The following is a 144,179-nucleotide window of genomic DNA, read 5'->3' on the forward strand; positions in this document are numbered from 1 at the left end:
TTTAAAAAAAAAAGAAGAAAAAATGTGGGATGGAGTGGAGAGGGGGAGGGGTGTTACCAGGGCGATGGGGTGACCGGGTTTGGGTACACAACTTAACATGTTGATAATAAATGTTCATGGGAAAAAAAGAAAAACGTTTAACTTAATTCTACCAATTGGTAAGTTTGTTATGTACATATTATGTGGATTTTTAAACAGTTAAAGAGCAATAACTTAAGTTAAGTTACTAAAGAGATCCTTACGAAATGCGTGTGCACTACCACATTATGGTGATCTAAATTCGATTTAAGTTTCATAGTTCTAGGTCAAATATGTCACAAGTTATGAAGCAGAAATTGCTATATTTATAGTACACCAGAAACTAATAAGGGTCATAACTCTGGTGTTACTTGGGTAATCTGACTTAAACTTGACCGGCCGCATTCCCCTATAGTGGTGAACATGTACATGAAGTTATATTTAAATATTAAAACCACTTCCTAGGTATGGCTCCGGACGGACGGGGATGGACAGACAACGCCAAAACTATATCCCTCCGCCTTCGGCGGGGGATAATAAATGTTACGAGGACAGAAACAATAACAGGGGACTTTTTATTATAATCCAACAAGCAGAGCGAACATAGTTCCTGTGACTCTACAGTACTATCTGTTGTTCATTTGTAAGATGAATACTGCTCAGCCTGGAGTCTATGATGCTTCAGATGAAATTGTGAATTATTTACACCAACTGGGTGCTTTACACCTCGCAAGCTGAAGAACCACTAGAAAATTCTGGTATTTGAGTGTATTATGTATCTTGGACAACCTGCAAAAACACCTAAATTGGCCGACATTATTTAGTGGCAAACGGTGACCGCTAGATATATACTCAGCTATGCACATCGCATATTTTCTGTCTTCATTTGAAGACATACTTTTTGTGAAATATAAAATATAATTATGTTTGATTTATACTACGGTGTTGCCATTCAGTTCTCATATTTCAATGCAATTTTTACAGGCGAGCCAAAACAAGCATCAAAACTAAATTCAAGAGTTTTTGAACATTGCTCATTGTTGATGTCATAACAAATGAAGTTGGTCATCTAAATGGTCCTGACAAAAACGTTTTTCCGAATGTCGTTGCCATGGTTGCAGGAAAGATGTCATCCTGGTAACAGTATTGGCCGGCAGGTGGCGCTATGTCCATAAAATTAGTACCGTATGCTCCCATCTGCAACTGTGGTCCAACTGAAACAAATTTAAACATATTACATTTTCACCGAGTTCTTAGAGAGGCTTGAATGCGTTTTTATAGTCAGTCCTTACACATAATAATGAGAATCGCGCTAAAATAGCACAATTACACAATCGAAATCTCCTCTGTACGAAAATGAACTTGGTTTATGTACCATCTCTACTAATAAGTGAAAAACAACTTAACAAACTGGGTGTAAAATGGCAAATATTTGACAATATTTTAAACAACAAACTCTTCTTTAATTTGAAACAAAAATGTCACACATAATGAAATAATCAGCCGCCGGCCTGAACGTGGAGGTTCCGGGTTTGAACTCTGTTGGGTCAAAATTTTCGCCAATTAACAGATCTGATTTTTTTGTTAAATATTTCAATTATTCAATCAACTAGATATACAGTTGTAACATCAGTTAGTTTACCTTGGAGATTATCATGAGGACCTCTGTAATACGATCTGGCTGGATCAAACGCTTGTCTGTTTATTGTCTCCTGGTATGCATTGTTTCTAAGCAACGTTGTTTTATTTAAACTGTCATATGTTGCATTTAGTTTATTGTAATTATATGACTGGTAAGGGTCTGACAGTGAGTGATGTGTCCGTCCGTCTGTCCAGTAATTACCAGCAACTGGTGAAATATTTGATCCAAAATGAGTCGTTGGAAACGCTTGATTGTAAGTTTCGGAGTAATTTGAAAATCTCGCGTTACTAAAAGGGGGGTTAACTCCAACATAGTCTGTGTAGGATCCGATCCCAAATTGAGGTAGATAAGTCGGTCTGTCAAACGTGTTGTTGTAAGGCTGGTACGGTTTTACAGGAGGAACTGATATTGTTCCGTTTTGTATTCTTTGAGTAGTGTTGTTTTCAGAAGTGCTTTCTTGGATATGAATGTCTTTATTGTGTGTTGGAAGTGGCCGTGAAAATGCTGTTCCATTAGGTAGATGGTCATTTGTCACGCTGTGCAAGTCGTTGTTTGATCCTAATCTAGAATCTGATGCTTGAATGGAATTATCTGAAACAGTAAATTGTAATGAAGAAAATGTATAAATATTGCAAATTGCAGACCATCTAGAGAAGAGAAGTGACATACATATAGGTAGTAAATATTGCTACTCTTCATTGCCTGGCAAAACATTACTTTGGATATCATTCGAGTATGACTTTATAATTTTTTAACTGACATATGTTTGACTATCAATATTGCATAACAACTGTTTATATGGTTTATAAGCATGATTTGTGAATCGTAAGAATAGAACAAATACGAATTTCAGTTTCAGTTATCACTATACCATGATCAGTTTCCTCTATAGGTCGTCTTTTCTTGCATTTCGGCGACTGCATGCCCTTGTTTGTTGCGTTACGAACGACTGCCTTTGTTTGTATTTCCTCTACAAAAGCATAATTTGTATATTATTGTTTCATTTGATACAAACAATTATCATGTCGAAGAAATGAGAGTTTATAGTTACTATTTCCATCTACGCCTTCCTGAGAATAATATATATGAATGTCAATTTAACATATTCAGTAATATTCAACTATATTTTTTCCATTATGGAAAAAGCTTTTGCTGCATTCATTTGGTAGATGTGCAAATTTATGTTCTTACTTCAATTAATCAAGTATCAAACGTACCGGCGTTTTTCATATGTCGCTGCACAGCTCTCTGGAGTAGTTTCTCTACCTCCGCCTCTTGTTGAGTCTCTATGACCAAGAACGCGTACTCGTCCAACATCAAATGCACCAAGTGTATAGAAGCTTTAAAGAAATATACAGGTAAAATATCAGACCCAACTAAACTATTTACTTTTTTTCAAATCAATCATGGTGTCTCATTTCATTATCCGTAGTAATATCCCAAATCAAATTGGTATATATCTTTGCTAAAATATGTTTCGAACATGTACAATTTGTGTCAATTATGTTTATGATTTCATTTACCAAAACAAAAACAAAAAGCACTTGCGTAATAAGGATAAACTAGCAAGGTCTAAGGGAGACAATATTTATACCAAACGATGTTGCATTCTGTAATGTTAGTTCCCTCATAAGAAGGCCACCAAACGCTCCCCAGTGTAAGAGGAATTCCGCAGCTTTCTCCTTGAATAATTCAGGATCGTTATCACTTGGCTGAAATGAAAAAAAAAAGAAGTCGTCCCATAAGAAAACATGAACCCAGTTGTAAAGGGAAAATTTACAATGCCTCCTAGTGTCAGTGCTTTTGGCGGAACAAATATGGGAGAGGGTAAAGTTAGGAACATTTCTGTGAATTCATAACAATTTACGAGTTGATATTGATTGAAAATTATTCTATATGTAGCTCTGATTGCCCTGTTCCTTTCATAAATCAAATTTATTTGAGCGATCTTAATAAAGGGCTGACAATGCACATTGTGTAAAATTGTTTTAAAATCGGGCGAACAGTTTGAAAACAGTTTGAAAGAAACTGACAGAGAACCACATTATGAACATATGTGTAAAATCATTTTAAATCCGACCAAAACATTTTTTTTAATTACACTGTATAGCGAAAAGTGACCATGTCCCCTTGCGGCCACATTTTTCATTTTTTTTTTTTTTTTTTTTTTTTTTTGAGGAAATTGAACAATCTTGGTAGAGAACCGCCCAAAGGACATTTCTGTAAAATTATTTTAAAATCGGACAGGTGTTGTCCTTTAAAATGTTTTCTATTCTTAGCTCTGGAGGCTAAGTTTCAAACCAACCGGAACAATTTGAACAATTTTAGTAGGTCGTCACCAAAAAATAAAAAATATTGTTACATTTTTTTTAGATCCAGCCAGTAGTTTCTGACTGGTTCAACTAAAGGAAAAAGAGCCCAGTTCCTAACAACGTGATTTTCGATTAATACGACTAATTTGTGATTCCGTTTAACAAATAATCAATGCATTCGTTTGGTTTGCCGCCTAATTTATCAGGGTTCAGAGTTCCGATGCGCAGGAATTGAACCACGAGGGCGTTATTCAACGACAAGACATTGTCTTGGAAATATTATTTCTAAAATGTTTTATTACAACAAAACATGACGCATATAACATAAAAGGGGAGATTAAAGCATGCTTCAGTACCAGCTGTGATAAGAAACTTTTTATTCCTTCATTTAGATTTCTATGTACTATTGTGTATTTTCTATATAAATTATGTTTGACTGTGTTGTACTGCACACCGAAAAGATTGATATTGGTAAATAGATATTGAATAAATAGACATGGAGTTAGATTATTTCATTACCTTTATGACACACTTGTCTACAATGTCATCTATCCATTCGGTATAATTTTCAATAGAAGATTGTTTACTCAGTAATTCCTTGAATTCGTCATAGACTGAAAAGAAAGGACATTGCTTTAAAACAAACATGTATAAAACCACTCTTTCAGTATTGCACGTACAGATACCCAGAACCAATGAGCATGCGCAGTACCTTATCGATCTCTATGGGGAAAAAAACGGATTTAATTCATTTTTCCATAGGGCCTAAATTCGATGTCACATTGCCAACATTGTTGCCGAATTGCCTAATTTGCTTTAACATGGCATTATATTGCTGCCACAGTTAAAACTGATACATGTGAAAAATAATTCTTCAATAATGAAGATGTATATCTTGTTAAACATATGAAATTGAAGATGAAAATCGCACATCTATTCGAAAGCGTTTGTCGTATTATGTACTACTTCGAACGTATTTGCATAAACTGTCAAAACTATAATTCTGGTTTAGACGGACTACTTTAGAACTGTTGTACTAGACCGACTGGGTATCTGTCACAGCAGGTTGAAAATATTTGGCAGAAGGCGTTGAAATGACATAAATTACCATTTGTACAGAGCATTAGCTACTTGACGTTACCACTTACAGTCTTGCATTTTCACGCAGAATTTTGGATTCGCTGATGGGTCCATAAATCCTGCCTGACTGCATATATCTACAAAATCTACATTAGAGATGTCTTTCACCATCTGTGACACGATGTCCTGGTTCATGACAACAGATCGAGCGGTCTGCAACAAACAATTTCGTTATTAAAAGACAGACACAGTTTAGACTTGCGAATGATAGATCATTCAATCTACAAACAGCATTTGAACCCTTGCGTTACTGCTGAAGCAATTAATACTCGGGATATTCTTTTCTATTGAACCTCTTGTTTCAAGCGCAAGTCAATATGTTTCCCTTTCATTCAACCATGACATCTATGAAAAGAAATATATCAAAATACTAGACAGTCCGAAGGTTGATTTTATAGTAAACAATTTCGTATTCCAAACAAGCACAAACATTTAAATTTCATGTCGTCAACCAACTACCACGTGATATTCACACATTTTCTACAATTTGAGGGATTTCTAGAACCACAATATTTTCCCCGAGATATATCTTCAAAAATGTTCAATTTAGAATTATTTTCTTACATTTTGGAAATCAAAGTGTTATTATTACTCTTAATATTATTATCCTGTTCACCGAAGAGATAGACATACAGTTTTCAGCTACTCTCCAGCAATACTGACAAAATCGCATGAAAAGAAACGTTCAAAAGTTAAAAAATACACTTCTGGTTCACACGGGTAGAGTAATACCATTTTCTGCTATCTAAAATAAATAGTTTACATACATTTTTGGGGGAAAGGTGGTTGACGACCGAAGCAGTTTTTGAGAATAAAATGTACAAAGGACGCCCCTACCTGAGCAAGATGAACAAACGATGACTGTCTCTTCAAACTCTGGATAAAACTCTTTGCAACTAAAACATATGAAAACACTCATAGTGAAATGACATTAGATATGTTTTATTATGCATGGTAAGAAGTGATTTCTAATGCAGTAGCAAATAGACGTCTCCGAAGACACAGCACAAGACAAAGTTATTTCTGACATACTTAACAGAGATGCCTTTAGCTGCGTGAATATCGTGCACTAAGTCGCATTTTGCAATAATTCCGAATTTCCTATTTTGTAATACAAATTCTTTTAAAACATATCGTAAGGAAACATCGTATCGTACCTTCTATTTTTCGTTGCTGTATATGGTCTGGGACTGTTTCCATAGAGGTCTCTAACCAATAAGGCAGAAATTTAGTGAACATTCTCATCTCGCCGTGCAATCTGTGAACAAAGAATGGTGTCCAAAACAGAAATTATTTAAACTGCTAAACGATTAAAAATGAAACGATAAAAAATGCAAAAATTTTATATCTAAAAGGCTTCAAAAGTCACGTATTTTTCAACCTCAGTATCTCGTAACGGAAAGGAATTAATTTCCTATTCCCGACAGCTTCGCCTTGATTAAAACAGCTTATCATATAATACGCTTGAAAATTAGAAAGTATCAGCGTTCGTAGCCTGTGTGATTTAAAATTCACAGGCAAAAGAAGCTAAACACATATAATAACACAAAGCAGATAATACATTTTCCCCTCTTACGAACAATTTATTCAAATGCCACTGTAGCCATTGCTAAATTCTATGTCACCCGGCTAGGAGCACGGTAATTACAAATGGGTACCGAGGTTGCTTAGCATGGGGATCAATTTGGAAGAATCATTAACAAGATTTATGATAAAGTTAAACAAAATTCACAGATTGTGCACGATTATTATAAGAATATTGTTGATACGCTCGGAACGTGGAAAACAAGCTAGGATGGCTATTAAAAAAGACTTGGAAGTCTAGGCACGTCGCCGATGATTCTGCATTGTTGTCATCACATGTTTTATGATTCATCAATAAAGACATGCGCAATTTGTAAGATTTTAAATAGGAAGTTAAAAACTGCTTTTTAAAAGCGATTTTTTATCATATTTTGGTGGAGTTTTTTTATTTGTTTGCGTGCGTGCGTGTGTGTGTGTGTGTTTTTGTGAATACAGGTCTTGGTGCTTGGTGCAAAAATATTGATAAACAATATTGTATACGGGATGTTTTTCAAAGTAGAAAAGGAGTGTTTGTTAAATAGTAAAACGTCTACAACGATTTTCAAGTGATGAACAAACCCTGCTCAATTACTTTTTAAAAATAATTTATATGAGCCGTGCCATGGGAAAACCAACATAGTGGGTTTGCGACCAGCATGGATCCAGACCAGCCTGCGCATCCGCGCAGTCTGGTCAGGCTCCATGCTGTTCGCTTTTAAAGCCTATTGGAATTGGAGAAACTGTTAGCGAACAGCATGGATCCTGACCAGACTGCGCGGATGCGCAGGCTGGTCTGGATCCATGCTGGTCGCACACCCACTATGTTGGTTTTCCCATGGCACGGCTCATATTGATTTTAACTTCTATTTGTTATTTCTCAGTTACTGTACACTGAGCAGAATATCTAACTGGCCACCTCGCATTTAAGAATATAAATTTCAAAACGTGTGCAATATCATTAACCTTTAGCCTGCTGGCAGCAAGTGGCCTTTGCGACCAGTTCAGACCAAGATCAGCCTGCGGTCGGATCATGGTCTGCACTGTTCGCTATTCAGTCAGTAAACTTTCATTGAACATCCCTTTGAATACTAAATGGTCCTGTCCAAATTAAATGATGGAAGTGTCCATTTTAGAAATTTAGCAGGCTAAAGGCTAAAGAATCTCACTGAACATCGCAAAATACAAATGACTTTACTTGATGTTGAAAAGTGCTTATTCAGTAAAGATAAAAATATATAATAAGTGCATCGTCTGAAAAGTAATATATGCAAGGTAAAAATGGATGGTTCGAAACTTGGTTATGTGTATGTAAACGGGGATACACATTTTTTAACCCAACATATTTTGGTTATGAAAGTACTTTATCTTAACAAACTCACGATTGCGGCAGCTCTTGTATACTTGAAGGAATTAAAACATCTACTAACACCTGCAAATAAGATAAAACAACTTTTAAAAAATTGGGCAAATAGGTTTATACACATAATGGCAAATTCAAATAGTAATTTCTTACTTTTAACTTTTGCTCTAAAGGGAAATATTTCATAATTTTGAATGAATGATATTGCTATCATTAAACCGCAAAAGACATTATCAGGTCGCCCATCCACAGTTTGCGACTCATTTATGAGGCACATATAATTACATGAAACTTTTTATCGGTTGTTCAAAACTGCCCAAACTTATGACTGACAAAGTTGGCTGGTAGACAGTCGGTGGTTCAGTTCTATCAGTGTCTGAATTAATGTTTACATGTATACCTTTGGTCTTCAATGTCTCTTAAAAAAAGGGTGGGGTGGGATATTTAAAGTCAATATCTCTGAAACCTCCGAAAGAAATGAACACCAACCTTATACAGTATAGAATCACATAGAGCTATGATATCAGACAGTAGGTTACAGTGGAGCAAATCAACAAGATGTTCGGGCATTCCTTGCCAAAAGTGTACCAAGAAATTTTGCACCTGTAAATATAAAAAAAATCTAATATTTCTTGCTGTAATATATTAGTTATTACGTCCAGCGGATATCCATTATGGAAAACAATTATAGCTTTCTACAGTATTTTGACACATTTATTGTTTCTATTGCATTTTGATCCCGTGCTCTTGTGTGAAGAATTTCTGTGAATTTTCTCCATACTTTCTGGTTGGCCATTATTATATGTATACATTCGAATTATGCAGCTCTTACATCACTTTCATCTAAAGTCAATGTTTGCTTTAGACCTTCTCTAGACTGAGTATTTAAGGAAATTCATGGCGTCTATTTGTCTTTTGTTATTGACAGTCAGCGCAGATAAGTGGTGCCTGAAAAGCACTGCAGCCTCGCATCCAGTGTTTTCCTAGAAATGATATAAAAATAGTAACTGCGACAGACATGCGCTCGGCTGATGAAACTGTGAGAAACCTAAGGTATCCGATTCACAGATAAGCAAGTTCTATATAACAGTGTCATTGAACTTAATCAAATATTGACGTTTGGTAAGCTCATATTATTTTGGTATCAATGTATTGTCTACTGAAAAAGAAAATTCCATGACAAAAATATGTTACAGATTTTTTTTACTTTATAGTCTTCAATGATGCTTCAACAGAAATCCTGTTATCACAGTGGAAGATTTATCATTTCATTGCATTTCGCAGTCAAAACAAATATGACTGTAATGATTCTTGCATACTATTTAAGGTCATCTTATTTACTAACTCCTGTTCAGCAGACACAATTCTTTCAAATGATACCAAAAAAAAAACACGGGGTCACCAGGCATCGAAATGTTACCTTTCCTTAATCTTCATATCACTATACTTTGAATTTATAATAACATACCTCCTCAAAGTTTGCACTGATAACTGTATCCAAGATTCGCTGACAGTGAGTTCTGTACATCATAATAAACGTTCTCATCTAAATAACAAGAGAAGGAGAAAATTAATACATCTTTATAAAATAAAATATCAGTTTTTGTTTTAGTCGTACGTACCTCAATGACATTTAAAATGATTTTAAGCCTATTGCTAAGTATTTTCGCGGTACGTTGCAGGAAAGTTAACAGTCATCTCAAAACAAATATACACGTGTTTTGGAAAAAATGTAGTGTCATTTCCTAATTGGCAAGGCGAGAAAGAAAAAAAATGATAAGAACTAGGTAATGTGTTCGCTCTTATTGCTATTTGCAACAGAAAATATAACATAAGTATAAATTATTTTTAAACGATGTTTTTAAGATATTCCTATGACATAATTGCATATTATATGAAGAAGGATGTTTTTGCCTTATCAAGATCGGTGCCTGCTGGAAGGATAAGGTTTTTGGCGTTTGGAAATTCTGGTAGAAGAGTGCCCGTCTTGGAACTCAGGGAATACTTTCGACTCGACCCCTGCACAGAAAGATATAAAATATTCAAACATGAAAAATATGGTCATTAAACCTTTCCAGTACGATACATTTACAAAGAAACGTGAAGAGACCTAAATACAAAATGAGCTGATTGGAATCAATCTGATCTATCCTTAGTTTAAGACTGAAATAAATCTGAAAACTAATTACAAATAGAAAAGATATAAAAGTTGGATTTTGTTAAAATTGCCGAATCTTGCGTATGCAGCTATTTTGAGTCTTACTATGTCACTGTCACACTTTTGAAAAACAAAACTTTGAAACACACCTTTGAGTTCATGACGACGCTCGGCCCACCAGTGTTTGGTGATTTAAACTACATGTATCTATCTATAGTATTGACGGTAAATGGGTATTTGGTTAAAAGGCTACTACAGCTGTAGATGAGATCGAGATTTATACTAACTTCTCTTTCCACAAATATACTGGCTGACAGCTATAGTAGAAGCGAGGGGGTCAGGGTTGTAGTGGTCAGATAGATTTTGTTTATGACTTTGAATATCAGTGAAGATTTTCCGTATTCACAAAGTGTAATTAGTTTAATGCAGATCTAAAAATAAAATTCATGGTTTTGATTTATTTAATCAGGAAGACAAAATGGTTGGCATTTTTGTAAAACAGATAATACTCTTCTTTCTTATTGTATATTCTGTTATTGAAAATTCTTTAACATTAATTTACTTGATCAAATATCTGACGTCGTGGGAGTGAAATAAAGTCATTACATAATTTTTGTATGTTACTAGTGTAGTACGACTTTCACGTTGACGTCCTTTTAAATACAGATTGACTTTGTAGATAAAATTCAAAGAAAAAAATCATATTTCAGCAAGAAAAGCCCACATATAATAAAAAACGTATTACATATGTGCCTTTCCACTCCACAACTCGTTACATAAAATTGATAAAAAGCTCGGCAGAGCCTCGCATTTCATTTTGTTTTATTCAACTCGTGTAATAAGTTCAATATAAAACGACAGTTATGTAATCTCCCCTACTTCATAGAATGGAAGTTTGATTCAAGTTCCCATTCTTTTAAAGAACGAATAATGAAATGAAAACATTTCAAATTGTATATCTTTAAAACAGGCATGTGTTATCATTAGAAAATCCCTTAATCATTTGGCGTGTCGAATAGTTGTCAGGGCAAGAAAAATGAGTAAATTATAGAATAACATTTATGTCCAGTTAGAACTTATATCATCTAATTGTTCTGTGTATATAATTAATTACATCTTTAAAGGTATCTTAAATGTATAAAAACTTTTAATGTCTTCTTTGAAAAAACGAATAATCACAGAAATAAGCCTTTTGTTTACTCTTAAATTGAAACTATTTCATTCAATTTTTCTGATCTTTTATTTGATCAATAGTTTTCTCTAACATCGTGGGTATGCGCAGCCATGATGGAGCTATTATAATGACGTGTTTGTTTTACGAAACCGTTCAGCGATTACCATTAATCAGAGCATTATTGACAATGTTCAAGTCTCCCTGAGTCTCTCTAAGCCATCTGTTCTATACTTCATTACAAATAAACTGTAATATGAAATCAGCCCTTCTTAACCGACGGGAAAACCCAATCGTGTATGGTCTTTCAATCAACTACTTGCAGTCCTTTACGTGCAAAAAGGGTCATTTTGTGACTTTCCACCGAAAGGGAGCCTTTTTAGGTATTTTCGAACTGGGAATTAGCGGTATGGACAGGAATGCAACATCCACCAGAAGTGAAACACCTACATTAAGCAACTTCTGTTTTCCCGTAGGAAATATTTATTTTTGAGAAACTGACACCCAACTGATTATCGGTGTCTATAATTTGGTAATTCTAGAACTCCGTGAGATCAAAGGAAAAGTCATTTTTTCATAGGTTTTTCAGTTAAGACAGGATATTTCCTGCCCCAAGAGTTAAAGGATGTTCAGGGCTTCGAGAGATCACGAAAACTGAATTTAACCGTAAAATTTGGATAAATAAGTCTGTAACTAAAAACGAGAATCTCTTCACTCTTCCTACACAACAATAAAACTTGGATGTTTTGAGGTTGCTATTTCCTACAGAAACAAAGCTCTTCCAATATTTTAATCAGGCAAATTTCGTCGTAAAATAATATCAAAATAACACTAGGGCGTACAGAATTCTTTCTTTCTACCCACATGCACTCATAATAGGCTTAACGAGTATCCACCTACTTGGGTTGTCTTAGGTTATTTTTATGTGTACTGTAATCCTACTTTATCCATTAAAGACAAAACGAAAAAGAGTTTGTCATAATTTGATAAAGATTGAGTGCATGATACGGTGTGTCTATTAAAAGGGCACAAAATGGCATAAAATTGATACCTCTGTCTTTAGCTTGATTCCAGAAAATCTGAAATGAACAAATAAGCTATTATAGCCCGATAACGTCAAACCATTTATTATTTATCATATGTTATAGCTGCAAAAAGATTCGGAAATATCGGTCATACAATAGTGACAGAAAATCGAGAAAAGTCAGCATGATTGTTTACAATGCTCAATTTTTTTTCATATCACATATCTGATAACTAGATCTACTTGTACATGTTTTAAAATCTTAACAACAATACCTATTCTATTCACTATAAGAGATACTGGTGCCGGCGTCTCATATTTTTCAACTTTAAAGAAGTCTGTAACGCGTTTGCACAACTGAAATTTTTGTACATGTATAGGTTAGCTAACTAAATGCACTCTATCCGTTAAGCATTTTGAAGTGGCCTAGCACTTGATTTCTGACTTTATCAAAAGTACTCTCATCAAATCAAATAACAGAAAGAGGAACGTTGGTGATATTGAGATTTCGTACTTGAACAGGTGCTCGTAGAATTTCATTATAAATTTCCTAAAGCGACTGCAAACTAATTTTAAGCGTCGACGTTTATGAAACGCTTGTAAAATATGTTTCGCCGTTCAAAATGACGTGCTTTTACATATAGCCAGACGCTCAGTATGGTCCAAACGGAACACCGTAGGTTACCTTATAATAAATAAAAATGTTACCAGCCGGAATCAATCTCGGGGAGCGCAAATTGGGAGGAAACTAGACTCTTGCAGCACTGCTGCGGGTGGTATTATCAGGCCGCGGTCATGCCATGTATGTGATAATTGATATGTTTAATGTTTGAATGAAATGCAAAAATACTGTACCGTGTCAGTCCCTTCCCAGAGTACACAGAGTGATAATAAATAGATGTTTCCTTGATGCCAATGCCGTAGTAGTGATACCTACAACCAGTAAAAATCTGCTTATAACTGACGTATTTTCTTGCAAATATGGAAAAGGTACAAAAAGGAGTCCATAATATATGCTACCATTTCGTATGTCCATATTTTCTAGGAAGAGTTTTATTAATAACAATTAATTCGATACAATTATTCTGCATATTTTAAAGTTTCACTGTATATATAGTTTGTATGTACATTGTATTTACATTTCATTATTGATGAGATTCAGTAGTTACGAGAAGTACGAGTTTACAGAACAAGATCCAAAATGACGTCTTTTGACGTCATAAACAAGGACGTTCATTCACCTGATCAGACTTCTTATGATTAGCTTTTACATGGATATTAGAAAGACAGAGTGTGCAAAATCAGTTGTTATAACCTTTGTTACAGAAACATGCACGTCAGTGAAAGAAAGGTTAAATAACAAATATTAGTGCAAATGGACGTCACTTCGAGCATATCTGGTAAAACCATACCTTTGAAAACTTTGAATATCTTCAATATGAACGTTAATTAAATACATACATGTTAAATATGAAATGACAAGCTGATGTATACATAACTCTGTAAGATTACGTGTAACATGTCAATGTTTATAGACAATGAAGGCATACAAAATGGCATCGCATATTACAGGATTATTTGGGATATAATAAGTCAAACAAACCTGTTTATCAATTAACATAATTTAATATTGTAAATATACGTCGTAATAACAACAAAAATTAGACCAAGATCTCGTCTGAAAATGGAAATAATTCGCTGAGTGTAAAATATAGTTAAGATATAATTATTTCAGTGGCTTACTTTGACTGTCCACGTGTACCAAGACGTCGCGTTGTTAGTTTTGGAAATCTCTGTCGAATAATCTAAAAAAGTAATGACGTTCACAACATCAAGACAATGGTAAAGACAACTGAGAGCAGTGTGACCTCGATGAATATAGTAAACTGTAATGGTACTGGCACAAAGATAATGTCTTCTTTTCCATTCTACTTGTTTATATATTTCAGTCTGAACATTTTTTTTCTTTTTATGAAATGTAAAAGTCACATGCAGTGCAACCTCTGTCGAGCAACACCCTTTGTGAGATACAAATATTGACTGTTATGTAGAGGTTGTTGTTCTGGAGAGTATATTTCAGCTTAGGGAAATTTTGATGATGTTGTTATAAAAAGGGTTTAGCTTAAGAGAGGGCCGCTCTGGAGAGGTTGTACTGTAATTATATGTGTCAATGTTTATCAGGTAAAGACTATGAGCACTTGACCTCAATTAAGCTAAATGTATATGATACATAATAATTTCTTTTACGTTATTCCCTTTATTTAATTTGCGGAATTTGCATGATGTAAGAAATAATTACCGTATTAAAAGTTCACTTTACTCAGTTAATCTTCAAATCTATGTCTATTATATTATACAGGAAGTATCAATAGTCGATCAAACGTGTTTAAAACATAGTTTTTATGAATATGCATAGAATCTAGCTACTGCATTAGTCAAGCAGTAAAATGTTTACTTAAAATAAAACAGAGAGAATTTTGCTGTTCTACAAAAATTACACTCATTAACGTTTCATAAATATTTTGTTGGTTAGTTTGAAAACTTTTTGAAAATCTTACCTTTCCGAATGTGGCTGCACCAGCAGGTGTGAACTTCATTTTCTTACAAAAATCTAAATAATGTTGATACAGGACACATCTAGGCAAACATACACCCTCCGCTTTCTCGTAATTCTCTGACAACCTGGGGTAAGGGGGAATTTTCATTATTGATATTAATATAATATAAAAAATATATAATAATTATTTAAAGGTGACTATGACATACTTAAAAACATAACTATTTAGAGCATGGTAAAATACTGAAACTGCAGAAATCTTGTAAAAAGATAACATGATCATTTTAAGGATACTGTGCTTTATTTCAATGTATAACTATTTAGATATACAATATAGAACTTGGTAAAACATCTAACCTAGAGAAAACTTGTGATAATGGAACTTAAAATACTAAAGATACAGTCATTAAATGAAATGCATATGTTGAATTGACGTTCATCTCTGTTCAAATATGTTATATTGCAATAAAAACATTATATTGCTAAATTTGTCAACTAGTGTAAGTTGCATAATAACAATGAACCTAATTTGAGGTAAACATGTCATGTAAGAGTGAGCATGAAGGAATACAGCTGTCTATAGTCATGCGCTGTTGGTGCTCTGATTCTAAGTGAATTCTTTAGTATAAATGTACAAGTGTTCTGATAACTCGATTGACCATATTAGTATATTTTATTCTAGACAACCAGTAGTCACAACAAGTTCGTCACACTTTGTGTTTGCACAATGCTTGAGTTTTCCAATAAGTTGAATTTATTATTATTTAGGGAAAGGGTGTTGTGAACTAGCGACAAACACGTCTAAGTCCACAAGAAACTCTTTACCAGGTAGAGTTAGGTCAAAATGCTCCTAAAATTTGGATGTAACATGCATGTTATACCACAGAAAACTGGTCTCGATTTTTCCCTATGAACAGTAATAAATAAGTTACAATATAATCTATTTATAAAACCAATAAAGGGACGTAATTCTAAAAACAAGGGTGCCTCACGGTGGTGAACATTTGTGCCAAGTTACATCAAAATCCCTACATGCATGAAGCAGAAATGCTCCGAACAAAGTCATTCTTGTATTTGACCTTTGGCCTCTATGTGTGACCTTGACCTTTGACTTAGGGACCAGGTTCTTGTGCATGACACTCCGTCTTATGGTGATGAAAATTTGTGCCAAGTAATATTAAAATCCCTTTAAGGATTGTTGAGTTACAGACTGGACAGGAAAAAGGCCCTTTTGGCCTTTGACTTCCAAGTGTGACCTTGACCTTGCAGATAAGGGCTCGGGTGTTGCGCACAACACATTATCTCATCAAGGGGAATATTTGTGCAAACTGATATTCAAATCCTGTTTTGCATGACAAAGTTATGACCGAACAGGAAAAAGTCCCATTGACCTTTGATCTCAAAGTGTGACCTTGACCTTTAAGCTAGGGTTCTGGGTGTTGCACAAGACATGTCGTCTCATCATGGGGAACATTTATGCCAAGTAATATTAAAATCCCTTAATGGATGACAGAGTTCTGGACCGGAAAGGGTAAAAAACCTATTAAACTTTGACCTCCAATTGTGACCTTGACCTTTGGGCTAGGGGTCCGGGTTTTGCACATGACACGTTGTCTCATCATGGGGAACATTTATGCCAAGTAATATTAAAATACCTTCACGGATGGAATAGTTATTGACCGGACAGGGAAAAAAAACCTGTTGACCTTTGACCTCCAATTGTGACCTTGACTTTTGAGCAAGGTGTCCGGGATTTGCGCATGGCACGTTGTCTCATCATGGGAAACATTTTTGCCAAGTGATATGACCTTGACCTTTGAAGTAGGGGTCTGAAAGTTGTGCATGACACATGACCTTGACCTTAAAGCTAGGGTTCTGGGTGTTGCACATGACATGTCGTCTCATCATGGGGAACATTTATGCCAAGTAATATAAAAATCCCTTAATGGATGGCAGAGTATTGGACCGGACAGGAAAAAAACAACCTATTAACATTTGACCTCCAATTGTGACCTTGATCTTTGAGCTAGGGGTCCGGGTTTTGCACATGACACGTTGTTTCATCATGGGGAACATTTGTGCCAAGTAATATTAAAATCCCTTCATAGATGGCATAGTTATGGACCGGACAGGAAAAAGCCCTGTTGACCTTTGACCTCCAACTGTGACCTTGGCCTTTAAGCTAGGGGTCCGGGTTTTGCGCATGACACGTCGTCTCATTATGGGGAACATTTATGCCAAGTAATATTAAAATCCGTTCATGGATGACAGAGTTATGGACCGGACACGAAATTGCGGACGGACGGACGGACATCCGGAAGGACGGACGGAATGACGGAATGGCGGACGGAAAAGCGCATTCCTATAGTCACCGAAACTGGTTTTCAACCAGTAAGGGACTAATAAGGTTGGAATGCTTTGCTATTGGGCAGCTGGCAATACTTCATAACCCTTTTTCAATATTTGCGTTGTTTCTATACAAAGAAACGTACAATTTTATCCACAGAGTGACTTTTATAGTTATGTATAACTTACTAAATGACAGTATCCCCTTAATTTAAGTCGTTTAATATTTTTAAGATTAACAAAAAGGATGACTCTGTTTTATTGCCATTGTACCATTAACATCACGTGTGTTTATTGTACATTTCTCACTTATTGATATCATCGTTAGTATGCAGTCGGCAAGACATGTTAAGGTGGAGGATCGTCGTTTGTTCCTATTACCCCTGCATCAGTATCAAACATAATATTGGCGGCTTTAGTCATTAAATGTGGGTGCCTTAATAAACTGGAAGAAAAAACATATGCTTTTTAATTGTAAAACGTGTTTTGAAGTGTTTTAGGTAAATATGCTAAAACCATGTGACCTTTAATTCTAAATCAGAAGAATACCAAAAATACCATAGAGAGTGATAGATAAACAAGAATCATTAGAAACAATACTCATTTTGCTATATTGAACACACAACTTGGATAAAGACCTTGTCTCATACATTTCAACACCTTCAAGATGTTCCATGAGATGATAAAGATATATTAACGAATAAATGGCTGATAAGTAAGGTAACTATTGATCATGTAACATTTGGCAGTTAGCATGGTGCACCGACCTTCCATAGTTACTTCACGACTAAGCTTGTTGGTTCCAACATAAAGTGAAAGTTGTAAGTTTAGCAAAGAAGTGTTTTATGCGAGAAATGTAGGCTTGGTCTTGCAGTCTATCGTTGATGTGCATCCATTTTGGTATTGCTCGATTTGCGACATGCTGGTAGCGTCTGGTAAAAGTGTGCTATATTTAGTCGTATTACCTACTGGCGCAAAGTTAGCAGACATCGAACGATGTTTCTCTTTGGGGTGGGGGGGGGGGGCGTTTAGAATAAAATAAGAGCGAAATTACTCATTTTGGTAGTTTGAATTTGTGATTGTCTGTACTGTTTATTTTTCTCTTTGCCACATAGTGGGCATTCCGGTGTATCACTCGAGAGGAAAAACCTCAACGGTAGCAGGTGATAATATCCGAATGAAGAGATTTCTAAACACATAAACATTATCATTTATATCCTCGACGTGTCAAACTCTCACAGGGGTCGTGTAGATAGCGGGGAATGGGGAAATGAAAAACAATTTGTGCTAAAACACTTTAATTTACTTAAACTGACTGTGGAATTCACCTAGATGAAACAGGAGTGACCTTACTCTCAAATATAAACTGAATTTCACAGTTTTCCATCATTATCTTACACACTGTTTTTCAATGTCAGAAAGGTCTTGACAAGATTTCAAGTCTACGCTGATATTTGATTATCTTGTTATTCCGAGTTTTCTTTCGCAACTTATTAAATTCCGAGGGTGTCAAATTAACTATTCACACGTATCAGTAGAATATTCACTACAGATGTGTTTTCCATTTTCTGTTTGCTTTAAAATTTTGTAATGACACCTTTTATAAATATTTTTAACCTCCAAAGTGACATTCTAAGTCCGCGTTTATTACAATTATATCTCTGTTAAAAATCTAGACGGCTGCTAGGTTGCTTTTTCTGGTATTTTTGCTGTAGTTTTTTAAGAGAAAAACAATTTGCTTAAATATATGAAGAAGAAAAAACATTCCATGTTGGCTCAAGGACGAGAATCATCTGCTGCAGAAAAACATCAAAGTGCATGGATACCATTGTCTTATATATTCACCGTGTTTAAAGTGATGATTAGGTGATTTTTATTCCCTCAGCTGATAAGCGTCTGTAGCTCCTATTGCGCTCTGACCAACAGTAAATGAAAATTGAGCCGCACTATGAGAAAACCAACATAGTGCGTTTGCGACCAGCATGGATCCAGACCAGCCTGCGCATCCGCGCAGTCTGGTCAGGATCCACGCTGTTCGCTAACGGTTTCTCTAATTGCAATAGGCTTTGAAAGCGAACAGTATGGAGACTGTGCGGATGCGCAAGCTGGTCTGGATCTATGCTGGTCGCAAACGCACTATGTTGGTTTTCCCATTGTGCGGCTCAAATATCATTCGGAATAATCATCCAATACATTACAAATACGAAGTATTCAGTAATCACGTATATTTAAAAATGTCACATTAAGTTTATGGAGCGATAAGTTCACGTACATCGTTTTCAGATCTCTATAGCAACAATATAATAATCAATGTCATCTGTTTGTCTTATTTCTTAAGGAAAACCATTTATCAGTATTATGAAATTTAGGAGTAAATTAAGGGCTTACGGCGTGATAACATACCATACGTACTAACTTTAAAGTAAAGCTTAATCAAATATTGTCTCTGTTTATCGGCTATGACCGTTAACTGTTTGTTTATTCTTCGTCTCTAAAATGATTTTCAGTTTCTAACGAAGGATGGACAAGATTAAAAAAAATCCTTAAAACTGGCTTTTGAGGGAGTACTAACTTAAGGAAACAATTTGTTAAAACAAATTCTAAGAATATAGAGATAGATTTTTTTATAAATTTTCATGACGAGGAAAATACACAAAAAATATCTCAGAATCTAAGATTAAAACAAGGAAGCGCTAGATAATGTAGACAGCAAATCTTAATTCGAAAACTTCAGTAAGAAAGTGCATAGAACGGGCATAGAATTGGCGGAATGCAGAGAACACAAAAACAATTTTGTTTTTTATTATTTTCAGAATTTTGTACGACAGAAAAAAACAGCGTTAAAAACTTAGATACTGATCGCATGGTAAAGGAATTTCAACAATTTCCTTTAAAAGTCCATAATGCTTAAAAACAGATTAAACAGCTTTCCAAATAGATATCATTTGTAATTACATGGTTAGGAAAGAACTACTTTTAATAGTGCACATGAACTATTATAGTTACAGCCATAAGGGAGGTAATTAAAAACAGTAGAATCAATAAAACATTCTAGTATATTCAGAAAGCCGCATTTATCGGAAATAGGATTTAACAAGAAAGTTCATGACATAAAATGTGGCAGCCACATTTTATACAGAGGCATTATGAGCCTTTAAATAACGAATATATACAATACTTTTCCTTTACTATAGGGCATAAGCAACGGCAATGACAACGAAATTGAAAATTTAAGTGATTCAACATTCTTACAAATTCCCAGAAGGACCTAAGGGAACCATGGTATGCGTCTAGCATGCCAGCGATACGTATGAATGGTGTGACAATATGTTTAGACCTCTCAACAATTGCTAGAAAAATCACATTTCATTATAATATGATACATACCATTGCAAGGTTACTGCAACTTGTGACTGACGTGGGGAGGACTTTTCTGTAACCTTTTCATCCTCTCTTTCCTCTTCTTCAGGCCACTCTGAAATTAGTAAATGTTTTGTAAGAGTGAATAAATATATTGTATTCATTCATTTTGAACCTTCATTCTGTAAAGTCCTTATTCCAAACAAAAAGGTGATCTTATTGGTTTTTCTGTTAAATTTTTGATCCAATATTATGCTCAACAACATTTTATTTCGCCAATGGTGTCTAAATGGGAAATAACAAAATATAAAACTTTAGTTTTTGTATCACGCTGTAGGGATCATTTATCATATGTTTATTTGCAATATACAGTCAAACCTGTCTATAAAGACCACCCTTGTGAGAGACAAAATGTGGCCTTTATTGGGCGGTGGTCTTTATTCACAGGTTAAAATACACTGTAAATGTTGAAATGGGAAACAAAACATGTGGTCTTTAGAGCCAGGTGGTCTCTGTTCAGAGGTGGTCTTTAACATAGGTTTGACTGTAGTTTATTTAAAATGTGTTTAATTTTGCTTTGTGATATATTCATTCAGCACGTTTTTACACAAAAGTACAAAATTCGTCGAATAAACAATCTTTTTGTTTGTCTACCTAAAAATCTGTCTGTACAAACAAAATCCTCTAGTGTATGTAAATTACGTCTAATTACATTCTACCAAAAAATATAATGACGGTGCAGAATTCAAACGTGGATAAAATCACAGTCGAAACCCATTAATCTTGAAGAAAAATACTTATTTGATTATTTTTCTGTCGGTTTGTACATTAAACACACAATAACAAAAATAATTAGTCGTGTTATTCAATCTTACACAAACGTCAGTACAAGTAAGGCGGGGGAGTAAATCTTTATTTTTTTTAGAAAACATTTTAAATCTTTAAACATCTTTATCATTACAAATTTGACATTTAAAATCTGTCCGCTTTTCATAAATGACTTTTAATTATGTGTGAAATTGAGCAAGTCTGTACCGTGCTACTTGGCTACGAAGACGGTTTGAAATATTTTACGTTTTGAAAACTAACGTGTACTTGGGAGATATTCACTGCCAGAGGAACGCTGTGAGTTTATAATCAGAGAACTTTATACTTTCAAAGTGTTTCGACATATTTTTTTCGACAACACACTATAAAACTTGAATGGCGTCTAGGCGAAAAAATTGTTGAAAGACTTCTTAAAAATCCGGAAAAAATATCTTTCTGGCAACGCATATACATACATTTACATCTTTTCTTAAATTCCACTGCATGCGTTCGAATGAATTTAATAAAAAATATATACATTTAGCTTTGAAACTAACCTCTAGGACCCGAGTGTACTTTAATTCGTATTTCACTGATCGTACCTATAACTCTTCAGCTGGTAAGCATATGTGTCGGCACTTACCTCAATTTACAAAATATTCATATACAGTGAACCTTTTGTAGGCCACCGTTGGAAAATTTAAAGAAAATGTGGTCCTGAGGCAAAAAACGTGGTCCCTCAAAACGGTAAAATTGTACTGTTTGAAATGCAGATGAAGGTAATCTTATGACATGTTATACACGAGTGATTTTATTCGGAGGTCGCCTTGTTATCATATTTGACTGTAATATGTTAAAATGAAAAGCGTTACAGTCACACACAAGTGTCCCCTAGAGTTCAAATATTGTTTTAATGCGTTCTATAATACAAATCAATCATTAAATATGAAATTTCATGCGTAGAGAAGTCCTTTGCGGGAGAACTGATAATAGTTTGGTCGCTTAATAACCGCAGATCAATCACGAAAAGTAAATGAAAACACCTTCATTGCATGACATACGGTGCCACTTAATCACAGAAATGACTTTGAGATGAATTTGCTCATGCTAATGAAGCCAATTATCGCCCTCTATAAAATTCACGATTTTGTTAAATTTCAATGTATACGTTTTCGGAAGACATTAAGTACTACATACTACTCAGTGTATTAACATGTTAGGAAAATACAGGGTTCAGTTCGGAGTGTAAATTATTCAAATTAATGTATGTACCACAGTAAATATCTAGAAATTTAGGGATACATTTTCCATAAACTGACTGAAAAGAGCATGATTGATTTTGGATTCACTGCACACCAACACAGTACAGGTTTTATTACACCCAAACAGGACTTCACATCACATCTATTATCGAAATAAAGAATTTAAACTTATACACTTGCTGGAACAACAAAGATACAGCAAAACCAATTGTTTAGACCCTAGTAGTTGCCTCTTACGACCGTGCAAAGGTAAGACAGTCGTTCCGATCCATTTCATGCACAAACTGTCCAGGAACCACACAAGGTTGTTAGTTAAAGCCCCACTTGGGTCACGACCACGCCTTCTCATATGGCACCAGTACTGTTATTTTCTCTCAAGAAGCGGCCTCGAAAATGGTTCAAATAACTTTATAGCTTTCATCAAAGGCGAGCTAAAACAAATTAGCACAAACTAAACTAAACTTAAGACTTATGACGAAGAACACTTTCGGAGACCGTAGTGGTAAGTTTTGATAGATAGATAGATACATTCTCTGTGGTTCGTTTAGTAGAGTTAGTTCTATATGTATCTCTATGATACACAATCTTTTGTGTACAACCTGCTTCTTGTAATAAAACAATGCATTTACGTTTATTCTTAATTCAGCTGAGAATAATTTACAATTTGATCATACTTAAATCCTCTAAATACTTATTGTATTATCTGCGTTTGATATTGATTGAAATTTTGATGGGTGGCGGATTTTGTAAGATGATAAATGATATTAGGGAGATGTTTAGATGATGTGTCATAGAGAAACGTGTCATGTTTAGATTAAACTGAGGTCTTTACCACACCGGGTGGTCATCTTTCGCAATATCTGGATGGGGAAAACGTACAACTGAAGAAAATTTTATTTAAACATGCTTTGTTTAAGCATGCTTTTATAATCATAATTTCGATTTTGCTCATTCATTTTTATTTCACTATTATTTAATGCGGTTATTTTTCGCGTTCCAGTGGGGTACAATGTCACCAAATTTCATGTCAACACGAAAGCAAATTGAATTACAGTATTTATTACGTACAATCGCCGTTGAGCGTCTTTCTGGTAGACCACTGTGAAAATATTTTAAGCAAGACTCCTTTTATATACATGGAAATCCTATATGGATATCTTACTGATGACTGGCTTTTCCTCGTCGTTTATGTTATGTCCCGAAATAGTTCAAAAACAAGAGTCCAATGACCCGTAGCAACTCAAAGACATGTATTTCTTATATATAGGCATTTGAATTTTAACCTGGTAGCTGTACTAGTGGACGTGACATTTGTTGCACATTTTATTATCTCCCATAAAAGGTACAATCAAAACGGGTCTACTATTGTTTTGCTTACTTGTATTCTATGCTTCAACAGGACCTTCTTAAATTTCCAACCGAAGTACGTGTTTAGTGTATGGAACTTTCTTCATAAAACTGAACATCATATCCATCGAAGTTCTGGAAACTTGATTAATGATAACTTTCTACAAACATAACCGTATTCTATAGCATTCTAGCTGTTTTTTTAAAAGGTGTATAGATCTATTTTTGTTCGTTTTATATATACAACATTAATACCATACTCGTTTTTATTTTCTGTAAGTTACAGAGGAACCAAAAACATCAATATTTTGTCTATATTGGTATACGATGGGCTGCGATGGCCCGAGCCTACGATTGTTCACGACAGTAGACAATAAAATGTTATGCTACTGCAATCAGGAGAACGCACGTTATTGTGCGACATGCGTCAACCCGGTAAAGTCGCATGACGTCATATAATGTCACGAAAACTACGACGTAGTACGAACATCCTGCGATAGGCTTACGACTGCCTTAATTAAGTAGACCTGCTGCGACGGTCTACAGCATTGTCGTGAGCATCACAGAATGGTATATAATTCATATCACTTCCACTTTCAGGCCAGTACACAATTACCTGAAGATGCCGCTGAAAAGGTTCAACTGGGGTGAAATCAGAGCTGATGAAACATGACTTTAACTCCGAGCAAGACTGTTTGAACGCATGACGATGAAGTGATGACTGGGAAGAAGTTACCCGCAAAGTAGCTACGATCATGGTGATATCGTATGATACCGCACGATATCCTACGTGTTTGGTAGTTACCTGCGGACAGGTGAAAGTAATCTGCGTGGTCATATGGTGGTCTATGATGGGCGTACGATGGTCTACACATTCGCCATCGTAGATCGCCTTTTGAACATTTTGAAAACTTCTATGGCCCTTGGAGGCCGCAGAATCGTACATCCATGATTCTCCGCGGTTCTCCACGTTCTTACAATGGTAGATGATCGTAGGATCTAATGGACTATAGCTTAAACTATGACTTTTTCTGAGTTCAACTTTTTATTATGCAATTTAACACTTTCCAAAGTTCATGGACGGGGGCATTGACCACTTTCCGGTCTTACAAAAAAAAAATTAGAAAAATATTCAATAGGTAGCTGTTTTGTGTTATAGTAAAATAGGTATGATTTTTTTATACCTGTACATTTATTCATGATGTTACATGAAGTAATGCTTGTTTATTTGTGCTGTGTTTTCTGAAATAGAATCAATTGTATTTCTTCAAAATGTCTGGAATAAATAATTTCTGTGTGAGCAATAGGACATTTTATATGATTGAGAAAAAAAAAACAAAAAAAAAACAAAACAAACGTGTCTTACTTTCCTTGTTTTACTACAACTCTTAGATTTCGCTTCATTTCAATGTCAAAGTATGCAATGACAGCAATGAAACTGGTATACTAGATTGACAAAAAAACAACAATTCTTATTTTTTGAAGTAGTCATAGGTCAGAAGTGACAAGGTCATCAGTGCACACTTATAAACTGCTTGCCGGCTTATAATCAAAACTATTTGCCAGAGGTTGATAGTTTTGACTTCTGACCGGCAAGCCATTTAATAAGTGTTCTATTACTTGACATTGAAACATAAACCTTTGTTGAATATTAGACCGGCTAGTAGCACAAATTATAGACCGGTGATTTTTATAAGGAGTCGTATAATATTTGTTTATTTTGATTTTTGATTTTTTTTAATTACTATGAGAATCTATAGAGTTAATAAGGTCCATCTACATTTGATAGATAATAAATTAATAACCTTTTTTTTATATATCGGTTTTAACATTTTTAGCATATAGCACTGTTTTCCTGTTTAGTTTTAGTAAGATTTCTGTAATGTTAACACCATAAAAAGTCTCTAAAATTACATATTCTAAGACTTTAGATGTATAGTTAGGTTACCATTTTACAGTATTAGGTTGTATAGTGCGCTATTGCATGACATACGGAGTATGTAGTCAAGTGCTCCATATGGGCACATCATACTCTCATGCACTTCACACATTTACTGATGTTTACAGATACACACAGGCTCAGTCACACGTATATTATATATTCCCCCAAACACTTCATTCATACATCTTTTTTTCATACATACGCTCACAGACTCACACAAAATAGCTTTTTGAATTGTTGTTGTGATCACAAGTTAGATCCTGTTTTATCCTTTTAGATATATATATAATGTTTGTTGTATAAGATAGTATGTATTGGTACCTTATAATTCTATAATAAGAATGGTCATATGCATCTTATATGTTATTTTATATGTTTTATATATGTATGTATGCACGTGAAAGAGGCTCAAATAAAATAAAATAAAATAAAATAACATATATATATTACATTATATATATTATACCAGATTTATATAGCGTCCTTTTCATGATAAACACGTTCAAAGGCGCTTTACAGCAACTGCAGCCACACAGGGCGCGAAATCATCCTCTACTAGTACAGACCAGAGGGACAGAGTGAGATAAAGCCCCCAGAACAGACAGAGAGAACTTAGCTCTTTTCGAATAGACAGTCTGGTTCTTTAATGTGCCTGGTGTATAGCACCGATACACGCGAAGCCGCCTTTCCTGGGAAGAACCAGTACATGCCTCTAGTTAGGTGGGAGATACTCAAGAGAACCTCAGAAATTTCAAGTGCCTGGACTGGGATTCGAACCCCGGACCTCTGGATTGTCAAGCGTGTTACCACTAGACCACCGGCCCACCTATTATAATATACATTTTAGCAGAATGGTTTGCCAATCAATAATCAAAGCTATTGCCCTCGGTCCTAGTCAGAAATCAACCTTTATATTTATTTCTCATTAAAGTTTTGACTTTAGTCCTGCAAAATTTACTTTCAATAACTATAAAACCGCAGTTTATATAGGCAGTCGTGTAATAATGGAGTCAGATTTTTTAAAGTTTAACCTTTACCATGCTGGACACGATTGCTTCTGCCTTTGCGACCAGTGTAGATCATGATCAGCCTGCACATCCGTGCAGTCTGATCATGGTCTGCACTGTTCGCGTTTCAGTCAGTATCTTTTTGGTAAGCACCCCTTTTAACAGATAATGGTACTGTCCAAATTATTGAAAGATAAAAAAGTTCATTATAGAAATTTAGCATGGTAAGAGTTAATGTAATAATATCACTTATTCAGCACTCTGATGCATGTCTCTGTCATGATTCCTGAAGACAAGTTTGCTTACAGTGATATTTAATTGTATTTGCAGTCTATTACCGATAAAATGTCCCTGACTCACGGCGTGCCAATAAAATGACAATAAGCTCACGCACAGCTCATTTCGACAGCAAAATAAACTGAGACGAAGTGACTTTGCGTTATCCAAACTGATAGCAAATAAAGACCAAATGCTTGACAAAGTAGCCTCTTTATAGATAAATATTTTAACAGACAAAAAAAATTCGCCTTATTGCTGGTAGTTTCGATTGCGCTAACGCTTAAATATGGGCTGTGTCCGTTGTGTTGTAAAAAATAGTTAAAGGTATACTCGGACCACTTTTCATATTTGGAAACATGAACAATTTTTACATATCATTTTGTGAACTTAAATGTGCACTGATGGTACTATGTAGCAGGTTTGCAGTAGTTTGCAGTAGTTCACATAATATATGTATCACCAAACACAGTATACATGTGCAAACGCTTAAAAAACTGGAAGTCTTTTAACTAAAGACTGATACTGCATGATATTAAATTATGTATGTGCTTCCTAAATACGAAGTTGAATTTATATATGAGCCGTGCCATGAGAAAACCAACATAGTGGGTTTGCGACCAGCATGGATCCAGACCAGCCTGCGCATCCGCGCAGTCTGGTCAGGACCCATGCTGTTCGCTTTTAAAGCCTGCTGCAATTAGAGAAACCATTAGCGAACAGCATGGATCCTGACCAGACTGCTCGGATGCGCAGGCTGGTCTGGATCCATGCTGGTCGCAAACCCACTATGTTGGTTTTCTCATGGCGCGGCTCATATTTCGTCATGTTAAATATATCTGATGAGGACTTTTTACATTTAAAATAAATATCTAAAATATTTTTGTGAAAGATGGACATTGGACATCTTTAAATGTTGTTGCCCTGTACTTCAAATGCGTACGCAAACCGTTTTAAGACTTTGAAGAAAATCCTGTAGCGTTTTCATCTTCATTGAAACTCTACCGCTGGACCCGAAAATATTGCAAGTACGCGTTTTTATTAAAGTCAAATCATTATCTTCATATGAAATCAAGAAAATTCAGAAGTAAATAACAAAGCTTTGTCCTGACGGCAACATTCCCTCGTTGCTGTTTCAGTCTTTATTGTTTTTAAAAAAAAATTCGTGAGATATGTTTAGCAAATGTTATTATTTTCAACTAAGTAGTTAACATTACAGTGTTCTATGGAACAGGCTAAGTAACCGGGAAATCCTTACGGCAACTGTTACAATGTGTTAAGTATATGTTTGTCTTTAAGCTTGTGGACGGGTCGTTTCCCCGTAACGCCGTTCTAGAAAGTGAATTTTGCAATATGATACCCATGTAAAACGAGTATCATAAAATATTTGCATGACCCTAATACTTAGCTACATATGTATTGTTTTTGAATGCGGAAATATATATTATCCTCGGTCAATAAAGAAGTGTCTGGGATTAAATATATTTGAAAAAAAAGAAGTGACTCATTTCTGAAAACAAACTGGAAATTAAACACTATAATAGACTACATATGAGCCGTGCCATGAGAAAACCAACATAGTGGCTTTGCGACCAGCATGGGTCCAGACCAGCCTGCGCATCCGCGCAGTCTGGTCAGGATCCATGCTGTTCGCTAACAGTTTCTCTAATTGCAATAGACTTTGTAAGCGAACAGCATGGATCCTGACCAGACTGCGCGGATGCGCAGGCTGGTCTGGATCCATGCTGGTCGCAAAGCCACTATGTTGGTTTTCTCATGGCACGGCTCATATGGGATTAACGACGACAAGAGCACAGTCTATAACATGGCATAATACGCAAATGGAATGGCCAGACTATAAAACTGCGAGAGAGAAAAATTACTAAATGCAAGGGCTATAAGAGTCATAAATGCAAATTCATCTTACTCCCAAATTAAATTAAATTAAATCAAGTATTTCTCAACAGCCCTATGACAAACTCCATCACAGTGTTATGTTTTTCAGTATTTTAATTTTGTCGTACAAAAGTTTTTATCTCAGTAGTTAAATATTTTTTGCTTGTAAAACGAGCAAAAAACTAAAAAATAATTAAGTAAAACTAAAATTTCTTCTTTTTCTGCTGTTGTGACTAGCACCTGCTAAAAATGTAAATACAAATACAAATACATGGCATTTATATAGCGCAAAAATTATAAAATATTCTATTGTGCTTTACAATTACATAACACACATTTAAAATATATACATTCAAAATATGAACAGGATTCTAGAACTTAGATTTAGAGGTTTAGACATGTAAAAATACTATTTTCATACCACTACTGATATTTTGTATTTTAACAAGAGTTCACTCATTGTTCATGAAACTGACTAAACAAATGTGTTTTCACTGAGTTTTGATCTAAAGCTGGCTTCAGACTGAATGTCTCTTAGATAGCTAGGTAGATCGTTCCACCATTTGGGACCAACGACGGCCATAGATCTGTCTACTAATTTTGTTTGCCGTCTAGTGATGTTAAAGTTAGTGTCACCTTGTGAGCGTAGTCTATACCGTTGTCGAGTAGGTACAAACATTTCCCTCAGATATACTGGAACTGTACCATTGATGACACAGAAGACTATTACTAGGACTTTGAACATGACTCTAGCCTTAACTGGAAGCCAGTGTAACTCTTTCAGAAGTTCAGCACTTGATTGTTCATAGGAAGCATTCATGACTACTCTAGCGGCATGATTTTGGACTCGCTGTAGTTTGTTGATTTGGTAGGCTGGAATTACGGTATATAAACTGTTGCAGAAGTCAATGTGAGAATGAACCAATCCATGCACTAATGATTCAGTTGACTTTTGTGTGAGATGTTTCCGTATAGCTTTAAGGTTTCGTAACTGCACATGAGCTATCTGACACTTTTTCTGGATGTGATGGTCAAAGTTGAGTGTGTTGGTCATGGTTACACCCATGTCTCTGACATGACCCACGCATTTTACGTCACACCCACCAACGTTTACACTTGTGATGTTCAATTTCGCTAACTGTTGTCTGGTTCCATACATAATTATTTCAGTTTTAGACTGATTCATTTTCAGTTTGAAGGTTGTCATCCATTTTATGATTTCATTGAGACAACTGTCGAGTTGTTGAAGAACAGTTGTCTCATTTTGAGAATTTCCCGCTTGAATTTTTAAAGCAATCTTGTGGTCATCCGCGTATCCATAGAGATCGGCTGGATATTTCTGCACCACTCGGTTGAGAGCCGATATATACAGGGTAAAGATCAAGGTCCGGCACAAGAACCCTGCGGGACACCAAACCTCAGCTGCTCCGTGTCAGATGCGGACTGTTCGACTAAAACTTTCATTGTTCTGTTCTGTTCGTGAGATAAGATTCTATCCATTTCAAGGGAGTGCCATGTATACCAAATTCATCTTGAAGGATTTGAATCAGTATCGGGATATCGATGGTATCGAACGCTGCACTCAAGTCGATCATGACCACGATTGTTTTTTATTTTTATCCATGGTTTCCAAAAGATCATTTTACATTTTGCTGTTTCAACCCCATGATATTTTCTATAGGCACTTTGGTAAGCTGAGAGGAGATTGTTAGCTTCAATATGCTTATTGATTTGGTTTAGTGTAGGTTTTTTTTCAAGAATTTTGTAGAGGAATTTGTTAAATTGACACCGGGCGATAGTTTTGCAGTTCAACTCGGGGACCTTTCTTCTTCAACAAAGGTTTTATCACAGCACTTTTCCACACACCAGATAGCAGTGATCGATTTACAATTTCTGTCACAAAGGGAGCAAGTTGTGAAAAATGCTCCTTTAATTGTTTAGTTGGAATCACATCAAGTTCACAAGTTGTAGATTTTGATGCATATACAAGTTTGAAAATATCGTTTTCGGAAAGTGGTTTGAACGCAGTAAATGTATTCATAATCACAGGTGGATTCGAGTAGGAAGAATTACCATTGCTGGGTGTTTCATTTGGTATATTGTCAAGATCATTTCTCAACTTGATTATTTTATCAGCAAAGTATCGTAGGAAATCATTTGCCAAAGATACTGCACTTGTGTGTAATGGGAGCGGATTGCCTTCGACCTTCCCAGTATATCTGATGTAACAGCATATAACTTTTTGATGTTTCCTTCTGCTTCACCAATCTTGTTCTAGTAGTACTCATCCTTGGCCCTAGAAAGTTCAGCACTATATATGTTTCTTACATCGCTATATACTTTCTTTGACAGGGGAGATTTGTCATTCATAAAAATTTTCTCTATTGATCGTTTGTATTGTTTCAGCTGTTTTAGGTATCAGTAGGAACTGTCGGTCTACAGAGAATAGTTCTTTCCTTTAGAGGGGCATGTTTCTGAACAATGTCAGACGTGATTCTAGTGAACTCAGACACAAGATCATTGACATTGGACGAGTTCACTACAATGTTGTTTAATTGTCCGAATTCTGTTTGTAATATGTCACTGAATACAGATTTCTAATTTCGAGATTTGATTTTCTTCCCTGAGGACGACACTGTTCAATGTTACAACTAACAAAGCAGTGGTCATAGATGTAATAGTCTGACAAAGGTTCTGAGACATTCACACGTTTGTTTTCTAGCTTTGTGACCATCAGGTCAAGAATATGACCACCAGAATGAGTTGGAGCATTGACATGTTGAACCAGTCCAAAAGATTTCAAACACTGCTGGAATTGTTTGGTGTAGCAATCTGACTTATTATCCATGTGGATGTTAAAGTCACCTAACAGCACTAGAGACTCAGATCTGGTCGTTATTTGTTCAAGAAACTCAGTGAATTCTGTCATAAACACAGCCTGGGTCATTGTGTGTCTCTCCGAATACGGCGGTCTATTTATTCCAAAGATGTAGAGGATGAACGATTGACTACATACTTTCCATTCAGCATATTCAAAGGACTGAAAGATTTTTGCTGGGCATCTTGACACTTTGAGATTGTTTCTGTACAATAGGGCAAGTCCTCCACCTTTACGATCGGGTCTCGGGACATCATCAAAGCAGTAACCATCCTGAGAAATTCCCCCCTGACAATGTCATCACCATCCGGCTGTAGCCAAATTTCAGTGATCACACAGAGGTCTATACCCTCCTCCAATATGTGCTGGAGAAGGTCAGCAGACTTCCCTCGCACAAACCTTATGTTCACAGCTGAAAGTTTCAATTGTTTCTTTCTGTGGGCATTTAATAAGAATGAATGATTTACTTTAATTTGGGTCAAATGCGAACGTTTCAATTGTTTCTTTCTGTGTGCATTTAATATAAATGTATGATCTGGTTTAATTTGGGTCAAATTTGTCAAGTGAACATCAGCTTTAGACTTTATCCTCGGGCGACCAGCCATTATACTTTTTCAGCATAGCTAATGTTTCTTCACCTCCTAGGCACAACTCTATATACTATAGTAATCCAATAACTGGTCTCCACTGTACTGTTTACATGTACACGAGTTAGCCATAACTTCGAGTGAGATGTTGTTGGCCAAAACTGATGAAATTATTGAAGCGTTACTCCAATATTTGTCAATTTGCAATAGTTCTACATCAAAGTTATTTATTAATCTAAAGATAATTCCATAAAATAAATTTTGCAGTATGTTGGTCACCAGTTTATTAACAACTGAGCCAAAAATCCAATCTCTAGAATCACTAGTTTTTGCAAAATAATACAATTTTGCAGAGCAGGAAAAAAAGCAGCCTACACCTGGCGCAAGAATACAACAGTAGGCTGTTGACACAATCTGACTAAAGTACATATCCTATTACGCTACGCATAGGATCTGAAAACGACCTATTCATGGCCTCGTTCTGACGACCCTTCCGCTAGCCAATCAGAGTTTGGCTTACAACATTTTGCAAATCTACCTGTAGCCTTGATTTTTGATATTTACAATTATTATGTCGTTTTGTGTCAGATGGCCGGTTAGCTCAGTCGGTAGGCCACTTGCTTTGAAAGCGAGGGGTCCCGGGTTCGAGCATATCAGCATATGTGAATGGGTCGTTCTCAGATCTTCGTTTAGAAGATCAAGTACTTTAGTCAGATTGGCTGTTGACAGTAAACAATGAAATTACTTGAACAGTATAGTGGACGCAACTTGACCCCTATGGTTGACCTTTGTATTATAGAACATAGTGAGGCACAACCTATTATTGAAAAGGAGTGTACGTAAAATACGATCTGCACGAGAAAAATGAAATATAAATTTGTGTAAATATAAATTAGTGTATTCGAAATTTTAACTGATCAAATGAAAGTATATATACTTTGATACTGCACTGTTTACAAATTAATTCCATATAAATATACACGGATACCCTAAGCACCCTTGATTTCTACAATGAAATAGTCGATATGAATAATCAGCCTAAGGTCAACCATCGCGGTCAAGTTGCGATTACTATAAGAGAATTTGACGAAAGGCGTACTGCAAAATATAGATACATTAAATACTTTCATTATGTTCTTAAAGGTTGTGACATAAATGTCAATTTGCCTGTAGATTATGGCGAGCATTTGATTTACCAGGCGTTGCCAAGCGAGTTGCCATTTTAGGATCACATGGTTGTAGTATCGTCACGTGATTTGCTTGAAGTTTGACAATATTCCTGCGCGGAGGTTGGCCCTGTCAATGTGTGCATACATACAGAGATACAGTTAATTTTTTCTCGCTGAATAAAATTGATAAAATGCTTGGCAGAGCCTCTCATTTTATTATAAATTCAACATAAAAAGGCGCTCATGTAATATTCTCTATATATCTATAATTCATAAATATTGAAGAACGTATGTTCTGGAAATCTGCAATCGTAACTTGATTTACAGTGAATTTATAAGCATCCTTTTTAGATTAGAAGAAAAAATAGAAAGAAATATATAGAACAAAAAATAGAAAGAAATATATAGCGAAAACCTGTCATTTTAAAGGGAAGTTATTCTGGTGTAAACACACAAAATAAAACAAGCCTTTAAGGGTATTAGAAAGATCTATGTAGCAACCTATTATCAGATAACTTACGCTTTTAATCTCGCTGTGTTATTAATGTCATAATATTTGATAAACATATAGAGACGAATGCACGATAGTGTGTAAAGTTTGAAAGCCGCACCACTTAAAGGACGGGCTGAGAGAGAGCGTTGTAACATCGACCCATGTTTTTTAACGAGCATAGAAAAAATAAATCCGTTTTTTTTTTCGATGTCAGTTTGCGCAATGAAATAAATAGCTGACTGACCAGATTAATTTCGGCTTTGTTGCAATAGTTCAAAAGGTGTTTGCCGTAAGAACTTGCCCCGCCGCATCATACACGATCTCTATAAAATATTCATAATTTCGAAAATGTTTATTATTCCCAACATAGTTCTTTCTGTATGATAAATCAAATTTTCGTTTTTAGTAATCACGTACATTTTATATTAATTTAATTTTTCTTGATATTGTAACCATGTCATCTCAAATAGCAGGACAAAAATTGATAAACATACAAGTACTGTTAAGTATTCGTAACAGACACTAAAGTATTGGTGATGCCGGCGCTTTAGCAAAATTGTTTTTGTCAAGTAAACATTGCACAAACAAGCTGGAATGACTAATAAATAAATTTGAAAAAATATCCACCTCCTTTGCTAATGCGGACAACTAGATATTGGAATAAAAATAAATATCTGAGATATTTCTGTAATATACATCTGTATAATAAAATTTTCCTCTGACTGATGCGAATTCCAAAGAATTACGGATGAGTTAAGCGCATTTCTAAAAATCATAACATGTTATCAAAAACATATAATTTTGATAACAATAAAAGAAATTTAATAAAAATTACAATTCTCATTCTCATTAATAAAGTCATAATTTGCCGTGTGTATTTATGTTCATTAGTATATCTATAGAGCGAGAATAAATTTGACATTGTCCTATCATTCATTTGGCGCGAACCTGTAAATTCCTATATCCGAGAAGTAGGTAATTATTCAAAATGTAGGAGGTAAATAAATTCAGTTATGTAGAAAATCTTTCGTAAATATAGGAACTGAATATGTATCAAATCAACAAAAATTACAAAATGTTTCAAATGTTTATCCGCTATCCCAAAATCCAGAGTATTGTCTCTGTGCCTGTCGTATCATAAAGGAAATATATATATATATAAAAAAAAACTGGACAAAACAGGCCTAAGAAAAAAGGAGTGGTTACAGTCGCCGACTCCAAATTACTTGCCCCGCACCACTGGTTTAAACCTCACTTGGGCGAATTGTTTCCGAAGTGTCCCAAACTATGCATGGGCCGTAATGTCCTTTGTCCGAAATGAGTTGACACCGTTCTACCCAGGTGCCTGCCCGTGCCAGAAATTTTACCCGGATTAGCACCCTGGGCCTTCCTCCGCCATCAATAGTTTGAAACTCGCCTTATGATCTATAAGTATGTCAGAGTGACGCTGAACCGAACAAAACAAAAGAAGAAAAAGATTTCACGCAACACAAATGATTAGATATATATATATTGATGCTAGAAATGGTACACAAGTAGTTAAATCATTATTTCACCTAGAATTGTATTATAAGAAAAATGCAAAATAGAGAAAAATAAGTAAATATGATTCGATACCTTTTTTGAATAAAACAACAAGTCTTTTTCTCCTAAAACCTAATCTTTTTTCTCAAATATACTAGCCCTTTGTCACTGCACTTCATTTAATATCAGACATATAGGGCCGTTGCGAAACGTAGGCAAGTTGGCTAAGCAACAAGAAAACGTACAAAAATGTGAATTAGGCCTTACCTTGTTCTAGCCCGGCCGAACCTGCAACATCTCCGTTAATATTCTGTTCAACTATCTCCAACTGACATCCTCGTCGTACCGTATTACTAGCCGGGAACCGTATCTGGGCTTCAAATTCACTATTCTGTGTTTGATATCCACGGCCACTGTCGTCTCGTGAAGTCCATGCTGAATTCGATGTATTCGAATAAGGATGATATCCCGTATTGTGGGTCGAAATATCGTAGTACGAATCCGGAATCACGGGCGGAAGATGGAGACTTATTCCATCCATATTTGAAGATCGCGTTTGTGGATCCGTTTACGTTTAAAATTTATAAAATGACTGTATAAATCAGTTGCTTGTTAAATACTTTAATATGCTCATAATGAATGATAAAACTGTATTCACTTCTTTAATGTGTTCTATTAACTTTCCTCACATAAATAAACCGCTGTATGCTAACACGTGTAATTTTCAATTTTAGAGACGTGAAAATATTATTTCCATTCTAAAATCTGTCTACTTGCACATATTCGCGTACATTCTTAATGTAAATGGCACCTTGGTCATTATGAATAAAAACAAAGCAAACTTTAGTTTAAATGATTAAACTAATATTTGAATTGGCGTTAAGTGGGAAGTGTTGGCGGCCTTATCACAAAAATACGCAACGGCGGCGAACAATGTCACACTAAACGAGGAAACAAGAATTAAACTATCTAAAAACAAACACAAGATAGTAAGGGTAACACCCATCACAATATCAAAGAAAAAATCGTCCAATGAAACATTCAGCGGGCGGAGTTTTATAATTCAGCAAAGAATATTCAGAACATAGGTAGAAATTGTATATTTTACATTTTTGCACATATATTTTTCACAAAGAGTCTTGTAGTTGCCAATATCCTTTCAAATTAGCTATTCGTGGTAACATTTACTGAACATGCCAGTAGATATACTTTACAGTATTTTTATCAGGTTCCCTTTCAAACACTGGCAAAATATCCACCGCGTTCTTGTTGATTCCCAAACGATTCTTCATTTGTGGGATTTCGCATTTATATTCAACGGCTTTCCTAACACCACACCTGGTTCTTTTTGTTTTTATCTATGCTATATTTTAACAGACTTGAATCATGAAAATTTGGGCATAATGTTTAATGATTATTTTATCGTAATAAAACAAAACAACGATAGTAATCGGAAGTAAACTCATTTAGCCGTAACGATTACAATAAGGTAACCCTTCAATCAAAAGTCACATAATTAGTATATCCCAAACGACAGCAGTACACTGTGAACCTATCGAATTAGAGGAAAACAAATTATCATATACTGATCTTTCAGCTCCGTGAATTTCAATATCAACGTGTATCCGCGGCCGTAACGTAATAAATCATATTAGCGTCTGATGGCCCTTTCACGCTTCAGTAGTATCAACATTTATTACAAAAAAATGTGCCGGTGTAATGAAGTATTTCGACCCCCATAGAATAACGACCCCCAGGTCATTATTCTATAGAAAATGTGACTCCTTTCCTATAAAATATTGACTCCCCTTATAAAAAAACTGACTCCCTTTAGGTCATTATTCTATAGAAAAACTGACCCCTCCAAGTAAAATACTGACTCCCTAAAGATGAATCCCTTCGAATCTCATAGAATAACGACCCCGGTTATTATTCTTTAGAAAAAGTGACTCCTTCCATGTAAAATACTCACTGCCGAAATTACTACATTCGAACTCTCATACAAAATCGATTCCCGGACATTATTCTATTTAAAAAAGTTACTCTTTCCGTGTAAAACACCGGCTCCTAAAAAGACTTTCGACGATAATATCTATTAAAATGATCCCCACCAAACCTAACGGACAATTTTACTAGATCTACAACTCTAATACCCTCCACTGCCAATAGTTAACATTTTGATTGTACTACTACTACTGGTGCCGCTACTTCTATTGCTATTACTACATGTACTTCTTCTTCTTCTTCTACTACTACTACTACAACTGCTACTACTGATACTACTATACCTGCTTCCACTAATACGTCTTGTACATCTACCTCTTCTTTTCCTGCTGCTGTTGTTGCTGTCACTTATTCCTCTGCTGCTGCTGCTGCTGCTGCTGCTGCTGCTGCTACTGCAACTGCCACTACCACTGCCACTACTACTACTACTACTACTACTTTCTATTGTTGCCGCTACCGTACTTTACTGCCACTGCTAAGTATTGCAACTTATATTAATACTAAGTTCTATGCTAGCAGTTTCTTGTGCAGTTTTCTTCCCGTTGCGGAATGCTCTGAATTTCTGTGTCAGGTGATGGTATCTGGGGCTAATGGTCAAACGGAAGGACGGACGGACAAGGGCAAATCTATATGCCCCCTCCCTCGAGTGGGGGCATAAAATGCAGCAATTAGGTCTTAGATACATGAGTTATCACTAAATTTGACCAAATGACCGGGGGTCGTTTTTTTATGGGAGTCAATATTCTTCGTGAAGTTCAGTTTACTTCACGTGGGGGAGTCATAGTACTATGATCTGGAGGTCATAATACTATGACCGGGGGGTCGCTTTTTCTATAGAATAATCACCGGGGAGTCATTATTCTTTGGGGATCGAAATACTTCATTACACCGGCCGCCCTAAGGATCAGTTTTGTGACGTCACTACAAACAAGTACATTTACGTCGATAATTTTCTAATTCACTCAGTCAAATGAGCAAAATGTGTACTTTTTATAAGTGAAAATGAATATGCAACAAAATGATGATCAGCTTTGCATCGAGAAGTATGCACTCTTTTTTTGCAGATTAATATCGCGCCGCTAACGTCGCGCAAAATCTCCACTGCAGAACTCGTGCATATTTCTGGATACAAATTTGATAATCTAGCAGAACAAGTATCCAATATCAATGTAAGAGCATATTTTATCCCATGGAGATTGTAATGTCGGCTGGAAAATTGTTTGATCCCGCAGATGGCACTATTTGCCGCATAACGACCGGCAAAAAGTGCACTCATTTTGCGACTTTATTTTTGGTTACCGTATTGCATCTGTGACGGCTCAGTGCGTCTACACACAGTTGTTGTTGCTGTTATGTTTTATTCAACTGAATATATTATTAAACAACGTATCCAATTTTCACTCAAATCTGTTAAAATTTGGCAGAGATAAAAACAAAAACCAAGTGTGGAGTTAGAAAAGCCGTTGAGTAGCTTATATTATTTTTAGTAAATTATCTAAATATCTGAGTGAAGCATACATTTTTTGTTTTAGTTATTTCAAAGAAAATTATCAAATGTGAAAATATCAAATATGAAATGAAACAGAACTGATTTTTTTGTTTTAAAATAAAACTTACTCGTGAACAATAAATCTTAGATTCATTTTTCAAACTCAAACAAACGAATATACACGAGATGCCTGTGCAGATATACATACATAAACATTTCCGGGATTTGAAAATTGTACCAAGATACACTGTTACATACTGTTTTTGGTATCAGATAGATTACTATCGTCAAATACTCCATTTGTAACAGAAGAGGCACAGTTCTTAGCATTATATCTGTAGGCAAGTATACAGTATACTTTTGACCAGCTTTTGCAGACCGCAATTCAGACATACAGGTCATAGAAAATATTAAATTCAGTTTGCTGAATTAAAAGCTAAAAGCCTAGAGTATAAGAAAAGAATCGATTATCTGGAGTGACAGTTTCAGAAACAACGTAATGACTATGAACAACAAGAGGGCCAAGATGGCCCTAAGTCGCTCACCTGAGTAACACACAATAACAGTGTAAACATATTTTACCTAGTGATTTCATGGAGACTAATATTCTGACCAGTTTTCATTAAGATTGGACCAAAAAATGTGGCCTATTGAATGTAAACAAGCTTATTCTTTGATTTGACCTGGTGACCCTAATTTTTGACCCTACATGACCCAGATGAAAATTCATCCTATATTTCCTGCACAGAAACATTCTGACCAAGTTTCATGCACATCAAATGAACAAGAGTGTAAACAAGCTTTTCCTTTGATTTGACCGGGTGACCCTATATGACCCAGTTTCGAACTTAGCCTAGGAATCATCAAGATAAACATTCTGACCAAGTTAGGGTCATAAATGTGGCCTCTAGGTTGTTAACAAGCTTTTCCTTTGATCTGACCCGATGACCTAGTTTTTGACCCGACATGAAACAGTTTCGATCCAGGCCTAGAAATCATCAAGATAATCATTCTATGCATGTTTGTATCAAATCAAAGCATAAATGAAACCTCTATATGGCTGAATGGGCCAAAATAGAAAATGTTGCCCCTTTCAGGGGCAGTAACTCAAGAATCCATGAAGGAATCTAGCCGGTTTTTGAAAGGAACTGAGATCTTGTTGTGACTTAAGTTGTGTGTAAGTGTAGTTAAAATCAAATATAAAATGTCACTTCTATGGTGTTCACAAGGTAAAAATTAACAAATTTTGGCTCTTTGAAGGGTCAATCAGGGGTCGTAACTCCGCAACCTATGATTGCATCTGATAGATTCATCATGGAATCCAAGATTTATTGTTGTTGAAGATATTTTGCAAGTTTGTGTCAAATCAAACCATAAATGAAGTCTCTATATGGCTGCAAAAGCCAAAATAGCAAATTTGGGCCCTTTAAGGGGCCATAACTCTGGAACTTATGATGGGATCTGGCCAGTTTTCAGAAGGAACTGAGATATTATGCCAATACAAGTGTGCAAGTTTGATTAAAATTGATTTCAAAATATGGTCTCTATCGTGTTCACAAGCCAAAAATAGCAAATTTTGGCCCTTTAAGGGGCCATAACTATGGAACCCATGATGGGATCTGGCCAGTTTTCGAAAGGAACCGAGATATTATGCCAAAACAAGTTGCGTGCATGTTTGATTAAAATTGATTGCGAAATGGTCTCTATCTTGTTCACAAGAAAATGTGAACGGACGGCGGACGGACGGACAACAGACAAAATGCGATCACAAAAGCTTACCCTGTCACTACGTGACAGGTGAGCTAAAAACTAGCTAGAGTTGAGACCAAATTACGGAGGAGAAAACGCTACTTGATATGGAACTAGTTAATGCAAAGTTGGACAGAAACCCGAACTGTAGTTGACGCTGGGGGGTATTAAAATTGTTAACACGAGCCGTTTTCAAAACACGTGTCCTCCACCCCATTAAGGCCTGTTGGAGGTATCTGGGTGTGTAATTTTCAGTCTAAAGAATGCTGTTACTCATTCCTTACAATGATGCTCCAGCCAAATTTTGATGAAGATCATCCAGACCTTTCATGAGAAGCCATTCAAATGTATTTTTTTTTAGTTCTAGTGGCCCCTATTAGGGGCCAAGCGCTCCCATTTGAACAAATTTGGGAGAAAACCTTATAATGATGCTAAAGGTCAATTTTGATAAAGATCTGTCAACCAGTTCATAAAAGAGTTTTCAACTTTAAGCTCAAATTGCCTCTAAAAAGGGAAAAGTTTCCCCATTCAAAAACAGTTCATGAGAAGTCATTTAAGAGGTTTTACTATTTCAAACTGAACTCCAATGTGCCCCCATATGCCTAAAACTTGTAGAGGACCTTATGATGCTACAGACATAGTTTGATGAAGTTCCATTAAGCATTTATAAGCAGGTCATTTACAGGTATTTCTATTTCTAGATCTATTGCACCTTGAAGGGGCCCCTAGTGGCCCCATTTGGACAAAGTTTGATAAAAATCAATCCAGTGGTTAATTAGAAGAGGTGGATTAAAAGCAGTCCTAAAAAGGGGCCAACTGCCCACATTTGAACAAATTTGCAACAGGATCTTATAATGATGTAAAACCAAGTTTGATGAAGATCCATCAAGTGGTTCATGTGAAGATATTGTTGAAAAATGTTTCTTTTTCAGCTTTGATGGCCTCTGAAGAAACTTGACAGAGGTCAATGCTCAAATGCTACTGACCAAGTCTGATGTAATTCTCACCATTAGTTCCAGATATGCAAGGAAAAATATTGACACAGGATGCTGCACAACAGCTCACTCTGAACACTGTTAAGGTGGTAGGTTACCTTGTTACAAGGGTAAATTCAAATTAGTTGAACCGCAGCACATTTTTGTATTTCGTGTAATATGAAGTTTTAACTGCTACAATCTCAATTTCGTTTGTCTCTGTCCCTTCAAGTTCAATTTTTATCCAGGTTTGAAGAACATGACCCTCCAAAGGTATTTCATATTGAAAGAAGGAAAATATGGATATTTAACACTTTTCAGTGTATTTTAGTTTCATTGATATCCGTTGAAGTCTGCATAATTGATAATTTTACTAGTATGCACGTTATCTTTCTAATAAAAGCTTAAAATGTATATGTCGCGGGGCTCGTGTTTCCATGGTAACGCATTTTCTCTCATTTTTAAACAACTATGTATAAAAATAGGGGTTTTCGACGGCTTCAGTGCCATTCTGTTAATGACCATCATGGAACATTTGGGTAATATTATTAGCAAAATACCAAGCACTTTACATGGTACCCTATTTTTCTTAAAGTTTAAAGTAACCATGGCAACAGAGATGTTTAAAATAGCTTATATCTTGCTTTTTGTCGTAGTTTCTTATAAAAAAATATTGAATAAGATTATCTTTCTAGTTAATATAGCTATAAATCATATTATTTCTAACGTAAGTTATATTTTCGTGTTATTTGCATTTATTAAAACAAATTTCACAGCTTAGAATACTTACAGCAGTACCCCTCGTCTGGCATTTTTCATGGAAAAATCGTTCAGTATGCTGCTATTATTCTCATGGATATTGTTGAAATGAAAATAAAAGGCCAAAGCTGTGTTTCTTAAATAGACCAGTGTCAACGCTTTTAAATTTTACATTTAGATACATAGGTCACGGGCTTCGTTTCCATGGTAACATCAATTCAATTCAAGAAACCACATTTTTCTACCGAAATTTGAACAATTTTAGATCTTAGTTTTAATATATAAGTAACAAATTATCAACAGAACCTGAAAAATAGGTATTACAAATCAAACTGCTAGATTTTTTATTTGAAAATGGCCGTAACAAGTAACCTTTCACCCAACTATATTCCAAATAACATTGGTTACCATCATCCATTTTCTTACATTCCGCATAACATTTCAATATAACTACAAAAAAGAAGCAAACTATTGATTTTTATTCAGAGCAAAAGACTCATAAAAATATTTCAGCAAATAATGGTTATTTGAAAATAGTTAAAATAAAAAAAAATGCACAGAATTACGTACTTTCAAGATAAAAACTATTAATTTTGCGCGGTAACTGACACGTAACGTCATGACGTCATTTTAAGGCAACATTGTTTTGAAGCGTTTCTGCGGCAATTTATTCATTATTTCTGAATTATTAAATCATAAAGCATCAGATCGAAAACAGGTTCATGATTTGTTTTCAGAAGAATGAATATACAAACACATTTAGTTTGTCGTAAACGTCGTCGTAAATCGTCACGTTAGCTTCCGGTTGGACATGCGCACATACAAAAATGAAGGTAACCTACCTCCTTAAGGTGAGCTAAAATGAAGCCTATACATTGTTTGCTGGGTTTTTCTTGTATGAAATCAAACAAAATGAAGCCAATAATGCTGTATCAATTTTATTGTTTTGCAAAATAGTAGTCTGCTTCATGGTGAATTTGGTACAAGTATGTAACAAACTACCTAACGCATGACAAATAATATTAACTTTGTATGGAATTTATGGTCAGATAAAACCCTAAAAATAATCAAAAGATTTACATGCAAGACCACACTTCAATCAATATATGTTCAGGCAGAAAACATCTATGTAAACGATTAAAAAAATAAAAAAATTCCAAAGAACATACTGCAAAAATAAATCAATATAATTTTAATCTGCCAATTTCGGGAAATTAAATACAAGAATTTAACTTCATCTACAGTTATCAAAATGCATGTAGATAAAGCCCACTTTATTCAATTTGTTGGATCAGTGATTTTCCACAAAACTTTGCGACTGGTTTACATCAATGGATGAACAGAAAATGAATTTCTTGGTAAGAAATAACAGCCATAAAATTTGAAAACGAAGTATTTTACCTTTATGCAGATTTAATTTCATTTACCTAGAATGTCAACGTGTCATTTTGGAATCAGACACAGTAAAAGAAACTACAGACCCCATATAGTCAGAGCTAACGTTTAGGAGGAAACGAAAAAAAAATGTTTCAGTGAAGTATTGAGACTGATGTTTACATCCTTCAGTTAACACAAAATGCTTTCCTTGTGGAGGAAATGCTTAAAATAATTATTCTTGGTGCCTGATACAACTGTAAGACAGAAACTATGGTCTGTCAAATTTCTTTGTACATTATCGTATCTGCATCTAAGGCCAACGGTGTTACAGTTTTTCCATGTTTCATTCTAACATTCATTCAACAACTGAAAGATGTATGGCACATTCGATGAAGATAAAATGCCTACATGGTTCATCTCCCCTTAAAATTGCCACATAATTTTTTTCCATATCACACTTTGATATAACATCTCAAACCAATTTTGCTTAAGGCACACACTCATTTCATTCTATGTTATCACATCAATAGATCTTAACACACTAATCCTATCTTTATCATTTTTCACTGTCTGATTTATCCGATATTTCTCCTAGTGCTTTCTTATACTCTTCTAAGTCTTTATCTTTTTGTTTCAATTGTTCTTTAAAAGCTTCAGCTTGTCTTTTAATTTCTTCAAGCTCTCGCTTTAGTTTGTCCTGAGCTGTTTCTTCATCTACCAGTTCTGTTGCATCGCCTGTACCGTTCTGAAAAAATGTGAAATGGTATGTTTCTAATTCTGGAGTCAAACATACAAAGTAAGAAAGTGAATATACCTGTTAATCAAAATACCTTATAGCATATATAATGAGTTACTGTAAAATTGGATTTGTGTTGCTCTGATTTTTATGGATTCTGTGGTTGCATCAATCCAAATATTTCAATCCTGAAGAAAAAAAGAGTTTTTCCTAGTTATATCTTAGAAATCAATGAATTCAAGCCCCCATGAAATAGCTGATTTTGCGAAACCATATAGTTCTATGTCCATTAAACCCCATTTTTCAACAGTATTTTAGTTACAAAACAAAAGTTTGCTAACTTAACAGCTGTTCATGAATTCTGTATGTACTGAATTGCTCTCCACAACAAACCACTTCCCCACCATTAATCAGAGGGGAACAAATTGCCTTATACATTGTCTCCTATCAAATTGGTACAAAGAAAATTAGCCTTGTCTCAATGTAAATGCAACACTTTCAATCCATAGTTTACTGCCCTAACTACATATTTAACCTGTTCAGCTCACTATATTAGTATTTCTGACTAGTGATTCAATACTTTTTTCAACATAAAAAAAACAGTCAAATTCTTTCCATTAAGTTTAGGTACAGGACAATGATTTTAACAAGGCTTGGCTAAAGCAAATTCTCAATGAAGGTGATAAATATCCCCAGATGCCACTGTGATACAGAGTAGAGCTGACTGACAGACAGACAAGCTTTGACCTCAAAATTTGACCTCGTTCCTAGTGTCCTGGGTCCTGTCCTGATGAGGTTAACCTAGCCTCATGAAAATTACTCCAGCTGTAAAGAAGATATATAGTGGACATGAAAAATACTGCTACCAGTATTTGACCTTTTACATCTGAGTTCATCCTTGACCTAAATTTATACTCAGACATCTACAGCTGCTGAGATTTAAGTCAGACTGACACAAATTAAGTCATATTATTGTAGAGGAAGACCCAACAGGTCCCGCCAACCCAACTGACAAAGTATTAAGTACAGCCTGGATCATTATTAGACCACTGATCCCAGGTAACTCGTAAGTACAGACCTTCTGCAACATAGCATCAACATCAATTTCTGTGGTCTCAATCTGTTCTTCTTCCTCTTCCAACTTCTGACGCTTACAAGCTGGCTCATCAGTTTCAGTAACTGAAGGTTGACAACAAAAAACATACAGGCTCTGATTAATTTACTGACAAATCCTGTCAATCAGAGTTCTAGGTATAATCAAACATGAAATTTTATAATTTTTGAAGGATATTCAATCCAATAGCTGCCTTAATCTTATAAACACAGCTAACAGAAAATTATTAATCTTGCTCTCTGAAATGTAGAGCAAGTGGAAACGTATCCTAGTAGTACATTAATTATATACAAAAATGTATACAAATATCTTAATTACTGTTTGATCCATCTTTACTGTAACAAGGTTTTTCCTTGATTTTTCTCTAAATACGAGTGGTATGGGTGGTAACAGGAAGTTTTAAAATTTCCTAAATACCTTCATCATTTACTGAATTTATCATAAAAAAAAGGTTTTGGCTGGGTATTTTCATTGTAAATTTGGTCATATTGGACACCAGGGGTTTTTTTGTTTTTTTTTGAAAATTTAAGTTTGGACTACCGGTATATTTGTTGACGGATTGTTATAAACTTTCAGGATAGACAGATAGCATAAAAGCAACATTTTGATGCAAAAAAAAAATTGCCAAAAAACTGAATGTTTTAAAGATAATTTAAACAAGAGGGCCATAATGGCCCTATATCGCTCACCTGTTATCACTGCACTTCAGGACAGGAAGGTCAAAAAATCATAATCAAGATCAATCAAAAGAATCATGAGTAAATATAGTTGAAATTTTCTTAAAGGTACAGATATGTCAAAATACACCTAAAAATTGGAGGTACCATCCATGTTGTACCACAGAAAAGTGGTCTCGGTTTTTCCCTACGGCCAATAATAAAGAAGTTACTAAATAAGCTATTTATAGTAACATAAAATAAAGTAACTCCTGGGGCTGGGTCAATTTGACCCTGGTGGGGTCAAGATTTGAAATTTTTTTGTAGAGGTCCACTAGGCAATGCTACATGTGAAATATCTAAGCTCTAGGCTTTCTAGTTTATTTTTAGAAAATTTTGAAGATTTTTCTATGTACAATCAAGTAACCCCATGGGGCAGGGTCAATTTGACCCCGGGGGTCATGATTTGAACAAATTTTGTACAAGTCTACTAGGCAATGCTACATGTCAAATATCTTAAGATCTAGGCCTTCTGGTTTATTTTTAGAAAATTTTTGAAGATTTTCCTATGTAAAATCAACTGACCCCTGGGCGGGGGTCATGATTTGAACAAATTTTGTAGCGGTCCACTAGGCAATGCTACATGTCAAATATCTAAGCTCTAGGCCTTCTGGTTAATTTTTTAGAAAATTTTCCTATGTTAAATCAAGTGACCCCTGGGGCGGGTCAATTTTGACCCCGGGGGTCAAGATTTGAATAAATTTTGTAAAGGTCCACTAGGCAATGCTACATGTGAAATATCTAAGCTCTAGACCTTCTGGTTTATTTTTAGAAAATTTCTGAAGATTTTACTATGTAAAATCAAGTGACCCCTGGGGCAGGGTCAATTTTGACCCCGGGGTCATGATTTGAACAACTTTAGTAGAGGTCCACTAGGCAATGCTACATGTCAAATATCTAAGCTCTTGAGCTTCTGGTTTTTAAAAAAAAGATTTTTTAAGATTTTCCCATGTAAAATCAAGTGACCCCTGTGGTGGGGTCAATTTTGACCCCGGGGTCATGATTTGAACAAATTTGGTAGAGGTCCACTAGGCAATGCTTCACACCAAATAACTAAGCTCTAGGGCTTCTTGTTTTTGAGAAGAAGATTTTTAAAGTATTTCCTTTCGGTTGCCATGGCAACCAGAGTTCTGCATGGAATTCAATTCTTTGAATAATTTTGAAATAGGGCCATCCAAGGATCATTCCTGTGAAGTTTGGTGTAATTCTGCCCAGTGGTTTTCAAGAAAAAGATTTTTTTAGAAATTTTTGATGGACAACTGACGACGTACTACGCACGACGGACATCAAGCGGTCACAAAAGCTCATCTTGTCACTTTGTGACAGGTGAGCTAAAAACTAAAAAGATCCTACTACCATCCCTAGAGACCTTTAGAACTACTTTTAGCTTCTATGTGTCTCTTCAAAAAAATCTGGAAATCACAACAACAAAAAAATGTTACTGATAGGTGGATCAAACTAACCTCTTTATTTCTCTTATTTAAACTTAGCAGCATATCAATTTATAAAAGACTGTTTAAGACATGCACACTCCTAGTTGGTAAGCATTTTTATGGGAAAAGTTAGTTAAAAGATTATTTTAAATATAAGGCAGAATAAATATATGAGGGATAAATAGAATATTTCAATTTTTTTGTTACAAACTTCATAAATTTAAACTGATTAGGCTTGTCAAGAAAAATTTAAGTCTCACCTGAAACCTCCATATTTAAGTAACATATTTTCTTCAACTACTCTATTTTAAATTTTTAGTACAGTAATCTAATAATCTCTATATACAGGAAGAACAGAATGTAAAGCAAGTATTTCATATAAAGGAAACTTTTACACATTTCTCACTTTTTAGTGAACAAAGACTTTATAACCAAAGAACAGAATCTTTTTTCTTTCATTTAAATATACTTTATGTTCATGTGCTCAAATGTGAATCACTGATTGGTAGAGAAAAGAACATTCAAAGCAACAAAAAGATTAAAGTGTCCTTAATCAAAGTTTTTCAAACACACAGTATTTTAAATAAAGCAGCATGTAAATTGCTCTTTTCTACTCTTTTCTCTGTTTTTAGAAACACGTAACATGTCAATCAAACTCAAGTTACTTAGCCGATGTATTTGATGCTGAAACAAATATGCACAACATCATTTACCATTCTTCTTGGAATATAAGAAAGATATTTATAATGGTACTCCTCACTGATATATGCTGTACTATATTTACCTTCCTGTATTATAACAGAGTTTGGCATTGACGTAACAGTCTGCAGATCATCAGCTGTCGTGATCTCACCACCTTCCGTCACATATGTGACATTCTAGAATTAAGATTAAAACATTGCTACATTCTATAATGAGGTGATACATGATAATATTTGGCAATTTCCAATAAGAGGAGGAACTTACTACCACAAAGCCCCATGAATGGCCTATTTATTCCAATGTTCACAAATAAGGTATTGGACCCCTAATAGAAATGTTTAAAAAATGGCATTTGCTTGGTATATTCTTAAAGTTGACCATGTTTCGCACTGTGTTGCAAATCCCAGTGGGGTTTGAACCTATGCCCCCCCCCCCCCCCCAAAAAAAAACTGCAGTCAAAGTAGGTTTATGGTAGGAACTGAATACTCTTCAAAAAGGAGGTACTTTATTATGGGTCCAATACCTTAAGTGAAAGAATGTCTCTGATAGGCAGTTTCAACTACAATGTATGACTACATCAATACTGGAGTAAGTTACTTTATTTCTACATTCTGATAATAGTAAACATAATCCGTCTAATTAAGGTAATGCATAGAATACCCATGTCTTTACCTGCAAAATGGCATCACAATTACAGGCCAACAACTACAAATGTAAGAGATACAGGAATAACTAAAAAGACCAAAAGCTTAGGACACAAGATAAATGTAACTCACCCCTTCCTCATCTTTTACAGTTGTAACTCCTTGTAATACCGCCTCATCAGGATTCAATCCTTGTTGTTTTATAATGTTTAAAGCTATTTTACCTGCCTCTGAAATTGTCAAATTATACCATCTTCTTTCATGCTGTTATCACTATATTAAATCAAATAACAATTCTGGTACATTCAAGGCAGAGTACCGGTACTATTCAAAATGCATGCTGAAAGTCAAGAATTTCATTGAGCCATCCATTTAGAGAAAAAATGGCTGATGGAAAACCAAGAGTAACAAGAGCACCGCCTATGGTTTCCATCGCTCGTCTGCAAATGCTGGACAGTATGTAAGAAATGAGTTACAGTTCAGAATTTCAAAGTACAAAAAGGGCCATAAATCTGACAAAATGCATAAATCAGAGTTATAGTTCTTGGCATACACAGTTACCTAATGATGATAAACAAGTGTGCAAAGTTTCAAAGCTGTAGCTCTTATAGTTTTTGAGAAAAGGTTGGCCTACACTAAAATTTTAACCAAGAAATCCCCCCAAAAAGGGCCATAATTTTGACAAAATGCATATCAGAGTTATGGGTGTTGGCCTACACAGTCACCTAATGATGATAAACAAGTGTGCAAAGTTTCAAAGCTGTAGCTCTTACAATTTTTGAGAAAAAGGCTGACCTAAACTAGAGCTATCACTAAAGGTGATGAATGTACCCCCCGCATGCACTGACACAGTACATTGCAATTTGACGCAGATTAAGATTGCATAATTATGTGGACTGTATGTATATAGACTGTATGTATACAGTATAGTAACAAAAAACAAAGTCCCATAACTATGCAGAATATTTATCTAAAAGAATGTAACATGCCCATGCACAACTAGGGTTGGTACTGATCACTTGTGTGAAGTTTCATTAAATTGTGTGTAAGGGTTTGGTAGATTAGGCACGCACAAGATTGCATATGCAGACTGTATGTACATAGTATGTTAACAAGAAACAAAGTCCCATAACTCTGCAATTTTTGTCGCTGAAAGAACCTAACATGCCCCATGCACAACTACTGTTGTTACTGATCACATTTGTGAAGTTTCATTAAATTGTGTCAAGGGGATGAGGAGAGATGGTGCGCACAAGACTGTGTCTATGTATATAGTATAGTAACAAAAAAACAAAGTCTCATAACTCTGCAAATTTTTTTCTAAAAGAACCTAACATGCCCCATGCACAACTACTGTTGGTACTGATCACTTGTGTGAAGTTTCATTAAATTGTGTCAAGGGGATGAGGAGAGATGGTGCGCACAAGATTGTGTCTATGTATATAGTATAGTAACAAAAAAACAAAGTCCCATAACTCTGCAAAAAATTTTTCTAAAAGAACCTAACATGCCCCATGCATAACTACTGTTGGTACTGATCACTTGTGTGAAGTTTCATTAAATTCTGTCAAGGGGATAAGGAGAGATGGTGCGCACAAGATTGCGTCTACGGACAGACGGACAGACAGACAGACAACCTGAAACCAGTATACCCCCCCTTACAACTTTGTTGTCGGGGGGTACAATAAAAGTTTTAACCAATGCCGACGATCAAGTGACGACAATACTTCGTAGATTTTTTTCAAAAAGAGCTAACAAGGTGAAAAAAATGACAATATCTTGAACTTTCTCTCCAAATCGGAGAGAACTATTTACATGTAAGACATGTCTATCTCACTCTGAGGCTGAGCTGCTAAAGTTGTAGGATAAATAACAAGTAAAACTACAAAAATTATTTCTTAAATTGATAACAGTCTATTGCAGAGACTTCGGCAATTCATATAAAGATGTCCTTTTGAACTGAACCATCAAATACATACAATTAGAATGAACCTGTGATGGATGAGAATGTTGGTATCTGCATATACATGTAACTTTAGTATTCATAAAAGATACATGTATAAGACAAGAGGGCCATGAAGGCCCTGTATTGCTCACCTGACCTATTGACCTAAAGATCATCAAGATTAACATTCTGACCAAGTTTCATTAAGATATGGTCATAAATGTGGCCTCTAAAGTGTTAACTAGCTTTTCCTTGGATCTGACCCAGTGACCTAGTTTTTGACCCCAGATGACCCAGATTCGAATTTGACCTAAGATCATCAAGATTAACATTCTGACTAAGTTTCATGAAGTATACAAGCTTTTCCTTTGATTTGATCTAGTGACCTAGTTTTTGACCCCACATGACCCAGACTTGACCTTGACCTAAAGATCATCAAGATTAACATCCTGACCAAGTTTCATTAAGATTGGGCCAAAATTGTGACCTCTAGAGTGTTAACAAGCTTTCCCTTTGATTTGACCAGGTGACCTAGTTTTTGATCCAAGATGACCCAATATCAAACTTGTCCAAGATTTTTTTAAGGGTAACATTCTGACCAAGTTTCATTAAGATTGGGCCAAAATTGTGACCTCTAGAGTGTTAACAAGCTTTTCCTTTGATTTGACCTGGTTATCTAGTTTTTGATCCCAGATGACCCAATATCGAACTTGTCCAAAAATTTTTTAAGGGTAACATTCTGACCAAGTTTCATTAAGATTGAGCCAAAATTGTGACCTCTAGAGTGTTAACAAGCTTTTCCTTTGATTTGACTTGGTGACCTAGTTTTTGATCCCAAATGACCCAATATCAAACTCCTCCAAGATTTTATTGAGGGTAACATTCTGACCAAGTTTCATTAAGATTGGGCCAAAATTGTGACCTCTAGAGTGTTAACAAGCTTTTCCTTTGATTTGACCTGGTGACCTAGTTTTTGACCCCAGATGACCCATATCAAACTTGTCCAAGATTTTATTGAGGATAACATTCTAAACCAAGTTTCATTAAGATTGAGCCAAAATTGTGACCTCTAGAATGATAACAAGCTTTTCCTTTGATTTGACCTGGTGACCTAGTTTTTGATCCCAGATGACCCAATATCGAATTCGTCCAAGATTTTATTGAGGGTAACATTCTGACCAGGTTTCATTAAGATTGGGCCAAAATTGTGACCCCTAGAGTGTTAACAAGCTTTTCCTTTGATCTGACCTGGTGACCTAGTTTTTAACCCCAGATGACCCAATATCGAACTCGTCCAAGATTTTATTAAGGGTAACATTCTGACCAAGTTTCAATAAGATTGGGCTAAAATTGTGACATCTATAGCGCTAACAGTCAAATTGTTGACGACGGACGGACGACGACGGACACAGGGCGATCACAAAAGCTCACCTTGAGCACTTCGTGCTCAGGTGAGCTAAAAATCTATTAGACTATTTAGTTTGTTCATTTAATTTGGATTGCTGTCATTTTTCAACAGATTTTCTGCACCCAGTATTATAACTACAAGAATCAAAATCTTCCCTGCATGAATCAGAGGTGGAGGATCAATAACTTAAAGCACACAGTCTTCTGTCAAACCATCACAGAGAACATTTGCCTCAGACAGGGTTCAAACCAACAACTTTAATTTCATGTCTAGTCCTCTCCCTGGGCTGAATATGGCTCAATTATTTTGATAAGAAGAATAATGGTCACATTTAGATCCAATTGAGCCGCACCATGAGAAAACCAACATAGAGTATTTGTGACCAGCATGGATCCAGACCATGCGCAGTCTAGTTAGGATCCATACTGTTTGCTGACAGTTTCTCTAACTGCAATAGGGTTTGAAAGCGAACAGTATGGATCCTGTCCAGACTGCGCAGATGCACACGCTGGTCTGGATTCTTGCTGGTCGCAAATGCACTATGTTGGTTTTCTCATGGTGCTGCTCAAATATTAAAAGACAAGGTAAATACACAGGTTTTTGTTCCAAATTTTCTTAAAGCATAACCAAAATCTATTACAGACAATAATATTTCATTTATAACAAGAGGGCCATGAAGGCCCTGTATCGCTCACCTGACCTATTGACCTAAAGATCATCAAGATTAACATTCTGACCAAGTTTCATTAAGATATGGTCATAAATGTGGCCTCTAAAGTGTTAACTAGCTTTTCTTTTGATTTGACCTGGTGACCTAGTTTTTGACCCGACATGACCCAGATTCGAATTTGACCTAAAGATCATCAAGTTTAACATTCTGACTAAGTTTCACGAAGATACAGTCATAAATGTGGCCTCTAGAGTGTTAACAAGCTTTTCCTTTGATTTGATCTAGTGACCTAGTTTTTGACCCCACCTGACCCAGATTCGAACCTGACCTATAGATTATCAAGATTAACATTCTAACCAAGTTTCATTAAGATATGGTCATAAATGTGGCCTCTAAAGTGTTAACTAGCTTTTCCTTTGATTTGACCAAGTGACCTAGTTTTTGACCCGACATGACCCAGATTCAAACATGACCTAAAGATCATCAAGTTTAACATTCTGACTAAGTTTCATTAAGATACAGTCAAAAATGTGGCCTCTAGAGTGTTAACAAGCTTTTCCTTTGATTTGATCTAGTGACCTAGTTTTTGACCCCACCTGATTTAAACTTAACCTAAAGATCATCAAGATTAACATTCTGACCAAGTTTCATTAAGATATGGTCATAAATATGGCTTCTACAGTGTTAACTAGCTTTTCCTTTGATTTTACCGGGTGACCTAGTTTTTGATCCTACATGACCCAGATTCAAAATGGACCTTGAGATCATCAAGATTAACATTCTGACTAAGTTTCATGAAGATACAGTCATAAATGTGGCTTCTACAGTGTAAACAAGCTTTTCCTTTGATTTGACCTGGTGACCTACTTTTTGATCCAAGATGATGCATATCAAACTCGTCCAAGACTTTATTGAGGATAACACTCTGACCAAGTTTCATTAAGATTGGGCCAAAATTGTGACCTCTAGAGTGTTAACAAGCTTTTCCTTTGACTTGACCTGGTGACCTAGTTTTTGACCCCAGATGACCCATATCAAACTCGTCCAAGACTTTATTGAGGATAACACTCTGACCAAGTTTCATTAAGATTGGGCCAAAATTGTGACCTCTAGTGTTAACAAGCTTTTCCTTTGCTTTGACCTGGTGATCTAGTTTTTGAACCCAGATGACCCAATATCGAACTCGTCCAAGACTTTATTGAGGGTAACATTCTGACCAAGTTTCATTAAGATTGGGCCAAAAATTGTGACCTCTAGAGTGTTAACAAGCTTTTCCTTTGATTGACTGGGCCCTACTTTTGACCCAGATGACCCATATCAAACTTGTCCAAGATTTATTAAGGGTAATATTCTGACCAAGTTTCATAAAGATTGGGCCAAAATTGTGACCTCTTGAGTGTTAACAAGCTTTTCCTTTGATTTGACCTGGTGACCTAGTTTTTGACCCCAGATGACCCATATCAAACTTATCCAAGATTTTATTAAGGGTAACATTCTGACTAAGTTTCATTAAGATTGGGCCAAAATTGTGACCTCTAGTGTTAACAAGCTTTTCCTTTGATTTGACCTGGTGATCTAGTTTTTGACCCCAGATGACCCAAAATCAAACTCATCCAAGATTTTATTGAGGGTAACATTCTGACCAAGTTTCATTAAGATCTGGCCAAAAATGTGACCTCTAGAGTGTTAACAGTCAAATTGTTGACGACGGACGGACGATGGACGACAACGGACACAGGGTGATCACAAAAGCTCTCCTTTGAGCACTTTGTGCTCAGGTGAGCTAAAAATTTGACCCGAAACTTTTACCTTCAAAATGTATATGAAAATGAGACTTTGGTGTTTTACCTGTAAGTGTAATAGTTTGTCCACTTTCTACAGCAGATGTTATGATATTGCCATCAGAAGTGGAGATCATTGTGATTCCCTGACTTTCTAACCAATTTATAGCATCGGAATTACTTGAGCCTGCAAAAAGAAAAGGTAAGCTTTATTTAACATCACATATTTCCAACAGACAACAGAGCTACAAATTTCTTCTGCAACAAACTAGGTATCCAATAACAGATACTTACCTGTATTTTTTCCTCCTGGTACAACCCACTGAATTCTGAGTGCCCAGTAAGGGTACCATTTTTCACGTTTCTTGTATAACATTGCCAGGGATCAAAGCCCCGCCCCGACTTCCAGCAACTGAAGCACTCACTCTACAACTGAGCTATCAAGGTGACAAATAAACCATTCCAATTATAGCGTCCAAAAAATGAAAAATAACACCTTTAAATTCATGATTACTGTTCTTCAGCTTGGAAGTGAAATTTTTAATTTTAACCTTAATCTTAAGCCAGCTTTGCAGGAAACAAGTCAGGCATTCTTCACTAATTAATCTATTTAGGTACTCTAACTTGTTATGCAAAGCAGTTTTCACCAATGGTTCTTTAATAAAATGGTTTTACACTATTACATTTTCAATTTTAGAACTGCTAGATGAGAAAAGCCCACTGCAAATGAGACTAAATACATGCCCATATTATAGAGTTGTTCATTCTATTAGTAATAGATTTATTGTGGCTCAAATATGACTCATTTTTGGCTCTGTCTAAACTAATTATGTTAAAGTGACAAGTGGGGTAAGGAATTCCTGAATACTGGACACAAATCATAAATTGTTTTGAATTTCAGCCAGCCAAGCTTGTATTCAAATACTTAGGGTAGTGGACCTGTAATGGAAACTACATATTTTTCCATATGCAATGTCAGCGTTCTCTGGAATGTACACAAGGTAATATGCTCATAAAATAAGAGCTGTTGAAGGACAGCAATGCTCGACTATTCAACAGCCTTGTCAGTTGAAATGAATATAAAATTCGAAAAAGAAGAATAATTTTGTAAACTTGCAAAACAGGGTTATGGAACCTTTACAATGCATATCAGTTCATGGACAACTGTGTGAAGTTTCAATCCATTCCCAATAACTGGGTACTGGATACCAGCTTACATACAAACACTTGACCAAAAACTGCTAAGTCAAACAAGAGGGTCATGATGACCCTGGATCACTCACCTGAGTAATATGAGCTACATGTTTCAAATGTCAAACTGATGATAAAATATTAAGAAAGTCAGTAGGTCACATTCATGGTCAATGAAATTCAGTTTTACGATTTGTGTGCAAAACTGTGTATGTCATCAAAATTTCAAGGCTGTATCTTAAAAAACTAGAAAATAGGTCAGTAGGTCAAGGTCACAGTCAAGTGACATCATATTACTTGGGGGTCATCAGGTAATTATAATTAAACAGTCTTGGAAATAGGATCAGATGATTTTTTAAGTATTTTTCCTATATAACTCACATAATAACTAAGTGACCCCAGGGTGGGGCCTCTTTTAACCCCAGTGGCATAATTTGAACAGTTTTGGTAGAGGACTACTAGACAATGCATCATACCAAATATCAAAAGCCTAGGTCGTATGGTTTCAGACAAGAAGATTTTTAAAGCTTTTTCCTATGTAAGTCTATATAAAACTTGGGACCCAGGGCAGGGCCTCTTTTCACCCAAGGGGTACAATTTGAAAAATTTTGGTTGAGGACCATAAGACAATGCTACAAACCAAATATCAAAAGTCTAAGTGTTGTGGTTATAAGTCTATGTAAAACCTGACCCTAGGGGGATAATTTGAATAATCTGGGTTGAGGACCACTAGATGATACTACATACCAAATATCAAAGCCCTAGGCCATGTGGTTTTGTACAAGAAGATTTTCAAAGTTTTCCCTATATAAGTTTATATTAACCATGTGACCCCCGGGGCGGGCAATATTTGACCCTAGGGGGATAATTTGAACAATTTTGGTAGAGGACCACTAAATGATGCTACACACCAGATATCAAAGCCCTAGGCCCTGTGGTTTTGGACAAGAAGAGTTTTTAAGTTTTTACTTTCGGTTGCCATGGCAACCAGAGTTCTGCATGGAATTCAATTCTTTGAAAAATTTTGAAAGGGTGCCATCCAAGGATCATTCCTGTGAAGTTTGGTGTAATTCTGCCCAGTGGTTTTCAAGAAGAAGATTTTTTTAGAAATTGCTGACGCACTACGCACGACTGACATCAAGCGGTCACAATAGCTCACCTTGTCACTTTGTGACAGGTGAGCTAAAAAGGCGCATAATTTTGTAACAAGCAGCTAAGGCCTGACACCGTTTTGGCCCGGTTTTCCAAATAAGGTGATAATGAGTTAAAGTTCTAATAAAGGCATACAATAAATAACCCCCAAATTAATAAGCATTACTGAAGGAAAATGGACAGGTAGAAAATGAAATTAAAGAAATAAATTAGTGTAAAAAAAATCAAAGCAAGAAAAACACTATTTTCAATGTTTATATCCCTGTGACCTTGACCTTTGACCCCGAAATCAATAGGGGTCATGTACACATCAAGACCAACATACCTATGAAGTTTCAAGGTCCTTGGTGAAATACTTGTCTAGATATTGAGCGGAAACCATTTTCAATGTTTAGGTCCCTGTGACCTTGACCTTTGACCCAGTGACCCCATTCTCACTCTGGACCAACTAGGGTAATAGGGGATCATTCTGACCAAGTTTCTTGAAGTTTGGATAAGAAGTTGTTGAGAAAAATGAATGAACAAAAAGGTTAACATGAGACCGATTGGGACCTTGACCTTTGACCCAGTGATCCCGAAATCAATAAGAGTCATGTACACATCAAGACCAACATACCTATGAAGTTTCAAGGTCCTTGGTGAAATACTTGTCCAGAAATTGAGCGGAAACCATTTTCAATGTTCACATCCCTGTGACCTCGATCTTTGACCCAGTGACCCCATTCTCACTCTGGACCAACTAGGGTAATATGGGATCATTCTGACCAGGTTTCTTGAAGTTTGAATAAGTAGTTGTTGAGAAAAATTTATGAACAAAAAGGTTAACATGAGACTCATTATTCCATCCATCCACCCATCTGCCCGTCCGCCAATCTGCCTATCTGCCCAGACAGACCTAATCTACATTACAGGGATCATCCTACAAGGCGATTTGAGCGATATCGTCGCTTTAAAGTCGGCCACTTTGCCTAATTATTGCCTCAGGGCGAAATCCAAATCGCCGAGTTTTTCATCGAGTTATTATCTGTTAACTTAAAGTTGTAAAACTTGATGCATATTCTAGATTAAATTATCGATAAATCTATAGTCAACCCCGCCTACTCGCCTGTCAAACTTCAGCCAATCGTAGCGTTAATATCCCACAGTGTCAATCAATAATATTGTATGCCGCCGCCATTTTGAAAATTTTCAATCAGCGTGTAAAAAGACGATAAACTTAATGAGAGCATGATCTTATGCAACAATTGTATATTATTCTTTCATTTTATTAAAGATTACTTCAAAAATTATTTCAATTACCATAATTATGGTCAATTTCTGTAAATGAACGGCTCAGGTGCTGTGGATAAAAAAATGATTTCGTGGACGTCAGAATTGCCGTATAAAATATTGTAAAAAGATCGCCATTATCTACGAGTTTGATATTATTTTCGAAAAAAATAATAAATAAATAAATTAAATGTATAAATCTGAACAAGTTGATGCAAAAATCGGGCATTATAAAAGTACGAGAATCGAAACATGAACGAAAATTTTCACAGCGTTTTGATCGTGCACCTGTTAAATTTACGAGTTTTGGACATGTAAATTTCGGATAAAAATTTAAAGGCGACTTTTTCATAGCTAAGTTTATACTTTTTTTAGAAATTCATGAAAATGATAATGCAAGAATCAATTTCCTTAAATTATTACTGTTAATAAGTTACAGCTAGACCCACAGAAAGTGGATATATATAGGCAAGAAACTGAATGCTATGCCTATTCTTCTCCTTAAATTCCTCAACTTCTCCCTAAATTCTGTGGAGGGAGAAGTCACTTCTCCCTAAAATTTTGACCTAGGATGATCCCTGTACAAGCCATGTTTTTCTTTGAAAATGCAAAGTAGAGTTATGTAACCTGTGCATTACATGTCAGACCATTACAATAAACAAGTGTGTGAAGTTTCAATCCATTCCCATTAGTGGGTACTGAGATACCAGCTTACATATAAAAAACTTAACCAAAAACTGTTAAGTTGAAAAAGGGGCATAATTTTGTAAAAATGCAAAGTAATGTTATGGAACCTGTGCACTGCATGTCAAATCATGTCAGTGAACAAGTGTATTAAGTTTCAATCCATTCCCATTAGTGGGTACTAAGATACCAGCTTACATATAAAACCTTAACCAAAAATTTCTAAGTCAAAAAAGGGGCAGAAGTTTGTAAAAAAAGAGAAAAAACGAGTTATGGAACTTGTGCAATGTAAGTCAGTTTATCACAGTATATAAGTGTGTGAAGTTTCAATCCATTCCCGTAAGTGGTTACTGAGATACCAGCTTACATACAAAAACTTAACCCAATCGGGACGCCCATGCTGACGCAGACACAGACGCATGAGTGAGTCCAATAGCTCTAACTATCCTTTGAATAGTCGAGCTAACAAGAGCTGTCTGTTGACAGCGCGCTCAACTATTCAAAGCACTGACAGAAGTATAGGGTCAAAATATTACCTGAGATTTTCAGACAAAACAAAAAGGAACAGATAAGACAAACAATGTACCTGCATTTGTGGAATTGGGTAAGTCTTGCACTATATGGCAATGTGTGACCATGTTGGTAAGCAAGTGTTCAAAGTTTCAAAGCCGTATATATCAAACAGTTAATAGACAAAATATCGAATGGTTGCGAAACCTAACTAATTTCTATGTCCAAATAAGGGCCATAACTGAGCTAAAGTCCTTGTCCTAAGTAAGTAGACTATGAAGGTAAACAAGTAGTCAAAGTTTCAAAGCCTTAAGACAAACAGGTAAGGCAAAATACAGACTGGTACGAAATCTTAACTGATTTCCAAGTCCAAAAAGGGCCATAATTTAGCCAAAATAGTTGACAGAGTTATGTACTCTTGCCTACAGATTGGAACCATGATGATAAACAAGTGTTAAAAGTTTCAAAGCCACATGTCAAATAGCTTTGACAAAACGCTGACTTGTATGAAACTGAACCAATTTCCAAGTCCAAAAAGGGCCATAATTCAGCCAAAATAGTTTGCAGACTTATATACTTTTGCCTACAGATGGAAATCATGATGATAAACAAGTGTACAAAGTTTCAAAGCCATATGTCAAATAGTTTTGACAAAACATGGATTTGTACGAAAACTTAACCAATTTCCAAGTCAAAAAAGGGCCATAATTCAGCCAAAATAGTTGACAAGAGTTATGTACTCTTGCCTACAAATATAAATCATGATGATAAACAATTGTTCAAACTTTCAAAGCCACATGTCAAATAGTCTTGACAAAACATGGACTTGTACAAAAATTATCCCAATTTCCAAGTCCAAAAAGGGCCATAATTCAGCCAAAATAGTTGACAGAGTTATGTACTCTTGCCTACAGATGGAAATCATGATGATAAACAAGTGTACAAAGTTTCAAAGCCATATGTCAAATAGTTTTGACAAAACATGGATTTGTACGGAAACTGAGCCAATTTCCAAGTCAAAAAAGGGCAATAATTTAGCTAAAATAGTTGACAGAGTTATGTACTCTTGCCTACAAATATAAATCATGATGATAAACAATTGTTCAAACTTTCAAAGCCACATGTCAAATAGCTTTGGCAAAACATGGACTTGTACAAATATTGTACCAATTTCCAAGTCCAAAAAGTGCCATAATTCAGCCAAAATAGTTGACAGAGTTATGTACTCTTGTCTACAGATAGAGACTGTTATATTAATCAAGTGATAAAAGGTTCAAAGCCATATGTCAAACACTTTACAAAAAATGTGAACTGGTACGAAAAACTTACCAAGATTTCTAAGTTAAAAGGGGCCATAACTCAGCCAAAATATTTGATGGAGTTATGTACTCTTGCCTTAAACTGAACATGGTGATGGTAAACAAGTGTTGAAAGTTTCAAAGCTTTATCTCAGAAGACTTTGTCAAAAAGTGGACTGGTACGAAAAACTTAACCAAGGTGTGACGCCAACGCCGTGGTGAGTAGGATAGCTCTACTTATTCTTCGTATAGTCGAGCTAAAAACATATACACTATGACCTAGAGGTTTAGGAATCAACTCAAAGAAAATAACTAAGGTTTAAGCCCGAATGAAATCCATTCTGATGCGGCCAGATGGTGATTTGCCACTAAGTCTTGTTAAGAATGATAAACCGGTTCCTATCCTGCCTTATGCTTGACAATGGGAGGTAAACATGCAAAATGCAAGTCAAAATGGCTCACCCTCTCGAACAGGGTGACATTATAATACACCAACATTTTACCTTTTTAGCAGCCACACAATGCCCGAAACAACTTACAAGAATACTTAATTACATTGAAGTCGCTAACAGTCATTACTGGTCCACTACCATAAATGACCCATACATGACCACCTATTTGACATAGTACTAGAAATCAATCAATGACACAAATATTAATCCTATCCTGCTTTTACCTGTACACCTGCATGACACAAGTTAATAGCAATAATGAAGTAAATGCATAGTTAAACAAGAGGACCATGATGGTCCTGAATCGCTCACCTCTTCCCACATGATCCAGTTTTGAGTATGACGTCGTTTTTTCTATAATCTGACATAGTGACCTAGTTTTTGAGCTCATGTGACCCAGTTTTGAACTTGACCTAGATATTATAAAGATAAAATTCTGACCAATTTTCATGAAGATCCATTGAAAAATATGGTCTCTAGAGAGGTCACAAGGTTTTTCTATTATTTGACCTATTGACCTAGTTTTTTAAGGCACGTGACCCGGTTTCAAACTTGACCTAGATATCATCAAGGTGAACATTCTGACCAATTTTCATGAAGATCCATTCAAGGGTATGGCCTCTAGAGAGGTCACAAGGTTTTTCTATTTCAAGACCTACTGACCTAGTTTTTGATCGCAGTTGACCCAGTTTCAAACTTGACCTAGATATCATCAAGATAAACATTCAGACCAACTTTCATACAGATCCCATGAAAAATATGGCCTTTAGAGAGGTCACAACGTTTTTTCATTATTTGACCTACTGACCTACTTTTTGAAGGCACGTGACCCACTTTCGAACTTGACTTAGATATCATCAAGGTGAACATTCTGACCAATTTTTATGATATCCATTCACAAGTATGGCCTCTAGAGAGGTCACAAGGTTTTTCTATTTTTAGACCTACTGACCTAGTTTTTGACTGCACATGACCCTGTTTCCAATTTGACCTAGATATCATCAAGATGAACATTCAGACCAACTTTCATGAAGATCCATTGAAAAATATGGCCTTTAGAAAGGTCACAAGGTTTTTCTATTATTTGACCTACTGACCTAGTTTTTGAAGGCACGTGACCCACTTTCAAATCTGACCTAGATATCATCAAGATGAACATTCAGACCAACTTTCATACAGATCCCATGGAAAATATGGCCTCTAGTTAGGTCACAAGCTTTCTCTATTATTTGACCTACTGACCTAGTTTTTGATGGCACGTGACCCACTTTCGAACTTGACTTAGATATCATCAAGGTGAACATTCTGACAAATTTTCATGAAGATTTCATGAAATATATGGCCTCTAGAGAGGTCACAAGGTTTTTCTATTTTTAGACCTACTGACCTAGTTTTTAACCGCACGTGACCCAGTTTCGAACTTGACCTAGATATCATCAAGATGACCATTCAGACCAGCTTTCACACAGATCCCATGAAAAATATGGCCTTTAGAGAGGTCACAAGGTTTTTCTATTATTTGACCTACTGACCTAGTTTTTGATGGCACGTGACCCAGTTTCGAACTTGACCTAGATATCATCAAGATGAACGTTTCTGACCAATTTTCATGAAGATCTTGTGAAATATATGGCCTCTAGAAAGGTCACAAGGATTTTCTATTTAAGACCTACTGACCTAGTTTTTTGATGGCACGTGACCCAGTTTTCGAACTTGACCTAGAAATCATCAAGATGAACATTCAGACCAACTTTCATACAGATCCCATGAAAAATATGGCCTTTAAAGAGGTCACAAGGTTTTTCTATTATTTGACCTACTGACCTAGTTTTTGAAGGCACGTGACCCAGTTTCGAACTTGACCTAGATATCATCAAGGTGAACGTTCTGACCAACTTTCATGAAGATCTTGTGAAATATATGGCCTCTAGAGAGGTCACAAGGTTTTTCTATTTTTAGACCTACTGACCTAGCTTTTGACCGCACGTGACCCAGTTTCGAACTTGACCTAGATATCATCAAGATGAACATTCTGACCAATTTTCATGAAGATCCATTGAAAATTATGGCCTCTAGAGAGGTCACAAGGTTTTTCTATTTTTAGACCTACTGACCTAGTTTTTGACGGCACGTGACCCAGTTTCGAACTTGACCTAGATATCATCAAGATGAACATTCTGACCAACTTTCATAAAGATCCCATGAAAAATGTGACCTCTAGAGTGGTCACAAGCAAAAGTTTACGGACGCACGCACGGACGGACGCACGGACGGACGACGGACACCGCGCGATCACAAAAGCTCACCTTGTCACTTTGTGACAGGTGAGCTAAAAACTTAGTGATAAGTCATTTCATTGTAATGTCAATTTTCTTAGTCAGGGCTCACGCTGTCAGTCGCCATTATCGCCATTTGCGATTATTTTATTTAAATGGCGAATATTTTTTCATTTTGGCGACTTGAACTGGCGATTATTTTATTTGATAGCTGCATAAATAATTATGCCACCCGCGGTCAGCTAGCGTAGAAAAATCGATAAAGCGTACTGTTTATTGCCTCGTGTATTCCAAACACGTGTCAACTATGCCGATAACGTTGCCTAAGGCGGTAGAATGCAGACGACAATTAAACCGATTATAACCGGAATGCAATCTTACTAATCCAGCATTTAAGTCACATTGAACTGGCAGGCTACTTTTTGAGAACACTTGCAAACACCAACGCAAATTTTTTTCAACTCAATAGTCGGCAGACGACAAACCAATTTGTACCGGCAATTTTTTTTTATCTTGAAATGCAATTGTTTTAAGTGACAAAATCTCAAAGTTTTTTTTTATTTTCCTTAATTTGAAAAGAACGCGAATGTACATGTTGAAATATTACAGGCCAGATATTTTTTTACCAAGATTAATAAATGTCTGTTTTGCACATTAAACCCAGAAATAATCAGAAAACCCAGTCTTGTTTCTATTTTTAGTAACATGGCCGATACCGGCAAGCTAAAAAAATCAACAAATAAATTTGCCTGCATACTGTCATTAGCGTAAGTAGAAACGTTCTAAAACACATAAAAATATTATTTAATATTGAAAAAAGCCTTGGAAACATGTTGACAAAAAGCTGTAATGAAATAGTGTGCCAAATATCACGTATTTTTGCGACCCGATTGTTTTGTACTTTTGGGGCAATTTAAGTGCAGTTAACTGTTGTGGTCAAAAGAATCATGGAAACACTTTTGATATATAAAAAGAAAATGTATAAACATGACTGATACTCAAAACTTTCCCTTTTGTGCAACTGTGCCCATACTGTGTGTGCACGAATGGAGTTTGAGCTATTGCCCAGTCAACAATGTCAGACAGAGTCAATCATTTCAGCAGCCTTATGCAAGCTATAAATATGTGTCCAGTAAATGCCTTCAGAATCCATCAGATTATAGCATAGGTCTTATCTTTGAAAGCATTTAAGGGGGAGGGGGGAGCCCCCAATATGAGGTAATTTCCATGAATCCCCAATTCCCACACCCCTGTTGGGGCTACAACTTTTCAAACCAATAAAAAAAACTTGTTCTTTTTAATTATAAACATTACATGCAAAGTCCGCATCAGTTTTGGCTATTATTTTTTATAGTTTCAAAAGTTGGCTATTATTTCTCGGAGGCCAGTGTGAGCCCTGCTTAGTAAATACTCAGGAGATTTTTTCTTGTTTTTATATATAATGTGTGATATGGTACAAATAACATTATATCTAAATTTCAACTTTAATAGTGGATCTGATTTTATTTTGTTAGATTTAAAACATTTTCTGACATTACACAATGATCGTGTATTTTAGAGATGGTACCTAAAAATTCAAATTGTATCTGATATTACTTTCTGTTTTGAAAAATTAATACTGGAGTACCTCAGTTATATAATGGTTTAACTTTCATACTTCATTTTTCATGCTGAACAGCTATATTTAATCTGAAAAATTTGGTCCTACTTGGAAAAGTGAAGCCAGTGACAGATAACTCTTCTAGGACTATTTAGTTATCTGAACAAAGTATGCATAGATTTGGATGTGTTTCCCAAAGCTATAGTTTACTTCAAGATCTGTGAATAATCATTCAAACAAAAAAGTTGAGCACTATCTTTCATTTTCAAACGAACTCATTTAAAGACATTCTTTTTATTTATTACTGCCGATAATTTACAGGTATGGTATGATCATAGAAAATAAAACATTATTCATGAGAAAAAAATATAAACAGACTATATGAATTTTACAACATCGAATCCCTCAACAATTCACAAAATATGTTTGCCAAGAATAATCAAGGCCTCAAAATGTATGAGTTAAAAACAGAGCGATATAAAAATGTATATTCTATCTCATGGTCACACCAAAACTATACCAAAAACTGTGCCGAAAGAAGTTATTTCACTTTTTATGACACGCACCTTGTGTTTACAAATGTACCTAATTTGCATATTGACTGAGGCCTGCGGAATCGCATTTGCCTTTGCGAAATCTACCGTTACAGAACTTCAGTTAATATAATGCAGACGTTCTTTAGTATAAATAAAATGGTAGTGTTAGTTAATAAGAAATGACAATCATCTTTCTTTAGCTAATCAACTAAAAACAAAGAAGCCGATGTCGCTGTCAAAAATCCCCGTATTTACTGCACAGTGGTATTTTAAATTATTGCAAGTGTGAGATAAGCGATATGCGCTTCAGTTTTGCACACAATTTTGTTGTTGTCGTTGAATACATAGCCTTAGGTACATTCTCTATGTATTTGACAATTTTTTTGCATTGAGATAAGTTCCTCCCGCAATAATCTAGGTATAATTGGGGATTAAATATTTATCAATGACTTGATAGGTAGGACTATCTGCAAGAGCAGCTACATGGGAATTAAATAAGAAGTTACAGAAAATCTTAAATAATATGATTCAATTTGATCAAATCAAGACTTAAGTAATATGAAATAAGGCACTGCCTCAATCGGGAATCGATCAGACTTCAACTCATCCCTTTAACATTTAAAATCAAAACCTTGAGATGTCTGATGGTTGCGGGTTTTAGTAGAGTTATTTTCATTTTAAATGCCAGTCTATAAATATACATGTATAAGAAACAAATACTAATGTGCCTCATATCTAAGATAAACTCTGCCTGACCTTAGGTGACCAGCTGGAGGTCAGTGATGTAACCATGGGCTGGAATACCTGATCATTGACAGATCTTATATAATCTAAATGGCTAGTGTGAATGGTTAGAAGATGCATAAGAACTGCTTGATCACTGATAATTCATCCGCATTGTTGATGAATGGGACTACTTTGTGTAAATGAAAACAAATTCCTTTGGATGTGATTTGGAATCAAATAAAGATTGTCAGAAATACACTTAACTTTGGTAGCGGGATGAACCCGCAACCAAAAACTGTCTAATAACAGGCAAATTGTTGAGAAGCACAATGACAGACTTAAGGTGATCATAACAGCTCACACTGTGCTTCAGGTGAGCTAAAATCATACAAACTGAAAAGTTACTAGATTGCAACTCACTGTTAACAAGACTTAACAGACAGACACACTTTAACAATCTATTTGCACCACGGCAGGTTAAGAGCTCAGTCTAGGGAGACATATTAGCCTTCTTGTGCAGGCTTGGTTTTTTCTACTTGTGTTAATTGTAATTCTGAAATTACTCGTAAAACAAATCCTTATTTTGTTTTTATATACACATCACAAAGACTTGCATTACACTTTATTTATTGAATAAACTGTTCACATGTTTAAGTTTTATCTGTATACACATTTATAATGATCACAGATCACATAACTTGTTTTATCCATACATGAAATACAGCTGAATTGTGAATAACAACTTTTAATAACATACGGATGCTTTTGTCACTTTGAAATAAGTATGGTCAAAATAAAGAAAATGTGACTTGCTGTAATCTGTATTCTAAAATGTACAATTTCTCTTACAACCAAGAACAAATAAACAAGAGGGCCCATGATGTCCCTGTATCACTCGCCTTACATATGGACATCAAGATCATCAGATCAACATTCGACCAGTACATTAAAATATAATCATAAATGTAAAGCCTCTAAAGATTTACCAAGGCTTTCCTTTGATTTTGACCTGGTGACCAAGTTTTTGACCCCACATGACCCAATTCAAACTTGACTGAAAGATCTTCAAAATTAACATCTGATTAAGTTTCCATGAAGATCAGTCATTAAATGTGGCCTCTGGAGTGTTACAAGCAGTTCCTTCTTTGATTTGACCTAGTGACCTAATTTTTAATCCCACTTAACTTAGATTAACGTTGGCCTTATATCTTCAAATTAAAATTCTGACAAAGTTTCCTAAGATATAGTCTTAAATTGCCACTACTGTGTTACAAGCTTTCCTTGATTTGACCGGTGACCTAGTTTTTGACCTAACGACCCAATATCAAACTTTGTCCAATATTTTTTTGATGGTAACATTTTGACCCAAGTTTCATTACGATGGGCCAAAATAGTACCTCTAAGTGTAACAAGCTTTTTCCCTTAAGTTAATCTGGTGACCACTTTTGACCCAATCTTGACCGAGAATTGAACATTTTGATCAAGTTTCATTAAGATATGGCATAAATTTGGACTTCTAGAGTGTAAAGTAGCTTTTCCTTTGATTTGTCCCTATGTGACCAAGTTTTTGACCTACCAACCCAGATTCAGACTGTCCCTTGAGATCATCAAGATTAATATTCTGACCAATTTCATAAAGATATAAGTCTTAAATTACCTCTTACGGTGTTAAACAAGCTTTTCCTTTTGAGTTGAGACTTGGTGACCACTTACTTGATCCAAGATAACCCAACATCAAATGTTCCAAGATTTTATTGAGGTAACATTCTGACCATATGTTCATAAAGATTTAGGCTAAAAATGTGTTTAACAGTCATATAGTTGACGACGGACGGACACAGGGTGATCACAAAAAGCTCACTTGAGCAATTTGTGCACAGTTGAGCTAAACGCTAGAGTTGTCCACAGAGTGACGAATTAACCCCGTACAATATGGCCATAACACAGAACTAAGCCATATCAAAGCAGCATTTTCTTGAGCCTATGACCTATGACCTCAATTCAATCTCCATAGTTTCAAGATCCTCCGCCAAAGTTTTCTCAGTTGTCATGTATGGCAAAGGTTTAAAAAAGTTCCCAGGTCATCCTGAACCTTTGAACTCTAATCAATACAGTATCTGCTGGTCAAACAAAACCTTGTACTAAATTTTGTGTTCTCATCCCAAGCACCTGAAGTTATTTCCCAAAAACCGTTTTAAAGAACCGTTATTATTTTGTTGACTTAACATCACACGAAACAGGATAGTCAAATGGCGACTTTCCAGTTTAATGGTGGAGGAAAACCCCATGCCCCTCCATGCATCATTTTAAAGATCCGGTCCAGTGTGACCTTGACACCTGACCTACTGGACTCAACTACATTAGGGGCACCTGCTGTCATAAATAACCTCCCTAACATTTTCCATGATCCTGAGGCTCAAGCATTTCCAAGTTATAATCTTAAAAACATTTCACAGGTTGCCTTATTGTGACCTGACCTACTGACCCAAAGTTGACCCCTTTATTTCAAGGATTTGACACTTGTTAACTCAAACTTTATCATCCTAGGCCAAGTCCATAAGTTTATCATTCGGAAACGTTTCAACTGTTAAGGTCACTGTGACCTTGAACCTGATCTATTGACCTCAAATCAACAACCTGTATTTTATCATGTTACACCTGTGTAAACAAAAGCTATGATCCCAGGCCAAAGGTTTGCCAAGTTTATCAAGACCCTTTGACCTACTGACCCCAAGTCGAACTTGACCTGTAGCTTATGTACCAAAAAATATTTTAAAACGTCAAGCTTTTCATGAGTTATCACTGGAAAGCCATGAAAACCTACTTACTGAAGACGACAAGCTTACTACATGGGGTATAACCAGAACACACTTTCAATCTCATGAAAAATATGAAACTCAGATGCCCACTGTGCAAATTAATGTCAAGCCGCAAGCTGTCAAAAGGACTGAGTTGTCATGACACTTTTGTCTCATTTGAGGGCAAACATTTAAGCCAATAGTAAAAGAGATTGCAAAGTTACAATATAAATTATTACAGTACAACAAAGGAACGTAAAATAAAAAAAATAAATAAATCAAAAAAAATAATAAAAAATATAAAAAAAAATATAAGTCCACTCAAAAACCGCACCCCAGAGAAGGTCAAAATACACCTGAAAATTGGATGTAACAAGCATGATTGTACTACAAGAAAAGTGGTCGTGATTTTTCCTACGAACCAGTATACCGTAATAAGAAAGTTACAAATGTAAGCTCATTAATGTTAACATCTAAGGGAAGTAATTCTAGACCCTTATGCATGCCACATCCGTCCATGATGATGAACAATGTGCCAAGTTAAATCAAAATCCCTCTATGCATCATAAAGAATGCTCCAGACAAAGTCATTCTTTATCTGACTTTTGACCTCTAATGTGAGCCTGACCTTGACCTAGGGACCTGGAGCTTCCTTCTTTCCGCATGACACTTCGTCTCATGGTGGTGGAACATTTGTCAAGTATACATCAAAGTCCCTCCATGGTGACATGAAGAAGAAATGCGCCCAACATAGTTGTCAATCTTGTATCCTTTGACCTCTAAGTGGTACCTTGACCTTAGACCCAGGGACCTGTTCTTGCGCAAGACACTCCATCTCAGGATGGAACACTGTCCAAGTTACATCAAAATCCCTCCAGGCATGAAAAGAATGCTCAGGACAAAGCATTTTGAATGACCTTGACCTGTGTGATCTCGACCTTGAGATAGGACCTGGGTCTTGCCAGGACACTTCGTCTCACTGAGGTTAAACATTCATACCATATATAAACAAGATTGCTCCAGCATGACAATAACAAAACCAATGGATAAAACCTTATCCTTAAAGTACCAGAGCTTAGTCAAACACTGCTTTTCCAAAATAAATTTAGCCCGAGTCGTAAGTTCGAAAGTAAATCCTGATTTCCTATCCGTAAAAGTTTTTGTTTTTTATATAAAGTTCCTTGTCTTCTGTCTTTTTATATTGTTTCTGGTGTTTCTTTCCTTGCTGTTTCAAGCATATCTGATTTGTTGACCTTTCCATTTTGGTAGCTGCCTGCTCACAAGAATAACCAGTAAAAATAGAACTCAAATAATTAAATTGATAAAAACGAGACCCAACCAACTTTTATAAAGATCCCATGAAAACAGTGACCTACAGAGTGGTCACAACAAAAGTTACCGACGCAACGGCCGGAACGCCGCATATCACAAAAGCTTCACCTTGTCACTATTGACAGGTAGCTAAAAAAATCAATACCTGAAACCGCTTCCTCTTCCTAAACACTAAAATGTTAAATAAAATTAATCCATCTGTTGATGTGATTTTTGGGAAATTATACCTTGCGTGGAAAAAATGCTATAATTTTTTTTGGGAAGTGGCCGAATATAGGCCTCTGACATAAAGGATGAAAAGCCCTGCCGCTAACAATTTCTGTCAAGAAATCAATTTCAAAGTCTTTCTTTTCGGTGATCTATATGGAATTAAATTTTATGGGTAATCTTTGAAAAGACCACCCCATGATCATTCTGTGAAGTTTTGGGTGTAAACTCTGCCCATGGTTCTGAAGATGAAATTTTTTACAATTGTTGGCATCATGACGGACATCACCTCATGAGTCCCACCCTGTGCAGGTGAGAATCTCTACTAAGAATTTTTAATTTGCAATACATGCATGTATTATATTTTATGTTTTGTCCAGAAATGCTTTTAATCATCAAGAAAAAGAAATGAGTCTTTTACTAAGGTCTACAAAAAAATATTGATTTCTGGAAAATCTAAAAAAAATTAGGGTAGGTAGTCGAAAAACTTTTTCTTTGGATTTTTTTAAATTATTTTTAGGGAGACTTTTTTGGAAATTATTTTTTATAGTTTCAAAAAATGAATACAAATAGTGGGTTATGCCTCTAAAGCGTCAGTAAAGAAAGTTATTTAAAACATCACTGTCCATGTTTAAAGCAGGAAAAGTGCAGTTTTCAACTTTTGTCCAAAAAGTTGAAAAAACTTTCTCAAAGACAAAGGCGGATGGACTGTCATTTAGGGTCGGGGCCAAAAATTTATGGTAGGTCAGGATACAGGAAACAGACAATTTTTGTTTACGCCTAATTTTCCTGGTATTTGATTCTATGCACTGACTCATTTGCATAAATCTGTTCACGCACAAATACTAATTTTGTATACAGTATAACTGATCATGCTTTTGAATACTAAACTGCTCCCACAGCTGCAACTATATAATAAAGAAACAGAAAGAAAAGACCTTAAGAGCCGCAAGCAAGTGGTTTCAGTCTGTCAACTTGCACGTGGAGCAGTACAACAATACTCTGTATAATAGACCAAGATGCTGACAATATGAAAAGTGAGCTAATTAAGAAAAAATGGACAACCACGTTTGAATTCTAAGGTCTAAGGCTAACAATCCTTTCGCATTTTTTATAAAATTCAGCCAATAAATGACCCAAAATTATATCATTGGCATGGTGGAGAAATTTGTAAATAAAACTTTTTTAATGAAAATAAAACAAAATCAGTAGCAATTTGTCAAATGTAATAATGAAACGAATAAATTGACGGTTTAAAAAATTTCAGTTTTTGAAAAAGAAAATGTCACTGTATGAGTAGGTTTGTTTTACACGACTGACCAGCCAGAACAGCCCAACATTACTTTTAACCCAGTGAATTCCAGTACCTTTTGACTTGGTGGTCTATAACCTTCCACTTTGCTCGGTATCATTAAAAGGCAAAAACAGCCTGTAAAGCAGCTAGACGAATCTGTTTCGCATTCCTCATTTAGGTGCACCAGAAGTCCGACAAAAAGCTACAACTGTTATTGTATCTACGTCATGATTCATAAACTATAACGTTAATTTATTTGAGTATGTGTGGCAGTGTAACCAAATTCAATTAACTAACCCATGGGCAACCAGATAGAAAATGTTTTTCCAAGCCTTGAACACCATTTCACATGCCTGAACTTAAGCTGAATTTGAACCATAAACATCTGGATCTAGCTTCATTCCCTCAAAAAATACTTCATCATATGAGCCGTCCATGAGAAAACCGCATTTGAAAGTGGGTTTCGACCACATGGAGCCATACCAGCCTGCCATCCGCGCAGTCTGGTCAGAATCCATGCTGTTCGTTAACTAGTTTCTCTAATTCCAATAATGCTTTGAAAAGAAACAGCAGGAGCCTGACCAGACAGCGCGCATGCACAGGCTGGTCTGGATCCATGCCTGGTTGCAAACCCACTATGTTGGGTTTTCTCATGGCACGACTCAATTATTGTTTGGGACAAGCTCGACTGGGGATCCCAGGAGAACTAGGAACTGAAATGCATCAGACCAAAAAGTAAAAGTGAGCGGCATCAGTTTGCATTTGCCGAGCTCAATTGAACTTATTTTGACCAACATACGCAAATTTAGCAGGTAGACTTTTTTTTCTTATTGCAAATCTGAAATCTCCTTGCAAATTTAGACTTTTTCTATTATGAATGTTAAATATCCTAAAAAATCATGCTAGAACAACATAGGTTTGCACGGTTTCCTTGAGGACAATTTTGGTCGTTATAACTCAAAATGACCTTCAAAGTAATTCGAATCATCACTGTATGGCGTAACTTACCTACTGCTGAAACTACGCAAGGGCAAATATATTGTACCTAATATTATAAATAGTGATTCAACTGTATACATGTACGAATTAGTAAGATAGCCTGCGTCTAGATTGATTATAAGATAGACCTCACATTTCTTTAATTATCAGTAATTCCATTCAACAAAAAATGGCTAACCAAAAAAGATTTTTGTGTTTTCGGATGATACCTAAAATGAAAGCGAATCTACAACCAAACTAATTACGAACTTGTTAGGATCAGATATAACTTATCTAAAATGTGACGTATCAATTACAAATTTAATTTTAAAATGAGGTTGTATCACAGTTTTTTTCCCCTTCATAATAGAGGCCGTTTAATAGGCCCCTGTCCCCTCAGAAAAGATTTCTTTAAAATCAATGCATTTTCCCCAAAAATTGACTTACAATCAGTTTTTTTATTCCCCTTTGCCCATATAACCCGACTATTTTTTTCCCCAAATCAGAGGCCTGGCCCCTTACCAGATCCTCCTGATAAAAACAAGAGCTGTCGAGGCCAGCACGCTCGACTTATTTAACCCCTTGTTTTGGTTTGAATGAATAAGAAAGGGTCCTGAAAAAAGGGGCATAATTTAGTAAACAATAAAACTAGGTTATGGAACCTGCAATAGCTGCTTATCAGCTCCATGACAGTGGACAATGCAATGAAGTTTCAATCCATTCCCATTAGTGGTACTGAGATACCAGTCTTAAATATAAAGAATTTAACCAAAAAACTTCCTAAGTTGAAAGGGGCATAATTTTGTAAAAAAGCAAAATAAAGTTATGGGACCTTGCATTGTGCCATGTCAGATCAGACAGTGAACAAGTTGGGAAGTTTCAATTCCATTCCCTTAGTGAGTACTGAATACCAGCTTTACATACAAAACCTAACCAAAACATTCTAAGTCGAGAAAGGGCATAATTTTGTAAAAAAGCAAAATAGAGTTATGGAACCTGTGCAATGTAAGTCAGTTTAATCACAGTTAATAAGTGGTAAGTTTTCAATCATTCCCCACAAGCGGTGACAGAATACAGCTTACATACAAAAACTTAACCAAAATCGGACAAACGGGCGCCGAACGCGATGGCCGACGCATGGGCGCGTTCCACTAACTCTACTAGTTCTAATGAATAGTCGAGCTAAAAACCCTGTACACATGTAAACAGTATTACAGATATTCCAAAGAAAGATCGAGCGGATTGGCAATGTCTGCGCTATCCCGACTGTTGACAATAGTGTTGTGTCAGGGATAGCGTTGATAAGCGCAACTTGGCGCAGACATGCAATTCGGCTCGATAAACTTTGCACGGTGTCAAATGAGTGTGGAATATAACAAACAAACGCAATAGCTTATTAATGTAATGCTTAACACATAACTTTTTGGACTTCCAAAAATTATGCATCAAAAGAATCTTAAAAGGGGAAATAATACTACCAAAAACTGAAGGCAACCAAGATATTTTTATTTTATACTATATTTATTTGTGTCCATATGAACAGATGAACCAAGTTTGAAAGAAATATCTTAACTATTTTTCAAAAGATTTCGTTTTTTATGTCGCAAGCCCATCGGGCAATGTTACTAGCCAGTTTTAAAATCTATATTTTTTTCTATAAGCCGATCCGATTTTCCCTATGATATATTAGTCCGAGCACTGCTTATCGGCAGAATCAAAGCTCAACTTAATTCTGTTAACATGCAACAAGCCTATAAGAAAAATAAACTAAAAGGCCCATTTCAAATTGACGAATAAACAAAAATGTAAAAAAATAAGGCATTTCTATGCTTTTTATGTGCGGGTGTTGTTTACCATATTATTATACAATGGGAAAGTTAGTTTACTCGACGTTTCTCTAAAAATGTCACGGGTCCAACCATGCACATGCGTACCGAAGTGCCGTCCATATTCTATATAAAATTAAAATAATTCCTTAATCAGTCAAGCCTGCCAAATAAAATTCACGGATTCTAATTTTAAAAATTCAATAAAGGCTAGAAACAGAGAAGTTTCAAGATACAAAGTACCGGAAAGAATTAAAATACGATCAAAAAAAGCGACACAAAGGTGAAATCTATTCTCTCATTCCCCGAGCTGCAAGAACTCTCGTTGGAGAATGTGTTTTGTTTCCTCAAATTTTCAAAAGTCGGCGCAGTGTACTGTAACATGTAACGTGTACTCCCTCTCACTCTAAATTTAACCCAAGAGGACCATATGGCCGAAAATCCCTCACACTCTTCCCACATGAGCCAGTTTTGAGTATGACATCCGGTTTTTTTCTATATTGCCATAGTACCTAGTTTTTTTTGAGCCTCAGTGACCCAGTTTTGAACTTGACCTAGATATTATATAGATATAAATTCTACCAATTTTCATGAAGATCCATGGAAAAATATGTCCTCTAGAGAGTCACAAGTTTTTCATATTATTTGACCTATTGACCTAGTTTTAAAGCAGCGTGACCCGGTTTTCACAAAACTGACCTAGATATCATCACTGAACATTCTGACCAATTGGTCATGAAATCCATTCAAGGGTATGCCTCTAAGAGTCACATAAGGTTTTTCTATTTCAAGACCTACTACCTAGTTTTTTGATCGCAGTGACCCAGTTTTCATAACTTGCCCTAGATATCATCAAGATAAACAGTCAGACCAACTTCATACAGATCCCATGAAAATATGGCTTTAGAGAGGTCACAAACGTTTTTCATTATTTGAACCTACTGACCTACTTTTGAAGTGCACGTGACCCACTTTCGAACTTACTTAGATATCATCAAGGTGAACAAGTCTGAACAATATTTATGATATCCATTCACAAGTATGGCCTCTAGAGAGGTTTTTCTATTTTTAGACCCTACTTTGAACCTAGTTTTTGACCGCATCATGAACCCAGTTCGAATTTGACCTAGATATCATCAAGATGAACATTCAGACCAACTTTCATGAAGATCCATTGAAAAATATGGCCTTTAGAAAGGTCACAAGGTTTTTCTATTATTTGACCTACTGACCTAGTTTTTGACGGCACGTGACCCACTTTCAAATTTGACCTAGATATCATCAAGATGAACATTCAGACCAACTTTCATACAGATCCATGGAAAATATGGCCTCTAGTTAGGTCACAAGGTTTCTCTATTATTTGACCTACTGACCTAGTTTTGATGGCACATGACCCACTTTCGAACTTGACTTAGATATCATCAAGGTGAACATTCTGACAAATTTTCATGAAGATTTCATGAAATATATGGCCTCTAGAGAGGTCACAAGGTTTTTCTATTTTTAGACCTACTGACCTAGTTTTTAACCGCACGTGACCCAGTTTCGAACTTGACCTAGATATCATCAAGATGACCATTCAGACCAACTTTCACACAGATCCCATGAAAAATATGGCCTTTAGAGAGGTCACAAGGTTTTTCTATTATTTGACCTACTGACCTAGTTTTTGATGGCACGTGACCCAGTTTCGAACTTGACCTAGATATCATCAGGTGAACGTTCTGACCAATTTTCATGAAGATCTTGTGAAATATATGGCCTCTAGAAAGGTCACAAGGATTTTCTATTTTAAGACCTACTGACCTAGTTTTTGATGGCACGTGACCCAGTTTCGAACTTGACCTAGAAATCATCAAGATGAACATTCAGACCAACTTTCATACAGATCCCATGAAAAATATGGCCTTTAAAGAGGTCACAAGGTTTTTCTATTATTTGACCTACTGACCTAGTTTTTGAAGGCACGTGACCCAGTTTCGAACTTGACCTAGATATCATCAAGGTGAACGTTCTGACCAACTTTCATGAAGATCTTGTGAAATATATGGCCTCTGAGAGAGGTCACAAGGTTTTTCTATTTTTAGACCTACTGACCTAGTTTTTGACCGCACGTGACCCAGTTTCGAACTGACCTAGATATCATCAAGATGAACATTCTGACCAATTTTCATGAAGATCCATTGAAAATTATGGCCTCTAGAGAGGTCACAAGGTTTTTCTATTTTTAGACCTACTGACCTAGTTTTTGACGGCACGTGACCCAGTTTCGAACTTGACCTAGATATCATCAAGATGAACATTCTGACCAACTTTCATAAAGATCCCATGAAAAATGTGACCTCTAGAGTGGTCACAAGCAAAAGTTTACGGACGCACGCACGGACGGACGCACGGACGGACGACGGACGACGGACACCGCGCGATCACAAAAGCTCACCTTGTCACTTTGTGACAGGTGAGCTAAAAATGTTCAAAATGTCGCCGTTTAAAAATGCTACTTAGTATTGAATAAAGCATGTTTGTATCACAAATTATATCAGTGTAGTCACGTTACCGGCTGATTAGCTTCTGACGCAACAAAATTAACAGCTTACTTTGAATATTCTTTCGGGTCGCAGACATCTTATTGTGCGGATATTGCGTTTCGCCTACTGATCTGACGGACACTTATTAAAATAAACGAAGACCGTGATATCCCGAATTTCATCGGGGTCGTCGCACGCCCATGGTCTAAACCGGAACTCCATATTTTTTTATTTGGATAGTATGTGTTGTTTGGATACCCTCGTATGTTACCGTAGTGGGATTCGATCCCGATTTTCGTCGCTTTGCGATGAAAATCGGTAAGATCGATTCCCTATTATATTCAGCCTTAAATGTTACATATCAGCAACAAGCATTATTTTTTAATTGTTTTTCATAATCTAACAAGAGCTGTCACTAATGGTGACAAATGCCCCCCGCAGCGCCTTGACCTTTGACCTGGTGACCTTGACCTTTGACCTGGTGACCCCAAAGTCAGTAGGTGTCGTGTGCTCAATAAGTACTATCAGCATGTGAAGTTTGAAGGTCCTGGGTGCAGTGGTTCCCGAGTAAAGTGCCTTCATGCAAAAAGTTAATGTTGTGACGAACAAACGAACGGATGGACAGTTGAAAAGTAATATGCCTCCCTTCGGGGGCATAAAAATTAAGGTACTATCTCTACACCTATGATAGTAACAGAGCAGTAAGTTGCAACTTACTTGTAATTGTGTTTTGAGCTGTGGCTTCTGCCAGGGCAGCTAATGTTGCTAATACAGATGTACTATTTCCCTCCTCTGTTGAGTCATCTGAAAGAAAATACTAAATTATTTCTGGATACTTCAAATTCCTACTTGAAAATATACTAAACAAGAAATTGTTGACAAAATTATCAAGGCAACACCCATCCCTTCATCCACACCCCACCATATGTGACATTTTTTTCTCAAACTGCCAGCCAGTACAAAGTCCTCTGCAACACACAAAATGTCTATCATAACTCTACTATCAAAGAAATATATGTATATATAACAAATGAAGAGATAATATGCTTGAAATTTTCTGGAAATCTGTAACTGGTAACTGCTTTCACTTTACTATCTCTGCACATTAAAGATTTCATGTAATTTTCATTTTAATTGGGGGGAGAAACATGAAATGATTATATCATAAACTTTAGCAGGAACATTTTATAGGATATTGATCAACCACTGGTTATTTTTTCAAAAAAAACTACACACCAGGGGAAGATTAATAACAGTGTAGGTCAATGCACATGGTTGTGCTGCATATCTAAACTGCACCATAACCAAATATATTGCAATCATTATATGTTACCATCAATAGCATATTTATCCATCTATGCAGCAACTTATGCCTTGGCTTGCATTCCTGAAATCGCAGCTGTTAATTGTTTGTTTTTTTTAATTTATCAATATAAATCACATTCTTTCAAATAATAAATTTTTTATCCCAAATTAATAGGAAAGTTGACAAAAGTACATGTACTGCACTGATCAAAAAAAATGGAAAAAAAAAGCATGAACCAACAAAACGAAACTAAACTAAGGTCCCTTTGACTTTGACCTCAACCCTTTTGAGCTTATTGTCTTGTCTTGCATGTGATAATAACTAATAATGGTAAATATGATGCCAAGTAATTAAATATTATCCATAAAAAGTTACAACCATGACACAAAAAAAAACAAAAAACCTTTTATTTTAAATGTGACCAAATTTGAGCAGGGTTTGAGCCTTGCGTGAACATCGTTTTTTTAAAGATGTGTTTGTACGAAGTTACTTGATTACTCATCCAAAACAGCAAATTGCGACTGGACAACAAAAAGGGACTTAAAATACTGAACTCCAAGTGTGTTTTGGGCCTTTCAGATGGGTGTCAAGGTCTTGTGTTAACACTTTGTCTTATTACAGGCAAAGAAATTCTGAAATCCCTTGAGGGAGGCAGAGTTTACGGGCCAGAATGAAAAAAATCCATATTTGTGCGAGTTACTGCTAAACAGCAAATGTGAGGGAAAAAAGGAAAAACAGAGGCGGGAGTGGAAACAGATGGAAAGTAAGTCTTTTTTCCCGTCCCTTTTTCTTTAAAAAAATACGGGCCAGGTTACATTACGAAGGTTTTATTTAATTTGGTTAAAAACAGATTTGAGCGTATTTTAGCATATGTATGCGTATATAGCAATGTCTGATGTAACATAAAACATTAAAAACCAATCCCCACTTCCCCCTTGCCCAGGGGGGAGGTCTATGATTTACACAAAACGTCTTTCAAAAATTTTTTAAAAATACACGCTCACCTAAAAAGCAATTTTTAGCACTATGTTTCCCCTACTTGAGTTTTTATGCAATAAGAGTTTGTCAACATAAATTTTTTTTGCGGGGCTAAAGAAAAAATTGGGTATTAGCGAAATTCCCCTTTTGAAATAATGCATAAACAATGTCTAAAAATTTTTTTAAGGTATAAAAAGTATTTTTAATACAGAAATGCACGCTTAATTTTTTTCAAGCGTAAAAAAAAATCTGATCCCCGGGATGCTTTATTAACAGACCCGGGTGGGCTTTGTTCTCCCACATTAAAGTACCACGCTTTGTTTTGGGTACTCAAACAAGCTGTCCGTAAGCAGCGCGTCGTTTTTTTCTCGGTTTGATAGAATTAGGCTTCCCGAAAAAAAATCCAATTTAAAAAAGGGACTAACTCTGTAAAATTAAAATCGGGAGTTATGGGAATCGTGTCCCCTGGGCTGATTTTGATAGTAAAAAACTATTTTTTTTTTAAAGTCAAAAGTTTTTTAATAACAGAGATATTTGTTTTTATAAAAAATTTTTAAAAAAAAATTTCAAAGTTAAAAAGGGCATAATTCTGTCAAAATTCAAATCAGAGTTATGGGAATTGTGTTTCTGGTGAAGATTTGTAGTCAATAACTATTTGAGTTTCAAGTAAAAAGCTTTAATAGTAACAGTGATTTTGACTTCATCAAAATTTTAAAAAAAAATTTAAAAGTTAAAAAGGGGCTAATTCTGCCCAAAATTTCAAATCGAGTTATGGGGATTGTTTCTCGGGTTTGACTTTGTAGAATAACTACTTTAAAGTTTCAAGTCATAGTTTTGATAGAAACAGAGATATTTGATTATCAAAAACTTTAACCAAACGGAATTGAAACCCAAAGGGTTAAATATATCATACAACAATTTAAGCATCCAAAATTTCCCTTTGGGGCACTTTTATAATTATATAATGACATCTTGGAAAAATTTTGGTTTGCAATGTCTGTTTTTTTACTGCCAAAAAATGTCAAGTAGGTATTTACGTATTTTTTTTTTTAACATAATTTGTTTAAATCCAACAACAAATTAAATCTGTTACCACTTTTTTGGAAAAATATGGCAATAAGACATTGCCCCGGTCAACCCGTTATGTTTTCGTCGTAATTTGTTACACAAATTTAGGGGTAAATGGGGTTTTTTACATTTTAACCATGCTTTTAAAAGATAACGAAATTTTATTGTTTCATGTAAATTTGTTTTACATATGTTATTTTCTTAAAGAATGGAGGAAATAAAAAAAATCAGAAAACCACCCGGGTTTAGAAATTTGTAATCCATAAAAGCGTTCATCAGGAGTCCCCTCAATTGGGGAAAGATTATTTTTTAACGTAGGGGTTTTCCTAAGGCACGGATTTTTGACGGGCCCAGCTTGTAATGACAACAGTTTCGATTCGTACTCATAAAGTGTGCTAACCAAACTATAATTTTCCTTCTCAAAAAAGGAAAAATAAATGGTTGTGAAATCAAATAGTTCAAATTAAATATTGAGGGCAGGGATGTATTTTAAAGGGGTCCCTTTTAAAATATCAACTTCCGGGCAGATAAACAAAAAAATTCTCTTTCTAAAAAATGTGAAAGTGAACAAACACTTACCATTCTTTAAAACCCAAAAAATGATCCCCAAAACATAGTAACGGTATATTGAATATTCTATGGATTCGGAAAGTGGGGTGTGAAGCCAAAGAACCCAAAGGGGAGAAAAAGAAGAAAAAACTTCAATGCTGAATTGAAACTGAACGAAAACAGATTCAGGGGTGTTACACCCAAAAAATATTTTTACAAAACTGATATCAGTTTTTTCACTTTTAAAAATTTTCAGGAGTAAATTACCCCTGTAAATTTCGGTTTTTAATTTTATCAATCAAAAAAAAATGATGGGGAAATACTCATAGGCCAAAAAAATTACTGGAGCCCGTTTTTGTTTGGGAAATACTTAAAGAAACAAAAAAACTCCGTTTAAAATAACAATTTAAAATACAGTTAAATTTTCCAAAGGGTTTACTCTAACCTTTTTTTGACATTTTTATGTAATAAATAAGGGAACCTAACGAACCTTTTACTAAAAAACCCTTTATACTGAAGTGTTTTTCAATTTTTTGTCATACTCCCTGCATTTTCTTTTTCACAGATCTAATTTTCTGTAACAACAATTTGCTACCTCATTGTCTGATGAAGTTAGGATGGCCTTCTTTGTTATTGGTCCGACCCTTTAATTATATATCGGGTCCATTACTTCTGGGTTTCCAGGGTAACTGTTTTTTGGGGTTTCAAGATTTAAAATTGCTGTTGCTGAAATTTACAAACAGGGGCTGTAGAGGACGCAACATAACATTTCAAAACCTTGTGACTAAAAAGTTAATTTAAAAAGGGGGCAACAATTTGACTAAAACAAAGGGTCATAGAACTTTCTCCCTTATGATCTACAAAATTAAGTCCATACAAATCTTAAAAAAAAAAATGTAATTTAAAAAGGCACCCCCCCTGCAGGTGCAATGCTCTCGTTTTTTTTGCTCGTATAAGGGAAAAATATGCCCTCCCCATGTTTACTAAGCCCCAAAAGGGCCAAAATCGAAAAAAGAAATGTAGCAGTGAGTTTGGAAAAAAACTTGCATGCAAAGTAACTTTTAATTGCGAAAAAAAACTGCCCCAATTTTTTTAAAACAAAGCTTTGACCGTTTTGGAGAAAAGTTTGCCCTAAACACAAAATTTAACAAAGAAATCTATATTTTCTAAGCCCCAAAAGGGGCCGATTCTTAAAAAAGCGGATGGTTATGTTCTTGCTGTAAATGTCAGCTTTTGAGGGTGAAAAAGTGTTGCAATTTTTTAAAGCAATAGCTTTGATGTTTAGGAGAAAAGTTGACCTTTAAACAAAAACTTCCCCCAAAAAATCAGATATCCGACGCAATCAAGTGTGATAACTCACATTTTTTCCCCCAATTTATAAATTAGCAAAAATCAAATTTTGGTAAAATTTAATTGTTTAACGTGGGTCATTTTTTATATCATTATCAGATTTTGCAAAAGGGGCCAAAATTTCCTGAAAAAAAGCAGGATGAGTTATGATTTGCTGTCAGAGTCAGCTTTTGAGGGGGCCAAGTGTTGAAAAGTTTTAAAGCATGCTTTAGTAGTTTAGGGAAAAATTGACCAAAACTAAAATTTAAACCAAGAAATCTGAAGCCAAAAGGGGCCTGATTCTTAAAAAGAGGATGGAGTAATAATTTTCTGCTGTTTCTTGCTGTACGCTCAGCTATTGATGGTAAACAAGTGCTGCAAGTTTTAAAGCAATAGCTTTGATAGTTAGGAGTAAAGCTTACCTAAACATAAAACTTAACCAGACAATGCCGACGACGATCAAGTGATGACAATAACTCATTTTTTCTCTCAAAAAATCAGATGAGCTAAAAAGGGCATAACACTGTACAAGCATAATCAGGTTTTGAAACATGTATTTGAGATCCTCACAGGGAACAAGTGTGTGACGTTTCAATCCATTATCACTGATGGGTACAAACATACAAAAACTTGAACCACTGGGGCATGGACAATGCCACAGGAAAAAGGGCGAGCACAATAGCTCTACATGTTCTTCGAATAAATCTGAACTTGTTCTGGAAAAGGACAGTCATTAGAGAGGTTGAAATTGCAGGATTGTACAGGTACCAGTACATGTAGGATTTAATGTCAAGAAATTTTCAACTGGTGGCCAAGATGTCAACTTTCGGGTTTTTTTTTTTATCCAAAATTATCGTTAAATGGATACACCACTTGAAAAACCCAAATTTTGCAGTTCAAAAACCATGTAATTACTTATAAGTTCCCTTTATTAAATTAATGTGAAATTTCTACCAGTCCCTATTACTAGGTGTGTTTTCCCACCAGTACATTTCTTGTACTGAAGTCTCATCCCTTATTGTCATAAATTATTTGTAGTATTCCCACTTTTTTCCTTTTAAATTTTTTAAATCTAAAAAATGGTTTATGTGTATAATTATGCTTAGGGTTTAAGGAAAATTAATTCGGTTTTGTAGTTTTATTTGCATGTAAAAAAGTCTATAATTGTTTGGAGGCAAAAAGTTAATAAAAATAACGGTTGTTTGAACTAAAAGGATTGGGGGGCAGGGGTTTCAAATGTTTATGACCAGTGAAACCATGTTTAAAATGTTAAAAATTTTGGTTTCCCCAAATTTTGTATATACCTGTGCCATTTGTATCGTTTGTAAATGTTGGCCGTCCATTCATTTCGTTTAACCCAGAGGGTTTTCTAAAATTTATTCTCACTGTCATATTGCCCCGACTTTAACAGAACTTCTATAACATCAAGGTGTCCCTTTTCTGTAGCCCAGTGCAACGGTGTCATCTTCAGCTGGAAAAAAGGAGCTACAATTTTAAATGCTACAATGGGTGTTAATTCAATATTCTTCTTTTTTAGCTCACATCAGTTCTGCAGCTTGCTTGAACACTTCAACAGTTTTGGTAAAGGGTCATGCAAGAAAAATAGTTCTGAAATTATTATGAAATAAGGCCATTGTTTTCTAATAAAAACATTTTTAAATTTTCCACTGAATACAGGCAGGTAAGTGTGATTATATTTGAAGGAATTGTCTCTGAAAAGGGACCACCAAGGAACTCTTGTGAGGTTTTGTTAAACTGGCTTTACGTTTATGAAGAGGTGTACTTTAAAGAACCCCGGGGGGACCAACATGGGAAAAGATGACAGACAACCAAAATCCTTTTTGATTTTTGAACCTTTTCTTTTGTAAAAAGTTATTTTTTAACTTTCCTTAAACACCAAATAAAAGACAGTTAAAATCTCAAATGCGATTTTACTCACTAAAAGTACCCAAAATCTTAAATATTTCTGTATAAAAAAAGGACACTGACTATTTCAATACACAAATAACCCCGAAAAGTACAAACTACTTTTTTAAATATCTTCTGAAAAATTATGTCTTTCAATAAATATCCATGTCTTTTGCATCTATATTCTGCATGTTGAAACAAAATGTTCACTTTTATCTACATGTCCCTTTGTGCTGCCCTGTAATGGTGTGCGATCTACTTGGTTGGGGGATACGACTTATTCCAGCTCGGAAGAACTTCGCTGTACCCACTGGCCATTTTGGCTGAGAAATGTAAGGGTGATGTTCCCAACGAAACATAATTCCTTAATTCATTCATAAAAGTGATATTACCTTTTTACAACTAACAAAAACTTCACAAATAGTTTAAATGTTACAAGTTAAAGCTTATAAATCAAAATTTTATATCAGTCAGTGGGATCGAGTGTCTGTTACTGGGGGATGAAGGGATGAAACTACTTTCAAAATTTTCTGTTGGACCATCCTTGGAAAAAGAAGTGGTACTTGTTGACAATGGTCTCTCAACATAGATAAATTTACAATACTTATGGCTTAATAAGAGAAAATATAGTAAAAATATATGACTTCATTGGCACAGCTATTTGGAGTACTGGCCAAAATGACTGTTTTAAATTTTTGTGGATTTCAAATTTTGACGAGAAAATAAATTTGGAAATTTTGTTTGTTAGAATTTTAAATTTTAATTTCTTGGACTGATGCAAGCATGAAATCTACTAAGAATAGTCCCCCCACCAATATTAATGAAGCAACCCACAAATTTACAGAGATTAGTCCCCCTATACTATTAAGGATTTCACAGCAGTGGTCTTTATGAGCAGGTTTTATAGTTATGACCTGTACTCAAGGGTGATATTAAACACAGGCTATCATCGTCAAATAAAAGAATCTAGTACCCCGTCATGGGGAAAGGGGCGCCATTTGACTCAGAGTTCTAACTTCATTTTTCACCACGTTTTTTCTATCAAAAAGGCGTTTTCCCCCAAGTCTACCAGGGACATTTTTCATTGTTAAAGGGGTTTTTCCACCTGAAAAATAGTATATGAAAAGTTTCAACAGAAGATCATCCGCAATTTTTTAAGTATCACAATTTAGTTTTTCAGTTAAAAAAACAATTTTTTAAAAACTCTTTTGAAATAGATCTCATGCAAATACTTTGAAAATTTGGGAAAAATTGAAAACTATTTTAAAATGCATGGGCCCGATAATATGATTTTGACAGGGGTCTTTCTAATTAGTGCAGAAGGGGGGTTTTTTCTTCTTCACGAAATCATTACTGCCTTTTTTCAAAACAGGTTTTTCCCACAAATTGACTCATCATGTTCAAGCACAAATTCCATTTACTGTGTTTTTACGTATTCTATGTCGGGGCTTTTAATTTTTCCTTCATAATAGGGGCCGTTATAGGCCCCCTTTCCCTCAGAAAATTTTTTTTAAAATTGCAGTTTTCCCAAAAAATTGACTTTTCATCAGGTATTTTTTCCCTTTGCCCAAATACCAAATATTCCCGATCCCAAACCCCCCGGGGCACAATACACATGCTGACCAAAATTCCTGTAAGTTTTTTGATTTAGGTCAAATACTTTTGGACTATCAATACATTTGTTTTATTTAATCTACTTTTTCAAGCTGTGCATTCCTTTGCATATAATTTTTCGTCTTTCTTTTTTCAAGATTTATTTCCTTTAAACCCTTTTATTTTTAAACCTGTTCAAAAAAAATTCTTCCTTTCAGATATATTTCAGGGTTCTCAAAACAACGAATTTGGCTCTCCCTACGCCCTAAAAGGTCCCGGTAACACTGTTTAATGAAGCTTTTGGGTCACCCAAAAGGTTTGCTTTACATGTGAACTTATAAATAATGGTTTCAAAAATTGCAAACGAAGGTTGGTCTTTGACACCGGGAAAAACCGAAAGCAATATTGTTGGGAGAGTCGTCCCCCTTATCACATCGCCCTTTGCATGTTACACCTCGGATAGGACGCTGTTATGATCTATGCAAATTTCATGTGTTGTCGGCGGGGTTTGCTAGGTTAAAACGACAGTTTTTAAAGTGTTTGACTAAACTTCAGTTGTTTCTTCCCCATACTAATTCTGGCAAAAAAAAGAACATTTAAATTGTTTTTTATGAATCTTTCGATAATTTCGATATTTTTAAAAATGCGCCCAAAGTGGTCTTTCCGTGTTTTTCCCTGCAAACTGCAAGGGTTCGTACAACAAGGGCCAAAGTTTTGATGAAATGCTTAAGTTATCGTCAGTCTTGTTCAGCTTTAGGAGTACGTCCCAGGATTGCAACTTAAAATTACTAGTGAGAACCCTGTATAAAATTTGACAGTTTAATTCTTTTTCAAACACATTTTCCCTTTCGATACATTTACGTCTATCTTGTTAAGCCATTTAATTGTCTGGGACAGACTTGTCACGTTAGGATTGAAAATTGTCAGGCGGCCAGTTAGCTCAGTAAGTAGAGCACTCGCCCTGTTAGGGAGGTCCTGGTTTTTAGCCCCGGGTGACTGCACTTTTTTTACCCGGACATTTTATGCCCCCATGGGATCGTGGCATGTTTGTTCGGTCAGTTTACAACGCATGCAAATTTTGTACCTCCGGAACTCGGGAGGTTTTTAATTTTTGGGGGTATGTCACGGACGGCAGGGTTGGCTAAAGGGGGAAATACTAGTTTTTACCGGACAGGGGAAATACAGGAAAAAAAATGGGAAAAAAACGGTATTTCCCGGGAAAAAAGTGGGGGAAAAAGTGGGGTAAAGTCAACATCTATTGTATGAGCAGAGACTTAACAAAATTAAATTCAGTTAACATGTAATTTTCTCTCAATTAAAAACAAAAAAAATTTAAATATTTTTTTTAGCACTAAAAGTATAAAATCAAGTCCAAATTTTTTTTTCAATTGTTTTTTTTTTCTTTTTTGTTTACTAAAAAGTATTACTATTGAGAATCAGGATCACATTGTGATGCCCATTTACATTTTACACCTTTTACAATAACGGGGGCTAATACTCTTTTTCCCCTTGTTGGCCCCTCAACTGTCTAATCAGTTACTGTACAAGTTTTGGGAACAAAAATCCCCTCCACTGAAAAAAAACAGGGTGTTACAAAAACCCCTTTACTTTTGCGGGGGTATATAATCCCCCCCTGGATTTTTTCTTTTTTCTCAAGTTCAAATACAAAATAACAAATTTTAAAAAATTTGTTCTAAATCACGTATATACAATTTTTAGCAAACATAATTTATTTTGGGGGACTGATATCTTATTAATATTTTAAAAGAAAAACACGAGGGGGTTTGATACCCCCTGCAAAAGTAAAGGGATTTTGTAACTCCCCGTCATTTTTCATGGGGGGGTTTTTTATCAAGGGGGTTTTGACTAATCGAAAATTTAGGTAACTATTTGCCCGAAGCTGTATTTGTTGACTGGTATACAAAGCTTTAAAATTGCTTCAGCTCTGTGATTTCTACATGGGCATAAAGTGGTCTGACAGTATCCCCTATATCACATAACCCTTTTAATTTTTTAGTGAAAGGGGTAAACAGAAAAGGGTTAAGCCAAAGGATCCAGTTTGGGGTTTTTTCGATGTTTTGAAGATGGTTCTAAAAAGGGCGTGATTTAAAGACTGTAAGACAGTTTTAAGGCAAGAGTGACCCTTTAAGAGCACATTCAGCAAAATGTAATGGGGCCAAATTTAGGTTCCACCCCCAGCCGTGAAAAGTTTGCAAATTTATGAATTAAATTTTTATTAAAAAAAAAAATTTTTATCCAAAAATTTTCAAATATTTTATTTTCCCCTTTTTTGAAATTTGGGTCATTTTTCCCGGGACGGAAATTACCGGAAATACCTGTGGTAATTTTCCCCCCCCCAGAAATACTTGCCAAAATACATGCCATATCCCCGCCGGAAGCTTTTTTCCCCCGTATTTTCAGTACATCTCCGGCTCCGCCGGGGGAAAAAAAACCCCCGGTTAAAAAAAAAATTAAATTTAGAAAAAAAAATCCCCGTCGAAAAAAATTGTACTCGGACCCATGTAGACCCTTTTGAAAATACTTGAAATTCAATATCAAGTGCCCGGAAATACTCTTCAACCAATTTTTTTTAGTTGTTTAATCCTTAGCTTGTTTTTGAGGATACACCCTAGACATTAACTATCTTACCACTACTGTCCCCTCTGCAAACAATTTAAACCCTTTAAATTTACCCTAGGCAATTTTAAAAATTTCGGGGGATTTTTTACTGATTTTAAAACTGCCAATTTTTTTAAAGTGCCCCGGTTTTTAAAAAAAATATGTAAACCAGTCTTAAAATTACGTCATTTTACCACCACCTGCCAAAGGTACTTTCGTTTTCGTGACCTCGATATTTATCAGCCTTGAGGGCGACGGGGGTTTTTGCTTCATGATTTAAATCTTGCAAACAGCAAAAACAACTACATTTAAAAAAAAATGGAAAGTAAATGGATACACAAATTTCGGCAAAGAATTCAGATAATAAATTTTATGAATAAATTGCAATTCTCTGCCCGAAAAATTGCTTTTTCCCTTTGTGATATTGTATGTTGTAATATTAACGGGAGAAGAAACCCGTTTAAAACATGTAGTTTTAATCTAATATGGAAAACCAGCAAAAGGAAATTTTCCCTTTTTTTTAACAACGCATTCCTAAAAAGAAATCAAGACTGTTTTGACAGTTTTTTCTGCAATCTTTTAAGTTTGTATCCTTAACATGTAAAAAAAGATCCTCCCCCCAGATGCAGAGCATCAAACATAAACAAAAACAAAGTTCCGGTTCAATCTTCAGGAATTCTAAATTTTGGATTAAGTAAAATAAATCATGCATTCTGTACACAATGCGGCTCCACTCATCATTTCAATATAAAAAATTTTGATGATTTTCGCATGAAAAGGGCTATACGCATGTAAAAAGTGGCAAAAAAAAAGTCTCCCTTATTTTTACCCAAATTCCCTTAAAAAAGCCCTGTTGGACAAACTCCCTTACTGCCCGTCTGAAAATTTGGCTGTATGTGCCAAACCCGTGGTATGGATTGGTTTAAAGTTAGGGAGGTGTCGGGCAGCCTCAGCTCAGTGGGTAAGACTTGCCCGTTAGAAAAGGGGGGCCCGGGTTTGACCCCTGGCGCTTCACATTTTTCTAAGCGTGAAAAATCCTTTATTTTCCCAGACCTAGCCATGTGTTTCCCAAATTCGAGGACATTTTTCGAAACCTAGACACTTCAAAAACATTCTCTTGGATAACGGGAAAAAATTTTCCTTTTGGCCACTGTTACATTTTTTTTCGATCAATCTTACTTGCACGGGGAAATTTTTTTTTGTAAAATTGGCGCATGTTTCACTGTTCCAAGAAAATGTAATAAAATTTTTCGCGATCAAGTTTCTTTTCTTCTCACCAATAATGGTTTTTGGCAGAAAAAAAGGAAGAAAGCAATTTCGAACTCTTATACGCTACGGTTTTAGAAATTTTGTTGGAAAAACAATCGCAACAAAAAAAAAAAGACATAACTAATTTGGACCTTTTTTTTTACTTTTTGGGGGAAGCGGAATAAAAATTCCCCGGGAAAACGGTTTTTGGAAAAGGGAAAACCAAGTTCAGATCAAATAAAGAAAGCTACGATTTTAGAAACCTATTTAAAATTCTTAAAATATTTAGTTTCTTTTTTCCAAAAAAATTACAAAATTTACCTAATCTCATCCAAAATGCACCCCGGAAAGTTTTTTAAAAACCCGGATCATCAATTTTTCGGGGGGAAACTTCTTTTTCACCTGTTGTCTTTATATTTCGCGAATTCAGCTTCAACTAAAAAATAACCTATGTTTCACTTTTTTTAGTTCAAACGCGATCACGACTATAAATTTTATTGTAATATATTCTGTCTTTGTTTGCTTTATAATCGGAGAACTATTTATTTATGGGCGTAAGTTTTTGGTTAAAACCTTGGCAAATATCTCAAATAAAGGGCCCGTAACTCGTGCCGCAGATACAAAAAATTTATTTTTATATTTTTTCAAAGCACAAAGCAAAGTCCCAAAGTTTTTTAAAACAAAAAAATGCAAAAATGCACCCTTTAAACTCCAAAAAAGTTTTTGTTGTTTTAAAATAAATTTGGAAGGGAAATTTTTTTTGTTATTTTTAAAAAATTGTAAGGGGTTGTTTGGGGGTATATTTAAAGGGTTATGGAAAAAATCAGTGTTTTAAAAAGGATTTCAAGAACGGGCCGCAGGGAAAACTAAATAAAATAGACAAGGGTTTTTTTTTTTTAGATCTCAGACTTTTTCAAAAAATATTGCTCGAATGAGTTTTTTACGGGTATATAAATTTACAAGGCTGACCCGATTGTAGAATTGCCAGTTACAGCATTTAAAAAATTTTAGGAACTGCTGACCCCAAAAAAATTTAAGGTCACATTGAACCCAGATTAATCTCAAAAAAGGTAAATAGTTTTGCCAAAAGACATGCAGAAAATTTAACGAATTACTTTAAATTTGGCCGCATATTTCCGGGAAAAAATTTTGTCTATAGGAAAGCTACCACCCAGCAACCATTTGTGGTGGGGTTGATATAAAAGTTTTAGAATTTTTTGTTTTGTTTTGGGTGCATATCGTATAAAATTGAACAAACCTTCTAAAGGTTTCCTAGGGTAAAGTTATTTGCGTGAAATATCATTTAAAAAATTTTGGACAGCAGTGCCCTACAAAAAGTTTTTTCACTTTCCAACAAAAAGTTATGTAGAAAAAGTTACTCCCCTCTCTCTCCCCCCGGGCTTTCGATTTTTTGACAAACCGTTTAAAAGAGGGGCCCAAGGGACTTTCTTTGAAAATTTTTTCGAAACTGGCCTTTGTTTTGTAAAAAATTTTTTTAATTTCCCCACATTACATAAAAGGTTTAAAAAGAGCACCCCTTCAGGACTATTTTTTTCGAATTGTTTATTTTAACAATCTTTGGGGATGGGAATTTAAGGAGCAAATCTGGTTTTTTTTTTTGAAAATCCAGTTGCTTTGAAAAAAAAAATTATTTTTTTTAATTTTTTCCTTTTTAGACGTTGAAACAAAGTCTGTGTGAAATGATTTTTTTTAATTTTTTGGGTTGTAAGTAAAGTTTATTGGCTTGCAAACGCATGGTATAAGAGGAAACTTTGATTTTTTTTAAATAACCGTTTACGAAGACGACCCGGGGACTGATTTGTGCTCGATGGCTAAAACGCTGTTTCATTTAGGGAAAAAAAAAAAGTTGCCCCCAGTAAATATCGTAAAAATCAAAATATTTCGATCCGATTTTAAATGCAAATTTAAAAATTTTTTAAAAGGGGTAAATTTGCAAACATTTGAAAACAATTGTTAAAATTTAACTTTAGGAATACACATATAAGCACAATTTATACAGGCACTACATTGTATCCAAATAGGCACTTGAGGTGGTTCGCGGGGTTCCTACCAAAATTTTGAAGTATGAGATATAAGACTGATATTAAGTCTGTATGTACTCACATCTCCTGTTTATTTGGAAAAAAGAAACTTTCCGATCCACATTCCTTTGAAGAGCGCCCCCTAGCGGACATGTATTTTTCGGGGGGAAAACGCCGTTTTTCTTAATAATCGCATTAAAATCAATGTTATTACTTTTTTTCAAATCAAAAATAAGTAAATTAATGTTATTGTTTCATGTTGCTTTTGTAAATTATTCATTTGAAAATGTTTAAAAAAAGGATATCCGTAGTAGGGGGGGGAAAAATGGCAAAATATCAATGTGTTTCAGGGCCTTTACCCCAAAATAAAATAAAAGGGAACGGTTAAAAGTTCTTGTTTTCAAATTATTCTTCTTAATCATTTCTGAACAAGAAAATAAAAAAAAATGGGGGTCTTCACGGCAGATTTTTTGTAAACTTTTTTTTATTGTTTGGTAATGTAATTTTGTGAGTAATCGTCTTTTATGGTGTTAAGTCACACAAACGTTTTTTCATTATGCCCTTTTTAAAAGATACTTTTTTGTTGCGGGTGATGAAGTAAAAAAAAATAAAATATTTTTACTAAATGATTCCAGTGTTAAGTAATTTACAATCAAATATATCACTAGAAATATACTTTTTGACATTCAAAAATTTTTCCTAAAGGTTTAATTATTTTGTTATATTATTATGTAAATGTCATTTAAAAAGGATGCCCAAGGGAAACACCCTTGCGTTTCTGTCGCCCTCTAAAATTCTTTTTAGACAGCGTCGCAAGAACAACCTACATTACAGGGATTTCTGAATCTGGCGTCGTAATTAGCATTGCGTGCAAAAATTCGTTTGCTAAAATTGTTTTGTCCATTTTTGAAACAGTTTTAGAGCTAATTTAAGTGAAGACTTCACTGCAATCTTTCATGGTACATTTTTAACCATGGATCCCAACGCAAGACACAAAAAATTCTTTAAAGGGAATACCAGTGGGGTGGTTGCTTGTAGACTTACTTTTTTCATTTTATTTGATAAAATTTGTGATATGAATGAAAAAACTGTGAAAATAAAATCAACAAAAAATTGACAAGGCGCTTCAAAACGCTAAATGAAAAACCCCCTTTGATCTTGCAACGTAATTTCTGTTCACTTTCCCCGTGTCACGGACTTTTTTGCGGTGTTGCTCTTTGCGTCTGTAAACAGGGGAAGGGGTCTTTGCGCATGTCCTGAATGTTTAACAATCGGAGGCAGGGCAAAAAACCAAAAAATTGTACGACGCATGCATTTAGTTATAATATGTTAATATACGAAAAAAGGTTAGGGTTAGTATTAAAATTGGTAAAAAAAATATATAATTAAAGATAATTTTCATTCAAATTGCTTAAACCCGGTTTTACGGGTCTGTTTTTATACGGCGTTACGGGTTACAGTTGCGTGAGTTGCAGCCCTAAAATATCCGAATTTTTCGCCTGCGTCAAAATGCATTTTTTACACAAATCAAGTAAAATATTTTGTTTCAGATTCTGGCGAAAACATTTCAAAGTCTGAAAATTGTGGTTTTATTTATTTTTTTATTTTTATCCGTTTTTTTAAATTTTTTGAAAACCAAAAAAAAATGCACGAGATAAAATCATGTGGTTATTTTTTTGATATAACATTCGCCGGGAAAAAACCATACTTCGTTTTGGGGAATAAAACCTTCTCAAATAAGAATGACCCCAATTTGCCGCCAAAATTTTTAAATCGAACTCTTTGTATGTAAAACGTGAACCATGCAAAAGTGCGTTTCCTTAAAAAACATTACGAAAAGCGGGTCTGAACAATGATGATGCCCTAAACCTTTCCAAGAGCAGCCTCGTTAAACCCCCTTCTTCCATCTTTCCATCCTAAAATATCGTCTGCGTCGACTGTATCTTTTTTTATTTATTTCTGATTTTTTGAAGCGAAAGGGTTGGGTTTTTTTTTTGTTGTTCTTTTGAAAAGTTTTTCCCTAAATTTGGGTTTGCATTTGCATTCCTTTGCTTTAAAAAAATTTTAAATGCCAAAGGGGCCCCAAAATGAGCTTTATTAAGAAACTTTTTTCGTTACAGATGAGACATTTTTACCGTAAGAGGCTTACTCATTTATCCATCATCTGTTTAAAGATTCCATGATTTTTTTTTTGAAAATATTCAATGTGGGGTTTAAAAAAATAAAATAATACACAATTAGTTATTGGGAAAATCAAAAATTTAAAAAAAGTTAATTTCTAACAAAAAAGAAACATATTAATGTTTAGCCACCCTTCAAAAATTTTTTTTCGTTAAAAATGTATTTCATTTTTGGTCTGGAAACGTTTCCTACATTTCGTATCTTGTATTTGTTGTTAGCTGGATTGAAAATTAAAACAAAAAGGGTGTCGTTCAGTTTTGCATTAAAAATTTCTACAAAAGGTAAAATGACCGCGCCATGAGAAAACCAACTAATGGTTTTGCTCGTGCAGTCTAGTCGGATCCATGCTGTTCGAAAAAGTTTTCTAATTGAAATAGGCTTGAAATCGAACAGCCGGATTGAATCCATGCGGGTCGCAGCGCACTTTTTGGGTTTTCAATGCGCGGCTAAATGAAATTTGAAAATCAACTTTTTTTTTTTTTTTTGTCGGGAATAATTAAGAAACCTATGTTTTAAAAAAAAAGAATTGTGACTCGTTTTTAATTTATAGCGGATAAACGATAAGGTTTTTTTTTTTTACACCCCCCCCCGTCCCCCAAAATTCATAACCCTTAAATACGGGTAATCGCGAGTTATGCAGATTAAACTTTTCATAAAAAAAACCCAACCCCTTAGAAAAAATGAAAATTTAATAAAATTTACCGAAAAGTGGGGAAGGCTTTAAATGACTCTATATTATTCCTAATTTTTATATTTGACTGCAAAAAAGCATTAATTTACTCATGTGAATATAAAAATAAAAAAGTTAAAAAATTTTTTTAAAATCTGAAGGGCCCGTTTTAATCAATGAAAGACATTGAAATCAGCGTTTGCGCGGCGTTAAGCCGTCATTTGTTTTCCCTCACAAATTTTTCATTACAAAAAAACAAATAAAAAGTAAAAATTTTCAAAAAATCGCCGTGAAGACCCCCCAAATTTTTTTTTTATTTTCTGGCCGAAAGATTTAAAAAAGAATAATTTTAAAAAACAAGAACTTTGACCGTTCCGTTTTTTTTTTTTTTGGCTAAAAGGCCATGAAATACATTAATATTTTTGCTATTTTTTTCCCCCCCTACTACGGAATCTCTTTTTAAGCATTTTCCAAATGAAATAATTACAAAAAAGCAACATATACACAATAAAATTGAATTTAGCTTTTTTCCGGTTTGAAAAAATTAATAACATTAATTTTAATGAGATTATTACAGTAAACGGCGATTTCCCTTTAAAAAAAAAATATGCCGCCAGGTGGCGTCTTCAAAGGAATGTGGCCGGAACGATTTTCTTTTTTTCCAAAAAGAAAAACAGGATTTTTGTACATCATACTTATCGTTTTATCTCTACTCGAAATTTTGGTAGGAACCCCCCGGAACCACCTTAAGAGCAAAAATTAAAAATATTAAAATGTATTTAAGGGACAACCCGTAATAGGGGTAAATTTCACCAAAAATCTTTTAAACTTGATAATGTAAGCTTTTAAAAAATCAAAAAATTTTGAAAAAGTGCATATTTACAAGTTAATTGGACAGAAGTTCTCAAAATTTCCTTTCATTACCTCCCCCGATTTTTTTTTTCATGGTTATTCCCCTGAAAACTAGAAAAAAAAAAATTTTCTCCTTTTCCCCCACGGGGAATTTTGATTTTTTTTTTTTTTTGTATCAAATCATAAAGGCAGTTTTCTACCGCAAAAATTTTTTCGAAACCATTCTAAAATTCTCATAACAAAAAAATTATTTTTAAATTTCCCAAGGCATCAATGTTTAAATTTAATAGTTATCTCCCCCAAAAATGATAAAAAACGAAAAATCCCTTGGTGAAACGTTTTTTTTTTTGAAAGTCTTTTAAAATGACCAAATTTCATTTAAATTTTTCCCTCCAGTCAAAAATAGAAATTGGCTTTAACCTGTTTTTCCTTTAAAATTTAAAGCCCAAAACCCATAATGCAAAGATCATGTTTCCTCTACTTGTTTAAACATACTTTTCCAGGGTACAAATAATGATTTAGCTTTTATTTCACGTGTATAGGGCTCCTGTACGCCCCAAAGGAAAGCGCCAATAACAGGCGTTCACTTTCGTTTTCAATTTTTGGAACTTGGTGTAGTATTTTTTTTTTTTTTCTTTGGTTTTTGAAAAAAATTTTTTGTTGTATAATTTTCAATGTTTATAAATGTCTCTGCAACAAACGGCCCTTAAATAGACATTAACACATGAAATTAAAAAGTATTTTCACCAAAAAAACCCGAGGCAAAGCAAAAGACAACATTCAGGGTAAAAAGCCTTTTTTTAGAACTGCGATGAAATCTGTCAGACCGCTTCCGAATGTTTAAATTATAAATCCATGCAAGTGGTTTATCCCAATTGAATTACAACCCGAATAGTTTAAAAATTGTTTAATTAACTGCATCTGAATTTTGCATGACCGCCTATCGCAAAACTTTCTATAAAAAATGTCCCACTATTCGCCCCAAAAACTGTAGCCATTCAAAAAAAATGACGACGTGTGGCTTGTAGGCTCAACACTGTTTCTTATTGAATTTTTAAATAAGTTTTGTTTTTTTTTTTTTTGCGCAGTGAAACAGTATTTATTGGTCTGTTTCCCAACGAGTCCTGTCTTGGACAAAAATTAACTTGTACGTGTTTCCTTTAAAATACGAGAAAATATAATTTATTCCCCCAGCTTGACAGGGGAAATGTTTTTTTTTCCCTTTTTTTTTCAGTCGACTTTCGGGGAAAGCGGTGTATTCACTCGCCCGGTTTCGGTTTTAAATTAATTTTTCGGCAAATTTTTTCTGTCACTTTTTCTTGTTTTCTTTTGCTTATCCTTTCTGTAACTTCATAAAAATTGGCAAACAAAGCCCTTTTTTTGCAGGGGCTTCCCTTTTTACCCAAGGGGAATGTCACTCGTGTTGTTCTTTAAGTTTTTTTTTTTTGAGTTTAAGCTCCCCCAACGACAAAAAGCGCTGTTTATGAAAACTTTTTACAAACGAATGTCTAAAAACGAGTCCGCTCATAATCTTCCAAAACGGGGGTTTGTTTTAGTGAGAACAACTGATGTAACGTTTGAGCCAGGGCATTTTCATTTTTTTTTGTGCGTTACGGCCTGTTTTTCTGTGAATGTGATAAAGTTCCCCAGGTAAAATTTGAACAAGTCTCTGAGATGCCCGGAAATGGATCAAACAGAGTTTGTGCCACGTAACGATTTAAAAAATGTTGATAGTTTAGGAGAAAATTTGACCTAAACATAAAACTTAAGTTACGAAGAAATCTGATATTTTCTAAGACCAAAAGGGGTCATAATTTTTGCAAAAATCAGGATGGAGTTATGTTTCTTGCTGTGCAGAGTCAGCTTTTGATAGTGAATAAGTGTTGCAAGTTTAAAAGCAATAATGTTGATAGTTTAGGAGAAAAACTGACCTAAACATAAAACTTTACCAGGCAACGCCAACGCAGAAGCAGACGCCGATCAAGTGATGATAATAACTTATCATTTAAAAAAAATTCAGATGAGCTAAAAACGGTTTCCACAAAAATAACTAGGAACCACTTGATTAAGAACCTTCAAACTTAGTAGCATGACTGGGTCTTAAAGTAAATGAATCCTATTGGTCGAAGGTCAAGGTCACAGGGGTTAGAAACCTGAAAACGGTTTCCGCTCAATGACTTGAGAATCATTTGACCCAGAACTTTCTTACTTTAAAGCATGATTGGGTTTAATGAAGTTGAAGTGGGGGTGGTGGGGGGGGGGGGGGGGGGCTAGTAAGTCAAAGGTCAATGTCATAGTGATAAAGGAACTGAAAATGGGACAATCCGTCATTGGGAAATACATGTTTTACAAACAGCTCTTGTATTTAGATCGTGATGAAGGTTGCCAGGCAGATTGCTAACATTTACCAGTTAACACTATGTGAAAACGACGTCGAAGAATTGAAGACAAAATAATCATTTTCGTTACTTGCTCTAAAATATTGAGACCATAGTCTCTTTAATATATCTGTCCAGTAGTAGAGTTTCACGTAAGCCCGTACAAGGGTTATGCGTGTGTGATCATTACCCGTCACACAAACACTTTGCTGATGGTTTGCTAAGATGGAGTCTATGCCTCTTAAAGATTTTCTTATAGTTTGTTTTCTATCGCAGTAGCGGTTTAAGTGCCGTGTGGCGTTGTTTTTTCCGGTCCTTTGCAATAATGGAGTCTATTTAATTTATCTTTATAACAGTATAAACGAGTTTCGCTTAAACAAGGGCTGGGGGTGGAAAGGGTGTAATTCTTTTACTTAATTGAACAGACACAATCAAAATACTATCATTAATTTTGTGCTTCCAAAATACCTTCTTGTAAATCTGTGTGTTCGGGTTTAACGTCTTTTTCAACAATTTTTCAGTCATATAAACGACGGTGTCTTGTAGATCCGACCTACTAGAAGGGGCAAAGATGAATGTAACTGCATCCGATTATAACATGCAATATTATTTTCGGATAACATTACAGATGTAGAAAGGGATGGAAAAGCCAGTGAAATCAACATTTAATTATTAACAATCAAGATATTCTTCATTCTGTACGAAAAACGTTTTTTTTTTCAAACTCCTACCATTCTGAAATACTTGTACATAAACAAAACATCTGTCACAAGATATTGATGAAAAGAATATTGATAAAATGTTACTTAATTATAATAACTTTGCTGTAAAGTCATCCATATTTTAGCCGCTTTTTAGCGAATTACACGCTAGTGTATCGTTGAAGGTTCCATGTGCACCGTCGTATGAACACACCTGCGGATGTCGGACTCTAAAATTTTTTGTACTTGTAACATGTGTAAATGTTGAGTTCTTCTCAAACCAGGACCAGAAAGAGCGGATGGTAGCATCAATTTCCACTACCATCCATGGACAGGCTCAACGAAACTGAGCCTGCAACATTTTCGTTTTTGTCGTGTTGAGCGACCTGTGGAGTTTTCACTTTTGATATTTCATTATCACAGCAGCGTTGTTTATGTACTGTTTAGTTTCTAAGCTTGAACATTTCGGCCTGGATGGTTCCAATATTCCCGTTTTCATAGCTTTGGGTATTGTATAATCACCCCTTTGATATGATGACTACTTTTTAATTTTGTCTTGGCAGTTCCTGTGATATGCAGGCTCCATAACCTCAGATCCCCTTTCTAAATTACAGTTTGCTTAGTTCTGCACATTATGTTTTCGTTTAGGGCAAACCCATTATTTTAACTGCGGACCATACACCGCTTTTGATCGAATTACACGCTAGTGTTTCATTGAAGGTTCCATGTGCACCGCCGTACACATCTGCGGATGTCTCTAATTTTTGTATGTGTACTTTTAGCATCAGCTCAACCCGGGGCTAGAGAGCGTGGATGGTAGCATCAATTTCCACTACCGTCCACGAGCAGGCTCAAACAAACCGTTTCTGCAACATTTTCAGTTTTGTCGTGCTGAGCGACCTGTGGAGTTTCCACTTTTTCTGTTGTTTTTTTTGTAGATATGTCTGTCAGCATCTGTAGAGATGAAATGATAATATGCTGACTAAACGTTAGAAACTACGTTTAAGTTATACAAAAATGTTATTGACAAATAACCGTGTTTACAGTTTTACATATTGGTAATTGTGTAATAAATGTTCTCCGTGACGATTTGATAAAGGACATTGTGTCTGATCATTCGTCCTCTACCTCTGATAATTCATGTGGTGAAGTTGGCAGTTACTTGCGGAGAACAGGTTTGTACTGGTACAGAAACCAGAAACACTAGTTAGGTTAACTGCCCGCCGTTACATGACTGAAATACTGTTGAAAAACGGCGTTAAACCCAAAACAAACAAACAAATAATAAAATATTTTGCGAAGTAATGTAAAAAAAAACATTTATTCGCAAATACCAAATCTGAATTCTTCATCAAATTTACTATGCGCAAAGAGTAAAGTTTGATCCAACAATGTTTAGAACAAACATAATGGAAAAGTAAATATACACGTCAAAACTATGTATATAAAGTAATTTCACCTTAAATATTCTCAATGGAAAGCAGATAACAAAAAATCTTGTATCTAAAGAATTTGCAAAAAATATTAAATATTTCTCTGCTGTTTACCATGATAGCTACAAAGGAATTGATTTTTTTTCAAAATTGGTATGTTTGTCAAGGTTTGTAAGAAACGTATACACCAGACTTCAAAGGACAGTTTAAATATAAGTTATCCCGCTAGGTAAATCCCTATCAGATAACAAAATGCAGTATATGTAAACACAAAAATGATCGTACACAGAATTATTTAGTTTAATGATAGTTTACATCTGTACCACTTATGTCAGTGAGATACTTATAAGGCCAAAATTCAGCACGAAAAATTATATTGAGAGCATTTACTGCGCCAATGCCGGCGTCCACATCTTGGATAACGTTTTTGTGTACTATCTCTTTATCCAGAAAATTCCTAGATTGCTTTGCTTCAGACTTAAAATAGTTACTCCTGCTCATAAACAACATCATTGTTCCTTCTCTTGAGAAGGAATATCTTAATTGGGTAAGTCACACTTGACTGAGCTACTGATATCGAAAGCAGTTGTAATTACAAGCTGGCCAATTAAACTCCGTGACCTTAGAAATAACCTCTGACGTTAAACTATTCTTTCTCAATTGAGGCGACTCTCTGACTGAACGCGTTCCATGGATTACATAATACTAAACCCGAGGATGATTGATTGATTCTTTTATTTCTTCCATTCTTGAAGAACATAACATATGTACATTCAGTCGACCAGATAGACATATATCAGCAAATTTAAATGTAGACAACAACCAAACATTATCGTTACCTTCAAATGCATGGTTAATATGTGAAAACAAACCCCATTGCGTCCCTCTAATTATGCGCAACAAATTACACATCGAATCATAATGGCTTGATCGGGTCAATGTCTTATTGCCGTATTTACTCTACTGAAAGTGGTAACAGATTTAATTTGTTGTTGGATTTAACAATTTATGTTAAATAACTAGCGTAAATACTTACCTGACATTTTTGGCAGTATAAAACAGACATTGCAACCAAAATTTTACAAGATGATCATTTTATATTTAAATAGATGTGCCCTAGAAGGAACTTTTGCTATGCTTTAACTTGTAAGACAAGACACAAGATCATAACTAGCCTTTTTATACTTTGGATGCTCTTTACCACGCCTGGCGATAATGTACGTTTAGTATGGATTATATCTCACAGCTAAAGCCATCCGGCTTTTATCTATGAAAGGCACCGCTTTCCCATTTATTGACATAATACTTTATGACTCTCTTAAAAAGTCAAGGGACCATTTTATAGTTGATAATTGTTTGCACTGACATTAACTTTAAGCAAACGGACACGAAACAGAATCATTGCCACAGATGAATTGAGTGAAAGGCTGCATTCTTATTTCTCTGTCAACAAACCAGTTTATTCATTATTCACACATTTAAATATGATAACACCTCTCAATTGAGTGAGTGAGTGAGTTGGGTTTTACGGCGAATCGACGCAAAATGGTCATATATCGCCGAGAAGAAGTCATATTGCAAACGCCAACTGTAAAGCCTAAACATTGATGTAAAACTGTAAAGCATACCTAAAAACATCCATGTAAAAATGTAAAGAACACTATGAATAATGTAAAACATATCTAAAAGCATTCATGTAAAAATGTAAAGCATATCTAAAAGCAGTAATGTAAAAATGTATCTCAACTGAGACAGCCAGTCAAATCCGCATATGTACCTGGTGAAAGTATAATTCAGGTAACATCAAATCAATAAAACTCGCAATTACTCTCTCTTCAGAGAGTCTTTGCTGACCAAATTATTATTACTTTGTTTCATTACATCAAGAGCTAAGCAGATGGTCGGGGGAAAACCTTGATTAAATTTAAAGCATTGGAAAATTTATAGTATGGGCTCCACAGAATACGTTAGAGCCACATATCAATTGCTTGAATCCATTCTTAAAACAATTATCTGAAATTCTACCGAGGGCAAATATTTAAAATAATATCGTTTGTGAGACATTTAAGCTCAAAGTTGTAGGATATTTAAGAAAACTTTCCGTAAGGTTCCATGTGCACCGCCGTATGAACACATCTGCGGATGTCTCTAAATTGTTTTTTGTACTTTTAACATGTGTAAATGTTGAGTTCTGCTCAACCCGGGGCTAGAGGGCGTGGACGGTAGCATGCATTTCCACTACCGTCCATGAACAGGCTCAATCAAACCGAGCCTGCAACATTTTCGTTTTTGTTGTGTTGAGCGACCTGTGGAGTTTCCACTTTTTCTGTTTACCATTTTCAGCTGTAACGGGCACCGCCTTCCTAAGCCGTGGTTTAGGGGACAAGATCGGTTGGTGAAAGAAATACGAGTACGGGGTTCGAATCCGACTCGGGAATAAAGTTCAGACCTTTAAGTAAATCAACAATTCAAAAATGGATATCACATTTAATATTCAACCTGTGTCTTATCCCAACTAATTTACGATGTACATATTAACAATGTATTAATCCTACATGTTAGCAAGTGAGGGAACTCGACGCTTGTGCAGCGAGAGAAAGAACCCTTTCGAACAGTCATCGTTTACACACATTTTATGCACATTTTACCGCGTAAAAAGATCTAACAATTGTTTCATTGGTCGCAGCAATAGTATCTAAGCAACGCATTACAAAACAAAACTTCGTAACTTTCCGTAAGTGCAATTGACCAACCATGCACAAGATGACATACAAGTGATAATAATTGGTTATTAGCGGTGCGCGTTCCAATCAAATGCCTCGTATCAGCAGACGACATTTACTAGAAGTCAAATAATAGAACATTAGCCGGTGTAATATAAAATATGTATGTCATCCGTGCAGGTCATTTACACAATTGAAATCTAAAAGATAAAGGTTTGTACCGGGCCTGTTACATACCTCACCTCGTCACCTTAAAAAATTTGGAGCAAAAATTGAAAATTTGAGAACAAAATTTTAAAACATAAATCAAACAAACAAAAAATAAAAGTAGACCCATTATAATGCAATACTAAATGGTGCGACTAACAAACATGAATATGAAACTAATGTTGAATTAAATCTGAAGTCAAGAAGCCAAACAAGTGATACATACATGTAGATAAGTAAAATATACATAAATATCCTTAAGTGCTACATGTGCCTGTATCCAACAATAAAAGCAAATTAAAACCTTTACGGAGAAATTCAAAGTTAAAATAGACATATTAATAATAAGTATATCTATAGGACATAATGAATTATCATATGCATGTCAATCAAAGATTATTGATTAATCGTCAAGCATAATATCAAAATCAATTCATAATATAACATACTACAATGTGAATAGTGTTATATTGTTCCACGATTCTTCACACAATTTTCATCAAACTATGTAAAACTACACAAAGTCACAATCATTTAAACACAAAACACAAAGGATAAGGGATATCCATCCGTTTTATATCGTCTATAGATGATACGCGCACACGTAACACATCACTTCTATGACAAAGTCTCTATACATAAGATTCTTGACTGGCTTCTTGATATCTGCAATGTTCTATACGTCCAAAGTCGTTAATGACGAACAATTGAGTGTTCCTCACCGTGCTCGTTTAAACATAGGCATCAGGGGCAAATTAAATATACTAGAATTTCAATAAATACATGTTCATACTTTTTACCAAATATCAATTGGATTTATCTGATCCATAATCCAAAAAAATCACTAAAGACAGTTCGAAATGATACATACGTTACTGACGCCATGTGCAAGTTTTACACAAAAATTAATAACGCTCGATCTCTTTTAGAGTTAATGACGGATGTTTTAGTAAATGCAAAAATGCATATTCCCTTATTATTAATAACTGCTTCATAATGTGTATGTTTTTGTTATTACGATTCCTAAACAATAAAACAGACATGACGCCGATGAAGGAATACTTACGTTATGCATCTATTCTACTATGAATATATAAGCTTGACATATAAAAAATAGTGTTTTATGTGCGTTTTAAGGTTATTTCTAGTCTCATTACACTACAGGCTATAACATTTGATACAAGATATACTTAGTAGTGATATGTTTTTCACTTAAATTTAATTTATCTTATGTAAAGATTCCACTTTTTATGATACAAACGTTACCTTTATTCTAAGACATTAAAAATCGCAGCAATTCATGTTGAACTGAATGTAGTTTTTTCATGCCAAAACATTGCATGCATTTTCAATAAATCTGTTATGAGGCAGAGGTCCTTCTTAATTCAAGTGGCATAAGAAATGGCAAAATGATACAAACGTGAACGATACAAACGTGACCAGCCTAATTGAAAATAACATAAACAGGAAAGTGTCACTCAGTTTTAATTGATAATGTCATCACTTTGTATCGTCTACGTCATAAGATGCAGAATTCACACATGTAAAGTCGCAAATTTGTCCTTGAAGACGTGTTGTCTTTTTCTGAAAATGTTCAACGTGCTCTCCTGATAACGTACAGTATAAATAGTAAGTAAATTTGATATATCTTAAAGTAAAACCTGTTTGTGATTACATGACAACCATATTTTTTGTTTGAATTTAATTTGTGTTGTTATACATACTGAGTACGCCATAAACACTGTACAAACTATTGATACATACGTTACGTATGGTAACGTATGTATCTTTTCATTCTTTTCATATTTGATATTTTATTGACTCTCCATTTTGTACAACATGAGGCTTTTTTTTTTTTTTTTGAAGTTAAGGTTCCAAGATAAAACACTCGGGTGTTTAAATTTGCTGAAAAGTTTTGTTTTTAACACTATTTCTGTTCAAAACATGTCATGCAACTTCTATTTTTAAAATCTGATAAAATATGCATTGATATTTATTTCTTATTATAAGGTTTCATCTACAAAATTGGTCGTATGTCATTGAATTTTTATTATAAAGATATATATTTGACATTTTATTAAAAACAAAATGAATGGAAACAGCATACCTGTGGCACAATATAGCACAGTGATCGGTAACGTATGTATCAATACATTCGTTATTGGTGTATGTGTGCGTAAATCAGTAATAATTACTCATATATCAGTAATAATTACTCAGTGTTGACTTGTGGTGGGTTGCACATCAGGTAAACATTATTGTAACATCGAGGGCTGGAGTTCATAAGAAGTAAAGTGAACGTGAGAAGGCTAAAGGCAGTACGCTCCTTGAAAAGGAGAGTATCAGACAGTAAAAATATTACCTCCATGCTAAATCCTTAGGCAAACAAAGACGGGAGAGAAAATAAGAAAAAAAAAACAATCAAATAAACAGACTGTCCAGACTCCGAAAAAAACCCAGTACTTTTCACAAGGAATGTATAATGTCATAATATGACATTATACACTCCTTGTGAAAAAGTAACAGATTTCTTTCGGAGTTTCTTAGTTTGATGAATAGGCTTTCTTTGTTCCAGCACGGGCCTTTAACCGGAATGATAGTGTCTATAGTGATGACTTAGAATGTACGCCATCTTACATTACTTTTTTTCGTTTTCTATTAAAACTGATACCTCAAAACGAATCTCTGCCGTAAAAATAAAACAGCTACCTTTAATTACTGTTAAGGTAAATATCTTCCACTAAATTGCATTAAATTTTGTTCCTAGCATGATACATCTTTAAATCATTTTTCAAGAATGTAAATAGATTTTGAAAAAGTCTTTACAGTAAATACAGGCTTAATAGAACTGATTATTCTGAAAGAAATTTTATATGTAGAACTGTCGGATTGTGGTTATGCTTGGTGCATGAATGCAGTGGTGCTCAACTTAAATAAAATCATCTGTTCTTCATTTTTGGAAATGTTTCGGACACGGTGGCTTGTGGTTACATTTAATTTTGAATATTTGAATAAGCATTGTTTGGCGTGCATATCATTACATACAGCTTGATGTTGTGTGATTCATGGATACAGCGACAAAAGCACTTGCTATAAGGGCTGCCACCTTACAAATATACAGGCGGACGAGATTATCAAAGCCGGCTTTGAAATTACGGATCATTAATTTGACAATCGTAAGAAATAATTAATAAATATTTGTGCTTTTGATTTACAATGGTCGGCTTTAATTTGATGGCAATCGGCTTTAGTTTGATGGCAATACTGAACACGAAATTTGGTGCCTGCAAATGAATTGATCCGTTATATTTAAGTTCGGATACATACGTTACCATCAGCATCTTTCTGATCAGATGGTAAACCAAGACTTTTTTGTCATATTGTGCATAAGATTATGCTGATTATATGTCAATGGTTTCATTACAAAAGTATAACCACAACAAAACATTTGTTGTTAAGAAGTATTCTAGTAAGGCTGTATGTTTTATGATTTGACAAGTTTTAAACGAGTTATGGTAGATTTTCATAAATGTTTCCAAGAAAAGCTTTATTAAATTAACTTAAATTAGTGTTATCAGACACATAATGTTGGTAAATAACAATCATATTTGCCACACAATACATCTAACTTGAATGTTTTTTTTCTCATATCCATGTCATTCAATCTAATGATACTTACGTTACTTTTGTAGTGTAGCTTAACCTTCAAGCAGGACGCATAAAACATTCCATTTGCTCTAACAAGTGTATATGTTTATGGTATCGTAATATATATATAGAGTATATCTATGATTTTATGAGCTAATTATGTTTGCAATTTACCTTTTGTTAATGTTTTTAAATATGTTTTGTAACAGTTAAATGTTCGTTCAATAAAATTTACTAGCGAACTTTCGAGGTAATATTCATTTATAACTCTAAGCCAACGTTAACTTATAATGTAAGAGGTAATCATGATTATCAAAAGTCGTATACATAGTTACAGCTTCAAACACGAATAATTTCTTGTCTGTATGTATCCATAAAATCGTGAATTAGTGCACCTTAATGTTGCATTACGTATGTATCTTAAAGCAAAAATACAAACAAGAGTGGTATATTTCAATAAGGCATAACGCCTAAACAAGAGAAGTGGTGTTGCTGATTTTTCACTATCTTTTGTAGAAAACATAGTATCTTTAGTAGGTTTAACTTTTAATGGTTTCTTAAGACAAAAATATTTCAATATTTCAATTGTAAGGCAATTGCTTGTTATTAACGACTTTGGGCGTATAGCAAACGCATTCCATACCGGAAGGTAATACAAGGTCAAGATAACTATGTATACCGGTCATCTGTTAGTTCGCTGTACTTAGCAGTTAAATAAAATAATCAAAGTCAAAACACAACCTACCAAGCAATTTCTTGTTGCTCCCGTAAATTCAACTCCTTTTACATTTTATAAGGTAAAAACTGTCACAAAAACAAGAAAAAACATGACAAATTCCATGAATGTTTACAACGTCTGTCGGCCATCTTCACCTAATTACGTCATCATTGGTCTCGCGGTATGTAATGTTTACAACTATAAATAGATAATACAAAGGTTATAGAACACTAAATTTTAACATGTTTCATAGTTTTTTTATGTGTGGTATGTGAAGCAGTTCAAAAGTTATCTATTTTAGCTGACTGCATACTTTTTTCATGTTTTTCTTTCAGCGCGTCCAAGTTTATCTGTGACAACAGATTCCCTTCCATTTTAAAAGGTGATACAAATTTCTTCTTTGGTTTCTGGACTGCTTTAGTGATCTTTCTACTTTCAAGAAAACTTTTAGTGTTTTGACATTGTTTTAGTGGTTCTTGCTGATGTTCCTGTATGTGGGAGTGTGGTCATTCGTTTCTAGTTCTTGAGCTGGTTGAGAATGGTAGATTGTTGATGGTGCTGTCTGTGTTTCACTGATTACATCAGTATCGAAAGGGTAAATCCCGGCCTTTCTAAATGCACTGGTTATGTTTTCAGGCGAGAATACCCGTGCATATGGCTTTGCCGTTAGTTTAGCCACCTCATATCTTGTAATGAAGATGCCTGGATTTGAATGCACATATGCTTTACACTCACGGTTGTAGTATTGTTTCATGGGTCCGAAGACTCCTACATCTAGCGGTTGAGTGAGGTGACTCGAATGAGGAGGTAAAACGAACAGAATTGCTGAGTGTTCCTTTGCCCAGTTTGTGAGAGTCAGTGACATGTGGGATTTGTGTCCATCATATAAGACGAGAGTTGTGGGTCTGTCTACCCCCTTACTGAGTCCAACATGTTTTGAGAAGTGTCCTATCAGATATGTCTCAAACAGACCCCTGTTCACAAAGCCACTTTCTGACATCCCAGCTTCTGACCCTGGCGCAGCACCATCCAGAAGTCTTTCACACCTCCTTTTACCAGGAAATATATAAAAAGGTTGTACGTGATTTCCCAAAGCATTGGCACCACCTGTCACTGTGACTGTCCTTGTTCTTGCTGAGGTGACAGCTTGTGGTTTTGTTTCAGATCCACACACAATCTTTGGTGGTGTATATTCCGTGGAGAAGCCCGATTCATCCACATTTTATATACGTTCTGGGGCATTAAGCAGTTCATTCTCTCTCAATATAGTCCTTAACTCTCTAAAGAAGTTAGCAATTGTCTCTTTGGTAGAAGACTTTGCCCTTGACATTGTTAACATCAGGGGCTTAACAACTTTTAGTTCCTCCCACCTTCTAAGAAACGAATACATCCACTCTTGACTCAATCCAGCTTTAGTCCTAACTGTCTTTCCTAAAGATCTTGCATAATAACCAGCAATATACTGAATGTCACTGATGCTATAGCCGTAACCAATGCTGGCATGTACACGATGTGCTCTACCAACTGTTTCTCTTCACTGTCACTGAAGAGCCTGATGCCTCCTAGTTGGCAGTCTATGGCGACATTGTGTCTAGTCCTATCTCTAAGGATTGACTCTGGTACCCCATATATACCTGAGGCACGGTAGACAGACATCCCTGAAAGGGTTGCTTGGTAGGCTCGTGTAAGGTTTTCCCTGTCATAGGGTTTCTTCTCCCTGTTGGGTTTCAGTTTCTGCAAGAAAAAAAAAAAGAATAGAATAGTATCAGTGCAAAAAAAATGAATGAAAAAATTTAGTGGTGTCTGACCTAAAATAAAAAACAGGAGGGTTCTACCGGTGGACTTAAATTTTAGTGGTGTCTGACTATGGAGGCGGTGCGGGGCAGACGAACTTGTAAACAGTGCAATTTTTCTTAAAAGAATGGGATTTTCGCGTAAGATTTTGGGCTGTTTCAATTGAAAACAATAATTTCAACATATATGGAAAGTTACTCACCAAGATACTGCTCATGACAGGAGATAAAGCTGTTTTATATCGCAAAATGAAAGTAGGTCAACAACGTGACAACGTAAACACCGACTAGGTGGCGCTATGTAAATACCGCGAGACCAATGATGCCGCGAGAAGAGTGATGTCGAGTATACTGAAAAATAAAAAGTACATATTAACATCAAGCAAAATAATTGTATAAAGCAGTCTTATACTTCACTATTCTTACTAATAAGAATGAATAAATATTTGATTACAATGTAATACATTATTTGCTATCGTTAAACTTTATGTATTAAATGCAAAAAAATTAAGAATAGACACCGGTTAAACTGACAATACTTATGGACATTGAATTAGCGTTAAAATTAACGTGAAAATGACATTTTACGTTAATCGACGTTGTAAGAATAATATACGTTACGTTTAAATTACCATATAATGATTGAAGTATATATACAATTCTAATGTAACAATCTAGATAATATAACCTGTGAATAAATTGCATGTGTTAATTGAAACTTCATTAAAATTAAGTAAGAACAAGAGCTGTCTCCATAGGATGACACATGCCCCCGATGGCACTTTGAATAAATAGTTATGGCCGATGTTAGAGTTTAGGACCTTTGACCTACGGACCTGGGTCTTGCGCGCGACACGTCGTCTTACTGTGGTACACATCCATGCCCAATAATTTTAAAATCCATGCATTAATGACAAAGATATGGACCGGACACGCCTATCAATGCACTATCATGAAATATGACCTTTAACGTCTAAGTGTGACCTTGACCTTTGAGCTATGGACCTGGGTCTTGCGCGCGACACGTCGTCTTACTGTGGTACACATTCATGCCAAGTTATTTGAAAATCCATCCATGGATGACAAAGATATGGACCGGACACGAATGCACTATTATGAAAAATGACCTCTAACGTCTAAGTGTGACCTTGACCTTTGAGCTACGGACCTGGATCTTGTGCGCGACACGTCGTCTTACTGTGGTACACATTCATGCAAAGTTATTTGAAAATCCATCCATCGATGACAAAGATATGGACCGGACACGAAAATTGCGGACAGGCCGACAGACTGACAGACGGTTCAAAAACTATATGCCTCCCTTCGGGGGCATAAAAATCAAAATAATCTTATTTGTTTTAAGCATTCATTTAATTTGCAAACTACGACAATAACTCAGTAACTGACAGAAATTTTGTCGTAAATATGAAAAATCTATGCAGAACAGATCTATTAATTTATCTAAAAAATTCAAATAAATTAAAAAAATACAGAAAATCGACTTAACTTATATAATTCTTTGAATGTTCTTGTTCGTCTCAGATGAGTGGATCCTCCGGAACTAGGTGGATTAATACGTGACCCCATATAACGTTCACTGCCGTCGACTGTGATGCTGCCAAGACATGAGAACGGAGTATGTGATCTGTTTGAAGTCATCACAAATCGATATCCAGCGACCCTTTCGCCAGAAGTTCCTTTTCGCCCATGCGCATTATCAATATCCGGCTGAACATATATCTCTGTTTCCAGCAGTTTGTTGCCAGAAATTCAACGAAGTTGTAGACTCTATTTCCAGCAGTTTGTTGCCAGAAATTCAACGAAGCTGTAGACTATTTCCAGCAGATTATTGCCAGAAATTCACTGTTTCCAGCAGTTTGTTGCCAGAAATTCAACGAAGATGTAGATTTGAGTCCAGCAGTTCGTTGCCAGAAATTCACAGTTCTGCACCCCATGGTACGATCGAAAAATAGAAAGTTTTTGTTTGTTTGTTTTTGGGTTTAACGCCATTTTTCAACAGTATTTCAGTCATGTAACGGCGGGCAGTTAACCTAACCAGTGTTCCTGGATTCTGTACCACTACAAACCTGTTCTCCGCAAGTAACTGGCAACTTCCCCACATGAATGATCAGAGGTGGAGGACTAATGATTTCAGACACTATGTCGTTTATCAAATAGTCACGGAGAACATAAGCCCTGCCCGAGGATCGAACTCGCGACCCCGCGATCCGTAGACCAACGCTCTTTCCTACTGAGCTAAGCGGGCATAAAGTCTCGGAATATACAATATAGTATATTAATTAGCATAATCTCAACTTCAACAATTTTCGTCTGCACTTGATTATTATAAACGAGACACTTCGTATCATCTATATTCAAGATGAAGAACATTTCTTCATTGACTTCTACTATTTTAATTGCCCTGTCTGTAATAACGTATTCAGAGCTTCAATAGATGTTTATTATTTAAAAAATAATCACATGATAGTGTACAATTTTCACTTTCTCATTCCTGAATCATCCTATGTGTCAGAAAAAATCACATACCGTTTAGGGTAAGGCAGCAGGCTCTAAGCAGTGAGAGGGGTAATCCACCACTCCATCCTTGAAGTTGATACGTCCTCAGAAGAAAGTGAATCATGTCCTTATTAACACTTGGAACTGAAACTTATTTTTTTTTCATTATAACAAGTCAATATTACTGTTAAAATATGTACATATGTACCTGAAAATAATTATTTCCTTCTGTACGGAGTTACAGCCCCTGGATCAACATAATCGGGATTGATCACCCTGACATTCACAATGCCAGGATGATTCAATCTACGGGTATGCACCAATACCAGATGCCTAGTCAATGTGGAAAATTGACACCCGGAACATTGGTATTTACATAAATATTGTGTACCAATTTCCAGTGTTTTCTGAAAGCACTATAAGTACTGAACGTGACTTCGCACCCATCTACTACACAAGAACTCCCTGTAGTAAACACAGGTCCTCTCTCGTCTAGCCAATCCAGACTCTGTACAAATTAAACAAACAAAAAATCTTTTAAGCAAAACATCAACTGTACAAGATTACTTAATGTTATTAAATGTAGCATGACTACTTTATCATGTCTGATAATTCATATACACGGTACTGACACATTATTAAAGCTTAAAGTCATGGCGAAAAGATATGTTTCTTTTTAACTACCCTCCCAGTTCTTGTGATAATAGGGGGAGTTAACTCGTGCTCATCTTGATCCATTAAAGGGTCATTGTATAACGACTCTGTTTCAGAATATGTCGTCGCATCCGAGTCCCCTTCTGCATTTTCATAAAATCCCTGATAAGGCTTAATATTGTCTACATGTATTGAAATTAGGGGTCCAGTATCTGTATTTTGTATAACATATGTGACTGGTCCTAATTTATCTATAACTGTGTAAGGACCTATCCATCCCTGACCCAGTTTTTGTTTTGCCCCAGGTGGGTAATAGCGCAAGACCATATCTCCAATTTCATACTCTCTAGGTTTAAGACCCCTATCGTAAAATAATTTCTGACGTTGTGCTGACTTTGCTAAATTTTCAGAAACCAACTGATGAGCAAAATGAGATGCGTCCTTGACCCATTCTATATAATCAACAGGACACATATTTATGGTTTCTTGATCCGGTGGGCATCCAACCATTAAGTCTATTGGGGTTTTATTTTCTCTATTGAACATCAACAAATTTGGTGTACAGCTAGTACTACTATGAACTGTTTTTCTGTACGCAGACATGACATAACATAAATGATCATCCCAAGAGTTCGGGTATTCGGCCGCCGTAGTTCTAAGCATTTGTTTTAAAGTACGAATAGTTCTTTCGCAAAAGCCATAACTCTGGGGCCTGTAACTTGTAGTCCTTGTTTTATTTATTCCCGCTAACTTACATATTTCTTTAAAAAGTTCTGACTCGAACTGGCGTCCTTGGTCCGAATGTAATTGCTCGGGAAACCCGTAACGCAAGAAAAATTCAGTTACTAACTTGTCTGCAACAGTTAAAGCTGTCTGATCAGGTATGGCGTAACTTTCGCAATATTTGGTGAAATAATCACCTGTGACCAAAATGTAACAATTTTTATTTTCAGTTTCTGTAAGCGGACCCATTATATCGACTGACACAACGGACATTGGTCCGATGTACTGAAATTGGGTAAGGGCTGCTTTTCCTTTACCTGGTCCCGGTTTAACCCGAGCACACGTGTCACATTCGCGACACTTGGAAACATCATTTTTCAGGAAAGGCCAGAAACAACGTCTTTTGATAGCTTCTAAAACTTTATATCGCCCAAGATGTGCAGACATTCTATTGGAATGTAACATTATGAAAATTTCCTTTCTGAGATTAATAGGCGCTACCAATTGGAGTAAAGGCTGTCCTATCTTGTTGTAACCTTTCTTATATAATAGACCTGATCTAAATTCAAGACATTCCCAAATACTGTATAACGCTCTTCGCTCTAAATCGTTCATTGAAATTTCCGATTTGGGTGGTCTTTCAAAGAATTCTGCCTTCAGAGACAATATTCTATTAATGCATGAAGTTTCTCCCTGCCATAACCTTAAATCCTCAGTAGACCAAGTATCTAACCATGTAAGGTTCGAATCCACACTTTGTTCTTCAATCACATTAACATTGTTTGAGGAATTTGGTTTATCTTGAACTAAGGGACCTAACTCCTTGTAATTTTGCCCATTAGGGTTATTATTACCATTTTATGTACCTGTTGACCTGACCTCATTTTCAAACAGACTAGCTATACACAGACTATCATGAAAATCCTCTGACTTCGTACTGTGACATTCTTTACACTGTTTTAACTTTTAACAAAAAATCAGGCAGTGTATGTTTACTTGCACATTGGTATTCTATTTCAAAATCATATTCCTCAATGATTGATTTGTGTTCGGACTGGAAACCTCGTTTGACAAAGACTGATTCTGTGGTCGAAAACTCGAGTTGTAATCACTGTTTGTCGTATTTTCTTTTGAATGTACGACTTCAACATTCGAATTATCCCTCGAGTCCACCACCGAGCCAGTATTTGATACTGGATCATTTGTCACCGCATTATTCTGTCTTATCACCGGTGCATTTACTCTATGCATGAAATTATCTACGAAACGGAAGGTTTCTAACTTATGAGAATCTTTAGTCAGAAATGGCCTGTTTTTGATAGCTGAACTTTCGGCCACAAGCCCAGCATTTATAAGTTTCCCTGGTTGTTACTCTGTGTATCTTGTTTATTGCGACATGTAGCTGCAATATGACCCATTTGATGGCAATAGTAACATTCTGTTTCTCCACGTGTAGGCCTACCAAACTTCTGATTTTGACCTTTGGTATAGCTGCTGTTTTTGTTGGGACACGAAGATGCAATATGGCCCTTTTGATGACAATAGTAACATTCAGATTCTACATAAGAGCCTAGCCTTGGATTTTGACCTTGATTTCTAGGACTCTTTTGCACCTCAGCTTTGTGTGACCTTTTGACCTCAAATAGCAACCTATCTAACTAATTTTGTACTTCCATAGTTTCGTTATGTGTTTTCAACTTTTGTACCCCACCCATTTTAATTTCTTTGTACTGTTTTGCTGCCGTCACAGCATCCTTATAGTCCCTGGGATTCCTCAACAAAATGAAATATTCAAAATCCTGATCCCTTTTGTAAACACCCTTCAAAAATACGTTCATTAATATAGTATCTTCCTCTTCATTTCCAAATGCAAGCCCTTTGAGTTTCTGTAATCTTTTCGAAAACTCTTCTACTGACTCATTACTTTCTCTTTCCGCATTCATGAAACATTCTGCAGCCTTTTTGTGATCAGGCAGAAGTAATAACAATTTCTTTCTTCATGACCCAATAATTTAGTTTACCTTCAGACGTGAGCTTATTTAACAGGTATCTAGCATTATCATGAAGATTTAACAGAAAGGCACAGGCCATGTCAGTGTGATTTAACTGAGCTCTCATGCAGTGAAACTCAAAATCATTGGAATATTCTCTGACATTCGTAAGCACACTAAATCTTGGCATCCCTATGTTGTATTTATTATTCAAGTTGTTCGAAGGGGAATAACTCGTTGCATCAGAAGGATACTGAAATATACCCGGGCTTGTTACTGAACCTGTATTCGGCGTCTGAGTTGAGAATGTATTGAATCCATACCTCTTATTTGTAGCACACTTGTTAGAGTATGGGATATTGTAACTATTAATTGTATCCATTCCCATCTATCGTACCTGAAGGGAGTTGTCCTACATATGAACTAACTGTACTGTTCGTAACAGAAGGAACCCCATTGTGATACGTTGTATTCCCTGCAGCATAAGTATTCTCATCATAGACAGGACCTATTGTAGGGCTGAGAATAATGGGGTACATAGAGGGTACAGTTACCGGAGAACTAATGGGAGAATTCTGTAAATTTGTCAAAGCAGGATTTAAATCTCTAGACCCAAAAGCAAAAACGTCCTTACCTCTCTCTCCATTGTATACAAGTGAACGATTTACACCTAGACTTTGTGCACGGGATATTCGTGTACTATCTTGTGTAGTCTGACTACAATCATAACCCGTTATCAACCACCACAAAAATTTAACAAATCGTACGAGCAACTGAATTTACCCAATCATTATGTAATCTAATCCTATGTACTACCTATAATTTAATTATCTACACAAGTTTTTATTTAGACTGATTTCAAAAAAAATACACACTTGCAATTTTGATACGATTGTTCCCTTAAGCGGAATCCTGAATATCAGGCTATTAATCTATAGCTAAATAATGCTCTGTTGAATAGCCTTTTTTGACATTCACGTCCCGCCGGAGGTTCCAAATGTAACGGGCACCGCCTTCCTAAGCCAGGGTGTAGGGGACAAGATCGGTTGTTGAACGGGGTTCGAATCCGACTCGGGAATAAAGTTCAGACCTTAAAGTAAATCAACAATTCAAAAGTAGATATCACATTTAATATTCAACCTGTGTATTATCCCAACTAATTTACAATGTACATATTAAAATGTATTAATCCTACATGTTAGCAAGTGAGGGAACTCGACGCTTGTGCAGCGAGAGAAAGAACCCTTTCGAACAGTCATCGTTTACACATTTTATGCACATTTAACCGCGTAAAAAGATCTAACAATTGTTTCATTGGTCGCAGCAATAGTATCTAAGCAACGCATTACAAAACAAAACTTCGTAACTTTCCGTAAGTGCAATTGACCAACCATGCACAAGATGACATACAAGTGATAATAATTTGTTATTAGCGGTGCGCGTTCCAATCAAATGCCTCGTATCAGCAGACGACATTTACTAGAAGTCAAATAATAGAACATTAGCCGGTGTAATATAAAATATGTATGTCATCCGTGCAGGTCATTTACACAGTTGAAGTCTAAAAGATAAAGGTTTGTACCGGGCCTATTACACAGCACTTTCCCGTTTTGAACATATACTTTCCCGAACAGGAAGATAATGACATTTTCTGTTATTTGCTGACATTTTACAACTTTCCTGATTCGGAAAGCAATTTCCCGAACGGGAAAGTTTTCATTTCAATCTGAAAAGTTGTCAGTGATATTAAGTTAAGATGGCAGGAAAGTTTAACAAGAAGTGTGGCACTGAATTTAGACACGAGGATTGGAATCTGCAAAATAATGAAGCTACCTTAAACAGACGCCACATAAATCAAAGTCTCTAGATATTCTTGACAGGTTATACAAAGACAATAATAATAATTTATACTGTCAGGGATGCATAACATATGTTGACAAAAACTGTACTGATTGTGGTCAACAGAAGGACCAAGTGATAATACAGAAAGTTGATGCGTGCTGTGGAACAGATTGTGAGGTGTCATATGAAGACCATGATTTTAACATAGCAGGTTGTCCTTTCCTGTATTCTGTCAACCACTTTTAAATCTGCATTCATATTAGGTATATATATATGTCTGTGGCAATGCCCTTTGAAAAAAACTACTTACCTCATTTCTTTGCTACAGGGACTTGAATCACAATACATGTTTGAGCCTTAAAATGTTTATGATTTATACAAATTTAAGAGAATGTGCCCGTTTGTTTATATATATATAAATGATTAAAATGATATGTTTATACACTTTCAGATATGCCGAGCAATGCCAAAGAAAATCTTGCCTTCAATTTGGGAAAACATGAAGCTCAGGCAATATCAGATTTCATTCGATCTATTTCATCTACTTACAGAGATTTGGACAGTCTCATTTGATTGAATGCTGACATATACATACGAAAACGAAACAAAGCAGTTGTGTCATTTCTCGATGGACTTTCATCAGTCAAAAGTTATCAAAATTCCTTACATAAATGCCTTGCGCTAGAACATGTGTATCAGTTGAATTGTTCTAATTTGATCACTCCTTATTTCTTTGTTTTGAATTTAATGCAATAACAGGCTACTCAAAGTAAACTTTGTATAAATCTCAATTGAAAGGTACATCCATGTGGGGTATATAAAACTGTTAATAACTGGCTAAATAATCATTCCTCTCCCATTTCCGAACAGTGATTGCATCGTGGCATTTGACAATGACCAAATAATAGGAAAAACATGGAGCATTAAGACAGGAAATAAGGTCAATGCTTTAGTTGCTGCCTCCTTTTTATCTTGAGATTTTTTCTTTTGGAAGAGGGCTCTTCCTTTTTTTGGCTTTTCTTTTGGGGGAGACATTAGTTGGGGCGCTTCTTCAGCGCCCGATACCCTTGGAGTTACATTTCTTAGCGTAGATGGTAGGTATGTTTGATTCTGGTTTGGTTTGCTCGGAGATGGGGTTACTGTAATTGACCTGTCTGGATTTCTTTCAATAAGCATTTCCTAGTCCTTTACTACTGATGATAAGCCTTCTGTTAAGAGATATTGATTTTTTAGCAGTTCGGACCCCCAATAGTATCAATTGCCATCCCTATCTTGTGGTAATACAAAGACATCTTGTCAGATGATCGAGTTTAACTCGAAAGCCTTTTCGAAGACACCATACTGTTCTGTTTATTGTTAAGACACATCAACCTTTCCTTGATGATGCTTTCTTTGCTTGGCATGATAGGTGTGCATTGAGTCAGAAGCAGATGTATTAGGTGTCATCACCATAATACTGTTCTCATCCAGCTGGCAATCATCTATACTTTTCGTCTGTTCAGTATCTCCAAGTTCTAGGGTGACACCTATTTCCATTTCATCACAAATGTTTGTGTCAATGGTTTGAAGATCTTCCAGTGAAACAATGTTATTCATGCTGCTTTTATCAGTAGTTGCTGCATTTGGATAAGTGGAGTTAATGAGGTCACACAAATCTGTCGCAGCTATACTATCATCCTCTTTGGACTTCTTATCTGAAAGACAAATACAACTATTTTATATCGAACGTTTTAAAAGGACATAACTTTGTTTGAAAAATAAACAAGCAAATTCGATGAATTGGTATCCGCCGCCGAAAGGGTCTGTGGTGAGGAACGGCAAAAAAATACATCTGTCAAAAAGTTAAGAGTGTTACAAAGAACGAGGGGCGAGGGTACAAAACTTTACTTGTTGATTATAAATATTGATGAAAAATGAAAAATGAAAAAGAATGTGGGGAGGGGGTGGGGGGGGGGGGGGGTATGTATGATCGGGGGGGTGAGCATGACTGGGTGGAGGATAGAGGTAAGAGAATGGTACAACTTTGCATGTTGATAAATATTCATGGAAGGTTTGAAAAAAAAAAGAATAAAAAAGGAATGAAAAAACTTTAGGAGGGGGGTGGGGGGGGGGGGTGGGGTTGGGAGGGGGTTTGACCAAGGCAAGGTGGCGACCAGGTGTGGGTACACAACTTCACATGTTTATAATAGATGTTCATGGAAAAGAATGTAAGAAGTTTAATGAAATTCTTCCAATTGGTTGGTTTGTTATGTACAAATCTGTGGATTTTTAAACAATTAAAGGGCAATAACTCTATGGAAAATTGACCAAAAAAAAAAAAGAGAAAATGACGGGCATCATCAAAGTTTGTTGGTTCATATTTATTTCAAGTTTCATGAAATTCTACAAACTTGTTACTGAGAAATGGCTGCAGATGTGTATCTTTTATTAAATCAAGGGCAATAACTCTAAGGGAAATTGACCAATCCATAAAAAAACTTGACAGGCATCATTGCAGTATGTTGGCTGCGAGACTGAGAAAATGGCTGAGGACGGACATTTTTGTGCATTTTTCATTAAGTCAAGGGCAATAACTCTAAGGGAAATTTACCAATCCAAAAAAAAAAAAACTTGAAGGGCATCATCGCAGTATCTGGTTCATGTCTATTTCAAGTTTGATGAAATTCTACCTGCTTGTTACTGAGAAATGGCTGCGGACGGACATTTTTCATTAAATCAAGGGCAATGACTCTAAGGGAAATTGACCAATCCAACAAAAACTTGACGGGCATCATCGCAGTATGTTGGTTCATGTTTATTTCAAGTTTCATGAAATTCTACCATGTAGTTACTGAGAAATGGCTGCGGACGGACCGACGGACGGACAACGCCATTTCAATACCCCCCTGCCGATTTCATCGGCGGGGGATAAAAAACTACATTGAGTCTGCTTTTTATTTTGTCAAATGCATGACATGGTACGGCATAATTGCATATTTTTAATTTTAATGCATTTTCAAACATTTGACTTCCCCAAGCAAAACTGTTTGATAACATTTTAAAAAAGTGTTTCAGTACTTGTAGCAACAAATTAATGCCAAACAATTTGACTTATAAGGGCATTTTGACAACGCTCATAAACCACATGGACACACTTTTAAGAAATGTAACTTTCCTGATCAGGAAATCAAAATGGCACATTCCTATCAACACGATATCATACTTACATCAGCTATAAAAGGATATCATGTCTATAAATGCAAAATGGTCGATGATAAGACATACATGTGTGTGAAAGATCATGATAATTGTGTTGATAAAGATGTAGTGCTTGTAAGATGCATAGCGGATAATAAAACGATAGGGCATGTTCCAGCCACACCAATTGCTCTTAACCAAGCATTTTTTAAAATAATGGAATAAGATGCTGGTATTTCTATTGAATGGTGTCATTTCATGATATCAATGTAATTATATTTGATAAATATACAAACATATGTGCTGGAATATTTCTTACAATATCTTTTACAATTTTAAAACTTACTACATGTAGGTTGTAATTATTTTCAGTGTTTCAATTGGTGATCCCAAACAGAGTGCTTATCCTTGGCCAGACACACGTGAAAGGGGAGGAGGAATGATTCTACCCATTCAGTACAAAATTTCTACACGGAATAGCTTAGGACAGACAATAAAATTCATTCTAAGATCTGTAGCAAGTCATCAACCAGTCATTCTCAATGAAATAAATATTCATGTGACTACTTTATGACATGACAAAGGTTTTCCTGTCTGTAATTTGTTTTCAAATAGTTATTTTTAATGGTAGTAGTTCTTTCGCTTTTTAACAGAATCAATTAATTGACAAAATCAATATTTATACAATACATTTTTTTGTCATTTATATATTACCTAAATATTACTTGCCCTTGAATAAAATTGCTAGTTTGATAGGCGCCATATAACCTATACTGTGTTGGTGTGCCGTAAAACCCAGATAAATAAATAAATAGATATATGTGTCCATTTCAAATCATACATTTTCATTGACTGCAGGTTGAAAATGCTGGTGAAAGAACACCTTCGATGGTTTTGTCATCATCTGAAGACATACCCGACACTCCAGGTTACAAAGCTTTCACTCCTTGATAAATTACATTGTAGAATGAAAACTAAGCATGACAGAAACTTGCCTTTAGTTCTAGAATTTTTAAAATTGTTGCAAAAATATCACTGACAGTTTTTAAGAATTGAAATGAAAACTTTCCCGTTCGGGAAATTGCTTTCCTAATCAGGAAAGTTGTAAAATATCAGCATATAATAGAAATTGTCATTACTTTCCTGTTCGGGAAAGTATATGTTCAAAACGGGAAAGTGCTGAAAATGGTAAGTTTTCTTAAATATCCTTCAATTGAGCTTGAATATCTCACAAACGATAATGTTTTGAATATTTGCCCTCGCTAGAATTTTAGATAATTGTTTTAAGAATGGATTCAAGCAATTAATATGTAGCTCCAGGTTCCAACGTATTCTGTGATACCCGGAGCCCATACACCAAGGTATATAAAAACTGGTCGTTTTCTTTCCCGATCGGGAAATTTTTGTGCCCCCCACCCCCATGAGTGGTGGGGGCATATAGATTTGGTCTTGTCTGTGCATCCGTGCGTCCGTCCGTCTTTCCGTGCATCCGTCCGTGCGTCCGTCCGAATTTCGTGACGCGCCCAGCTCGAAAAGTATTTGACATAAATTGATGAAACCTTGCATGAGTCTTTATCATGATATGAACTTGCGCATCTCCTATTTTTTGTCCTGCTCTGCCCCCTATTTTCAGAGTTATGGCCCCTGAAATAGTCAAAAATGCACATTTTTACCTTGTGACACGCCTAGCTCAAAAGTATTTGATATAGATCCATGAAACCTTGCATGAGTCTTAATCATGATATGAATGGACTTGTGCACCTTCTATTTTTCATCTGGCTCCGCCCCCTATTTTCAGAGTTATGGCCCCTGAAATTGTCAAAAATGCACATTTTCACCTTGTGACATGCCTAGCTCAAAAAGTATTTGATATAGATTCATGAAACCTTGCATGAGTCTTAATCATGATATGAACTTGTGCACCTTCTATTTTTCATCTGGCTCCACCCCCTATTTTCAGAGTTATGGCCCCTGAAATAGTCAAAAATGCACATTTTCACCTTGTGACACGCCTAGCTCAAAACATATTTAATATAGTTTCAAGAAACCTTGGTTGAGTCTTAATCATGATATCAACTTGCACACCTTCTATTTTTCATCTGGCCCCCCCCCCTCTATTTTCAGAGTTATGGCCCCTGAAATAGTCAAAAATGCACAATTTCACCTTCTGACATGCCTAGCTCAAAAAGTATTTGATATAGATTCATGAAACCTTGCATGAGTCTTAATCATGATATGAACTTGTGCACCTACTATTTTTCATTTGGGTCCGCCCCATATGTTTAGAGTTATGGCCCCAGAAATAGTAAAAAATGTACATTTTCACCTTGTGACGCACCTAACTCAAAAAGTATTTAATATAAATGGTTGAAAACATATGTCTTTATCATGATATAAACTTGCACACCTCTAATTTTTTAGCTGGCTCCACCCCCTGTTTTTAAAGTTATGGCCCCTGATATAGTAAAAAATTGCAATTTTTCACCTAATTATGTGCCTAGCTTAAAAAGTATTAGATTTAAATTCAGGAAACCTTGCTGGAGTTTTTATCTTGATATGACCTTGCACACTTGACATTCTTTTTGAAAATCTTAGCTCTTAAAGTGAAGAGGGGAATACCCAACTTTACCGAACGGGAAAGTTCTGTACCAGACTGTACCTAGAACAATTGAAAAACTCATGTGGGTCGGAATGGGAGAAGGACAATAGGCTGCACTTACATTCTTTTGTTTTATTGGCTGGACTTCTTTGAAGCTCATTTGCGAAGATCTGTGTCACCTGTTTTCGTGATATGTCACAAAAGTGCTTTTCTCTTACTTTCTTTCATATTACATATTTTGCAAATAGTTTCCCCTCACGTTAAAGAAAATCACTGGTAAAGTTAAAAATTTGCAATTCTTACAAGTTGATATCCTTTATTTATACTGAAATCGTCCTGGTAAATGACAAACTGTCCGGAAGAAATGCTTGTCCATGTTAATATTTATAAAAAAAAAGTTTTGGTCACTATAGCAGATGCTGTTCGTCACAATTAAACCGTTACGTGAATTTAGTTCACAATATCCATTTATCTGGCATTCCTGTTCTTAGTGTTCTAAAGTCGTTCAACTTTGATTGATTGACGCCTTAAATTTTCTCACAAACAGTCACAGTTTCATTGATTCTGTCTTTGTTTACTGGCAAAATGGTTTCATTAAACTAGTAAAAAACATATCATTAATCAGGAACCCTATCCGCAATTTTTCTAACCTTTTATTTCAAGACTATGGTTTGGTAAAATTGCATAAAGGAAAGCAAAACAAAAACGATTGTGTTGCAGGAAATAAGAATTAGCATTTATTAATCTATCTCGCGTTTGTTTGTTTTGGGTTTAACGCCGATTTTCAACAGTATTTCAGTTATGTAACGCCGGGCAGTTAACCTAATCAGTGTTTTTGGATTCTGTACCAGTACAAACCTGTTCTCCGCAAGTAACTACCAACTTCCCCACATGAACCAGAGGTGGAGGACGAATGATATCAGACACAACATCTTTTATCAAATCGTCACAGAGAACAGTCACCCCACGCAGGGATCGAACTCATGACCCCGCAATCTTTAGATCGGAGCTCTCCCTATCGAGTATCGATCTCTGTAAGAATATCTGTAAGAATATGCCACAGTGCAGGAGAGTTCTGAAAACATGACTCGTTTCAAAAGTATAAGCTTTTTAGAATTTTCAGTATGTATAACCCTCTGTCACTGTACATTCGATGACATAAATATAATTTGAAGAAAATCAAAATTATAATTCTTTCTAAGAACTACGATGAAACTAGTTTAAGCGATCAAGAGATGTAAAAGACTAATAACGATAAAACAATGTGTTTAAATAAATTTCTAAACTTAATTAATAGGATACTGATCTTCGGAGATTTTAGCGACAAAAAGTTCATGAAATGTTATATGCTTCTAAAGGAACTTTTTATAGATATCATTGTTCGCCAGCTTAATTACTAAAGACATATCATTTATCCAGCAGCTGCAATTTTCTTCCTTAAGTACACAGTATTTAATAACGCAGATACTGTCATTTCACAAAAGATGTATTACATATATACTTATTTTTCTATGATATATTTCCAATAACACCACATTACAGCGAACTGAGCTATTGCTGACTGCTATATTGCTACAACGTCGTCAATAATTAACTAATAAAAATACGGCTGTTGTATTTTTTTGTGATATTATTATTACATATTCGATCCCTGTGCCTCTGATAAACTTTAATGACAGTATCGTTGAATATTTAGTGTCTACGACATGCAATTCGCCCAATTCTTTCAATTAAGTAGACACTTCTGCCATTGTATGTTTGTAGATAGAATCAGTCAATATTCTGGACTTTTAACCTACATATTTGAAGAGATAGTAGGTTTTATGATGTTCAAATGAAAGCTGTATGACGCATTCGCCGCCATTAGTTCCATCTTAACCAGAATTTTAATTTTAGCTCAGTTACCAGTAGGAGTAGTAATCAAAGAACACAATCTGTCTGAAACCAAATTGTCAGTGTATGTATGGAAGTATAGACAGTAAACAATACATACCAAAAACACACCGACATGAATCATCCCTAGTCTGTTATTAGTTTGTTTGGATGATGCGTACTTTGCTTCCAAATGATCTGCTTACAGAGGGAGATCATTTTCAAACGTTGAGACACTGTTTCATAGTATTGCCACGCGAACTAGTGCTTAAAATCTTAACATTACGATTTGCGTATTTGAAAAAAAATACCTTTCACGAGTAACCCAATTTTAAAAACGTCTTCGGAAAACACAGAAACTGAATTAGATATGACTTATTCTCCCTCGTAGATAAAACATCTGTATAGAAATATAAGTCGTTGATAAATAAGGAAATCATAAAAAGGAATAAAAAATAACACCAAATGATCGATTACTTGATGCAAATATTCAATCTTGTGAAATAAACATTTTGCTAATGTGATGGATGTTATTCAGTAATAAATGTTGGCGCCTATGATGTATGAAATAGAGATCATATTGAGACCGTAATGCTGTTTTGTTGATGTTAAAGCTCTGACTATCGGTCGGAATATTACGTAATTATAATTTCGGTGAATGTGTCCATTATTTGCGTGGTTGTAATGCGCCGTATTCATAGAAGCAAGTAACTGATACCCTTTTAACATAATGCAAATAAGACCTATTCAGCCAGTTAAAGCAGGCATTATTTTGTGATATTCTGGTCGTTTAAAATGTGCAACTGATTCACAATAACATTTATAGGACTCAATGATTACGAAGAAGAAGAATTGATAAAAACACGTTCAGGTTGGAGGAAACTTTTTACGGCTACCACACGGCACATAATACATACATTTCCGTTGTGGCGTTTGACGAACACAAAATAACAGCAGGTATAATTGTATGTATTTTAGAGCTTTTCGATGACATGAAAAGCATATATATCCAGTATAGCTTATCAACTTACAACGAAACTAGAAAAAGTTGAAATGATACTCTACATAATAAACTGTAACTGCCACATCATATGTAACCCAAAATAGTATCAACAGTATGGAACTATATTTTGAACTGCTTCTCATATAATATAATGTTGGCATCTCTTATTTGGTGTAAACATTATTTCAGTTTCGTGCTTGATTTGTTCATATTTCTGTTGATCGCATAGGCATCACCTCAGACAAGAGGGGTCGTTTATTAAAAACAACACACCAAAAATGAAACTTTCCTCTTATTTTACTTTTCTTCGAATTCATATCTTTTAGCATGTCTTTTAATATTTTGGAACTAAATTGAGGAACTCTTTAAAGAAACGAGCTCAAACTTTATTTGCGTCTTAAATTACACGCGGCTTTGTATTCAGCCTAATTCGCTGTTATTTCATCTCCTCTACACTTTTTATACTTGGAAGGATATTTGATTGAAGAGGACGAGTGCATGATTTATTTTGTCGCCAAAATCATTCTGTGAAAATGATTCTAGATCGTGCGGATAATGAATTTTAGTGGGCTATTTACGTAAAATGCGGAAATTTACAAGTACAAACCGTCCCTTCGCATCTTCTCAGAATCGTAAATAGTAATTAACCTTTAGCCGGCTGACGGCAAGTGCTTTTGCCTTTGCAACCAGTGCAGACCAAGATCAGCATGCACATCCGTGATAAACTGATAGTTGGCACCTTTTATCTATTCCGTAATTAGTAATGTGAAAACGGAAAATTGCATCTGCACGTACTTTGCGCAGCCAACATGAAAAACGGCAAGATTAATTAAACAATTGTATTACATGTATAGTTTAGGTATAGTCATAGTGACCGCTGTAATAATGCCTTTATTAATCAGTCATGTGATGTACTATACACTATACCATGTGTTTATACTTGGGACATCTTTTAAACATTGAGTGAAAATTCACGTTATTATCAAATGAATAAAGTGAACATCTACGTAGAATACGGTTAAAGATAGTATGCCGTGATGTAATGTCAGTTCTTACTTTAACCAGCATAACATTTTTTCTGTGATTTCTTCTACTTAAAAACTTGAACTGATATTATAACCGCCTAAATAGCCTAGTGGCAGAGCTCCCGCTTCGAGTTCGGGAGGTCGGTGGTTCGCTCTCTGGCCGCGTCATACCAATGACGTAAAATAGTAGTAGTAGCTTGGCGTTCAGCATTTAAGGCACTGACCTCCAGATTTTGACTGAAATGATCTTTCTTTAATTTTGAAGTTTGGTCTTATTATGAACATAAAAATATGTGTTTTTTGTTAAAATGGCAAATCAAGAAAGAAAAGCATTTTAAAAAAAATTGAAAAGACGCTAAACCCGAACACACACAAATGTTCTCAATGATGACTTCCCTTAGACTGTCAGCTAATAGTTAAATGCATAATTGGCACCTGACGCATAACTGTTAAGTTCCTATCTTGAGCAGAATGAAGGACTTGAAAATCCATTTCTGATCTTTCCATCTGTGTTTTCTACTATTAGGTACTATTTCTAATACATGTGCACAACATCACCAGGTATACCCAAAACACTGCATCTGGTTTTAACAATACCACTAATCAATTTTAATTGCATTGCTTAATGATTACTTTTAGCGAGTGACACCGCATTAACAACAGTAATGATACCAATCAGAAAATCCTATCAGGGAATGTATTAAACCTACGGAGTCAAGTTATAACGATCTTAACACGATGTACCCACTCGTCTGGTTATTCAAGTGAATCATATATGAATGTAGTGATTGTGAAGATTTTTCGTGTGTTCCCCAGTTTTGTGACGATATATCAGAATACAAATATGAATCAGCTTTCAAATGGTGATAGATTTTAACACAGTATGTGGCTTGCATGCCGACATGATATTTAATTTGATCTGTACCTATTTGGTTTAGATTGATAATTAATTTGATCTGTACCTGTTTGGTTTAGATTGACAAACACAGTTATAGTACTGCAATAATAAATTACTTGCTTTGATTAAACTATGATAGTCAGTACAAGCATTCCGTGTATTGAATGCGATTGGGATTATATTGGAAAGAGGACCTCGGGCAAATATAATGGAACAGGCTTCCACAGCGGGTGTAACATACTACAGTTTCACGCTACTTTATAGTGACTAAATTTACACACGTAACAGGATGATTATATATTAATTCTTTGAATCCGGAGCCATACATTGAATCCGAAAGAGCAGCACTGCTACCCAATAAACAAGTTTAAGTTAGACAAGGCCTATCTTCATGTGATAAAAAGTATCTTGGTATTAACTATTGTAATAGAAACAGTTCAATATACTTTGTGTGTGGAAGTTTAGATATTATTCTAAATATAGAATATATTGTAACAAATTAAAAAAATTAATGAAATATTTTATTAATAATCGGCCATGCCAATTAATTGATCTACGACCCAAAATCAATGTTAGTAAACCTTAAGTAAACCAATACCCGTTTAACAATTGTATAATCAAAGGCCTGAAGGGCCTGAGTCGGCTAATGATTGATGTACTGACAGTATAGTCTACCAGTTTCAGTTTGTTTTTAGTTTTTTTTCTTAAAATTTCATAACACAGCTCGATATTTACTCAAAATATTATATCCGGATACGATTACACTTTTCTCCAGTTTCAACAATATATTTTACAAATTGTGATGATACGAAGACATTTAGCAGCAATTGGAAGTATCTGACATTGAAGTTTACAGTTAAATTACCTCTTATTTAAATCTTTTCATAAAAAAGTTGTTTCGTTTCGTGAAAGCAGCCAAACATAGACGATCTACTTTCGATTTCAAAAACTACAAGAAAATACAATTTAATGTTTTGCCGATTTGTTTATTTCTCGAAAAATAAGAATTAAAATCATTTTTAATATCAGTAGTGACTAAACAAACCAGTAAGAGCTTCTTCTTCCGATAATTTATCCGTTTACTGACTGCAAAATTCAACCCACGCAAAGTTTATAGAAATCATACGATGCGTGTTTACGTTCAATGTGGGAGAATTAAGGCTGATCGGCTAAGTTACCTAACGCATCCAGACGATTCAGATTTTGTTTTTAAAAAAGCATTGTGTGCGTTTCTGTAATTTTATATACGTTTTTATACGCTTAGAAATTATTAGACATGCGTATTTGCATTATTTCTATACGTAACTTACGCTAATACGCATCTTATCTGGAGCCCTGTGGAACAATTTTTTGTCTTTCGCTGGATGTTACCCAAGCTTTGTAAGCCTGCGCAATTCTTAAAATGCACATTTATGCTTAATGAGTTACATTCGAGTATTGCACAATTACAAGTCATAAATATGACAGATTACATCGTATATTGGTCATAGCAAAGGGAATTGACACAACTTAACTTCATTCATGCAGTGAACTGTTTGAAGTTTGAGAAATCTAATGGAACTACATCCCTTCACGTGTTATTCGGTCCATTTAGAGAATCGCTGAACAGCAAGGACTCGTCAAAAGGCTTTCAGCCTTTAGCCGACTCAAAAATCGAACTCTTCTGATTTCCTACAAATAGCTATAGATAGCTAGGAATAAACTATTGATCGAATGATTTAAATACTAGTTGAGTTCTGTAATATTGCTGCTACAAAACAATCACATTTTATCTGCTATTTGCTATGTTTACTGAGGATGACTCATAGTAAGAAATATATGACAAAGAGGTTTTCAATTCAACTGGGTGACGGAAGATCGTTTGTTCTGTAGGCACTAGGGGTCATCCATCTACACAAATACCTGGAAAGTTGCCACATTAACTAGATTTGTGTCAATGTGGCCTAACAAAAAACAAAAGAAAACAAAGCAATGATCCCATACAGTTAATGGATTATGTCTGACACACTAGAATTGTACTTTATTTCTGACAACGACAACCCAGGTTTACAATTACCACACTGAATATCGGCGCCTGATGTCAATGAAAAAATAAATTCTGAAATTATACACGTTAATAGCTGACGCTTTGTGTGCATTTACTTTAACCAACAATTGATAAAGCTGTTCTTATCACGTGTGTATTGATTGACTTCTGTCCTGCTTGCAGAATTGTAAGAATAGTTGTCTTTAAAATGTTGCTCTCTGCAATATCACGAAAGTGAAGAGAGTACTAATAAGTAAATGTCTTTGCAGTAAATAATAGTAACAAAGAGAAAATGCTCCTTTCACGAAATATTCTGTGGAAATCAACAAGCAATTACAACAGTGACTGGACACTCGGTGTTCGTGCTGAGAGTCATGCTACGGTGGAAATCTGTTCTTTGGAAAATTAGAAGCTACATGTTGTTATTCAAACCTCACTTCTATAACATAAAACGAACATTTCAAATAACTCAGTTATGATAACCATAGAGTGGTTGAATTATGTGTACTTGTAGTATATTGCTAAGGGTCAATAAATGGATTACATAGCTCGCTGCGCGCACATTTACAAGGTTTTAAACTGAAAATTTAGGACTTTGAAGTACTGTAAATATTTGTTTTTGAATTGAATTTAAAACACGTTACTATTGGACATCCGTCAGCGCACCGTATTAAATGAATTACGATTCAAAAAGACTGTCAAGTGTAACTCCTTGTGTTAGGTTATTGCTCTTTTAGAAGTTATTTATGATGTAGCTAAATACTGTTTACTAAGTATAAGTATGGTTCTCTGTACATTGCAAAATGTTGTAATGTTGAATTTAGAGTGATACATTTGTAAAATAACATTTAACGATATGATTCTATATACACATATAGAAGCAGCATGACTGTCTGTATGTATGCACAAATCCATACGGTTACCATACTTTACGCCAACTGGTAAAAGAAAATGGTCCACAGTGGATTTTTAAGTGGTAGACCGTACAGTGCTCCGTTATATCGAACGTAAATATTTATCTTCGAAATAGCTGAACAGTCGACGATACTTTACGCATAAAGTATTGTCCAATAAAGTGATATCTGTCCTTCAGACCATACACTTTCTTTATTTTGTATTTTCTTGCTGTTTTTCTAACGACTTTAGAATACGTTTCTAAGTAATCTTATAAAAACGATTTCAGGAACGAACGTTTTATCCATAATCATGATAATAATTGGACTGACATATAGTTAAGCTTGTATGTTATCCTTGTCTCAGAGAAGTTAAAGGCTTCAATACTGTTGTAAATTAATAGGAGGAGGGAAATTAGGTTGTATTCACTTTATATCTATAAAGGTGTCCGTACTTAGCAATGGAGAGACATATGCATAATTGATTCCAACAATATTTGCATTGCTTTAAATGGAGATAAGTATTAATGATGTCTAAATTGTACTGGAATCATAAGGCCAATAACTATACACCGCAATGTCATCGGAACACAGTTAAGCATTTGTAGAGTATCGCTTTGAAAATTTAAATCTGACTTTTGTGAAAGTTGATTCTTTGTAAACTAAAGACAAAACTTTGTAGCTCATCAGAGGTGATTAGAATAAATTAGATTGTGGCAGTTTTATAACATTCACATTTTATCGTAAACCATGTACTTAGGACGCGAAAATTATTATATCCACTTCGAAGTAGAGGATATTGCTTTGCATCTCTCGTTTGCATCGGTCGGTCGGTCCGTCTGTAGGTAGTCGAACGGTTTCCGCCTAACCATTTGAGAACCACTTGACCCAGAACATTTAAACTTAGTGGCAATATTTGGCCTTATATAATAAATGACTCCTATAGCTTTTGGGATGAATAAGTCAAAGATCAAGGTCACAGAGGTCTAAAAAATTGAAAAAGTTTACAGCCAAATAATTTGAGAACCATTTGATCCTGAACCTCTAAATGTAGAAGCATAATTGGGCTTATAAAATAAATACACCCTATTGTTTTAAGGTCAGTAGGTCAAAGGTCAAGGTCACAACCTTGTCTGAACCTTGAAAACGGTTTCCTTCCAATAACTTGAGAACCACTTGACCCACAACCTTCAAACTTAAAACGTTTGTATTTAATGTAGTAGAAGTCCTTTTTGTTTTTGGAGTCAGTATGTCAAAGGTCAAGGTCACGGGGGTCTGAACTTGAGAACCACTTAACCCAGTATTTTCAAACTTAATAGCATGATTGGGCTTATTATTAGATTATTGTTTTGGGAGTTAGTAGGCCAAAGGTGAAGGTCATAGTGTTAACAGGAGGGAAAATGGGACATTTACAAACAGCTTTGATGAATTTATCCAGTCAGATTGCTAGTCTTTATCAGTAAAATGGCATGTAATGTGTAAAGAATCTGCTAGCAAATTTATGTCAGGTTAAACTGAAATATTTAACATTCATATGTTTATCAAGATTTGCAAGAAACGTAAACATCAAACTTCAAAGGACAGTGTAAATATAAATTACCCCCGTCGGGTAAATCCCTATCAGATACAATGATAACAAAATGCAATGTAATTACAAAATAATATCGTTTGGTGATTGTTTACAACGGTACAGCTAACGTCTAGCTTGACAATACTAAGTATATTGAGAGCGTGCATTTCTACTTGCTGCTGTGCCGGCGTCGCCGTCCACATCTTGGTTTAAGATTTTGTGTACTAAATTCCTAGATTGCTTTGACTTAAAATATTTGCTGCTCCTAGTCATAAACAACATCATATGACACAAGGGCCATAACTTATTATCATTATTTTATGAATTATTCCAATTTTCATTTACGATTTCTGGGAAAAGTTGTGATATAGATTATATCTCACTGCCAAATCCATCCGGCTTCTATCACTCAAAGGCACCGGTCTACCATTTATTAACATATACTAAATAGCTCTCTTTACAAGTCATGGGACCATTTGATATTGAACAACTGTTGGCACTGACATTAATTTTAAGCAAACAGGCACGAAATAGAATAATTGCCAAAGATGACATTTGAGGAATTGAATCAAAGTTACATGTTTTGTTCAATTGATACATTTTGTAACAAGTAGTAGTAATAAGAGTATTTTAAACAACTTCATTTCACAATTTCCTTGTTTTATATTGCCTTTTTTCTTCAAAGCGATACAAATTTCAAATCAATGAATAAATTTGATAACAGCTATCCTAACGTTTATCTTAGAACGCGATTACGTGCAGGTTAGACAATAAGATAAAATCAATTCAAACTTGAAAATTGAAACAACAAAATATATGACAAAAGACGTAGCCACCCATATCGCATGTACTGCTCCAAACAAAGGACAGCGTGCAGATATATACAAATGTGATATATACAAGTGTATATAAATTGGAACACGTTTTATTTAGTGGCAAGACTAAAAACAGGTCTGTTTCAGTTAGAAACAAGCTTACTTTCGACGACAATAGTTTCAAGAAAATTTATTTTGTAGACCGTACAAACTTTTATGTTAGTCTGCATTTAACATTAACTTATGAACAATCTTTAGGGAAAATAACTGTCGTAAGGATTATTGCAATATTTGGCAATAGGTGTCTACACACTTTGATGTTCTTGTACTTCTTGACATTATTCCTTTCCAGTAGAGGACACATGGGACTTACTAAATCATTTATATCTACTCTGGTAACAGCGATCTTCCTACTGATATCACTTGATATGACACACTGATTGAAAAATCAATGTTTGTATTTATAAAACGTCTACGGTCAGACAGAATGAAGGATTGGTCCATCGCTTTCATCATCATCGGTGTCAACCGATATGTGAACGGTGGTTCATTCTTTGCTTTCTTTGGAACTCATACGTCCCTCATGAATACAATTTCAAGAATCATTTTACAGACTATCAAAAGCATTTATAATCGAAATGCATAATTGCATTAAATGATATATTGTTGGCTCTATGTTACAATTCCCAAGTTGAAAATATACTGTAAATTTCCATCGTATGTTGCATGCTTTCACGAATGTTTATTATGCTTTTGACAAAACTATTTTTAACAACACACACGTTTTCAAACACGTCTTCCGTAGTATTTATTTCTGTTGTATGAAAATAACCCATACAGATGCGTTTCGTTTTTAATGTACTCCACATAATATTCCGTATTAAATTTTACACCACGTCCATTGATAATTTTATAACGAAAGAGAGTAAATGCTACGGAAAAGAATTATACAATCTAACGGTATGTAATAATGAGTGAATTTAGGTTAGTTTAGGTGATGAGCATCCGAGATGTAAAATTTCTGTATCTTAAATATATCTTTCTGATGTAATTTTATAAAGTAAGTATCAAACAAAATTATGAAATCGTCTTCTTTTACAATCTTGTTTGTGTTGAACTTATTTTTCTGGTTCCCCTTTACTCCTAATATCCCAAAGGCATCAATCAGCTATTAGAAATAATTTCATTTGTCGTGATTTCGTTTTCTTTGTTCGAGACTGAAATACAAAATAAATTATATTTGAAACACAAAGTGTGCATTGATATTGTCTTTTAAACAATTCAATTGATACAAAAAGATGAATTGAAATGATTGCAGATTGTACTGCAACATCAAAAAAGGCTGCTGAAAGTTTCTAGTCCCTAGGTCATAACTATATCAGTTTCTCCCAATCCTTTTAGTATTTAAAGGTCATTCTTAAACTCAACATACGAATTTCTATATATGATAAAAGGGATTATTCTGCTTTCTTTCAAGACAAACAGACTGAATGCTATTTTGCTAAAGCTGTTATGGGCCCAGACGGTCGAAGCTCGAAATCACACATGTATAAATTTAATTTTGCTAGTAGGGATATGAATTTTAGCATGAAACAAACGGTTTAGTAGCTAAGTACAAAGTATGTAAAAGTCATGTCGTTGCTAAGATAATACAAGTATAGGAATAATGTAAATGTATTATAAAAGGATCATTATAACAGAAACTCTTGGATATAACTCCATAAATATAAGAAAACCATATAATAAGCCTTAGACAGTAACTTGAATAAACAGCCAAGAAAGACATACCCTCGTTAAATTTTAGGATTCGCCCTCTGGTAAAAATACAGTTCCTCATTTTGATTTAAAATATCTTTAAATCAAATGAAAAAGCACATAGTCGTGTCGATTTACCATTAGCTATCACTGAACGTTGTGAAAATCTGATTGCTCATTTTGTTGATATAATAAGTTTTTTGTTTATAGACATTAGCTCATTCGTTCAATCTCATTTGATATTATTGCGTCGATTTAGGTTATACGAAAAAGAAGTTGTTTTTAATCTATATGAAATACACAGAGAATGTAAATACTTTTTTCATGATTAAAAACCTCATTTTCTGTAACTATGTGTCAAATATATCTGCTTTAGATACATTCATGACGCCAAGGGCTTGGGGAAATTTAATGGTTTAAATTAGAGCTCCGTGAGTGACAACAACATGCCGATTAGTTTAAGGTATTAGATCACTAATAGAGAACCTCCTTTTTAAAGGGTATTCAATTCCTACCATAAACCTACTTTTACTGCAATTCTTAGAGGGAAGGGGGGGGGGGGGGGGGGGGGGTAGGTTCAAGTCCTACTAAGACCAATTTTTTTTCCTTATTTTCCATTTTTTACTTATTATTGATTTCTTGTACAAAAATGGAAAAAGATGAATGCTATTAGCGATTTCTTGGTGTTCAAAGTGAATTTACTATTTAAACAGAAGGGGTAGAGTTACACATCTTTAAAAATATTGAGTTACACGCGGTGTAAGTTCTCTATTTTGCTTTCACTCTTAGATAATATATTGTGGAAGAAATTTAGGTAGGTTTTACGGCTGCCCTAAGGTTATTTTTAAATGGAGTAAGCAAAATTCAAAACAGAAACACACCATTCGACCTTATTTTTTCAGTGTCGAAGTATGAATTCTGTCTCATTAAATTCGTTTACTTGAGGCACCATAGAAAAAATAATATTGACATTTTTATTTTGTGTTCTATAATTGTTTACCAATAGTTTGATGTTTCTTTTATTAAAATTAATGGTAAAATGACTTCTCTGCAAACGTTTTGGATAGTGGCTAACACTCTGAAATTTGTCTCTACTTGAGCTTGAGGAGATACCATAAGTTATAAAAAATTTTTTTATAAAAAACGGCACGGTAAAAATTGTTTAAAAATTGCAAAATAGTGCAAAACACGGTTACTCTTCCGAATATACTAAGCAAAGGCCATTTTGTAAACATTACTGTTAGTGATCTAATACCTTAAAACGATGCAAACCATACGAACAGCACATGTTGTTCAAGTAGCTAGTCGATGCTACTCACCGATGTAGCTGAAAACGATTTGATTTAAAACTGAAGAACTTTCTGTTCTTTTCAGTTATATCCATATTAATGTTTTATTTTTCAGAATGAAGAAGCGTCAGTTTTCTGGCTTTTAAATTAAACTACTTGATAACGAAACTGGTCAAAAATAAAGGCAAGTTGATATCTAAATCTACTTGTTAATCTTCCATTATTGGTGCAATGAGTGCATCAAATACAGCATAGATCTACAAAAGTTCTGACATATAATACTCTTACGAAAATAATGCCAAAACTACATTTATGAGAAGTAAATAGATTTTTTTTCCAACTGTTTAAGCAAACGATGTATCATTTTGACAACTCCTAGCTATATATAGCATGTCATTCTCTCAGATATTTCGCATGTAAACATGTTATGCTAAATGGATATATATATACAGTTTTCCTGTAATTGAAATGCTCTAAAGAACTGAAAATGATATATGTAGATGTAACAGTTTAAAGAAAACAAAATAATGAAAGAAATGAAGTGTCATGCAACCTACACCTGGTCTCGCTGTTACTTACATCCGCCAAATCTGAAACAGCGTTTTTTCCCCTAAATATTTTGGCCATAATTTACTTTGATCAACAAAGTATCCAGGTAATTGTAGAAAACTTGGGGAAGTTTGAATATCTTTAACTATCGTTGTGTTCTATAGTCTGATGTACTACGAATGACTGTGTCTGATATTCAAAGAGAAATCGAAAAAACATTTTGTTTTGAAAAATATAGACTAAACAGTTGTTCAAGCCTGGGAACAGAATCTTTGTATTACTGTGGTCTTTATATACAGGATTACTAACTACGTCTGAAGGAACTTAAGTGTTGTTATGGGGTACATATATCTTTTTTATAGTAGTATTTACTTAAGTCGGTGCTAGGAAGGGGTGGGGTGGTGGCGTATGGGGTGTGGCAAATTTCATTACCTCTCATGAACGGACTCAGTCAAACCGAGTCTGCTATTATTTCGCTTTGTTGCGTTCTATGCTTCTAAAGAAATGACGAGAAATGCAACTTCCGTTAATTAACTAAGTTGTAATATTCGACTCTGAGTGCGGTAAAATCAATCACAAATTTGGTGAATATCCATTTTCATCAGTTACGAAGTTACTGAGCAGAAATCGATCATCTGATTTCAGTAATAGTGGCGTGTGTCCTAATCTTTATCTCAGTAAATAAAAGCTATATACACAAGTTTGGTGACAACTAGTGTATCCGAACTAAAGACACTGAATAGAAACCATTTTTCTATCTTTAGCAAGTGCTCTATCATAGCAGCCATGTTTCAATACTATCTCATCCTAAATTTAAGTCATTTAGTGGAAACAGTTTTTCTGTGGAAACAGTTTTTCTCTTTTTAGTAACAATAACGTTGTCCTTGACCTGAATGACCCCAAATACAACCCCAACCTTTGACTCGATAAAAGCTACATACAAATCACGTTCACCAATATATATCATTCCTAACTAAAGGTATTTTGTGGAAAGCTTTTTACTATTATATAGCCGCAATGACCGTCATTTGTATGACCCTTAGTGTAATCTCAACCTTTGTCTCGATAAAAACTACATGCACAAAAAGTTTGATGAAAATATATCCATCTAAATTGAAGTTATAAGGCGGAAACGAACTATTTCACACTGCCTGCCCGTCCCGACGACATGTGGTTTGGAAACCCAGGTTAAAATGTTCATGAATACCAGTTTCACTCAGATTGTAAATACTAAAACTCAAAACTTTTCCGATAATTTCCATCGTGCGGATAATTAATGCCTTGTTTTACTAGAAATTTATTTAAACTCGGAGAGTTCCCTCTCTCTGGCTCTAGGAAATGTCTTAATTAATGGTCTTGTGCAGTCGACTTCAAGATCATATAAGTTTTTAAATAACATTAATTCCTCAAAATGTGTTTATACACGCGCTTAAACAGTCTTACATTCGCTGATAATTTCAAAAAGAAAAAGAAAAAAAAGAGAAAAAAAAAGGAATAGTTTTAGTATCTCATTCAAGGTTTTCATGTCTGAAACAATAAATGTTTGTATACGACTGCAAAAGGTGATATATAAGCTGTAAACATGATCGAGAATCTTAACGCTATCCATTACATTATCCTTTCTTACTCTCACTGGCGATAAATGATTGTTCTTGCTAACAGAAATCAATCAACTAGCGATAGTGAGAACCAGTGACCAAGTTGGCTATTCATTCCATTGTTATTATGAAAAAATCCTTCAGCATCGACTTATTTAAATGTCTTTTATATGACTTATATGTTCTTACAATTTTGTTCGTCTTCATTTTATATCTTTTATACGTTTTATTCATATCTGAATGTTAGGAATATGGAACTTACGTTTGAACTTTCCCTCCTGAAACAACTGTTCTAACACTTATTTAATGACAACTTAGCATCAGACTATACCAACAATAAAAAATTAATGCATACATTTCATTCTTTACTGTTTACCGGCATACGGTAATAAGACAACTACTAGCGTATTGCTGATGATTTAACTCAAATATAAGTTTACGGAACTGGTCTTGATATTACTTTATACTTTATGCTAACTGGTGATATATTGAAAATTATCAGCGAAATATTTCGCCGACAAGAACGTTAATTGTAAAACACAGCCAAAAGATTCGCACATGCAAAAAAATCACAAACAACCTTAAGATAGCATTTGCAAACATAAAGATATAGTACTGAACGAAAATAAAAGTATTTATGTTCAAAATTTGATTAAGATGCACGTCTGTTTTAAATGGTATAAAGTACTGTCGACAGAAACGGTTTAGAACAACTGGAATTAAGTGAGATCTTTGAGGTCAAAACTTCTACATAATAGTCTGGCAGTAATAAAAAAACTCCAATTTAACGCCACTGTCAGTTTGACAGAGACAATTGATCCTGGATCTTGTAGACGCATCATTCAGCCGAATTACTCGGATGATTATATGTAAGATATTGCCTTGTTCAGCATAGTGTCCTTAACATTTAATGGATTTAGAATGAATTATTTGCGGGAGGGTTGTGTGTCAACAAAAGAGAATGAAACATTCTCATTTCAAAATACCAAATATAAAATATATGCAAAAACATGCCATTTAAATTTGATACTTTTGGTATTATTGCAATGCTATTTGCCTTTAATCATTTGCTTTAACGTATCATATATACATACAGTGCCATTATAACCCTCAAACTGGACAAGCCAGTGTTTCTAGGAATAAGATGAATATTGATTTTTATTAAGACTTCTTTAGCGTTAGCTTTAAAGTCGTTCTTGTTTTTGACAAACTCATTCTTTTATTAAAAGAAAATATTACAATGTCAGCTTCATTTTGTTTTATGACTGACGAATGTGATTGGAATCATTTTTGCAAACATTATGATTATGAACTTTGCCGGATCGTAACATAGTACGTTAATGGGTTAACCATCGGATTGTAATTATTTTAATTTGTATCTACAAATCAAGTAAAATGGCGGTTTCCCATTTCATTTAAGGAACAAATGGTACATGAACATGTAGTGACCAACCTGATATTATATACATTATTATGTACATAGGTGGAGGCGGAAGTTCATAGCAAAATCTATATGATATCTAGTAACTACATAACTTCAATTTATTCCTTATATCTGCTATTATTATTCCTTTTCTTTCATTTTGATTTACTTGATCCAGTTTTGTATATTCTAAAGCAATAAATCTCTGTAATCGTCAATAAATGATGGCTAAGGCTGTTATGTTTTATCGCAAATCACGATTTAACTTCCGGCCATACGACGTTTTTCGTATGGCGACGTGACGTGTGTAAACATCATCCTAGGCATCACACGATTCATGGGAATTGGTAAGCTTCAGCTGTATATCAGGTCAATGATTTTTTTTGTTTTCACAGACATTCTGAAAATATATAAACAATCAAATATTTAATTCAAAGGCGCAGGTTAAAATGAAATGTTTAACTTATTTCATATACAGATAACTGAAGAATTTCAGACATTTTCGACCGCATATTTTTTTACATTTTCAGTACAGAATATCAGATTCGAGTTAGTATGCATTTTGCTCTATCTTAGTTATTATTAAATAGATTTGATTCAAACTTAAGATAGTTTGTTTTTCCACATTATAAGCCGCGTGAAATGACACATGGTGCATAATTCCTGCAGAAATGGTCAATGAAATATATCCCATTTATACTTAATGTTTTGACACACTTTACCTCTATCTCTGATATTATAAAATAAATTTGAAACAGACTTAAACTATTGTCCAGGATTGTCATCCACATTGTAGTCATTAAACAGTCAAGTGATAGCTGCAGCTTCCTCAGATGAACAGATTTTCACTATCCAGCATCAAAATTGTCCAGTGCGCTTTCTCCCGCGACAGCTCTTGTTGTATACGCATTTACAGCAGCATTTTGTGTGGTTTTGTTTGTATATTGTGTCAGGCATTCATAAGTTTTATTTACGCCGTCACGTGTCTTTTAGACATAGTGGATATCCCTCCGTAGATTCTACTTGGACTCATGTTGTTGTATTTTCTGGTCGTTTGGGATCATGGTGTCCATTCCATATTATCAATAGAGTTCGGCTGATACTAGTGCTAAGTGACGAGAGGGGTGTTGAAAAATTGTAACCTGGCATGAATAGAATAAATCAAACCGAATCTGCTGTTATTTTGCTAAGCTGTGCTCTATGCTTCTACAGAATTTCATGTAATGTTATTTTCAATGTAAACATATTTAAGAAATAATGTATAGAAAAACCGTGTTTTAACGTTATTAATACAAGGAAAGAGGTTATACGTCCGCGGAATAATTTTACATTATTTCGATTCTCATATGCCCTTAATCTAAAACAGTAGATAAAATATAGTAGCGCTCTTTCTTGGTCGCAACAAAAACATTGACGTCATCGCACGTTAACATGACGTCATTTTAGCGCAAGCGGGTTTTAACAGAAACAAGCACATAAGAATATACATTTCGCCACCATAAGGCCTATCTTGCTTTCGCTTATTCATCATAAAACATAAATAACTGTCACAGCTATGAGCTTAATGAAGGTTCTCTCTTTCAGGTTTATGTCAAAAGATTTTGTAAGTTTGAAAACATGCCATTGTATGTCTGCGGATAAACATCAAATGTCATTGTAGAGAAAATACCGTGTGATCCAGGAATACCAAGACATATCAAAACACACTTATGAAGTCGCTGTACTTAAAGCAATAGTATCATCTTAACACCCTTTTCAGTTATCATTTGTCAATTACATTTGCTTCTTTCCAACGTTCAAAAGTTAAAAATAAATTTTATTTTATGCTAACTGATGAAATATTGTATTTTATCAGTGAGATATAATCCATATCACTCACTGAATATCACTCACTGTAAGTGATGTAGCTTTGCCGATCTAGTCTACTTGTACATTGTGTATAAATTTTGAATTATTTACAACAGGATGAAAATTGTAGTCGCTCTTCGTTCTTTATAGTATATTTCTCAATTCAAATTATTTTACTTAATGAGAATTTCATAACGTTATGCAACGAGAAATAAAATAAACTTTATGTCGTGTAGGTCTTTTTAACGTCACAACACGTCTGACGTCATGTTTGTTTACGCGCGTCTGATTCACCGCACTGAGATTAAAATTTGTTGCAAAATGCATATCTTAACGTATTAAGCATAAGATAAAAAGAAAAAATTTGTTTGTTTTTCGTGAATATGAAATATCTCACCTCAAAGTGAGAAAATATTTATATTTTCACTCGCGCTACGCGCTCATGAAAATAGTTCACTTCTCAGTGAGATATATCCCGTATTAACCCAAAACAAACAAATATCCTCTATATATTTGTACGACCAGTGTAATCTAAATGTGTCAAGTTGTTAACATTGAAATACATTGTTATTCTTCAGAATAATTTTTAAGCACTGTCTAATGGAATTTGTGGATGAAATATCTTTATCTGTAGAAACGTGTGCGATAACCATTATAAACATTACGCCGTTTTAACATCAGTCTAAAAGCGGATATTAAAGTCATTTGAGAAAATCGTAAAACTTGCAACAGAATTACATCCTGAGATAATATTGTGCTAATGGTCCATAGAACATTGAATCAGACATGTTCAGAGAAATGGAGCATTTAAAGAGTTTTGAGACACTTTCTTTGTATTGCCATGCAAACTTATGCATAAAATTCTTAAATGCTTACAGGATCATTACGATATGCCCATTTAAAGAATAACCTTTCATATTTTATTCTGAGGTAGAAGCATTTATTTATAATATATGCCTCTTTTCTCCTCGTAGATATAACATTTCCATCGAACTGAAATATCATTTTTTAATATGAAATTAGAAAAATGACTATACGCTTCGAGCAGCTGATTAATTATTTAATGTGTAATTCATAAATTTTTAATATGCTGAATGTTTTAGTAAATTAGATTCAATGAAAGTTGTTGGCGCCGATGATGCATTGAAATAGAGACGACATTCACTTTTGTTACTGATGATATAAGGCTCTGATTTTCTATTTGTTTATTAGGTAATTTCAATATCTGACGAATGTAATTCTTAGCATCAAGGACATATCTTTTTCCAGGTCAGTTTAATGTAGTTGGTTTTTATGCGATGATTTGAAGTTTTCACCGTGATACTATCAAGTCACCTTCAACGTTTAGCACCAACATAAGATACACGGCCAGGTACAACAACGTGCCTAATAATAAAGACGACAACACATCTGACACAATATACTCGCCAGAACTTATAAACACCATATAGCCAAACGGAATGCAAATGGGACTAAGTTCAGTGTCCGACAGCAGCAGGCATTAATCTTGTTGTGATTTGTTTTGACTGAGTTTGTGAGAGGTAATGAAATGTGTAAATCCGTCACACCAACAATATGCAGAAATTAATGATGCTGAAAAAACAGTAAACAATAACACCACTGAGTCCAAGGACGAGGAGGATTACTATGGCGTCACACTCTTATTAACAGTTAAAGACTGAATCAGATGCTATGGCGTCTGATGTTCCACTCGTTCCATTAATTGCAACAAAGGAAAAATGGCTGACTTTGTTCAGTTTGGCCGCTATTTTCAGTTTTCAGTATGTTTGAGTATTTCAATGATATAGAAGTCACATAAAGTCATTTAGTGTAACAAATGCATTTACCAATATCTATTGAGACAAATTTGTTCTGCATAAAAGGTACATTTCAAATCATATATATTCGTGTGTACTATATTTTAGTATTATGTTCTTGCAGTATGACATGTACAACATCTATATAATGCTTAGCTTCTGCTAATAAACTAGCATGTTATATGCAAGCTCACCAAATAAGGGTATTGATATTAAGCTTTGTCTTATATGCCCTGAAAATACAAACCATCCACTGCGATGTCCTGCAAACCTGAATCCTAGGAATGCGGACTTAAGAAAGGAGTTATACCACTCAATATATATTATCAAAGCTGCTGTGCACCACCACAG

The 144,179-nt window shown here is 35.1% G+C and overlaps 2 protein-coding genes across 2 annotated transcripts; both read right to left on the reverse strand.

Moving 5' to 3' along the window:
- Positions 1 to 592: 592 nt before the first annotated feature.
- LOC123537559 (DNA-binding protein RFX6-like) lies at positions 593 to 36,765 on the reverse strand. Its single transcript, XM_053528075.1, has 19 exons — positions 36,107 to 36,765; positions 20,679 to 20,766; positions 14,947 to 15,070; positions 14,132 to 14,193; positions 13,244 to 13,321; positions 12,416 to 12,443; positions 9,950 to 10,054; positions 9,504 to 9,581; positions 8,525 to 8,638; positions 8,055 to 8,104; positions 6,270 to 6,370; positions 5,950 to 6,008; positions 5,121 to 5,265; positions 4,492 to 4,586; positions 3,255 to 3,372; positions 2,878 to 3,000; positions 2,532 to 2,630; positions 1,661 to 2,251; positions 593 to 1,232 (listed from the first exon to the last, which is right to left on the reverse strand). Exons 1-19 carry the CDS (start codon positions 36,378 to 36,380, stop codon positions 1,084 to 1,086), a joined length of 2,481 nt encoding a protein of 826 aa, XP_053384050.1. The 5' UTR covers positions 36,381 to 36,765; the 3' UTR covers positions 593 to 1,083.
- A 6,974-nt stretch (positions 36,766 to 43,739) lies between these two features.
- Positions 43,740 to 78,848, reverse strand: LOC123536922 (uncharacterized). The gene is made up of 6 exons (XM_053528076.1): positions 78,718 to 78,848; positions 55,408 to 55,527; positions 49,669 to 49,766; positions 48,975 to 49,068; positions 46,006 to 46,106; positions 43,740 to 44,936 (listed from the first exon to the last, which is right to left on the reverse strand). Exons 2-6 carry the CDS (start codon positions 55,475 to 55,477, stop codon positions 44,748 to 44,750), a joined length of 552 nt encoding a protein of 183 aa, XP_053384051.1. The 5' UTR covers positions 55,478 to 55,527; positions 78,718 to 78,848; the 3' UTR covers positions 43,740 to 44,747.
- Positions 78,849 to 144,179: the final 65,331 nt, after the last annotated feature.

This window comes from Mercenaria mercenaria, chromosome 17 (assembly GCF_021730395.1).
Source record: "Mercenaria mercenaria strain notata chromosome 17, MADL_Memer_1, whole genome shotgun sequence".
NCBI lineage: Eukaryota > Metazoa > Mollusca > Bivalvia > Venerida > Veneridae > Mercenaria > Mercenaria mercenaria.

What these genes read in the sequence shown, in the direction of transcription:
- LOC123537559 (XM_053528075.1), bottom strand. Translation starts at nt 36,380, where the DNA reads ATGGATGGAATAAGTCTCCATCTTCCGCCCGTGATTCCGGATTCGTAC. An exon ending in ATACAAGAGCTGCCGCAATC is followed by an intron (nt 6,371 to 8,054) that starts GTGAGTTTGTTA and finishes CTTTGTTCACAG; the next exon opens with ATTGCACGGCGAGATGAGAA. An exon ending in CTGCGTGAAAATGCAAGACT is followed by an intron (nt 4,587 to 5,120) that starts GTAAGTGGTAAC and finishes CTTTCTTTTCAG; the next exon opens with TCTATGACGAATTCAAGGAA.
- LOC123536922 (XM_053528076.1), bottom strand. Translation starts at nt 55,477, where the DNA reads ATGATCTCCACTTCTGATGGCAATATCATAACATCTGCTGTAGAAAGT. An exon ending in ACAAACTATTACACTTACAG is followed by an intron (nt 49,767 to 55,407) that starts GTAAAACACCAA and finishes TGACAATTTCAG; the next exon opens with AGGCAGGTAAAATAGCTTTA. An exon ending in TTGATGCTATGTTGCAGAAG is followed by an intron (nt 44,937 to 46,005) that starts GTCTGTACTTAC and finishes ACATTTTTTCAG; the next exon opens with AACGGTACAGGCGATGCAAC.